The sequence below is a fragment of the Coturnix japonica genome, chromosome Z, assembly GCF_054131305.1.
Source record: "Coturnix japonica strain WE chromosome Z, WE-NBRP24, whole genome shotgun sequence".
NCBI lineage: Eukaryota > Metazoa > Chordata > Aves > Galliformes > Phasianidae > Coturnix > Coturnix japonica.
Window position 1 is genome coordinate 21,098,134 of NC_140702.1, and position 121,896 is coordinate 21,220,029.

Below are 121,896 nucleotides of genomic sequence, written 5' to 3' on the forward strand. Positions count from 1 at the left end.
CCACTCAGTGGAATTGGCCAGCTGGTTGCACTCAAGTCAATGGCTCCATGTCCAGGTGGTGATAAAGGGTGCTCCTCAGAGGTCTGTATTGGATTTGGTACTACTAAAACATCTCTGTTGGTGACACAGACAATGGGACTGAGTGCACCCCCAGAAAGTTTGCAAGTTACACCAATTGCAGAATCATAGAATGTTGGAAGGGACCCATAAAGATCAACAAGTCCAACTCCTGGCACCACACGGGACTACCCAAAAAATCAGACTGTATGACCGAGAGTGCTGTCCAAACACTTCTTGAATTGCAGCAGCTCAGTACCATGACCAGTCCCCAGGGAGCCCATTCTGATGCCACTCACTGGAGGGACAGGATGCCATCAAGAGGGACCTGGACAGGCTTGATGGGTGAGCCCACATGAACCCCCTGGAGTTCAACAGGGCTAAGTGCAAAGTTATTCACCTGGGTTGGGATAATCTCAATTATAAATACAGGTCGGGAGATGAGTGGCTTGGGAGCACTCCCTGCAGTTTGCTGGATGGAAAAGTGAACATGAACAAGCAGTGTGCACTTGCAGCCAAGAACATCAACTGTGTTCTGGGGTCCTTTCAAATCACATGCAAACCTGTAGTGATTTCACCCTTAAGAATCAGCAATTCATAAATCACATTCTGGGACATGCAGCTACTTAACTTGTAACAATGGTTTAGAATGTAAACAGTAATGGCACATATCCTATATGCAGATAAGTAGTCCACCACCCGAAGTCACATACAGGCAGCCTCTAAATTCCAGCATCTAGCACAGGGCCCATTATTCACTTTCCCAAGCCACTATTCAAGACAGCCAGAGACTGAAGAGATCAATAGTTCCAATCTCATAGGTACTAATGGGAAACTGGCTGGCCACAAGGCTTGAAATTACTGCAGATGAAGACAGCCACATACATCTGTATGCCCTATAAAACACTGATCTGAAAGCATCTAATTCACACTGCCTTGCTGGCTGCAATGTGCCCCTCCCTCATGTACTGGGGCTCTATACTACATATTACAAGGTTTGTTTCTTCAATATTTACTTACTAGACTTGTTATCTGGTACTAGTTTCACTGACATCTTACATTGCATTGTCTTCACTGCAGTTTGAATCTCCAACATCCACTGTCGCATGGACACCAAAAGTCTTCTCTGTCAAATCCAGCTGTGTGTGGTTTTCAAACTTAATCATGATCCTCTTGGCCCAGAAGAGAATGCAAGGGATGCCGTTAATTGTGACATTGAGAGGGCTATTGTGGTTGTGCGTGAATGGCCTCCAGGATGCTCTTTCCAGGTGTTCCTTTCTGCTCAAGTTGTAGCTGACAACCTGAAGGACCATACAGAAGATACGTATCAAAAGACAGAGAAGCTGCAGAAGTATTGTGCTAGGGATGCAGAGAAGTCCCTGGCTCAGCCCTTCCAACACTGGGCAGTGTTCCATACAGACCTTTAGCTCCAACACAACTGGCATGATAGCTAATACAAGTTAAAGTTGTTCTTCTAGTCACTCTATGGAAGTATCATTAGAGCAACTGACATTTTTTTATCCCATCTCCACCCAGCACAATCACAGCTGCCCAACATAAAAAGATGAAGCAATGCTAGGATTACAAGCTGCTCACCCACACAGAAAGGCTCTCTAGGACTCAGCTGTGCCAAAGCACACAACCTACCATACCAAAAGCACATTAGGCAGCTGTAAAGGTGAAAAAAATATCCATTTTAAATTGACCTGGGCCCACAGCATGGATCAGTGTGGATCTCTGCTTTTACAGAATCAGTAGTTCATAACATTAAACACCAAGAAGTGCAGTGTCCACTATGTTCTCAAAGGACATAAGAAAAAAAAATCTTACCCAATCTGAGCCAAAGAAAGACAATCTGGCTGTGAGATTATATGAAGTGAGACAGTAAGTTAGGGTTCAGAAAGGATTCTAAAATTTGCCATTTTCATATTTTAAAATTTCCAGATTTTAGCTTTTTCAACTGTACATGTATCCTATCTAAACATGATAATGCATGTACTGTCTGCACAGCTGTTTTGCATGCCATATGATTGAGCGATTTCAAAGCACGAACAAAAACAAAGCAGGTATTCTTTCTAAGTTTCAGCCACAAACAGCACCTTATAGGCTCCAGAAGGGACACAGTTAAGCCCCAAAGCTTTGTCTTGGCTTAAAGAGAGATGGGGTTTTTGCTGTTAAGATTAGCAAATCACATCTCCCAGCTCAAACCCTGAAAGACCCTTTTGATACTTGACCTCACATAAGGCACAAGGCTGCTTTAGGAATTAAAATTAGTAAGTACTCACAGCAACAAGCAGAAAGCAATGTTAAGATCAGCAAGAAACACAGACTATAAACTTATTTGGATAAGTAATAAGACTGTGTTATAAATAAATAGAGAAATAATAATAATAAAAAGACAAAGCCTTTCCAGTACACTTCCTTCAAACATTACCTGTGCAACTGCCACTTGATTTACATTGAATTTTGGCTTCACACCACCATCATAGCGTCGACCTGCAGATAAAAGTGTGCTATGAGCCCACACAGAAAGTATCCACTCATTATACAACCATAATCTTGCATTATGTGGTGCAAGTTGCCTTGAAAATGTGTGTCTCAATGAAAACATCACCTTTCAGATGCTTTATCATATGTTTACCTTGCTCATAAAATAAAGTCTCCTTTTCAACGAATATCCTGCCATCCTTACAGGGAAGAACTCCAGTGGTCAAAAATAACAGAAGTTAGCCTACCCATGTATACATGTGTATACATCTCAAACTTTATAAAAACCTTATCTTTATGCAGCAAACTCTTTTCAAAAGGTGTGTGTTGAATTACAAGGCAAAAGCCTGTGTCTAGGAATTTCCCTGCAGGGGACAGAGATGGGAACCTGTGACAAACAGATGGTCTGTCTATCTTCATTGTCCTGACAGTGAAGATTTGTAGGTGTGAACTCACTTCATGGACATTCCCACATCTTCACCTTTCAATTAGCTCTGTTTTCATCTGGTTTAAATAATAATAATAATAGAAAAGAAAGAAAAAAAAAGACTTCTTTGTTCTGTATTCTCACTATATTTCAGAGTCAATCAGCACATGATTGCTTTAACCAGGCAAATCCCTTAAAGGATATCTGTTAAAGATGGACATGTTTTAACAGAACATTTGACAAAATAGTCAGCAATACCAGAAGAAGCAACTCCTGGGAATGAAGCATTTTTACAGCTGCGCTGTCAGTCAGTATCCAGGCATTTAGCCCACTGAAAGCCTTACCAGTTCTTTGCAGAGAATCTTGATCTGAAACTACATGTGAACTAGAAGAGAACAGAAAAATATTTACTTTACAGCATCTGAAGTCCCCAATAGGTTTGCTAGGAAGAGCTCCTGCTGCTATGTTTCATTCAGTATAACATTCACAGCGCAAAATACTTGAAAACATGCATGCAAAGACCAGAACAATGTAAGGACAACGAGGTATTGGAACGGGCTGCTCAGGGAGATGGTGGAGTCACCATCCCTGGAAGTGTTCAAGAAGAGACCAGATGTGGCACTGAGGGACATGGGTCATGGGCACGTTGGAAGTGGGTTGATGGTTGGACTGGATAATCTTAGAAGTCTTTTCCAATGTTAATGATTCTATTATTCTATCACGTTACTAATAACATCTTGTTTACACTCATGGTTTGGAAGGGCAAGAGGCTCCTTCTTGTGACGATTGCCTCCCTAGCAAATGCATCTTTTCACAGGCATACTCCATGCTGCCAAGAATAGATCTATTGTATATCCCTGCAAACTCCTCAAATCCAGAAGGCAAAACAGAGAAAAGTGAGGGGAGTCCATATCCCAGCTTGTCACTTTGTCACTGAACACCAGCCCTGATGAGCAGCTCTGCTCCTGACCATACAGGACACTCAGTCCCTTCAGCAACTGAGTCAATAAAACAGAAGACAGTCTCCAGAAAAAAAATGTGACAAAGTACAGAAAGACAGCTACCATCTGCAGCACAATGCAGTGACTCTAATCTGACCTGAACGAGCCAAAACCAACTTATGTTATAAAAAGCTCAATACAGATAACTCTGCTCAAAATCACTTTGGCAATTTTCATTAGACAAAGTGAGCACAGCTCTTTCTCCAGTCAAGAGCTGTTAAATACCCCAGAGTTCAATTAGATGGATCCCACTGAAATGCATGTACAGGGCATGTATCAACTGCCCTTAACCTAAAGCTAATTATGGCCCAAGCTGCACCAGAAAGCCATTGTTGTATCACACAGCAGACTGAAGCACCTCCAAGAGTCCAGTGCAGGAACAAAAACTGGCTATCACAACACATGACCACAACAGACTTAATTTTGTTCTCTTGACCAGTCAAAGCTCTCTCTAAGGTTCTTTAGTGACTAGGAGCTTTGCCTTTGTCACTTGGGCCCAATGGCAATTTCCCCTCCTGGTTTTTCAGGACAGACTGTGCCTTTGGGATACAGAAGGCAGTAGCTCATCTGGGCATTTTTTCATAACAAAAGCTATAAAAATGAGGCACACCAAAAAGAAATTGACGTGAATTATTTAGATACCAACTTCAGTAATATTTAATTATATCTATATATAATTAATTATATTAGCTATACACGTAGCTTCTTCGCATATGCTTAGTTAAAAGCTCAAGGTCCGTTATTCCATTTGGAAATTGCCATGCTGAAGCAAGTAGACTGAAACTAGGATGTGAGGAGACAGGTGAAATCACATAATTCAGTTAATTGCACTGAAATTAAGAGGTTTTTATATTGCTCTGAAAAGAGAGAGGACTGGTTATGGTATTACGATTGTTGATAAGAAAGTCACTACTTATTTCCCATCTGGGATAATGCTAATAGTATGGCCATGCCAAGTGGTTCACCTTAAGGAATGCTAATTGATAAGCAACACCAAGCCTTCAGGAGAGCAAAGAATGAATGAATGTACAAAGCATCATACTCATGGCAAAACCCTCCACAGGGCTATACCCTGAACACAGTTACAAATGCCCTCCACACCGCCTGTCTCAGGCTGAAGTCTGTGACAACGCAGTCTGATTCTTTCACATCACATGCAATATACCACAGCCATGCTGCTCCTGAAGGCCAAATTGCTTTTTTCAGCAGCAAGATATTAAAATATAGATGAATGTGCACAGCTGGTGAAATATTCATGCTTTCATGAGGAATGCAGCAGATAGCGTAACCCAGGAATCACCACTAAGTACCACAGTATGACAAATGCTCTCAGCCACATGGCAGTCTTCTCGCACACTCGGGATGCAGGCAGAAGCACAGGAGCGGAATGCCTCCACCTGGGTACTACTATACTAGCTGCCTCCTTACCTCTTGTATGCTGTGTGAAACCCTACTAGAGGGTTTGCTTTGTCTCACTACAGCCCAACTTCTGTGGCACAGACAGTGGCATATGGGAAGGATCACCTCCCTTCCTCTGAGCAGAAAAAAATCTGTTAGTTTTATCAGGTCCATCAACTGCTTTTGACATTTATAACCCTGAAGTTTCATGGAAGCATGTCATCTGTGACAGAAACAGGTGGCATTCAATAACCATCCCAGTGTCACGTCAGAGGCCCTTTCAGCCAAGAACAATTGACAGGTGATTTCTGGCAGCCAGGTGCTTTTGCCCTCAGCTAGACCGTGCTTCATAAGATGAAAGCATCATAAGAGATAATGGGAAAAATCAAGAGTGAAATAAGAATACATATTTGCTTGTATACACAAAACATGAACTACAGTAAGGGGAGAATGTAAACTACCACTAGCTAGCCCTAGAACGTTCCCAGTAGAGAGGCTGCAAATCAGTAAGAGCAAATCATTTTTAGCAAACAAAAACATACACATGACTTACAAAAACTAATTATTTTTCAGCCATTCTGTCCTATAATAACTTCAAATTCAGGAGCACTCACAGTGTATGCTTTGAGGACTAACATATTTCTTTTTCAATTCAGAAATAACTAGCCCAGACACAAGCAGACAATATGCTGTATGTTGAACATACCATTCTTAGTATGTCAGGAGCCCACATGAAATTGGCTTAGCCCTAATACGAAGCACTGGGATGACTAATCACTTTGTAAACCCCAATTAAATAAGATTATAAGAATAAAGAAGTGTAAATTCCCTCTTATCAGACAACATTATCCATCTACATAAGATAACAAAGTCTAACTTCTGTCTCTAAAATGTCTGTGTGGACTCCAGCCCTTGAAGACTCTCATGTGAGCAGGCTTTTGTCTGCTGAAGTGAACAAAATGAATAAACCTGGGATGCAAAAAGTGATCTTGTGTGGAGGCCATACTTTTCATGCCATCAGCTTAAAATGTTTTAGGTGAAGCAGTACAGACGGTTGTCTTTTACTTTACATATCACTGCTCTCACAAACAGCATCAGGTGCCAAAATACATTCTGCTGCAGTATTAACTCCAATACTCACTCGTATTGACCAGCTGCAGATTATTACCTCACTGACTGCTGAACTAGTGTCAATAATTTATGAAGGATTTATTTGAAAAAGAAAGTGAACCTTCATGCTCACTAAATATGAAATTATGAGGACCAAAAGGGAGGAATGGTTGCTGAGCAGCTGGCAGCAATGAACAGACTGTAGTCCCAGGGACACTGTTCATACATAATTTCTCCAAAGTTATTAAATTATAACCATGAGCCACATTCAAGGTAAAATCTAGTTCCTCCTAAGGAATGTACCTAACAAAAAAACTGTAATTAGATTTAGAATATATCTACTGATGTTGTATCACTAAAAAACATCTACAAGGCCTGTATCTCTTTACAGATTTTAAATTTTAAATATTCAGTGTCACATTTCGGTAGCTCCATCTGTGCTGGGACATGGGAGACAGATTTATATTATTGTTTTATTTTGCACTGAGTACTGTTTGATCTGTACTTGAACTCGTGTCCAGAGTTAGAACCTACAGGAAACTATAGTTTTGAATATAAATAACAAAACTGAGCTCATAGAAAGTCTGGCAAAGTATCATCTCGCCTCCACTGGATGCAAAATTTGAATTCCCATTCAATTCAACAGCATTAGAACAGCTACATTTCTTACTTTTTATTAAAGTTAATGCAATATTTCACTCCCTTCTCTCAAATTTTGATCTGACAGCAAAGAAGCGCAGTCACACTAAGAAGACACTGACAAATCTGAAAGCTGGCAGAGGAGAACAAGTAAGCTATTTAAATGAAAACATATTGTAGCACTTACTGGTAACTGACTACCAGCTCTCTTAATACAAGCTTAAGCAAATCACCACATGTCCTTCTTGCCTTAGCACAGATTTTATTGCCAGCTGTGATCTTCATCAGCATATTTGTTATTAAGTGACTTGGGGACATGATTCAACTAATACAGTTTAGGCTCTTTACACTTTTATAATGCTTGGCATTAGAAAGTCCTCTTTCCCTTACTTTGATTTGGGCTTCCTATTAATATTTCATTAGATTAAAAAATGGCACAATGAACATTGATAAATCCAAATTCCTTGCAATTTCTTAACCGTCAGACTTTTTAACAATGCTGAATTCATGCTTCTGCACAAGTAGAATATTTTAGCACCCACATTTCAAGGCGCAGTTTTCACACCCTTGCTGCTATTCTATTTATATCTCTTAAAAAAAAATAAAAATAAAAAGGCCAGGGAAAGTCAGAGCAAGAGAATCATGGAATCATGAGCACGAGAATCATTATATGTAATGTAAGACAGACGCTCACAAAACATTCATTTTTAAACCATTTTCAGTGTTACACATAAAATTGTTTTAAAGCTGCATTTTTACACAGTGTAGGCTTCAGTATTAACAATTCCTACATTTGTTCAATATTATCAATTCCTACATCTGCTCCAGCTGTTCTCCAGCCTCAGAGGAAAACTGACACCATACCCTGACATCCTAAACCACAGCCAAATCTTCCACGCAACACACACCACTAAAGGATTGCATTCAACACAAGCACCCAACTTCACCAAGGGTCGGTCATCAAGCTCACCATCACTCACCTGCCAGCCACTGTGGCAAGCATTCGTTCCACAGATGCTGAGAAGCCCAGACATGAGAACAGAAGGAACAACCTAAGTGCAGCGTTTCTTTCCATGGAGAAGAGCTGGTGGCTCCTCTCCGAGCACATCTGCTCCTCTGGGCTGGTGGGGGGGGGGGGGTGCTGCGCAGCCCCGCACGCCCGACGGTGTGATGGACAGCAGATGCAGCCAACGAGAGTCGTCTGTGCTCTGGTACCCAGCGGCACCAAGTCTCCGTATGCTTCCATGTACGCTGACTGCATGCGCCGGGTGTGGGCACAGCCCGTGTCCCTGCGAAGGAAAGGTTAATGGTTTGGGGGGAAGATACACTGGGATGTGAAATGTCTTTCAGGAATTTAAATAATAATAAGGAAAATAAAGAAAATAAAAAAGGAAAATAATAAGAATAAATAAGGAAATAAAAAGAAAAATGGGTAGTCTCTGCAAGCTCTGACTACACGAAATCTACACTGAGCAGTGCTTGTTACCTGTACTTGACCTAGGCCTTGTGGAAAGGTGAAGGCTATGTTTCCAAACAGCTCATAAATTTTCCTATCTGTATAATAACCTGACATGGTTATTATACATAAGTATAATAAGTATAGGTAAGTATTCTAAAAGAAGACTTACAATACGTTTACAGTACTAATGCTAGCTCCATTTTACTGACGGGAATTAGACTTAAAGAGCTCTGAAGTCAAACATGCAGAGTTGGTTAACTTCAGCTTCATTCCATTTGAGTGCATCCTCCTCTCTGGCTTAGCTGATTACATACTTACAGACAACGTGAAGCAGAACTAACATTGCCAAATGTGTCTGCAGTCACTGTTCCTGGAAGCTTCCAAGCAACAAGGAGACATGGCACGGATGGACACGGTGGGCATGGTGGGGATGGGCTGAAGTGCTGGACTAGATGGCCTTAGTGGTCTTTACCAACCTCATCCATCCTACATGTCTATTACTGCAGGTCTATCTGTGTGGGGAAAGAAAAGGGTATGGCACAATGACTCCTCAAACCCTTCTGTCCTTCTTTACTTACCCTCACTAACAGCATAATGCTCACTAACAGCAACTGGAATTCAATGTATCCACACAGGGAAAGCTGAAATAACATACACCATACCAAACCTATTCCCAAACTATACCCAGCCCAGTTGGTGCCTTGCGTGGCAGCTAATGTAAGCTACCCACTGATGTGATCATGGAGTAAGACCTACTTCTCTGATTAAGAGCTCCTGTCTATTGCATTCCAGATACAAGATTAAGATAGGGGCTTTAGCACTGTAACTACCCAAAAGGATTTGCCATCTTAATTTCTCTTTCAGGGATACAGAGAGTATTCACTAATCTTAAAAATCTCTCAACAGCTTGTCCAGAGTCATGCTGCTTCTATCCAATTTAAGGCAGTATCTAGATACTTATGAGAGTCCTCCCATGAAAAATGAGGTGAGAAAAAATAGTGAAAAACAATAACCAAGTGGCAATAACCTTAACATTTAATTTATTTGATTTTTTTTTTAATGTAATTTATTTAATTGTTCTTCCTGCCTGTATGTTTCTGTGGGGCTCTAAATCTTAGGATGGGGAAAATGCTTTCTCAGTCCACTGATCGACAGTGAGGAGAAAAGTGCATATTAGTGTGCCCAGAAACAAGGTTCTTTTGCAGGCAACCAAGAAGACATAGAATGCCAAACTACTAACACAGGTTAATGGAGAAAAGCCTTTCCTTACCTCTTGGTGTTTGCTGATAATATAAAGCATTCTAAGCCATTCTTACAAGGGTTCCTTTTGAGCTTCAAGAATAAAGAGACTGTACGGAAAGCAATGAAGCCATCCCATGCATACACTTTGCTCTGGAGAAAAATTAGAAACATTAGTAAAATGAAACATCCGACTCTGCAACAAAATTTCTACGAAGCCCATGAAGAAAACTTTTTGAATGGAGAACCTATGCAGTAGTGTTGACTAGGACGTGATTAGACAAGCTCTTGTGATCTGGATGACAAGCTACCATGTACATTTGCATGTTTTATGTTGAATCACACAGAGAAGCAAAGCTCAATCAGACATACTAATCTGCATCTACATACATACACAGTGGATAAAAGGTGAATACAGGATAACGGGAAAAAAACCCAAATTCTGTTTTATGGAACACACTGTGTTACATTCAATTCCATAAATGCATCCAACAAACTTCCTATGGAACAAAGCCAACAATAAACTAAGAGATTTGTTTATATCTCACAATATGGGCTACAGTGGGATGAGAGTGGCTACTATTTCAAATAAGAAAACTTGTCCTTGTGATGATTGAGCTGTTATCACTTGATAACTAAGACACTAAGAAGTGGTATTTCAAACACCACTGATGCAAAATGTACAGTAGTCAGTAAGGAGACACAGCAGATCTTGCTGTGCCTCTTTTTGGATCTGCTCTTATTATTTGGGACTTGCCTGGCACAAAAGGTAGCTAAGAAAGCAGCTGGCAATTATATTCAGAGTAAAGATTCTGAATTTCATGTGTTTTGTGAAGCCAAATCGCACAGCGCCCTGTCGGTAATCCAACCAGCACTCCTGGCCTTCCACACACAACCGAGTGTCACCACAGCTCAGCAAGGCCTCAGTCAGCGAGGATGGCTACATAAATGCTGATGGAGGCCTACAGACGGCAGCAGTTCTGCCTGATGCGGTGGGTTTGCATGCAGTGAGAGCTCAGACATCACTTTACACACGGATAGTTTATCCCTGTGTAGGGATCTCCTCACGCAGCCCACTACCACACTGCGGCTCCATTACCCCCACAGCTGCCTACACGCACACCATGAGGCCCCGCCCGCCGAGGTGTCCCTGCGTGTGCCGGGCGTTTTCATTCAGGCGCGTCGCGGGCAGCCCTCGGCGGGTCCTCATTTCCGCAGCTAGGCGGCGCACAGCGGGCGGGTCGCTTCCTTTTGCGCTCGGCCGCCGCGGCAGCAGGATGGGTGAGTGCGGCTGGGCAGCGCTGCGGGCCTGGCGGGCATCGGGGCCTGGCCTTAAAGCAGGCTGGGGCTGCGGGTTCCTTCCCTTCTCTCAGAGCCCTGCTACCCGCTGAGAGCATTGACTACGCCGTGGTTCCACGGAAGCGGAGCAGCCATTTCCCGCCGCGTGGTCGGGCTGCAGAGCGGTGTCTGGGCCTCAGCGCTGCTCTCGGGCCTCCTCGTCACCTTTGCCTCCCTGTTTCCTCCCGCAGGGAAGTGCCGTGGTCTCCGCACCGCCCGCAAGCTGCGCAGCCACCGCCGCGACCAGAAGTGGCACGACAAGCAGTACAAGAAGGCGCACCTGGGCACGGCGCTCAAGGCCAACCCGTTCGGAGGCGCGTCACACGCCAAGGGGATCGTCCTCGAGAAAGTGTGCGTGACCATGCGGGGACCGTGGGGTTGTATTAGAGCGCTATGGGACATATTGCTTGCTTATTTTGCTGGGTTAATGAGCAGCGTTTATAAATCGAAGCAATACGTTTTTATTGACCTAACGTAGGGGTGGGCGGGTGGTGATTTTTGTTTTTTTTTCTTGAAGAGGGAAGTTATGTGTGCCGTGTCAGAGATGCCACGTGCTTGTCTGCAGGATCTGTTAGTGACTTGTAAGCTTTTTATAACACTGCTAAGATCTCAAGGGTTTCTTTCCTTATTTGTAGGAGACTCATTTTTATTTTTATTTTTTTTTGGCGGCCTAGGGCCTAGTTAAGTTTTAGTTCTGAGTAGCCCTAAGTGCATCAGTGATACCTTTCTGTTTTGAAATACATATCCAACCTGAACTTAAAACAGGACATTAATACGTTGTGGTGTAGTCTGCTAGCTCATGAAACAATTTTTTTTTTTGCTGATGTGTTTCCATGTGCTTCCATTTTAGGGGAGTAGAAGCTAAACAGCCCAACTCCGCTATCAGAAAGTGTGTGAGAGTCCAGCTCATCAAAAATGGCAAGAAAATAACTGCTTTTGTTCCCAATGATGGTTGTCTGAACTTCATTGAGGTAAGTGACACCCAGGAACTGATTAATAGTATATTGTGTGGCGAGGTAACGAAACAGAACGAATGGATTTAGCTGATGGTTAGACAAAGTTTCATGTCACTCTAAACAGTGTGTGTGTGTTTTAATGTGATAGCTGCAGAGGAAGACAGAAAGCATCAGAGATATAAGTGTGGACAGGCTTGTTGTTTATAGTTTTGTAACTGTGTGTTTTTTCATTGCAGGAAAATGATGAAGTGCTGGTGGCTGGTTTTGGCCGGAAGGGTCACGCCGTTGGTGACATTCCTGGAGTCCGCTTCAAGGTTGTCAAAGTAGCCAATGTTTCTCTGCTGGCCTTGTACAAGGGCAAGAAAGAAAGACCAAGATCATAAGTTTCTACTCACTTGCCAAGAATATCAATAAAACTTTTGATTGGAAAAGTTTCTGTCTCATGATTTAAGATTTAGAGCATTTTTTAATGTGTTGTTTGCAAGCAATGGGTCTCACAGAGGTGGGGTACACTGCCCTTTTACTGCAGTAGGTTTTTCCTTATGTAACACATGCTTTGCTGTTGAACGAAAGAAGAAAGCCAGTGTGTCTTTATAACCAGCATGTTAGCTGAAAAGTTCCCAAGTTTACTCCACAGCAGCCATTTGTCTGGAAATTCAGAGTTTCACTTAATAGTTGAAAATTATTTAGCACTTTAGGGTCTGCCTTCAGTTGTTAGAGCCTTCATGAAGGCTTCTGCTATCAGGATGGAGCAATAGATGCCTCAGAGGTCTCCGTCCCTTTGTAAGCCCTTTCTGAAAGCTGTTGAGAAGATGGTGTAAGAGGCCATGCTTTTTGCATTACTGTCTCAAAGTTTGCTGAAATGGACAAGTTCAGGTAAGTCCTGGCCAAGGTTCCAGGGCTCCCTTTGTCTGAGACACACAGGAACCAAGGTTCGAGAAATCCCTTTGTTCAAGAGATGGACAAGTCTGGGAGCTACGAAAGAGAGATAAGGTGCTGATTAATGGCCCTAAAGTGGTCTTTTTGTGTGGGCCTATCTCAAGGAAGATGGCCGTCTCTGAATTCATATGACACTGACCCGAGCCTTCCAACAATGTCACGAAGGCTGGGAAGAAAGTAGTAGGATAAAAAGGGCACGGACAAACCCCGAATTTAGGTTTTCTGACACCAGATGCCTCACTACGGAAACAAGGTTTTCTGTCATCAGATGCCTCTCTACATGAACGCCTGCATGCTGAAGAAGATGCCTGCATGCTGAAGAACCTTTTAGGTAACTGACCTCAGATTCCTCCACCGTTGTCCTACTGCTGCCTACTGTCTCTCCTGGGATTGCTGCTCGAGACTCTGCTCCGTGAGACCTCGCTGCCCGACACTCCGCTTCTTGAGAACCACGGTGCTCTGACCGCCTGCTCTGCTGCACCGATCTGCTGCTTGCGGCCTGCTATTCCGCTGCTGCTCTCCCCTACGCTTATTTTGCCCCAGACCAACGTTAACAACGTGCTACGGGACGCTGCTGCATCCAGGAGGTGACTATTCCCCACTTTAACGTAATTCTTGTTCTTTTCTACCTTTTCTATCGCCCACTTTCCCATCCCCATCACCCTAATTTTGATATTCATCGCTCTCCCTTCCCCATCCCCTCAGTTGTCTATTATTTCCAATAAACTGGTCGGATCAACATTTGAATGCTCTTCTTCTTAATCTCACTCCGGGCATAACATATCAAAAGAACCTTTGCCTCACTCCTAAGTTGGAGCGAGACAGATGGTCCCATCAAACAAAGCTGCTGAATAGTCATGCTGCCATGTGAACCTCAAGTCTGAGCATGATGCTGTCAACAGCTGTCTGGGGACCTGATGCAGGCTGTGTTACAGGAGAAAGAAAAGGTCTCTTAATTTTTGCTGAATGTTGATGGAGATTGGCCAGTGATTGTGCACACCACAAGGCAATGGCTGGTGCGTTTCAGCACTGGTGACAGTGGGTCATCTGCACTGGTACTTGTGCATGGCATACAGGCTTTTTTCCATCACTGGTGAAATTGCATAGCTGATGGTGACTGTGTTGAAAAACTGCTTTATAGCTGGGAGTCTGCTCTATCAAATGGTGGCATTGTGCCCTTTGTAATGGTTGTAGTTTCCATGGAAATAAATAGGAGGCAGTACTTGCCGAGCAGCCTACCTATTCATTCTTAGTATTCAAATAATGGCAGTGATTCCATTTCCTAGTGTGAAGGCAGGCTGTGGCACCTGACACAATTTATCACTTAGGTCCTGAAGGGATTATTAAGGTATTTACCTAATTTCTCTGTACTCCTCAGCCCCCAGAACTTCACCCAGCTGCTTTCATGTTACATGTTATGAGTTAGTCTGACTTGAACAAGTTTTGCTGATTTGAAGATACTGTTTTCTTTCACTGCATTCCAGTTGTTATCTGTTGTCGTTTAACTACTGTCATACTGACTTAAATATATCTTTGAATAATACTTTTTGCTTTCCTCTGCCACATCAAAAAACAATCTTCTAAATAGTTGGGGTTTTTTTGTTTGTTTTGCAATCTTGGGTTGGTTGGTTTGGCTTCCCAGAGGTCTCTACACCACTGTCAAAACACTGAAGCTTCTACCACTTAATATTTTCAACCATTTTTTCTCTGTATTGTCCAGTTTTTCAATATCACATTAAAAAATGGATGTTATAAGACATATAACATAGAATTATAGATGATAAGAGGTCTAAATGTTCCTCCATGTCAGACTTAACCACTGCCAAATCTTCCTCACTGTCAGTATCTGCACTCTTTTTACCTCAAGTTTGGCCCTTTGAAATTACATTTTACATAGAGCTTGCGGTGGAGCAGTAGGTTCTCAGTTTCATGCTAGGGCTATCTTATGCAACAAAAACCAGAAATATCTAAATGACTGAAGTTATGAGTGTAAACAATTCCCTCGTTAATATTGTGGTTCATTTGTGTGTTCATCCACAGGGCTCTGCTTCAATCATTCACCAATTTATAAGGAAAAGGAATAAAATTTAAGAGCAGCCTGAGAATCTCTGCCACTTATTGTCTTGTAGCTTAATTGTCTAGTTAGTTGCGAGGTTTGGATTCAGATTTTTTGCTCAGATCAGGCATGGAGGCAGCGCTGAACTTTGTTTTTCCATAGCCTTCCTAATGCTGTAACTGCTGTTCCTACTGGAAATTTTTTTATCTGCATCCCCTTCCCAACTTTAGGAAAGCTGCTGTCTGTGATTCCAGAATTAAGACTCCCTTGGCTGCAACCTGACTCAGATTTTCAGACCTTAACTTCAGAGGCACAGAGGTCTTTGGTGCAAAGAAACACGAAGCTGAGAAGACCAGGGCCATGATGAGTGGCGAGGACACAACAGAGCAATACAGAAGAGGGATGAGTCTGCATTTATCCATGATATGCAGACCATGGATAAATGCACATCAAACCAAACACAGGTAAACAGAGAAATCATAAACAATTACACACAAAATGGACCAGCTAAAATGCTTCCTTATATATATATAATTTTTTTTTTTTTTTCAGGTGATCCTTGATTACAGTAAGATTAGAAGCTGCTGGCTTAGCAGACCAGCCACTGCGCTCAAATCTGTGATTCACAGCTTGCAGACCTGACAGCAGTTCTAGTGGAAGAGGCAGGTCCCTGTCAGTCAGTTTAATCAACAAATCAGTCTCACGTACACAGATAATGTTATCCTGCACCACTGCTAGAGTTACATTACTTCACCCAAGTTCATCACCAGCAAACTGAGTCTTACCGCTCCTACTGTGATTTGCTTTTCTTGCTTAGCAAAAAAAAATATATATCTCAGAAAGGATTTCAGTAAAAAACAAAACAAAACAAGGAATTATACTGCAGCTATCAAAGAGGTGTGTTAAAAACGTTGTGGTTCATATTCTTTTCAAGTTCTGAAGACAACCTGACAACAGAGGAAACGAGGGTTTAGCGGGGGTAAACGGGGCTGTTTCTGAAGGTAGGGCAGTGTCGTGAGGTCATTTCACCACTAGATGTTGCTGTAAGCACGATGAGGAGGGAGAAGCTGGAGCACAAAAGACGTAAACCAAACAGTTGTTCATGCGCACTTCGACAGCAGAAGTCTTCAAAGTGGAAAAGTTAGCTTTTGACTCATTTGACGAGTTTCTATTAGAAATGAGGCATTTAATGCCATATTGTTTTTATGTGCCCAATGGGAGGATAGATGCCATACAGAAACACCAGAGCTTACGGCGTGAATTCATTGCATATCTTGTTAAAACAAAACAGTAAAAGAATACAGAAGATCACTACTACACTGAGCTAGTGAATGTTTTACAGGCCTGGTTAAATTAGACCTTTTGTTTGTTTTTTGCAAAGATAACATTATGTAATATTAGCTGCAAGAAGTGAGCAAACACAGAACTGGGAGCAGAAGCAAAGTTTTTAGTTTTAGTTTTTAGTTTTTAAAGTTATTAAATCAAGTTGCACATTTTGAGCTGCGTGTTGTGGCTGGCTTTATAAACATGTTTAGCACATCAGGTCAGAATTTGGGCTCCTGGAATGGCTATGGAACCTGTCAGTGCTCAAGAATAACTTCTGTTATTTGGATGCTGTATAAGAGAATACAGGGGAAAATGACTGAATACTGTGATCCTTCTCTGTCTATAGCCTAATCTCAGGCAGCACCAAAGGTTGGGAAACGAGGCACCTGAATTCTGTCTGTCTGTCTGTCTTCCTCCATCTGGCCTCTGCTGCTGGCTCATCACACATGGCTCCTGAGCCTGACAGAGCCATGTGTGATGAAAGGGGAAAGACATGGTCTAACCTTTCCCGACAGCATGACTTCTTCTAGTGTGCTGCACTAAAAACGATATTGAATAATAATACTGCAGGAAAACATGCTGTTTTCTAGCAGGCTGGAGAAAAAAGGTTTTCAAGGCGAGACTCTATAAAATCACTCTTTCTAAACACTTCTCTCACTTGAAGTAGAAATTCATCTTCAGTGGGTGATGGTTACAACAAGCTCTCCTGCGGTAAGTGAAAATTTGCTGTTTTTTATCAGGTACTTCAAGACACAAAGGTAACTGCTGCTGTAACACTTTCCTAACACTTCCTGAGCACTCAGCCCAAAGCTGCACTCCTCAGGGCTACTGTCCTAGTATGCCCCTCCTCCTCTGTAATTACCCTGGCTTTCTAAATTATGAATTAACACTGCAGCTATTCAACAGGGTAGTTTTGCAGCTATGAACTTTATGTATACACTTTTTATTCTGGGTGGTACAAATTCATTGCTAAGAAACATTTTAAACTCTTTGAAACACTGAAAAAAGGCTACATGTGATTAAAAAATATACACTGATAGCACACGCTGTATTCTCTAGAAGAGAGTATTTCGGAGGAAACAATTGTAATTTACAGCTCAGGAGAAAGAGCAATTGTTTTCCTTTGTGTTAGCTCTGGAATTCTATGCAATATAAATACAGATGTCCAAACTAAGTCATTAAATTGTGCTCATAGCAACTGGCGAAAAGAAAAGAAAAGAAAAGAAAAGAAAAGAAAAGAAAAGAAAAGAAAAGAAGGAAGGAAGGAAGGAAGGAAGGAAGGAAGGAAGGAAGGAAGGAAGGAAGGAAGGAAGGAAGGAAGGAAGGAAGGAAGGAAGGAAGGAAGGAAGGAAGGAAGGAAGGAAGGAAGGAAGGAAGGAAGGAAGGAAGGAAGGAAGGAAGGAAGGAAGGAAGGAAGGAAGGAAGGAAGGAAGGAAGGAAGGAAGGAAGGAAGGAAGGAAGGAAGGAAGGAAGGAAGGAAGGAAGGAAGGAAGGAAGGAAGGAAGGAAGGAAGGAAGGAAGGAAGGAAGGAAGGAAGGAAGGAAGGAAGGAAGGAAGGAAGGAAGAAAAGACACTGAAGAAGTTCTGCTGAAATTCATGGAGTTGCAACAAGAAGTGATACTGACTACTTCACCATATTCTGCTCTAATTAACTAGCACTACACTGACTGTTGTGAAAACAAGCATGTGATCTGACCCAATAAGTGCTTCTTTTAGTAACCAAAACCAAACAACAACAAACCTTCTGGCTGACCAGATGGAGGATAAATTCTAACCTGATCATTCTGACACAAATGAGGAATTATGTAGGTTGGAACTGCATTTCAAAGCAGAGCATGTTTTTTGGCTTAGCTGAACACACAGAATTCATTTTTCTTGCTGATTCTTCTAACTAAGGGCAGGTATGAGTTGGTTCCCTTAAAAGAAGACCCCAGAAGCCATGGTCCTCAACATGTCTTCCCAGATTAGCAAGGATGAATGACTGAGCAAATCAAAACCCACGTCCAGATCTAAAAGCCTTCAACAGATTTGCTAAATGAATCAACTAAATATGGTAGAAGTTAACCTGATTTTGAAATAAAACAGGATTTCTATATGTATGCAATATCTGCATCCTGTAAGTTACTGAGGCACAGATGCAAGTGGGGAGTTAGATGCCTACATCCATTCAAGCCATTAGAAGGTGGGTTGTTAAACATGATGATAGCTCACCTTAATCCCAAATGTTTAGGTTAGCCTGTATTTGTCTCTCAGTCTAAGCTTAGAGCATTTGTACTAATTAATGAATTTTTGTTTGGTGGTATTCTGGGCAAATTTCAGGGCAACATTGACTCTGGAGATGATACTGCTCTGTTCCTTAGTTGTTTATGATGTTAAAAGGTTAAGAATTGTAGCAGGGCAGGGAACTGTCAGTTTGCTTATCCACTTCATGCTTTGTATTATCATCATTGCATCCAGCTAGCTGGGAACAGGGTCAAGGCACTGCAGAGGAATTTGGAGAGGTTTTATCAGCAGGAAGGAAGAGAGAGACTGCTTCAGAAACTGGGAAGAACTATGACTTTGCAGCCAAGTGAATGTGTGGTTATAAGATATGGAGGAGGTAGAGTGATTACCAGCAGAGGATGTGTGGAAGCTGGAGTGTGACTGTCAGGACACTGACAGAGCAGTACCCTGCTGGTTGAAGCCATCCATTAGCAAGTGTCTGGGGTTTCTCTGACAGGAAATCTTCAGTGTAGTACAATTGCAAAATTCTGTCCAAATAATCTTCAGTTTTGTTTACAAGTGATAAATTAATGTGGAAAGAAAAGGCTGATGAGAATTCTTTCACGTCAAAGAAAATATGTCGTATCTTGGAATGGTTTGGGTTGGAAGCGACATTAAAGCCCACCCAGTTTCAACCCTCTGCAATGGGCAGGTTGCCACCCACCAGGTAACACTGTCCAGGGACATATCCAACCTGGCCTTGAGATCCTCCAGGGATGGGGGGCACCCACAGCTTCTCTGGGCAGACTATGCCAGGGTCTCACTGCCTCTGCATAAAGGATTTCTTCCTAACATCTAACCCAAACCTCCTCTCTTTTATTTTGAAGCCATTCACTCTTGTCCTGTCACTATTAAACAGTGTAAAAAGTCCATCTCTCTCATGATCATGAGCTCCCTTCAAATACTGGAAGGCCACAGTGAGGTCTCCCCCCAGAGCCTTCTCCAGGTTGAACAAGTTCAGCTCCTTAGAATTCCCTACTGGGAGAGGTTCTCCAGCCCTCTGGTCATCTTCATGGCCTTCCTCCAGACTTGCTCCAGAAGCTCCACATCTTTCTTGTGCAGAGGCCCCAGGTCTGGATGTAGTTCTACAAATGGGACCTCACAACAGCAGAGTAGAGAGGGTCAATCCCCTCCCTTCTGGCCACCCCCATTGATACAGCCCAGGATGCAGCTGGCCTTCTAGGCTGTAAGCACTGCACTGTTGGTTCATGCCCTACTTTTTGTCCATGAGAACCCTCAAATCCTTCTCTGCAGGACTGCTTTCAAGTTCTTCTCCCATACTGTATGCATATTTGACATCACTGCAACTGAAGTGCAAAACATTTCAAGCCTCATTACGTTTCCATGGGCTCACTTTTTCAGGCCTGTTCAAGTCCCCTTGGATGTCATCTCTTCCTTCTGTCATATCAACTGCACCACACAGTTTGCTGTGATCTGCAAACTTGTTGAGGGTACACTCAATCTTTCCACATCACTGATAAAGATGTCGAAGAGCACACTGTCCAACCAACAGCATCTCACAGATAATACTTAACATACTTCAAATAATCAGTCTTGGCAATGGTAATGAAGGAACCAAACTGCTCAGAGCCTGTTTCAAATAGTAGTACTGTACCATAGTTTCTGCTTTTGAGGCAGAAACAGCAAAAGCTGATTTATGAAACTATGCTTACAAACTCTGCAGAACAACAATTTGGCAGTTGAATCTTCTTAAGGTTTAATGATTACTACTGAAAACAATATTCAAGGGTGTTCCAGGCTCTTCTCATTTCCTTTATCAAGTAACAGCTCTTGTCTGGTATTTGGAAACATAAATACTAAAATGACATCTGCAAGTTGTTTCAATACCATTCTGTATTCGGGATTACATCTTTTCTTCATATTCCTTAATGGTGTAATTTCTTATAAGTAATTTATCATCAGCACAGTACCAAGTGACATCTGTGATGATACAGGAAAATGAGCGCAAGTGATCCTCAGGTACACTGATGCAGCATTCAGTGTTTGTGGTATGAAAAATTCCATTGGTGCTTTCCACTTCACAGATCCTAAGGACGGCACGATCTAATTCAGACCTTCATGGAAATAACAGTACCCAAGGCTAATTCTCAGTGATCCTGGGAACAAAGATCCAAAGGGCACAGAGTGGATGTACCAATGTGCTGGACAGAGGCAGCAGAGCTGGCCAGCAATGTGAAGCAGCTGAGAGCAGCTGATTGCTTTCACCCTTTTGTTCTACTGCATTGCAGATGAAGATGACAGAATAGGGATGAACGTTTAACAGATTTTACAACTGCTGTCATCTGCTTTTTGTTTTTCCTTTTATACAAATCTTAAGTTTTAAAACGGGCTATGGATGTAACCATCAAGCACATGTTACCAAAAGTGTTAAGAAAGATAATGTAGATGCTGCCATGGTACATCAATGGAAGTCCACATTTTACAAATCTTACATGGAAAAAAATGCCTTTTCTGGTTGGTATGATCCCAAATAGGATAAATGAGGTGGTTTCATTATTAATTTCAAGGGGTTTGCAAAACAATACTGCACCAATGAAATTTCAAAGGCTTTATTTCAATCCACTAAAAACATATGATGCAAGTTTAAAATATGCAACCAATCACAATATCAAGAAGAAAAAAATAAAAAACTATTTGAGAACTACTGTATCTTACATTTCCAGCCCTGGTGTGGCATACGTTAGATACTGCTGAACATAAAAAGTAAGATTTTCAATTCCATCCTGCTTAGGACTAGTGGTCTGTTTTATATTACACATAAACGTGACTGGGAAGGAATCCAAGATGGCTTGTACAGAAGTTACATCTGTTTCTCAGTGACTGCACTACTATGTGATTCCTATTTGCTCAAACTTCAACAGCTGTCAGGGGAGGCTTGTGCAAAGACTACAGGATAGGGACTAAACATAAACAACTACTAGAACAATGATAAATACTAATTGACTACAACAGTTACTCCCTTAGGGTATGGCAAAGCTTCCTTCAGAGGCACCGAGGCAGGTAAAAGCCTGATGTTCTCACAGGAAAGCATTAGGCACCATGAACTCCAGAACCGTACCTGCTTACTAACAATATGAATACTCTCTGTTCATGGAGTCCTGATCCACTTTGCTTTCTTAAACATGACATATAGAACATCTTCTTAGTTTTATTCAGCCCTGAGATTTGGATATTTTACGTGTATAATGCCGCATAAGAGGGTCAGTGTATCAGGTTATGCTGGAGAACGTGTTCCCTAGGCAATGTAGTCCCATACACTGATTGCTACAATCTTAAACCACATTATTCAAGTCCTTTCTGTACATATTCTCACACACTGTGCATGTGAAAGCACGTAGACACAAACAAAGCATTTCAACTCTGCAGCAGGAACCGCAGGCTTGTGCATTTGTGTGAAGCCCTGTTAAGCTCATAACCATGGTAAAGCAAAGGAAGAAAATGAACGACTTCAGAGGGTCAGTGCTGTCACAAGGGAAAACAAGTATTGGTGGTGTTTGGGAGTTGCCATCACAACTGCAGCCAACTCTTACGGCTTCACCTGTAACTAGACAAGTGCTTGTCAAAGAGAGAGCCATGAACAGTCATCTTTCAGTGCTGTACTGCTTACCAATCACACAGAATGACTTTAGTCTGTTTCTTCTCTAGAAAAGTCTTCAGTAGCTTTACTACATGGTTGTATCACCTGTCTTCAAGCTCAGGGGTCTGAAGTGGAGACATCAAACAGGAAAAAGAGAAGGGATGAAATTCAAATTAGTGAAGCAGAGTTTTGATGGATGGCACCATCAACCATGAGCTGGAAGGTCTGCCACAAAATGCTCCTATACACCTGAGAGATACCTCCCTCTCAGGAAAGTTCTGACAGTTAGGAAGGGTCACAGCAATGTGCCAAACACATATCTCTCAGCACAAATTTCCATTGCAAAACATGAAAGGTAATAAGGTGGTTGTGTAAGCAAAATACCAAAATCTGAGTCCTAAATGAACTGAACAAAGAACTCCAAAAAGCAAAGATAATGTTTTTGTCAGTTATCTAATTTTCTTACAGTTTTGGAGGATGATGTGAGAAGGGTGATGGAGATGATGTAACTTTCTCTTACCTTCCACAAAATTTCAATCAATTTCAGCATTTGTATTCTCTTCGGGTCCTAGCTTTGCATAACTCAGGGGTAGATTTAGACCCACAACTGGGCCTACCGTACTTAGCCACAATACAATGTAATTTCTGTGTCTAGAAAAAAAAGACATACATAATCCATGAAGATCTTACTCAGTTTTTTTCCTGCAATACAGATACAGCTGATGGTAATAAGGTATTTTAAAATGGGGCTACTCCTTCACTTGAGCTGTATCAAGCATGTTATCATTTTCAGCAGTGAAGTGACAATACAGAATCCCCTTCCATTTGGACCAAGGAAGCTGTTCTGCCCATGCCCACTTCCCAGCTGACTTACTTTATCTACAGCACATACACCTTGCAAAGCACAGTCGTGTTTCTCACCTGTTGTCTTTTTGTGAACCGGCCAGTACAGAACACATGAACTCATTAGTCCGGCAGGGGTGTAGAACGAAAAATGGCTGTCCCAGTAAGGGGTGCTCCTAAGAAATAATGTCATTTGTTTTATTATACAGAAAGAAAACAGAACATGTCATCTGCATTTGAAAAAGATGTAGGAGGGTTCATTTGATGCAATTTTCCCTTTTCAGAATTTAACCCACGTTGTTTTTCTACTAAGTCATTAACAAATCAATTATTTTACCTACATTACATTATCTTACCTAAAAACAGAAATAAAACCACCAAGTACACTAAGCCACAGTTTTAATTCAAATGTAAAAGATTCCAAAAGCAGTGCAAGTTATTGTATCAGTATTTGTCCAATGCAAGCATAGGCAAAACTATTGTATTTGATCACATGTAATATATAAAACAAAGCTGCTCCATGGAAAATCTCTTTAACATAAAGCCCTGTCAAACTTCTTCTGGGCAGTAAACAGTTTAATGTGGAGCTTGTAAGGAGAAGCAAGGAGGAAGAGCCATGAAGGTGGCTTTAGCTTCCACTAGATGGCATATCCTCATTTAGTCTATACTACAGAAAAATGTCCTGAACTGTCATTGTCTGTCAGGAAGCCGAATCAAAATTATCCTGAGGAAAAAATCATTTTGTGATTTTTAGTTAAGTCAGACACACTCCCCACAGTAATACTTCCTGTGTTCCTTTCTAACTTCACACGGCACAGGGAGCTGCTGACAACACAGCCCAGTGTTCCATAACATTTCCTCTTTCTTCTCCAACAGCCACTCACTCTGAGTATGTGTTCTGAATTAAGCAAGCTTGCACTCAGTCCCTGGCTGTAACAGTGATCTCACATCTGCTTTTACACCAGTGATACCAGGAGATGAGCACACCTGACTGTCTGCATGCACCATGCTCTGGGGAACTGATTTTCCTTAATGCTGCTGAGGTCACCGTTACCGCTTTCCGCCACAATAAACAAATTCAGCCTCACCCTCACACTCAGCAAGGGTGTAAGCACTTAATACAGGACAGCAGGGAACAGCTAGGGGGTGATCCCAGATAATGAAGACATCGTACACATGGGCTAAGGTAGCCTGTGTATAAGGTAGCCTGTGTACAACTGAGCACAATGTGCATGACCATCTGCCCGAGCTTCAAAGCACCACGCACAGCCGGGGCCAGGAGGGAACCAGGCACAGACCACCTGGACTGAACAGCAGGATCATCACCTCTACACTGTGTCCTCTGTGACACAAGCCTGGCTGGCAGCACAGGGCTGCTCACCATGGCCTCAGCAGATAGCAACAAGAGCGTGATGGGCAACTGACCCTGGGCAAAGACACAAATTTAATGCTCCAAGAATATTTATTTACTTTGTCTAGGAAATAAAGTTCCCCAGTTCTGTGACTGCATTTTGTGACTGCACTGCCTGCACTGAAGAAAGGAGGCTCATCAAGGCTTCTTGCTGCATGGTAAAAACTCCTTCTCCAACTCCTTGCTTACAACAGAAAACAAATCCTGGCCTGTCATCTTCTGCAAAGAGGGTATATCCCATATTGTCTGTTTCAGTTAAAGGGCAGTTGTTTCTCATGCTGAGAACACTCTCATGAGGAGCCATCATCTTTGTTTCTAAGAGAACTTCAAAAACTTCCCAAAAGCTTCAGAACACATAAAAATAATGTTCAGAAGGCTGTGTTTTTACACTGCAGTGCAAGAAGATAATGCATGCATTAATGCTACCATCTGCTGTTGGTAACAGTGAACTGATGCTTTTTTCCATTGAGAAATCTTTACAGTTTTAATTAAAAAATCCATTCAAATTATCTGCTAGCTTAAATCAGTTTATACCTCTAAAGTATAATCTCGGAAAAAAAGCATAAATTTTCAAAGCTGAATATTGAGCCTAAGGTCAATCCCAGCCATTCTGTGACATGGTATTTCATTCTATCCCCTCCCACTTCTTGGTTGAACCAACTACCAATGAGTGACAAAGGGAGGCCAGAGGTAATTTCTTAAAATAACTGATTAACCGTATGTTCTGCATTTCTCTTTTAGTTTTTCCTCTTCTTAGAAGATGACATAGTGAGACTGAAGAATTCCCCAACTCTAACAATTAGATGTCCATATAAAAAAGCAGAGTGTGTTGCTACCCAGTTTTCCAAGAGGGTAAAATCCTTGGTCCTATCTTTAGTGTAAACATATGACATATGAGCATGTGACGAAGGCTCTGAGAATACTTGGTTTGGTTTAGTCAAATCCTCCTCCTCCCATCTCTCCCATATCTGTCAACTTTTCACGGGTTGCTTCATGCAGAAGTGCCAGAGTGGTCTGAATCTTGCTACAATACACATAATTTTTAATGTCAACAATGAAGTGTCCATGAACTCAGAAAAGTTTATTGCTGCACAGATCTTTCAGCAAGAAAGTCCATAGGCATAATGTCAAGTAAACAGTCGTGTCTAAAGTGCAAATTTTTCAATAAGCTTATTGCATCAGTTTATTTTTCCCACCCTAAATAAGAGGAATGAAACTGCAAGAATGGCACGTTGTTCAGAACTGTTCAAAGCCTGGAAGATACAGATTCATCACACACTGCATGTCTGACAGGAAAAACACAAAAGGAGAAGAGATTAGAAGAAATATCAAGCCAAGGCCCATTATCAGGAGTCTCTAAAAAGGGAAATGGCTGAGGCAAGGAGAAGAGCTGCTGAGTGGTCAGGGAGAACATTCTGAGAGCACCAGATCTGATTCAGTCCAATTGTGAATTTCAAATCCTGTACATAATGGACTCCCATGAGGCTTAATGTATACTCATGGTTAAATGACTGACACAGCAGCTCTGAAGAAGAACTACCAGACAGCTGCCCCCCAAAAAAATAAATAAATAAAAAATGCAAGAGTTATCAAAGCTCTGAATGATTTCAGAATGGATATCAAGCTACAAAGCCTTTTTATTGTCAGGTCACCAGTTCAGATTCAGCCTGATCTGGCAGTGGCTAGAATTCATTCTTATATGATGGCTGTATATGCAACTGTCTGGCTTCACACAGGCCAATCGGCATTAATTAGTGCCCTGGTGGTGGTGGCTGCAGATGTGCCCAGAACTAAGGGCAGTGGCTTGTCAACCCAGAAGTAGTTTAGGTGCAAAGTGCTCTGTCAGGAAATGTAGGAAATGTGCAGATGAAATAGTTTTCTGAGTAAGATGCTAGGACAGCAACACTAGCCTGCAGTTAGCCTCTTCTGGGCACCTGTTAAATCCTACCAAAGTTTTACATACACAGATTACTTCAAATAACAAACAGTGTTCTCATTTTTTATCAGTCATATAGCAGTGCCTTTTACTATGCCTGTGACTTTCAAGTCAATTCTCACAATTAGTCACTGGCACTGTATAGAAAGAACCCATTTACAGTTTGCTCTCAACTCTTCTGGACAGCGATACCTGGGCAGTTTTTCTGAAATCTGCAACTTTATCTTCTTGCACCTATCCCTGCACTGATGTGTAACACTGCTCAGCAGTAGGCACTGCAGTCCACCACACATATGTGTATCTCTGAGTCCAAACCAACTTTAATGGGGAAACAGATTATTACAGGGAGCAACTAGCTCCAGTGAATGTGAAAACTCAAATCATTGCCAAGTGTACTCTCTGCAGGAATCTGCCTTTACTAGGTAACTTCACAAATGACCCAAAAGGATGATCTGCACCCATTTCTGTATCTGTTTGCTCAGTTCTCTCATATGAAACCACATAAGAGAGATGGAAGAGAGATGTGAAATATTTCCCCGGTAGTTTGGTGATGAATGTGGCTTTGCTTAAGGATGCCACTGAAGACTGATAGTGACTGAGCAGTGTGACAACTTCCAATTTGTTAGCTGAGGAGCTAGAACCATCCCTGCAGCTGGGGTGAGCTTACTGGACTATGAGGTCAAACTAGCAAACTTAACTTTCTTTCACTGAGGGTTATGTTAGGTAGTATGCCTGAGCTCTTGGCAATAATGATGAAGACTACAGGCTTCCAGAGACTGAAAAACACCTCTGTTTCAGAAGCAGCTTTTTGTCAGTGTTGTAGGAAGGTCTGCTCTCAAAGTCTGTCAGGAACACAAAGGCTCCATGACTGTCCTTCACCCACTCTGTCACTATTTACTAACACAACTGGATTTCCCTCACAAGGTTATGAGGAGTGAAGGTGTAAGCTTCATCTTCTGTCTGTGCAGTTCCTGTAACACAGTGAAATTGTAGACATGAATCTGAACACTGGCAAAAATTGGGTAGTTTGTAACTGCAAGTAGAATAAAACACAAAACTTCCTCTAGATTGGATTATGTCACTTTATCTAGCAGTGCATGTAGGAAATACTATCCATGTAAGATTTAAGTTAAAAATAAACATTACTTCAGGTAATTGCCTGTAGGTAGCTGTACTATGCTCTGCTCTTCTCCTCCCCAGCCAGCAGGTATTTTGTTGTCAGTACATCTGTTGTAACAGCACCATTTATCTTCTGTGTCATAGCTGGAGATTGTCCAGTAGTAATGGCTTCTATTTTCTCCAGTGCTACATTAACCTGCCCCTGAGCATACATCATAACTTTTATGGCCATTTACGATAGTGCAAAGGATTTGTGCCTGAACTACCTCTGCCCAGATCTAGTTTGCATGATGTCACTTTACAAAAATAACTCACTAAGGGGTGTCAGAACTTCCACATGGGATACCTTACCAAACAAGCCAGAACCAATTGTTTTCAGGTATCTTCCCAGCAGTGTTTGCAATTGGAGTTATGAGGTCAGAAAAAGACGGTAGAATTAATAAATCATGACCCTAAAATCTCTTCCATTTAGGGGTACAGGAATAATGACACGATGAATAAAGAAGTTGCATGCCCTTCCCCTTTTACCAACTGTTAACCACAATTACTCAAACAAATGTTTGTTTTAAGTAAAAATCCTTGACTCAGGGTTATGATGCTAGAAGTATTTTACAACCTCGAATTCACAAACTCCTTTTTCATTCCTTGATTTTATATATGCCAATAGTAACTTACGTGTCAATAAAATCAAATTCCTTTCATTCAGAGAAACAGTAATAAAATTCTGCTTTTCAGACTAAACACATGTCCCACAAGCAGAACAATAACTGTACACATGTGTAACCTAACATGTGTTGAACTTGAGGTCAAAAGAAGACTTCATGCTCCAGTTACACATCTGCCCCAGTTCAGCTACAAAAAAGCAAGTAACAAGCAACAAACCCTCATGAAAGAGGGCTATGGGAACTTCAAGCCATATGCACACTGTGATTACAAGAACCAGCAATGGTGCAAAGACAACAGGACAGCAACAGCTGTCAGATGAAAAACGTTCCAAATGTTTCTCTCCTACTGTTTCCTTCTTCTTACACAAGTTTTTCCTCTAATAATGCAAATACTACAACAGAAATTCCATTACTATGCTATTGCTGTGTTGCAGAAGCAGCATTATGGAAATGCAATTACACCAGGATCTTTTATCACTTACTTAGAAGGTGCAAATCGTAGCAATAAAGCTGTTAGGATACTAACTGTATAGCACTTTTCCATTCTACTGACATGGGTCACAACGTTGCTATTAATGCAGCCACTTCATAAAAATAATGTTTAAGTAATAGGATTGGTATTGGTTACAGAGAAATGATAATAAGAAATGTGATTGCTGTTAATACCTGTTAGATCAATATATATATATACATATCAAAAGTTCTTTATATCTTAGGGGCATGGGATACAGTTTATTATTACCTGGGATGGGTAACATATTTAGTCACCTTGAGTTCAATTTACAAACAGAAGCCAAGTCATCCTCCTGATATAACTGAGGAGAGTTTCTGTAACTTTGCAGTAAAACCCAGAGAAGCACTCCTACTGCTAAGCCTGCTGGAGATTAAACAACCTACTTCTGTCTTTAAAGACTGCTAAAGAATAACTATAAAAGTGCAGCTATCCCTGTTCTCCTGCATTTTCTGAGATAAACAAAATAAATCTGCACTGATACTGAGCTAGGGAAAACTACAGGCTAGCTAAGGACTCCAATGAAATAAAAAAGTGAAAACTAAACCAAAAAAAAGCAAGTTTCTGCAATTACTGAATCACTTTTTGGAGAAGCCTCCAGAGGGATTCTGATTTATTCTCAAGCTCTTTGCAGAAGAGCAGTTGAAATTGTCCTCATGATTTAATAGATGTGTTCCCTGTGTATCTCTAAAGACGTATCAGCTAACTCCAGTGGCAAGTTTACATTAATCCTTTTATACTACAAACCCTACACAGCCAACAAAGCTTTCTTTTTGCATCAAGTTTAAAGTCAAAGCTGAAAAAGCAATTCATCAAACTGCGAAGATTTTTCTTAAGGAAAATGGAGTTGGTTTGGCGGATTCCACTGCACAAATACATGATGTTACTTAATACAGACAGAAATTCTGTGAGATGAAGCACACCTACCACTTTGAACCTGCTGCTTTGAATCCACCATGGCCAAGAAGGTGGAAAATCTGGTTCTGAACAAACAAACACTTCATGGCACAAACTGACAGTGCTTTTTTCTATAAACAATACCTAAAACTCTGCTAATGACATTAAGTCCAAATGCAGCTTTTTGTCTACATTTTACAAGAAAATTATTCTCTTGTTTTGGACAGAGATCTGACCACCATGTTCCACGCACACGTCATCTCCATATTGCTAACGTACTGCTACTTGTGTTGACAGCTGTAGCTTCTGCTGAATGTGACACTTGAAAATGTCTGCAGTCAAATGTTACAAACACATCAATCTAGCTCTTCTGTTTTTAAAGCAATCAGATCTATCAGAGTGTATCCCAAACCCGAATGGCACTTCTGTCCGCAATCTTTTAAGCTTTTTGCTTCTCTTGTCTAAAGCACAGCACAAATGAAAAAGTCACAGACAAAGCCTGTTATCCAAAATTAGTGTTTTCAAGGGCAGCTTGTGGAAATGAGTTTAAATAGGAACTTTTTCTTCAGATAACTTAACATCTTAGGTCTTTTCTACTTCAGGTGTATTCAAAGGATAAACATCATCTCCATGTAGTGATTTCTGTAACTAACAGCAGTGGTAACAACAGAAATTCCATAAGATCTGATGTGTATGAGTACCTTTTGTGCAGAGTTAACAAATTACTGTAATATTTTAAGAGCAGAGAATTAGAAAAATGTAATAACTAATTAGATAGCCAAGATCTGGTATGTTTCATTCCTGAAATCAGTTCACCTAAGCAATTACAGAGTGATGAGGTGATGATCCTTTTTGCAGTTAATATATAAATTTAGTATCTTATTTAATATCTAACACAATACACTTGGAAGGCATACCTAAGACAAGCATAACATATATCATGAATAGACAACACTGTTAATACTTACATATGTAAAACGAGGCTTTCATTATTAAATTTAAGAACAATTGGAATCAAAGCACTAGATGACGCTCAGACAAAACTATGTTTTCAAAGGCTAAACTTCTCACAAGCATGTAACTTGCATTTAGGATTCTTTAAAAAACCTCTATAGCTGAAAATTGGCAGGTCCATAATTACATTGTCAAGAAATGGCATCTCAGCCATTTCTCCAAGAAAATAAACAGATGATTCTTCTTCCATGCTTGCCAAAATGAGATTAATTCAGTTGTCACAATTTTAGTTATGTGGCATATAGTCTTAATTAATTACTATTTAAAATCTGTTCTTAAGTTAAGAGATTCAACTAAGGCGCAAAGCTGGAAGATCCAGCAAGCTGTGGAAGTATGGAAAAGATACAGGGGACAGATTTCCCACCCTGATTAAAAAATGGTACATTAAAAAAATAATAATCCGTAGTAGCATTTGACAAATGCACCCCTAAAGGGTTTACTTTATAGTTCCAGGAGTTCCTGGACAAAAAGATGTTGGGAAGAGAGGCTCCATTGGAATTTTGAGCTTGAAATACTGCAGCTACCAAATGTGATGGCAAATATTTCCACCTCTTATTTATCACTGATAATGAATGGAAAGCAAAATTCTGCTGCAGCAAGGCAGCAGGATGCTAATTTAACTATATCAGATACAAGGAGGAAATAAAGGGTCCAGTTTCTGTGACAGCACAAGTGAAACACCAGACTCTCTCCTGAGACCAAAAGCTTATGCAAGTGTGAACTCACCTTTTCTTTAGGAGTCATAGCTCCCATTTTGCAAGGGCATTTTGTGTGGTATATCCCCTTGTTCTTGAATTATATGCAATGCATATACAAAAAGGAGAGCCTTAGCAGGGCTCCAATCAACTTTCAGCTTTAAGAGCCATCAGTTGACATTGTGAGCTTTGGAGTTTCCATGCAGTTTCATTAACAATTCTGACTCTATGGAGAACACCCATCTCCTTTTATGATTTCATTATCTTTACCGAAGTTCAGACTGCCTTAAGAATGCAAGAAGCGCCTTACTGGATTGGTCCATCTAGCAACATATCTTGTGTCTCACAGGAGCAGTTGGAAAGATTATTTTAGAAAAACACACGTTTGATCCTTCTCTGTGGTTCATCCCCCTTGTACTGCTTCAGCATGTTTGTTGTATTAGTGTGTGTGAGGTAATTTTGTAGCCATTTATGGACAAGTGGTTCCATGAATTTCTCTAAATGCTTCCAAACCACTGATAGCATCTGCTTCCAAAACTTGAGAGCACAGGTGCTTAGGTATAAACACCTAAATTACATTTGAAATAGCAATTTAGGAGCTTTATTAATAATAATTTTTAAAAAATTAAAATCCGCAGAAGGGCTTGACCAAAAGCCTGTGTGCTGTAGAAACAAAATTGGACATTCTTACAAAGTTTACAGCAGTTCTATGACCATGCCAGCTGTCTTTCACATGGAGTTTAATTGAATGTGACATACATGACAACCACGTCTCTCATACTGTGCAATCAGTGTTGCCATGTGTTTTAAAATTTTTCATAAAAGCATTCAATAGGAGGGGAACATTCAGTAATCACCTTCATTCCAGTAATGAACTGCTGGATCCATACAGGTCTGCTGCAAGGGGAAGACTCCTCACAATGAGTAATGTCAGACCAGATAGAAAATATGCCATTGCATCTCTCTGAAGAAATCTCTACCAGAGAATATCTGTGGAATTCCTGTTACCAGAGAAACTGCAAATGCAACACGTAGCACTGACACAATTTTTCTACACAAGAACAATGAGGATTCAAGTACTAGGCCTCAGCACTAGGGCTTGAAAGGCTATCCTGAACTGTACCTTGGCCATTGGCCAGGATCCTCCTACCACTTTTTATTTCTATATGAACATTATCAGCTAAGCCTCTTTGTTATGTTACACCATTTAGTACTAGTCTACCATTTGGTCTTTACCTCCTACGAAATTAGTCAGACTAGGTTTATATCCATAAAGTCTTACTGGAAGAAACTTGAATCATTGTGACTATGCATTATTAATTAATGCTTAATTTTTAAACAAAACCTACTTGCTAGATTGTACATTACTGTTCCTTGTTTTCAGCCACACAATTTCAATTTATCACAGAAACTTTTAGTGTTAAGTAAGTATTAACCCCTCTTCTCCATTCTTGGATTTTTTCCCTTTGAAACAACCTTCCAATCCATGCTGGTAATATTCTCTTTCCTCAGGATGTTGTACTAATAATTTTCCAAAAATATTAGCAGGGGATCCATAGCAACTGTTGATATGACTCAAAATGATTTAAGAGCAATCTTAGCAACCTTCTGTTAAGATATACTTTATACAGCCTCCCCCACTTAGCAAAATCCCACAATATGGCAAGAAAGATTTGTATGTCTAAGAATAGCTACCTACACACATTTTTCAAGATGACTGAGCCATAATGATTTAAATCCTCCCTACCACAGTTTCAGCAAGATGTGCCTCTACAACACTATATCAATGTGCTCTGCTCAGAGTTTTGAATCCTTTTCCTTTTCTAAATCACACCATTAACATCCCTGCCATTTTAGAAATAATGTTTATTGATTTTTCTGTTAACACTGCTATAAATTAAGTGATGTAATGGACAGGATTATTGAAGTACTATAAAGAATATGTCTTTCAGATACTTAACTACATATTGAAAAAGCACAGACACTGGAAAAATACTGCAGTTCTCTGCTGTTCTTGAAAGTTTAGGTTTGGAAAGCTTCTTTTTATATGACAGAATGGACATGTAAGAGAGATGACATTACAACTACCTGCTAAGTATCAAATGACAGAAGAAAAACACATGATTCAGATGAAACTGATAAATAAATATATAGTCAGAAGTAAGAAAATTCCTTCTTACTTATGACCCTGAAACATAAGATCAGTAATTCGTGGGACAGAGCTGCTAAAATCCCTTTATGTAGCAGAGGTGTTATTAGTAAATGCCAACAGCTTTGATCATTTGCAGGTGAAGAATCAAAAAAGAGCTGAACAGTCTGAAACTAACGATGCATGAACAACACAGAAGAAAAACAGTAGAATCACCACCAGCTTCCCTTAACTAGCATTGGTTTCTATTTATGGGTTATACAAGGTGAGCTAAGTCTTGAAACACGGTGGAAGATCTTTTAACAGACCATCACATAGACAACAATGATCTTCCTTTCTTAGGAATTTATTCAAGATTACAGAACAGCAGGGACATACCAAAGGAGAAACAACCTTTTAAGGAAGATGCGTTCATGAAATTGAGCCATGGAGCTGTGAGGGGTCTGGAGCACAGATCTTATGAGGAGTGGCTGAGCGAAAAGGGATTGTTAAAGTCTGGAAAAGAGGAAGCTCAGGAGAGACTATGTCATCCTCTTCAACTGCCTGAAAGGAAGTTGTGGCAAGGTGGGGATTGACCTCCAAGGTAACAGTGACAGGACAAGAGGGAATGGCCTCAGGTTTCACCAGGGGAGGATCAGGCTGGATATTAGGAAAAAATTATTCTCAGAAAGAGAGGTGAGGTATTGTAACAGGCTGCCCAGGGAGGTGGTACGGTCACTGTCCCAGGAGGTGTTTAAGAAAAGCAGATTTGGCATTTATGGACCTTGTTTGTAGGCACTGTGGTGACAGGTGGATGGTTGGACTGGAAGATCTTAGTGATCTTTTTGAACCTTAATGATTCTATGGTAAGTTAGACCACTAGATTAATCTTTTCTGCAATGTCACAGGAAAGATACTTCCATATTAATGTATCCACTGGAAACTTCTAAGGAATCTCAGTGTCTTTTGTACCCATCTGAGAGCATAATTCAGGCTGACAGACAATGTGAGTTTCTACAGTACTGAAATCCAGGCCTGCATCAGACCTCACCAGTTACTGCATTTACAGTCAGCATCCCAATGCTGCCGATGTCTTTCTTTCTGGGGCATTTCCAAAGCACTAAAACAAGCAAAAGATCAAATCAATATACAATACATGAAATTTGTCCACTCGCATGCCTAGGGACATGCACACAGATTTTGAATTCAAATTTTGATAATAGATACACTGAGTCTGAACTGTTTTTAGTAAAAACTGGCATGGTATGGAGAAGGAGGGAGGGAGCACACAGTCTGTAACTTTTATAATCCTTCAGACCCCGAGTCACAGATTAGTTTTTTAGACTGTTTCTACAGGACCTTCAAGTCACCAAGCTTTCATTCTCGTTTATTGGGCAGTTTTTCAATTGCTCAGCCTCCCATTATAATGCAATTCGAGTTCTATCCTTGGATGTTTGATTTTATATTCTATCATCACTACACATTGATTAAGCTTTAGCTCATACACTTGATTGTGCTTATTGGTTTCTTAGAGGATGGTCAGGGTTTATGACAACATAACACTCACAGTTTTTCTAAGAAAACTTTTGGTTATACTTGTTCCTGACTGTGATCAGATATATTCAGCAGCTTTTAAAATTATCTTGTTTGCTTCAAAACAGACACACAAAAAAAAAAATAATAACAGAGGCTGGCAAGCCTACCAAACCTGGTCTCCCATAGAACGTTTCAGATAGGAAGAAGAGATGGTTGTTTTTACCCCACTTGACTCTACAAGCAAGTAGAGAACTAATCTGAAATGCAAGAGACCTAGATTCAGCTTTCTTTTCCACTTGCTTTTCCTAGGAGAACCATTCACTACCAACTTACATAGTATTTTGAGGTGGGAACATTTCACTTTCCACTACTGAAGCTGTTCTATCCTGGACACAGTTTTATAAACACCTGTCGGGACAAAGACAAGATGGAAATGAATACTGTCTTCACCTATGGCCCAACCCAATAAATATTCCAGTATTTCATAACAACTTCTAGAAGGTGTCTGGGAAATAAATAAGTCTTTATAGTTCACTATTAATAGGTAATTGTATGCATCAGTGGGCCATAAGTTAGAAAAGCAAGTGTGTAAAAATAGAAGACAGAACTTGACATTCATCAATGCTTATGGGCTGGCTGTAACTATGTAGTCACTTTTAATTGCTGCACATCTTCCATTCACATGAGGGGAGATTTCCAAAGTGACAGAAGATAAAATATAGCCTTCTTAAATGAACTTACATTTAGTTATCTCTGTTATATAAATTCCTGGTTGGTAAACTATACATTTCCCATGGTAAAGCCTGTATACTTGAACAATAAGGTTATCTCCCCCTTGCTTCTTTTCTTTTCTCTTCTTTGCTCTCCACTGCTGGGTCTTGTTAGTTTCTCCTATACTTACAGGTCTTTTTTCTTTTAAATCGTCTCATCATTTAACATTGCACCATGTCACTTTTGGAATTCTGCCAACTTTGGATGCCCCTGGTACCTCGATTTTCATATGGTGGGTCTGATGTTGGCTTACATAAAGGAGGACCATTAGGTTGGAGCTTTTATATACAATGCCACTACGTATCTACCTAAAACGATACTGGATTTCTCTGCTAAATATCAGAGCATATGTGAGAGAAACACATCTTGCAGGCATGCATTACCATGGTGACTTGTTTCTTCACTCCTTTGTATAGACTTTTACTTATATAGACTTTGCATAGACTATTAACATTTACCTTAAATTTCCTTTAGCTTGATCCAGTTACTCAAAGCTATACAGAATGTTTCTTGTTTTGTACTCTACTATGAAATGAAATCTCTTCAGGACCATCAATCTGTTTTCAACCTCTCCTGATATGTCCATTTCCCCCCAGTCCACCCTCTTGAACATTTATATCTCTTATTCATTCTAAAAGCCAATATATAGCTGGCTTAATAAGTACTTTTGAAATGCTATGCAACCAGGGAAGAAAAATAGGGCTAGAAGCCTGAGAAGTCCAAAAGGTCCCCTAGGATACTGACAAGGAGGATGTAGGGCTGGGATTTCATCGTAATTCCCTTGGAACAGAATAAACCAGCTGCAGGGCAGCTAAGGAAAGCTATTTTGTTTGTACTTCATGAAAAGTTACATCAGAAGCAGCTTCTTCAGAAGAGCCCATTTCTAGCAACTATTAATTCACAAAGGCAAAGAGCCATTCTTTCAAAGTACATAAGGAGTAATAACTAATACAGGATATCCTCAAAAGCACTCACCAAGTTACAAGAAAACTATTCGGGACACAGACATGCAATGTCTGCAATTCCATTTCTGACTCTTCATAAAAAGAAGCTAAAATCACAGTTGGCAAGGGTTCTAAAATGCAACAGTAACCATAAATACTCCTTAATTTTCCTGTCATTGCAGAATTAAGCTACTTCCAGCTCACACAGATCTTACCAGGTGTGCTAAATTGATGTCATTATAAACCATCAGGAAATACCCACAGAGACCTGTAGCAACATTTAGAAGTTTTGTTAAACAGCTGTGTGTTATAATTGATTTGTATTATTTAAAACAGCTAAAGCAAGTTATCTCCGGATGTAGAAAAGGGATGACTGAAGACTCCAGGGAGATTTAACTCACAAGAAAGCCAATCATAGGAACTTCATTTGAACATTTTAAGATTATTACTAGAGGAAGTGCAATTAAATCATCACCATTTATCAATTATCATTATAAAATAGTATGCAACCTTATCATACTAATTTATTTATGAGAAGGTAACTAGATGATTTCTGCTTTCTGCAATAAAAATCATCTAGTCAGTAAAAACATCTGAAGGTATTTTCCTTGAAAATGAATGTGACTTTCCAATGGTAATCAAAGGTAACAAAAAAAGTTCAGGTTTTACCTAAAATCTGTTTTTAACTGCATAGGCAATGTAGGTGCTAAACACCTGAACTCTTCAGAGCTTAGGCAGCATTCCACTTCAGGTCCCAGTTATGAAAGGCAAGAGTATGCACATCACATAAAAGACACAGAACACAAGTACCTAATGCTCAGTTGACACTTGTGGATCTGTGATTTATAAATGGCAGCATAACTATTTCCCCCCTAACCTACCAACCCTTTAAATCAAGGGTTAAATGTTAAGTAATATTATCCAATGACAGTCTTTTGTTCATTTTTTTCCTAATGGTGAACTGCTTGTAAAATTCTAAATTTTTTGTTCTGTTCAGGAGCAAAACCCCAAATGTTCTTTCTCTGCTGTTCACGTGTTCTGAGATTTCAAGCTTGTTTTGGTGATTTTGCCCAGTGACTTGCATTATATGATCCACGTCCCTGCAGGCAAAGCATAACCCACATAACAAAATGGGTCAGCAGAAATGCAGAAGAGAAGAGAAACTGTGTATTTCAGTTCAAAACCCTGACCCACTTGAGGGCAAAAAACACATTTTTTCTTGCAGACCTAACTTGTTTTGATCTGAGCCTTGCAGGCAATCGCTTAAAGCATCTTTTATAATTTCTGTGACAATTCTCTGATTTTCACTGTTGTCTTATATACAATCTGGCATGCGTATCTCTCAATTTACAAGGGGAAGCGTTATATCAGCAGTTGCTGGCATTTATAATGCTACTATGCTGGCACTGCAAATAGTGCCAGTGCTTTCCCTCCCCTCCAACTCTGCCAGGAATGTACTGAGAACCATGCATTCCCTTCACATTCTGATCACTAGACTGAATGACCACGAGTGAATGCATCCTCACTGCCTGGTGCCTTTCTGCTCTCATCTAAAATTAAAACTACAGACCCCTTAAAGCTGCTTTCCCAGAGGCTCTCTCTCACAAACATGCAAAGAAGCACATTTTCAACCCAGGAACACAGCTGGGGCTTACCGACCCTGTTCAATACTGATGTGAAGCAGGCTTACCTCACTCAAAACAGTGAAATTCAACAACCTTAAGCCACAGGTACATAGCTTTCAGGGAGAAGATATATGTACAAAAGATGTAGGGGGAAAAAAGGTAATTCTAAACTACATGTTTAGTAGAACTGCTTAAGGATCTCATCGTCTCCATTTTCTACCTGCCAGCAGTTCCAACATCATGCTTGAGGCTCAGTCTGTATTATTCTAGAAGAAATGGTTTAACTTAGTCCGCAGTGTCCTTATTTAATGGAATAATGCCTTGATGTGTTATGTTCAAAAGTATTTTGCTGTAAAACTAATAATTTCTCTGAAATATTCTTTCTCATATCCTAATTTCTGTTTGTCACTGGACTCATAGTCTGAACTGCCCCTGGAAAAGTGTCACCAACTCAAGAGTTTCAGCACACCATACATTTTACCATCCATAAAACACATATTCATAAGCCTCATACACATCTCTAGTTATAAGATGCAGGACAGTTTTACCTTACTGTTCATTAAGAGTAATCTTGAGGCGGGAGTTTTCTGGTTTGCCTTTTGGATCCCATTGCTCTGGTTTTACACATTTCAAACATATTCCTTACACTTTCCTCACAGTAGCACTGCATTATGATTTATTACTTATACAAGGTTGTAGGTTCTTGCAGCACTTTGCATCAAACAGAAAGAAAGAAATCGCTTTCTATTGAATGTGAAAGTGGCTTTGGGCCATAGAGGAATCTGGAAGAGTGTACAGAAGTCAAAAAAACCTCTGAAGTGCACACAGCAGATACTTCTACACATTTTTGCATGTGGGAATATAAACTATCCACAGACAAGAACAACTCCACTGGGAAATACTAGAGATGATAACATTGAATGATTCCTAACATCTGACTGTAGGGTTACTGGTCTCTATCTACCAGAAATGCAAGAAGATGCACTCAATGAAGGCAAAGTTAATTGAATCCTCTACCTCTCTATGCAGAAACAATGATCATTTAGCTACAAATCTTACACTTCAGCTATGAATCACAAAACTTCACAATCTGAACTATAAAACTTTCTTGTAAAGATAGGCAGCTACCTGCTAGCATATTATTTTATTAAAATCTAGTTTTCTTCATCCTGCAGTAGACAAACTGGGTAATTAGCACTTTATTTAAAAGCATCTATTAAGAGAGTCTGCAAACTCACAATTAGAATTCAGAAATGCACGGTGAACACTGGATAACCAATGCCTGTGAGATTCCCAGGGAGGCATTATAATACATATAATAGTCTGTGGCTGCAAAAACATGAATGTTGCTTGTGTTCCCATGATTGAGTACCATTTACAAACAGTAATTAAGTTGTATTAGTTGAATTATGGGAACACCCATAGACCTCAGCTGAGGTTACATTCCAGTTGTGCCAGCTGCTGCATCAAGAAACCTGTGTACCTGAAAAGAGCTAAGATCAAGAAGCCAATGATTGAAGCAGTAAAGGAATAGAGGCATCAATATCTTCCTCTGATGACAAAAAACTTCACAATTGGAGAGACTCCACTCTTTGTCCAAACTTGCTCTGCAGGCTTGGAGCAACCAGCTCAGCTCTGAGCCATATGTCACTTTTCCTACGCACAAATGAGACAGTTTTCAAGACAGCCACCATGCAACTCCAGGAATATGGTATAAATTGCTGAAACAGTCTAGTGACTTCAAGACCACTTCAAATAAAAGTGATTTGAATAGCTCTAAAACAAGGCAGTGATAGAAGAGTTCACTAATCTGTTTCCTCTTGTAAAACACAGTATTTATTAACCAGTGATTCTTAAGCACAGTTGTCAGGAATAACATATTATTTGATTGAGAGAGAATTTTTTTCTCCTTCTATCCTAGGAATTGCAAGTTTTCTTAAAATAAAAAATTATACAGACTTTTTAGTAACTTTATTAACAGATGATCTGGGAAATATTGCATTACTAGACAAAACACAGGTAAGTAAAACTACTTTTTTATTTACCCAAATCCATGATTACACAGAAATCACCAAAACATTTCATGACTGGCTTTGGTAATATATTTGTAATGAGAGATATTGCCACATTAAGTTTTAAATGGTGAATTCTTCAAAATCAAGGTCTGAAAATGTTGTTGGTTAAGTGGCTCAAAAAGTACCTCAATAAGACTTTTGTTTGCATACAGGAGAGAAAGAAGACCAGTGAGGATTTGGGCACATATTGCATTCATCAATTGTGTAAAGGACTAGTGGCTTCTCACCTGCTGTGTAATAGTGTCCCACGGTCCTTCCTGCAGGCGAGCCTGGTAGCACAGATGAACACTTTTCCATATTTCATCCAGAGTTAAAGGTCTTCCATCTATAGAAGTGGAAAAGGGAAACACCACCCACAGTTAACACAGTTACTTATGCATTCTATATCTTTAGTACAGAGCAGCAAAAGTAAATACAAAAATACTGATTCTCTGGAGGGAGAGGGAAACAATCACATCAAAATGTGAGGCCACTTCTGGCCTCAAAACTCCTGAACAGCATAGCTCAAGGTCCTAACTGGATGTGTGTATAAAACTATTCTGAGTTCTGAAAACTAACGTAAATACTCTTATCTTCATTCTCTGTCACCTGAAAGCAACAACTTACTCTCTAGATTGCAATTTGTAAAGTTAAAGTAATTATGTAAAACAACACTCGGGTAAAAGAGATTAAAAAACACTGCCCTTCAGTAACCTAAATGGCTGCATTGTTGCAGCAGGCTTATAGTTAGGATTATGCCAAGGTTTTAGTGCCAACCATTTGGAAAACAAGCAGTTTTTTTCCTGAATATTTGTTTTCGACAAACAGCAATAGGATATTTGGGTATACTTTCAATAAGTAGCTACACCTTAGCATTTATTAAGTGTCAGAGACTATTATTCTGTGATAACCAGTTTTATTCTACTGACATTTTCATGTCTGTAAAATGAACAAGATTTATTCACCCAATTAACATTTGAATACCATGTTTAGGTGTAAGTTAAAATCAGCTGCCTACTGCCTCTGTTTCAGTCTCTGCACACATTTTATAATGCAGCTCCAAGTTTTGCCCTTACATAAGACAAAGCAGGAGTGTTAAGATATGTAGCAAATGAAGTATCTGTGAAAGCAACAGAATATTCAGTAGATATGCAAAGCCATCCTCGGGAAGGTGAGACTTGCTAGATGTTCATGTCCTATAGCCTATGATGGCACATATCAAAGTTGCTCTGGAGACAGTCTAACACCTACTTAGAAATTTGGTACTAGTGTGTAAGTAAAGTTTAGAAGGAAATATTTACACCCAGATGACCAGTGTATATGTAATACAAAATGTCACAGGAGCTTTCAGTTTTCTAATTGCCTGCAAAGGCAATCCAGAACAACTCCCAGTGCAAGATGTAAAACAACACACATTTCAATAAAAAATGTCATCTGCTCTTCTAGATTTTGCTCTGTACACCTTTGTATTTGTGAATTGTTGGAACATTCCTGAGCAAATGCAGATTATACACATGGAATGTATTATTCTAAATTTAACTATCCCTAACTTTAACTGTTTAACTAACTTCAACATCTACAGAAATTATCAAATACATAACAAGAATTAAGCACATTATACTTAAAAATCACCAGAGTTTTGCTTTTACTTCATGTATGAAAAGCAGTACATGTTCCATCATATTTCACTACAGAACTATTTTCATTTCAGATGAAAACATGAACAAATTTAAACTAAAACTTTTACATTACCTAAGTGAGATCACAGTAAAAAATATCACTAGTTATTACAGAGTGATTGTAGTGGTTCACATAGGAAATAAATAAACACTGATCTGGGCATTCTGACCATGGATTTATGTAGCAAAATATGTTTGGATTTAAGCCCTCCTCAAATTTTGAATTTTCCTCACAAATTTAATATGTTACACTAAACTTTAAATGAGTTTGATATCAGTCAATTTTTTATTTTAATTGAGTAATATTTCATACGTACTCCCAAGAAAATTCCTATAAATTCTTAACTGAGCTTGACCAGCCTGGTTTCCTAGAAGATGGGAAGATGACTACAGCAAGAAAGAATAACTTCTCTATACTTTACATGGACATGAGGTTCAGCCACAAGCTGGGAACTGTATGAATTCTTGCAAAAGGACAGGTGATTAATAGGCAGTTTCCACTTTGCCCCTTGCAGGGTGAAGACCTGAAAGGCTAGCATTTTTTCTCTGCATTAAAGGAATAAAATACAATAACCAAATTAAAACAATATAGAATAGAATAAAAAATACATGACAGAACTATGAGAAATAGAAGAGTTTGAAGTTTCAGTGGTCTGTTTTGTTTTTGATTCTACAGGCCAGTAGAAAACTGTTGCTGCTGGCAATGAGGGGCCTGTGGGACTCACCAGGCCTAGCAGCCATTGGGTCTTGCCGTTTGTGCATCTCCACTCTCAGCTCTCTGCAGGGGAGCTCAACTCAGAAAGCACTTCCAGAAAAAGAAGGCAGCATCAAGCAAAGAGACATGGCAGTAGAGGAAGGTGTGGGCTGCAGATTCACTCAGCAGTGTATTTATTTATTCATCAACCAGCCAGAGGTTGAGGTGTCTGCTGCTCATCCCAAGCCCTGCACTAGGTTTAGCTGGAAGCTGGTGTGTTGACAGAGGAGAAAATTTTGTGGTTTTGTGTAATTCAGCGTACTAAATAATCACACAGTTCGCCACAAAGAGTGAAAGGAAAGGTATACCACGCAGCAGGAGCTGTGTGTGGGCCAGCCCAGGCTTACTGTACCTTTCTGAGACACTGTGCTCATAAAGCCACAAACCTGCATACAGAATCACAGAATCACAGAATCACAGAATTACCCGGGTTGGAAGGGACCTCAAGGATCATGTAGTTCCAACCCCCCTGCCTAGCAGGGCCACCAAACATACACATTTACTAGATCAGGTTGCCCAGGGCCCCGTCCAGCCTGGTCCTGAACACCTCCAAGGACGGGGCATCCACAACCTCCCTGGGCAGCCTGTTCCAGGACCTAACCACCCTTCTAGTAAAGAACTTTCCCCTAACATCCAACCTAAATCTTCCCTCCTTCAACTTAAAACCATTTCCCCATGTACTGCTATTGTCAGCCCTTTCGAAGAGTTTACTCCCCTCCTGGGAGTAAGTTCCCTTCAGGTACTGAAAGGCTGCAATGAGGTCACCCCGCAACCTTCTCTTCTCCAGGCTGAACAAACCCAACTCCCTCAGCCTGTCCTCATAGGGGAGGTGCTCCAGCCCCCTGATCATCTTTGTGGCCCTCCTCTGGACCCTTTCCAAAATCTCCATATCTTTTTTGTACTGAGGGCTCCACACCTGGACACAGTACTCCAGATGGGGCCTCACAAGAGCAGAGTAGAGAGGGACGATCACCTCCCTATCCCTGCTGACCACCCCTCTCCTGATGGAGCCCAGGATCCCATTTGCTTTCCGGGCTGCCAGAGCGCACTGCTGGCTCATGTTAAGTTTCTCATCTATCAGGACCCCTAGGTCTTTTTCAGCCGAGCTGCTCTCAAGAACAACTCCTCCCAGCCTGTACAGGTGCCTGGGGTTCTTCCGGCCCAAGTGCAAAACCTGCACTTTGCCGTGTTGAACCTCATTAGGTTCACCCGAGCCCAGCTTTCCAGCCTGTCGAGGTCCCTCTGAATGGCATCCCTTCCTTCCGCCGTATCGACTGCACCACTCAGCTTGGTGTCGTCAGCAAACTTGCTGAGGGTGCACTCAATTCCCTCATCGATGTCATTAATAAAGATGTTAAAGAGCACCGGTCCCAAGACAGACCATTGGGGGACACTGCTCGTTACTGGCCTCCATTTGGACATAGAGCCATTGACCACCATGCTCTGTTTGCGGCCTTTCAGCCAATTGCTTATCCATCGAGTTGTCCACCCATCAAATCCACCTCCCTCCAATTTGGAGATGAGGATGTGATGGGGGCCCATGTCAAAGGCCTTGCTCAGGTCCAGGTAAATTACATCAGTCACCTTCCCTTCATCCACCAAGGCCGTGACTCCATCATAGAAGGCCACAAGATTAGTTAAGCATGACCTTCCCCTGGTGAAGCCGTGCTGGCTGTCTCGGATCACATGCTCGTTCTTTATGTGATCGAGCATGTTCTCCAGGAGGATCTGTTCCATAATCTTCCCAGGCACGGAGGTGAGACTCACCAGCCTGTAGTTCACTGGGTCCTCCCTGCTCCCCTTCTTGTATATGGGAGTGACGTGACCCTTCCTCCAGTCATCCTGGACCTCACCTGACAGCCACAACAGGCTCACGTCAGGATCACGGCTCTATAAGGATTTCTCTTTAAAGCTGATGGTTAGTCATGGTCCATGTTATTCCATCTCAATCCAGTCTGAGGGGATTCATGAATTCGACTAATTCCCCCATCCCAGAGGTGGGGTGTGACACTCGGAAAGAAATGTATATTCAGAATGGACGATATTTCTGAAAAGCATCAGGATCATGCTTACAGAAGAGGAATGGGAAAGACGGACCAAACATTCCTGAAGCAAGGAGAATGCCAAACCCAATTTCTGTGTAACACACTAGTGAAAAATCACTACAGTTTACTGGTGAAGAAACAGAGGATGTATATAATAGCAGTTGATTTAATCAAAGAAAATAAAAGTTCTATGTATCAATGTCAAATGTAAGGCATAAAAGGTGGACTGGAATGAAAAGGAACCAAATTAGGAACAGGAAACAAAATAACATCTTGAAACTGGGGTGCTGTGAGGCCGGACAGCCCATGGTGATGTTCCCGAGCAACAGGCTGTGACATCACCGGGTGACAGATTGTGACTGCTCAGCCCTCGCTGCTCATAGTGGGGTGCGGGCAGAGCCTGGCTCAGTCTGGCTCGTTCCTGGACCCTGCTGAGCAGCTCTGCGAGGCTTGGAGGTTTTTGGATCAAGCAAGGTTTTTGGCTGTGCTGTGCTGGGTCGTGCCTGGGGCTGCTCGCAGCATCTCAGTGCCTGACCCACAGCATCGCTTCTGTTTCCCCGGCCCTGCCCAGTGCAGGCAGCTGGGACTCTACTGAGTGCACCCGCAGCAGCGGAGGTGAGTGGTGCGGGGACATGTGGGTCCCTCAGGGCAGTCCTGGGCTTGGCAGGGCTTCCTGCTGAGGACTTTCACACCCTGGGACAACAGCGAGTGACTGTGGCCTCTCTTCCTCTTGCAGTGAGACACCACCGCTGCAGCTCTGGTGAAGGAGAACAACTGGTCATCCTCAGTTCTCCCAGCCAGCTTCAGCGAGAGGAACATGTCTGCAGGAGAGGAGTGGACATGTTCCATCTGTCGCGATGTGCGACAGGACATGGCCCGTGTGATTCCATGTGATCACACGTTTTGCCTGGGCTGCATCCATCGGTGGGCGAAGATGAGGGACAGCTGCCCGCTGTGCAGGACGGCCATGCGGACCATCCGGGTCTGCGTGCGGGGAGACAATCAGTTCGTGGACTGCATCGTGTCCCCGCCTGCAGTGCCGGTGCCCGTCGGCTTCATCACCAGCACCGGCCGCAGAGGCGCTGCAGCATCTGCTCCATTGCCAGCTGTGCAGAGGGATGTGGGAGCAGCGAGAGTGGGTGGCCTCCTGCCCGAGGAGTGGGCAGCACTCTTCAGGGAGAGACGTGACCTCCTCTTCCCAGTGCAGCCCTGGATACAGGACATCTTCTCCCAGATCCAGGAGCTGCCCTGGTGGCAGATCTGTGGGCTGGAGAGCGTGATCCTGGCTCTTCTGTGCCGAGTGGGGCTGAACAGGGATGCCCTGGTGTACCACGCACAGCCCACCCTGGGACCTATCACGGCAGCATTCATGGACGCGCTCATCGAAGTCATCGTGAGCCGGTGCGGCCAGGAGGCCCGGAGGCTGCTGGGCCTCGAAGATGCCAGCGCTGCCCAGGAGCAGGAGCACGAGGACGGGCCCGAAGAGCCCAGTGCTGCCCAGGAGCACGAGGATGGCCCCCCAGCCCCGTCTGGTCCCTCCACATCTCCTCAGGGGACCGTTGCCCCCAGCACCTCTCCCTCCGGCAGCTCCGCGGGTCCCGACGCGGAGGAGCTCCCCGGCACGTCCAGCGGGGCCCTCGGCAGAGGTCCCGGCGAGCCGGGTTCCGAGGCAGCCGGTCCCTCTGAGCAGGGCCGCAGCCGCGGCTCCTCTCGCGGCCGGGGCAGGAATCGCTCGGCTGGGGGATCCCGGCGCCCCACCAAGAGGAGGGCCGGCAGCGCCCAGCGCGCTCCTCTGCCCTGCAAGAGGCGGCGCCACCGGCGCCTCTAAATGGGGCTTACACGGCTTAACAATAAAAGATAAAAACACACAAGCACGCGTTGTTCCAGTGTCTGCACGTGAGGGGAGAGGAGAGGAGGGGAGGGAAAGAACGGAATAGAATAGGGGAAAAAGATGAAAAGGAGATAAAACTCTTAGGTTAAAATAAGAACAGCAAAATAGGAAAGAAAAGGAAAAGGGAAAAAATAAAAAAGTGTGGCACCCCACCCACTGACTGATACCCATAGGATATGGAATATCCCGTTGGCTTTTTTTAGGTCAGCTGTCCTGGTTCTGTCTCTTCCCAGGACCCCCAGCTCCTTACTTACTGGGCAGCCTGAGAAGCTGAAACATGCTTGACTCTGTAAAGCACTGCTCTGCAACAACTGAAACACTGGTGTGTAACGAACACTGTTTTCCTAGTATGTCCAAAACACAGCACCACGCCAGCTACAGTGATGTGGTTTAACTCTGTCCCAGTCAAAACCAATGTCCACCCCTTATTCCCTGTCATCTACGTCATACTCATGTCTCACTCTTCGACAACTGGGTGACCAGACTGGAAGATGAGGGGAAGGCTGTTGGTGTAGTCTACCTAGATTTCAGCAAAGCATTTGACACAGTGTCTCATGGTGTTCTCCTGGGGAAACTGGCTGCCTGTGGCCTGGACAGGTCTACCCTTCTTTGGACAAGGAACTGGCTACAGGGCTGTGCCCAGTGGGTAGTGGTTAATGGAGTTAAGACCAGCTGGTGACCCATTACAAGTGGTGTCCCCCATGGATCAGTACTGGGGCCCATCTTGTTTAACATCTTCATTGATGACCTAGATGAGGGGACTGAGTGTACCCTCAGTAAGTTTGCAGATGACACCAAGCTGGGAGGCAGTTCTGATCTGCCTGAGGGTAGGGAGGCCCTTCAGAGGGATCTGGATAAGCCGGATCACTGGGTTGATCTTGTAGGTCCTTTCCAACCTTGTGATTGTATGGTTCTATGATTCTATGCTAAACACACTGCCAAGGGTCAGGACTCGGTCACTGTCCTTCTTAATTAACTTTTTAAAAATGGGTGCAGTGTTCCATTTTCTTGTCAGTGGGGACTTCTTGGCGGCTTTTTAAGTCTGGTAGAGGGTGGCTTATCAACTCCATCTTTTGATTCCTTATGGACTCTGGGATGGAACTTCTCAGGTCTTGGGGATATGTCCAAAGCTCTGAAAGTGGCCTTATGCTTGATCTTCATAGGATGGGAGGCACTTTGTTTCCCCAGGTGAACGCCAGTGAAAATTGGTCACCTCAGAGTGAGGGACTAGACCAAGTGTACTGTGCGTCTATATAACACCCTGAGAAACTTTTAAGCCACAGGAGAGTACCTGGTGTCACTTCTCTTGATTTGACAGGTGTCCCAGTCCTGGAACTGGGGCAAGAGAAGGCTCCAGAAGTCCAGGCACTGGGACGTATAAATAGGGGTACACACAAGTCTAGGGGAGGCCCCTTCACTCCACACCTGACACCCCCACTGGCAGGTCAGATGCTGGATCCAGAACTGGTGAATTCTCTCCCCCAGCCTTCACCCAACTGTTTTTCTTTCTTTCCTCCTGAAGTTGCTAAGGCAAGGCTTCCCAAAAGCTGTTAAGTAACTCTGGATTTACTTTGATTTCCCATAAAGCTGCATAGCTTAGATAGATATACTTCTGAGTGGCCCAACACTACTGGATCACAGAATCGCAGAATGACCCGGGTTGGAAGGGACCTCAAGGATCATGTAGTTCCAACCCCCCTGCCTGGCAGGGCCACCAAACATATGCCTTTACGAGATCAGGTTGCCCAGGGCCCCGTCCAACCTGGTCTTGAACACCTCCAAGGACGGGGCATCCACAACCTCCCTGGGCAGCCTGTTCCAGGGTCTAACCACTCTCCTAGAGAAGAACTTCCCCCTAACATCCAACCTAAATCTTCCCTCTTTTAATTTAAAACCATTTCCCCGTGTCCTGCTATTGTCAGCACTTTCGAGGAGTTTACTCCCCTCCTGAGAGTAAGTTCTCTTCAGGTACTGAAAGGCTGCAATGAGGTCACCCCTCAACCTTCTCTTCTCTAGGCTGAACAAGCCCAACTCCCTCAGCCTGTCCTCATAGGGGAGGGGCTCCAGCCCCCTGATCATTTTCGTGGCCCTCCTCTGGACCCTTTCCAAAATCTCCATATCTTTTTTGTACTGAGGGCTCCACACCTGGACACAGTACTCCAGATGGGGCCTCTCAAGAGCCGAATAGAGTGGGACAATCACCTCCCTATCCCTGCTGACCACCCCTCTCCTGATGGAGCCCAGGATCCCATTTGCTTTCCGGGCTGCCAGAGTGCACTGCTGGCTCATGTTGAGTCTTTCGTCCATCAGGACCCACAGGTCCTTCTCAGCTGAGCTGCTCTCAATGACCACTCCTCCCAGCCTGTACAGGTGCCTGGGGTTCTTCCAGCCCAAGTGCAAAACCTGCACTTTGCCGTGTTGAACCTCATTAGGTTCACCCGAGCCCAGCTTTCCAGCCTGTCGAGGTCCCTCTGAATGGCATCCCTTCCTTCCGCCGTATCGACTGCACCACTCAGCTTGGTGTCGTCAGCAAACTTGCTGAGGGTGCACTCAATTCCCTCATCGATGTCATTAATAAAGATGTTAAAGAGCACCGGTCCCAAGACAGACCACTGGGGGACACTGCTCGTTACTGGCCTCCATTTGGACATAGAGCCATTGACCACCATGCTCTGTTTGCAGCCTTTCAGCCAATTGCTTATCCATCGAGTTGTCCACCCATCAAATCCACCTCCCTCCAATTTGGAGATGAGGATGTGATGGGGGCCCATGTCAAAGGCCTTGCTCAGGTCCAGGTAAATTACATCAGTCACCTTCCCTTCATCCGCCAAGGCCGTGACTCCATCATAGAAGGCCACAAGATTAGTTAAGCATGACCTTCCCCTGGTGAAGCCGTGCTGGCTGTCTCAGATCACATGCTCGTTCTTTATGTGATCGAGCATGTTCTCCAGGAGGATCTGTTCCATAATCTTCCCAGGCACGGAGGTGAGACTCACCGGCCTGTAGTTCACTGGGTCCTCCCTGCTCCCCTTCTTGTAAATGGGAGTGACGTGACCCTTCCTCCAATCATCTGGGACCTCACCTGGCAGCCACGACTTCTCAAATATGATGGAGAGCGGCTCAGCAACCACCTCAGCCAGCTCCTTCAGGACCCTGGGATGCACGCCATCTGGCCCCATAGACTTATACTCATTCAGTCTAAGGAGGCACTCTCGGACTTGCTCTACCCTTACAGTGGGGAGGGATTTACCTCCTTGGTCCCCACATAGAGGTATGGTGGTGCAAGACTTAGGGACGTGAAAAAGACTAGAATCCTGGCCACCAGTGAAGACCGAGGTGAAGAACTCATTCAGCACCTCAGCTTTCTCTTCATCTGTTGAAGCCATTTCTCCTTTTAAATTTACCAGAGTAGGTACGCCCATTCTGGCCTGTCTCTTCTGGCCAATGTACCTGTAGAAGGTTTTCTTATTGTTTATATTGTATACAATACATCTTTAGTACCAACACAGGTGAAATGTAGACTTGATGCAACAAACATGACATCTACCTGCAAGAGAGGCCAAAAGTGCCTGAGAAACAACCAACAAAGGTTTATTTCAAGAGAAAGGCACTAAAGGACAGGAAAAAAAAAAACTCCTAAATATTGGTTCTGCCTCTGCCATTCACTAGCTGCGGGCTTGAATCAATTGGTTCAATTGCGCCAGCCACTACAGCCTTCCTGTTGGAAGCTCACATCACTATGGTTTAGATTGTCTTGGCTATAATAAACTTTACTGAGAAAGGCGTGTTGAAATGAGCTGGGGTTGACTTACTCATGTCATCGTAAGCTAGTTAGGAATAGTTTAAAAGCAGATGGGCTTTTTAATTTGTTTTTGTTTATTTATTTTTTATGGCCAAAACCATGATACGATTCATTCTTACAGGACAAGGTCTTAAGAAGAACTATTTTTCTGAGAAAGAACAGAGTTGTTGCATGCTTCTGACTTCAGAGAGTACGCCTGATTTCTGGAAAGCGCATCCATCAGGCTTAGCATTGTTATGAATACAGAAAGTCACGCCTTTGGGGTTGGAGGAAGTTACATTATCTCACAAGCTGTCTCTCTCTCAATACTCATTAACATGGCTTTTATTGTCAGGGACCTATCTATTTCAGAGAACTAGACATATTTTGAACATGTCAATTTGAAAATCCCCTCTCTTCGCTCTTTTCTAGGTGAGTGAGGCTGTAGTCTTTACAGACTCCCATTAGTCCTGCTCTTTTTTGGTGCTTTGCCACTATTAACGATTCCTCTGCCTTTGTAGGAAAAAGAAGAAGCAAACTGAGACAAGTCATTCTTTTCTTGCAGGGTGTTTCCTGACTCATGCCTGTGTTCACCTGTGAATTTGTTACTGCTACCTCACTGTCAGTGCAAGAGTTGCTTAAATGTAAGGCTTTAGATGAAGAAGGTTCAGGAAAAGAACAAAGTTCCTTGACATCTTAAAGATGAAGAAAAGGGGAAAATACTCTGCTGATTAAAGAAAGCTTACTGGACCTAGCCCAGCCCATCTGGCTGATGCCAGCACTGAAGGGAAAGGCTAATTGCCTAGACCATCTGTCTCTAAGAGGGCTAATTGCTGACATCAGATCTCAGCAAGGGTTCATGCATTTCTTCAGCTACCTCTTTGGTAATCTCAGACGGCGGAGAAAGAATGGCCCCCGTTCTTGAAAGGTACGGCATAGATAAAACTGATTTTGGAGAACAAGCACGTAGTTCTCTGACACTGTGAGGTGAGGAGGACCACTGCCCTGAGCTCCTGACAGAGACTAGGACTTTCTTAGATGTATATGTATGTATCCTAAAATCATCTTCTCATCTCCCACAATGTTTTCAATCATTCCTCCAGGCAGTCATCACGTTTCATCATTTTCAGTTGAAGTATGTCCTTGCACAGAACAAGATTATTCCTGCAAACCTGTTCCCAGAGACTACCAAAAAGTTCCGATGCTTTTCAGAACATTTTAGTTCTGCAATTGTACTCGTACCTTGTACTACCTTACATATTTAACTTTCTCTGAACAATGGAAAAAAAAGGGGGCGAGGTGGGGGTGACCTAAAGATGAATACCAGAAAATAAGTCATAAGATGCAATTTTAAAAGCAACAAGGATAATGATACAATGTAGCTTTGCATCTTTTGCCTTTCTCCAGGAAGAAGTGACCTGCAATTTTTTTAATCCCTTTTTTTTTTTAGCACTCCTTGCTAGCAGAAAGGAGTGAAAACCAGACGTCTTCACTTACACAAGCTCCTGAAGATGCAAACCCTGCCAAGGAGGATAGGAAAAAAAACTCCTCAGGAATATTTTCTGAAGTCTTTTTCCTAAGAGTTTCTCCTGAAGTCAGTGAAAATTCACATATGATGGAAGAAACAAAGGATTTAATTGTTCTAGAAAAGTTCTCAGAGTCTATTTGGAATACTGCACATTTGGACAGGCCAGCACCAGCTGCTATTGTAGCACACAAAGTGAGGAAGTGAATACTGCAAAACAAGCAAAACTACTTAGTCAGGTTGAGCAGAAAAATTATTATTTCCTAGGCAAGCCTCGAGTTGTAATGGCCACTTAACATACCGCCAGAGAGGAAGCAGAGTGTTAAATCCAGCCTCCCTGCTCTTCTGCTGGGGAAGACAAGACAGGGCAGGGCTGTGAAAACACTGAAAGGATTATAACTCACCTTCACCTCTTGCAACATGCTCTAATTAGCATGAGGATCAGTATGGACAGGATTCAAGGGAAACCATGAGTAGCTCACAAGAGACCTGTGAAGAACCCATTCTGCTAGTTAATCTGCAAACAATAGCAGGAATTTAGAGTGGGAAATCGATGCAGGTCTCAGAAGATTCTTCCCTGTCAATTTCAGACAAAGAATGCTGTGAGTATTTCTAGCTGTCCAAGAAACACGGTGAGGAGCCTATCCCAGAAAGACTGTGACCCTTGTAAGGAAACAAATATTAGAGTTTCCCACATAATAGACTCAGGGCAAGACAAAAGATACCTTTCTCAGATAGCTCAGGTGGCTGTCACTGCACGTTTCTTGAAACTCCACTCTGGGGCCTTCAGATAGCACGGACACAGGCAGGTAAATTATTTGCAGTTATGACTGAATGCTTTGTGTTCAAAACTAAACTATCCAGAACTAAAACCAGAGAATATTATCTGAAAATAGTCTCGGAGAAGCACTTAATACCAGTATTTAGTAACCTTCTCTCTTGATGAGTTAGAGAATATTATGTGCTAGAAGAAAATGATAAATATGAAAGACAGGCTAGGTGACCTTACGAATTATCTGAAAAGATCATCGTTTTCCATTGTGAAAGGTTCCCAAGAAGCATTTTAAACCATAATCTTACTTGCAAGAACAATAACAGATTTGTACTGCAAGGGGAGCTGTTGGCACATAATACTACGACTGTGCATTAGATCATCCACTAGCTTCTGTAATATCCACTTCCAGATATAAGGAGTCATGTTTCAACACCTCCGATTCCCTGATGCTGACAAGCTAAACAACTTGTTTTGTCTCTGGGAGCTCTTCTCTGGTGATTAACTGCTTATGGTGAATACTAATTATATGAAAGTACAGTACAGTCGAAATAGTGTCCTATTTCTTCTACCTGCAGCATCTCCATCCTCTTCTGTAGAAACTGTGTGCTATTAATTCAGCTAAAACCAAGATGATGACATTTTTCAGGACCACAAATAGGTTAATCTGTCTCTTTCAAGCAAAACTTCCCTCATCCTTCTGTCTCCACAATACGTTTAAAAGCAAAACACTGCACATTTATAAAAAACTTGCAATAGAATAGAAATTTGCAGCAGGAGGTGTGCAAATGACTTCTGGTGGTAGAAGGCAGAGCAATGTCCCCTATTCCCTATGTCTCAGTTTGAAAATTTGCCCCAAATTATCCATTCGTGAAACTGCACCTCCAACTAAAATCTTTTCACCAGGGAACCTATGAGAATTTGTTCTTCAATTTTAAATCTAAAGTGCCTTTTAAAATGCTAACACTGCAAAATTAGAAACCATTAAACAATATAAGGCAGAGAGTGATTAAATCTACCAAACACATTCAAAGCAGCTTAAGCTACTTTTTAATTAAAAAGAAAAAGATATCTCTGGCAACATTCAGACATCTTTATCTAGATAAAGTTAGGAGATTATTCAAAACACAAAAGATGCTGATGCTACCATGCAGGAGACTGAACAAAATGACTTGAAGATTTCAGTCCCTCAGCCCTTGGTACACAGTCACTGGGTACAGAGGAAGAAAGCACAGCCAGTGCTGCAGTATGATCACTCTATGCTTGCTGATTAAATAAGTGACACTAACGTTGGCCTTGGAGGGAGGCTCTGTGTTCCTCCTTCCTTCCTGACAGGATGGGGACTGAAATCACAGTGGCTGAAGCAATTCAGTAACGCATAACAAGATGTACATTTTAGGAGGAAAAAATATCTGTTAGTTTCAAAAAACAGTTTTCATAGAGAGAAAAAGGCAATACTTTATCACTACTATTTTTTAATTTTTTTTTTTAAATGAGCAAAGTTAAATGGAAAACAACAGACATATTTAAAGGTATACTTAGACCCCAGACTTGGGACGCTTCAGAGACACAGACACAGTTCTGCTGAAGCACTGTAATTATGTCCACTTATTTCATAGCCAAATTCAGACCTGCAGCTTTAAGGTTTTTGTATTCATTTAAAGAAAAGAGCAAGAAAAATGACCAGTAGTTTTAGTCAACCACAGGCAAGATGCCAGGAGCCAAAGTTCAGCCTCCTTCAGGCTGAGATGATATCATCTATTCCAAGGTCCTGTAGCTCTCTGTCTGGAGTATTACAAAATTTACTGGTGAACAGCCTCATCTCTTACTTTCTTATTACACATGATCATTACTCTGTTTCTCTGCTTAATATAAAATTTGAGTTTTTAACATCTATAGCATCTGACATATTTTTCTACATTACTGTCTAACAGAAAATGGGTCTTACCTAAAAAGCAAGCCCTAAAATAAAGCACAGGTACTTGGTAGCTGCTGGAATACAAGACATGATATTCATAGCGAATTACTTCTTCTGTTGCACAGACTCCAGCTACTTGAGAATCATCCGAAGATTCCTAAAGCAATAAACACAAACACAGAATTATATCAAGTTTTGTATTTCTATCAAGAGGAAATTGATTACAACTGTTGTAATTAATAAACATACAGAACAGAAAAAAACAGCAATCACCCCTTTCACAGCACTAGAATTTTAATGTGAGCAAGAAAATCACAGAAGTCCAAACTCTGCAAAGACATGTTACACTCAGCTCTTACAAATTGTGAACTCTGTATAAGCACTTGCAGAATTGAGGCCTTTCTATACGCAGGCTGCTTATGTGGGCAAAAGAAAAAGGCAAATGCGTTCTTAAATCTTTATGGCAGAATACCTGCACAATAAGGTAACCACATCTGCACCTCTTCTGATTGCCATTATTATAAACCATTTTAAAAGTCTATTCTTGAACAATCTGGTTTTGCCTGCCAAAGGACAAATCAACAGTATCCACCAATAAATAAATAAATAAATAAAAATCTTTGTTCTTCTCTCTTTAAAGGCTTTTTGCAGAAGTCTGGTTTTAATAATAACACTTCCAAAAGTGGAGGCCACTTTTCTCCTGTTACTGTATATTTTGTGTGCAAAGTAATTTATATATGTTGCAGGCCTGAAATAAATCTGAAGAGATGGAACTTATTGCATTAAAATATTTCCCATCTGGAACAAAAATCTCTTTTGCATTAACTTTCTTAATTTCAAAATAATATTTAAATTGTGCTGAACACCCAGCTATTTTGACTTTTCTAAAAACTGCCAATTCTTCACAACTCTGAAACTGGAGACATTACATTACTAATGCTATTAAGCTTAAATGTTAGAACAGACTTTCCAAGAAGACACTATGGGTGTGGACTTGTTTGGTTTACAAACCCCCCCAATTTTCATGCATGAACTAAGCAATGATAATGCCCCACAGGTTGGGCGTTTACTCTGCAAGTTTATTATTGCCAACAATTAATATTGGTTTGCTGTCTCTGTCCAAGCACAACGAAACAGACTGAATGGAAAAGAGGAACCAGCTTTGAATTCCATATTGGTTCAACACACAAGAAAACAAAAGAATTTTGCATTTTTATTTCACATTGGCAGCTAAGCCATGAATCAGTGTACGAGGTGGTATAGTATCAGATAAGCTAAAGCAGTAATGGCATGCAAAACACTTTTTTTTTACTTTTTTTTTTTTTTTTTTTTGGTAGTCCACATAAAAGATATTTCCCCCACATTTAGTATATTAGACAACCAGCTGCAGCTGAATGAAGCATGTGGATCATGAATGAAGAGCCCAGACCATGGGAAGCTACAGACCAAGGTACTGTAGTACTGTAAATACAGTTTTGGACACAAAATGACAAAATCACAGATGGTCACAGAATAGAAGGTTTCTGGGAAGTTCTGCACAGCTGCAGCTCAGGAAACAGGTATATAAAGCACTGAAAGGAAACATTAAAGCAAATCCTCTCTGTGTTAACCTACTTATAAAAAACTGTATGAAGGGATACTAAAGACAACGTGCCAGAAGGGACGATGATGACTGCTTTATCTGACTTTGTAGGACCGGTGAAGTCAGTTATGCCATGCCTGGCTCCTATAAAACCATTTAAAGGACTAAGAAAGACAACTTTTCCTCTTCCCGTTTTCAGAACATCTGATCAGATATCAGATACAGCAGAACACCATTAAAATACATATATCTTGAGGAAAAGACAGACTCTCTACAGTAAACAATTTTATTTAAATCCATTTTTAGTTCTTTGGTGTAAATAATAAAACAAAGAAAACCAGCTGCACGTGGTAATGGAAATCAAAAAACAACTTGGCTTCTGAGTTCATACAAGGAGGAAAGAGAAAGAATCCCACAATTAGAACAGAACATAGATTGAAATCTGCAAAACGCTTTAGGATCATCCTTTTGGAATCAAAACAGTGCTGATTTACAGACATCAATTCCGCATCATCTTATGCTTAGTCACTAGCTTACCTTACTAGAAATGGCAGGACTACCTGGACATGTATTAAATGCTGTTGTTCTACCGAAAAAGCTCACTGTATACACACTTCTCTCTCTTGCTTTATGTATGTAATGTTCAATAAGTCTACACACTCAGACTGAATGATAAAGGAGTCATACCCTTTACTACCTGCAAATACCTAAGAAAAAATAACTTAAACTCAGAAATTAAATACTCAAAAGCTGCATACCCTTAGGGAAAACATGTTTTGTAAATAACCTACTTACTATCTCAGTAAGTCATAAATTAAGCTAAGAATAACTTTGTCATCAAGAATTCAGATTGCTGGGTTGGCAAGGATTTCAACTGGTAAGCAACTTCTATCTTCATTTTTGGGATGTAGAAAAGGAAAGCAAAGGAGTCTGTCATTCCTTCTAATTTTACTGTTCCTTGAGATGGCCAGAAAGAAAACTCTCTTGAGAATTCCTGCCATTACCAGGACATTAGGCAGTGGACCACTTACCAAAACATCCTATTACTTCCAGAGAAAGCTGATTTTCTGCAGAAGTAGCCTTCCCAGAAGATGTACGTAGTCTGATGGCAGGAGAGGCAGCAGACAAGGGAAGAAGGCTGTATAAACAGCTTTGCTCTAAACAAATTACCGCACTGGAGAGCAGAATGTTTGTGCACACATTCATTTTGCATTATCCCAGAGTTCTCTGACTGATGGTTTAAGCACTGTCTGAAATCAAGTACTCTGCTCTATGCAGAGCTGTAAGAAGCTTTGAAAATGACATTCTTCTGCTCTGTTACAAGGCGGACCTGGGTCTACTGCAAAGTTTCTATGATTATTCAAAACAGTTTCTGATAATCAGATCTCTTTTCGTGCCATTTCTAGTGACAAGCGGGTGCATTGTATTTGAGATCTGCACAGAAAGACAGATAACTGAATCCTTCTTAGGGCTATTTCTAATCTCCTTTTCTTTTGGTAAAAGGCAGTGGCAAGACTTCTTACATAAAAAATGCAGCACTGATGTGTAATCCTGTCCTTTACAGCCTCTGTAAGTACAATGCATAGGATTTATCCAAGGAAAGTACATCTTGGATTCTAAACATTCTGATGATATCTCACTGATGAGATGAACTTTGCTGATGAGAGGAATAAAATGAGTACAGTCGCTTTAGGTGATCTCTGGAACACCTGAAAGTTATGTATGGCTGAATAAGGCCACAGAAGCTCAGAGAGTGTTATATCAGCCCAGAAGAAGAAATCCATTTTTTCCTCTTTAACAAATTACTGGCAAAGCTATAAACTTAAAATGTAGGTGTAACTCATAAAATAAATAAATAAGTACAAAATCACAGAATTTTCACTTGATAGCCTGTTTAAATTTTTCTTCAAGTAACTGTTCTACATTCCTTTCAATGTGTACAGTTGTTCTAACTCTTTCAGCTAATATGAAATTTTGGTTATTCTAACAGACAACACTGAAACCAATTTTTAACATTGGGAGACTGCATTTAACTTTTACAAAACGTTCATATGTGTACACGGATAAGAAAACAAATTCATAATTTTGCTTTGATCTTGTCAAGACAAACACACCCGTGTAAAGAAAAAAGGTTATTATTGTGTTAACAGAAAAGGTTATTTCGACTGTCTTGCGATGCTTAAAGATGAGATGAAATAACCAAAATAATTTGATTTATCTCTTTTTTTCCCCCTTTTTCTTTATTTTTGTTTTATTGTTGTTTTTTTTTTTTTTTAGGGTTTTTTGTTGGTGGTTTTTTTTTTGTTTCTGCATTACAATTTGCTTGCATGGTTGCCATGCTTCACATTAAAACTGTGAATCCAGGATTCACCAACTGTTTCCTAAACAAATTGGGAATTTGTCATCAGGAAGCATCTGCTACTCTGTTGCTCTCATGTAAAATTGTTCTTGTGCTACTATAATGGACTGCTGAGCAGATGTTTAAAAGCAATGTATCTATTACAAAAAAGATAAGCAGCAACCACCTAATTAATTATATTAGTTCCATCATAAATGAATTATCACTAATTTTAATTGATATAAAATTGTTCTCAACCTTTAAGTATCCCCTAAGCAAATTAAGTTGATTTGTCCTTTTTAAAATGCTAAATTATTTAAATCAACAGATCAGAAATGACGCCACACATCACTCTGAAGGCAAAGTAATGTGTTTGCACTACTTCCATTCCTCTTGATGAAGATGACAAGACAACAACCGCTGGTAACATCTGGGAGCAGGACAGAGCCTCCAGTGCGCTCTGATGCTGTGTGCAATCACAGCAGACACTGTATAGGGCAGCTTGCTCCTGGAGGGAGGGCTGCAATGGGAAGGGAAGGGACTGGAACAGGCAAGGTGAAATGGGAGGAGGAGAATCACCTGATGGAGAAGGGATTTTCCTTTGCTGATGCCACATATTTCCTTCTCCTCACCTCACACACAGAGACTGGCTGAGCCAGCATTCCTTCCTCAGCCCAAATTCCCTTTGAAATGCTAAAGCAGGCCCTAAAGTCTTTTTTTGGGGGAAAAGGGGAAGAGAAGTGGTTTGAACGACAGCAGGCACACTTCTCTCAGATATCACATCTGCCTTTCTCCCAGTTCCCATGTTCCTCATCTCTGTTTTTGGTGTCCTGACCTCCATTTCCTCCTGCTTCCAGGGAGCCTCCTGGGATTCTCCTCACACACAAGCAGGGCAGGATGGGGCTGTGGGCAGGGAGGGGAGGAAGAGAAGACAGAGGAGCAGCTGCTGGGACCAGCAGCCTTGTTAGCGGGGGGAAACAAGACGCAGCCCAGATTAGTAAGAAATTTGTTTTCATTCCTTAGAATATATTTACACTTAATTACATTTTGGCCTCCAAACTTCAAAACAAATGTATCATGCGTGTACCTCTTTAACTGTTTCTCCAAAAATGACTGTGAGCTCCCGTGTGAAACACATGAGCTCCACAGAGCAGCTCCCCTCCCAGTCCAACACTTTCCCTGTGGCAAATACATGAAAACTGAATGGCAGGACAGCATTCATCAGACAGAATTAAAGCAGAGCTTAATGTGGAGGGTGCGGCAGCCTGGTGAGATTGTATCTGTACTCCTCTTTATTCTTCCTCCTGGGTGTTCTCCACCTCTATTAGAATCACGTCTCCCTTCTTTGCCTGCAGCTCCACCATTCCAGTCTCTGCAGGTCACTTTGCTGAAGATTCCGTACCTCTAGCACAGAATCTCACATCATCCCAGGGCAGTGAGGCCCTGGCACAGCCGCTCAACAAGCTCTGGGTGCCCCATCCTTCGAGATGTTCAAGGCCAGGTTGGATGGGGCCCTGAGTAGCTTCATCTGGTAAGGGGAAACCAGCTCACAGCAGAGGTTGGAGCTGGGTGGGCTTTAAGGCTCCTTTTTAGCCCAAGTCATTATGTGATTCTACAGTCTCCACCATCACCTAGGCCCTGGCTGCAGTGGCTGAGCGAAGGATGAATGAGCCATGGGCCTGGACTCTGCTCCAAGAACAATCACTGATGTGGGTACTGAAACACAACCTACAAAATGCAAAAAATCTCCTTGCAAAAATAAACATCCTGAAGACAAGAGAAAATTTAAAAAAAAACAAAAAACTTTTAAGAACTTCAAACCACTCTAGCGCATGTTCTTTATTTTAATGCAGTAAGAGAACTTCTGTTTGCATTACGTGATTGTATTTTCCTTTCAACTATTAAATGCTCACATTATGCTAAAACTCACAGGCTCAAACACCCTTACCCCACTGTATCTTGTCTGTAAAAAATGCATTAAAAAGTGGACATTTTCCTGAAAATGTTAAGTATGAATGGTGTACAAATGCATTTGTCAACAGCTCCAGCATCTTTATAACCATTAATTGCTCTTTTATCTTAAGCATATACCAGGAATTCAGCAGTCTCTGTGTGCTTTCCAGGGCAGCCATCATTAGTGACAGACAAGGCGATACAAGAGAGACCCTTGGAATGACAAAGTTACCTTATGGATTTATTCTCTTTAAGCAGCTACAGAATGTTCCCTACTGTCTTGTGTTTCTTCAAACTCAATTAGCCAGGTAAAGAACCTAGCTAAATACTGCCCTGTGGTAACAGAAGAAGAAAGCAACGCTGACTACAGTCAGTGATGCTGCTAACAACCAGCCCAAAGAATTGTGTTCTGGAAGACACAGCTTTCTGGAGAAGCTACTAAGCCACCTATGGAAAACAGACACGAATTAAGGTAAACAAGGAATGGATTCCTACAGGCACATGGATCTAGTAAATAATTCATTTCCCAAAGGAAAACCTTCTAACTGCAAGTCAGCACCCTGACTGATGCTGCTAAAGAATCCAGGGATTATTAGAATGGCTGTTTTTCCCCAAAATACACAGGTTGCTAACACAAAAAAACACAGCCTTTCGTTATGCAAGGCATACCAGAAGAACAAAACCAACAGTTCCACCCCAAAAAGATGCAGCACATAAAATTTTAGTAGTCCCTCATGCATTAACAATCGCTTCTAATGGTTGGAAATTAGATTTGTCTTTTGATTGCTTTAAAACTGTTATCACAAGTGAAAGCAAAATCTATTCAAGTGAAAGAAGCAATGGACCATGAAAACCGAACTGTTTCGTTTTTTTTCCCCCCTTCATATAAAGGTGGGGAATTCTTTCAAAATCAACTCTTCATTTTTTTTCCTGCTGTCACATTCAAAATGCAGAATTTAGTGACTCCTCTCCTCCCCCTAAAGAGGTATGTTTCTTTTAATGTATAAAATAGGGCTTAGCAATAAAATCCCTCCTGGCAGAAATCACAGCAAGCACAGCTAAGTGCTGGGAGAGAGGCTAGCTAAGCTGGCAATGCAAGAGGTATGTCCTAAGCCGTGGACACACATCCATGGCCTGATGTGTGGGCTCCAGACATGCATTTATGTAAGCTCCCTCCAGTGAACAATAGCCATTATCAAAATTCTTCTTCCACCTCAGGCATGTGCAGCAGCCCTACTCTTGCAGGATATATGACTAGACAAGAAGGCCTCATAGCATCTTTCTCTCCAGGTCGGAAATATAGGAATTTGACAGGTGTACTGTTTGATAGATAAGGAAATGGTTACGAGATCAAACCCAGAGAGTGGTGATCAATGCCTGGATGTTCAGAGAGTGATCAGAGATAAGTGGTGCCACAGAGGGATCAGTACTGAGATTGGTGCTCTTTAATATCTCCATCAATGGCATTAACAGTGGGATTGAGTAAACCCTCAGCAAGTTTGCAGTTGGCATCAAGCTGCGGGGTGCAGTCAACGCAATGAGCCATCAGCTGCCATCTAGAGAGATCTAGGCAGACTGAACCGTGGGGCTAGGAGAATCTCATGAGGTCCAATAAATGCAAGTACAAGGTCTTGGGTCATGGCAACCTCCACTGTCAGTACAAACTGCAGGAAGAAAGGAATTAGCATAGCCCTGCCAAGAAGGACCTGGGGATACTGGGGGATGTCAAGCCGTAGACAAGCCAGGAATGTGCTTTTGTAGCCTAGAAAGCCAACTGTACCCTGGGCTGCATCAAAAGAAGCACGGCCAACATGACAAGCCTCTCTGCTGTGCACTGGTGAGACCTCACCTGGAGTACTGCGACCAGATGAATGCAGAGATGTGAACCTATTTGAGTGTGTTCAGTGAAGGATTACAAAAACGACTCATGGGATGGAACACCTCTCCTACAAGGACAGGCTGAGAGAGCTGGGGCTGTTCAGTCTGGAGAAGGTCCAGGGAGACCTGGGAGCGATTTTTCAGTACCTATAGAGGGGGCCATTAGAAAAAGAAGACAAACTCCTTAGCATAATCTCTTGTGACAGAACAAGAGGAAATAATAGTTTCAAACTAAAAGAAAGGAGATATAGAAGGGATATAAGGAAGAATTTTTTTAATCTAAGGGTTGTGAGGCACTGGCATAGGTTGCCCAGAGTGCTGGTGGAAGTCCAGTCCTTGGAGACACTCAAGGTCAGGCTGGAGGGGGCTCTGAGTAACCTGATGGAGCTGTAGGTGTCCCTGTTCATTGCAGGGGAGTTGGAATAGATGGATTTTAATCTTCCCTTCCAAGTGAAATGATTCTATCATTCTGTGAAGACGCAGATGGAGATGGTGGCATTCCTATCTTTGCTTTCTTGCCACCAGCCTTACTCTATGAATTACCATGCAGCGCAGACGAGGTGCAGGGATTACTCTACATAGGTCCATCTGCAGGGACAGAAGCCTCAATCTTACTCTAGTTAGGCAGTGCAAGCTTCAGGCCAAAGTCCATCTCTTGAATTTTGTCCAGACAGATATAAAAGAAATTGCAGCATTTTCACATTATTTTTATTATCTTGAATTTGTACAAACTATAAGAAGTTACTACAAGATTTAGCATTATTATGTAAGATTATTGCTTTCTTGGACCTAACTGCTTCCTAGATTGAGCTCTACGCTTCATAATTGCATGCTTTATGATAGGTGAAAAAGAAAAAATACTGACACATCAGAAGAGAAAGGTAACAGTTCAGCTGTATTTTAGGTCAGTTTTATCTTTTTAGAACAAGATTATTATTTCTGCATTGAGAAGCTCAGCAGCAACCCAGTTTTGGCCACAGTTAATTCAACAGGGAGACTGACAGAAATTCCTGCAGCTCTTTACTTTACAGAAGACAAACTCAAATCCTCATTAATTTCTCAGATGGGAAACTGTACAAAAATGGTGCCAAGACTGACAGTGTTTAGCAGTAATTGAAGTGAAAAAGTTACAGAGAGAAATGCTCAAATTGTCACAAAATCTGGCACGATAAAAACAAGAAATTTAAAGTTACAGGTTGTGATTACGAGCAGCTGGAAGGAAAACGACGATGGCGTGGTCCAGAAGCCGTGTGCCATGCAGAGCCCCTAATTAAGTGCATGTCTGTCAAAATGATACCTCTTGGCCATAAGCTGTACCATACAATCACAACAATTAGAAACCATGCTTATAAACCAGGTAGCTTAATAACAATCGACTTAAGCTGAATATACACTTAGACTGAAGAACATACATTACTATCTTATTAAGGCAATAGAAGGAAAAAATTCAAACAGAACGGTCTATTTCAGATTCAAAATAATTGTAAATTGTAGTTTACATTCAATTAATTCATTAACTTGAATTAATTAAATTTTAAAAATGTAACTCTCACACAAAATAATTATGAACTCACTTGTAAATTCTCAAAAATACTCTGATTTGTTCCCACACTTATATAAAAAACAGTATCACATTAGGATCCAGTGATCTTTTCTTTTAGGAAAGGTGTGAGAGTAAATATTTTCTTTAGGAACAGGGCCAGAGTTTACCAAGTCAAATCAGTTCAGCTTTTATCTGCTCTGAAAAGCTATTTATTAATATGTGATGTAATACAGATGGACTTACTGTCTAGTCTGCAGTCACTTCTACATAGGAAATGCAAAGCTCTGTATTCAGATCTGGCAGGTCAAAAGCCTTTCAATTCATTTTCAAACAAAATATTCTGTGTATTCTAAGTATTAATAACTATAATGTTATCAAATGCCGTTTATCACAACTATCCCAAATGTATATTGGTGACATTCATACTGGATGGAAAGAAAATACTGAATGCTTCTTTTATTAATGTGATATCAAATAAGAATGGCCATGCTATATTACATGCTACTATTAATTTTCAGGAATGCAGTACATAATAGAACTCAATGCAAATTTAATCACTAGCAGGCTTTACAAAGGAGTAACTGTAATTTGACAAAATGTAGCTAAAATCCACAAAATTCAAATGAGAAGACACAATGCAATACATTCTTATAATTAAAAATAGACTGTTACGGCACTATCTAACAATAAAGACTATATTCCTACTGCTTTTGAATAGCATTGCTGGGAGACTTCTGTGGGCAAATAGAGGAAACACGCAAGTAGAAATGTTTCTCAGCTATAACCAGCAGTTCTGGTACAACACAAGTAGTATTGGACAACTCAGTGCAACTGCACCTAGAAGCCAGCTCTGCTCCAAAACTAAGAACGTGGAGAGAAAAATTTGAATGAACAATTTTGGAATGTTTCTAAATTGAATAAATCCTCTAACAGTTTCCATCTTCAGACAACATTTGTTTTAATTGACGAGAAAGCTCAATATCACATTAGGAACACTGAAATAAGATTTACAACAAAACATGGCTGAAAAGACTTGAGATGGTCAACAACACTGCAATGACCAACCACCACTACTGCAGCAGCGGCTTTACAAAAGCCAGGATTGGCACACATGGCCAAGCTCCTACCTGGCGCTGACACAGATAAGTTAAAGAGATGCAAAACCCAAATACCTTGTGAACGATTAAATACATGAATGTATCTCATCTTAGGGAGCTCAGTGAGGGAGAGACACCACGGTGCATGGGTCTGCACAGATCACTTTTGTGTGCAGGAGGCACATATCACGAGAGGCTTGACAGTTACAATTTCCTTGGCTCCATCAAAAAAGCGATGCACTTGACAACCCATAGGATCAGAAACATGGGATACAATAAGGTAAGAAAAGAGGTAGTAAGTGTGCATATTTGCACAGAAAGAGATAGAACATAGCTTTGGCTGTATGCTGCACTTTACCCTCTAATTTCCCTCAAAAGCTACTCTATAGCTCCTGGAGATAATTTGTTCCCTCAATTCGATTAAGGTATCTCAGAGACTATTTCAGATATTCACCCCTATTTAAAACAATCTGAAATCACAGCTAAGACGATGAAGTACTTAATTGGTTAAATTGCTCTTGCTTTTCAAAGCTGAGATATTCCAAGTGTCCCGAAGGCATTTAATTCCAAAACAGGAAGCCAAAGAGGAGAGCACTCAGCAATTCTAATCTTGCGCAGATCTCTTGGAAAGTATTTTCCTAAACATTTGCTGAAAGAACCTTTTATTGTACTGCATGCTGCAGCACGTACCCCAAATAGGGTCCCTCAGAAACTGCAACATACTTAATACTTAAATTATGTCTAACTATATGAAGGAATCAATCTAGAATCAACTATGAGCATGCTTTCCTAAATATTAAACTTCAGATATTTGAAAAACAAAGGATGCAGAGGAAAAAACAGCTAAAAATACGATGGATGTATTTTTAACATCCTATACTATAACTTTATTCATATGACCAAGGCTATGAATGATAGTGCTGCACCAAAATAAAATACATACTTTTATTGATCTTTTTTCTTAACTGCTGTTTATAGGCTTCTGCAACTCAACTGCAATTCCTGAAAATATAATTTTAGAAGAAATATCTGGTGTCCATATGATATTTTAAGAGCTACCACAGAGGTCCCCATTCCGCAACAGTCCAGGTACAAGAGGACCTCTGCATTATTGACCTTGTAACGCTACATGAGACAAGCAACAATTTATGGTTGCAGGAATCAGTTCTGAAGTACCAGGCCCCTTCATACACTGAATTCCACAAAACCATATTAACTTAATAGAAAAAAAGGCAAATGTTGGCTTCTGATATCAATGCATATGTTTTAACAAGCATTTGCACACGAGTGAACAGGATGAGCAGATAAACAGGCTTTTTTATTTTTATATTTTTGCAGCAGACATTAAGCTGAAGCCCTCAAACAAGAACTAAAATTTCCTGAGTTCCCTCACGCGTTCAATCCGCTTAGGTGATTTTTTAATCTCTTCTCAGGGGGCTCTTTACCCCTTGCAGTACACAAGGGACGAGCAGACAGCCACAGCACATCACTTCTTTATCCTTATTATTCAATATGTAGCATCCAAGTCGTAGACTGAGGCAGAAGTGTGGGAAGCTCTACTGAGGGTCTCTCATATCAAAATAAATGATAAAACCCAATTTCTGCAGAAATGACTCACGGATGACTACAGAGGATGGCAGAGAAAATGCTTAAAGAAGGGAAGGTTTAATTGAACTTTGGGTGGCAATTTTGTGACTCACTGGGAGTTACCTTTTTGAGAGAAAGAAGGTGGAGGCATGGTATCAGTGCTGATTAAGAGATGACTTCGTTGGGAATGCTTAGTCACTGGTAAGCATCCACACAGAACTGACTTCTCTCAACAAAATGATATCATTTGCATGTGGGTCACTAATGTTTTCAGTCAGGTCTAGTACAGCTTGTAAGTATTTTAAAATAGGAAATGTGATGGATAATTTGAAAGATTTATCTGTTTACCAAACAGAGAATAAAATTATAAATCAAGAAAGAGTAAAACATTATCCATGTACATAGAAAAATATAAAATAAACAAAAATCATCATCATATTTGGAAAGTCGTAGCTGTCAGGCAAAGCCCGCTTGAGTGGAACAAGGGAAACATCACTACCACTTATAAGAAAGGGAGGGAGGAGGACACAGTGAACAACAGACCAGTGAGCCTCACCTATGTGCTAAAAAAGATCAGGGAACAGATCTTCCCAGAAGAAATGTTAAGGCACGTGAGGGGCAAGCAGGTGATCTGAGACAGCCAGCATGGCTTCACCAAGAGAAGGTCATGCCTCACCAATCCAGTGGCCTTCTGTGATGGAATGACAGCATGAATAGACAAAAGGGAGGCAACTGACATCATCTACCTAGATTTGCACAAGTCCTTTTAAAAACCAGTCCTTATTTCTAAATTGGAAAGATACAGACTTGAAGAGTAGAATATCCAATAGATAAGGAATTAGTTAGAAGGGCCGACAGCTCTAAGTCCAGGTGGAGACTGGTGACAAGCACTGTCCTCCAGGGGTATGTCTTGGGACTGTTACTCTTTAACATCACTACCAATGACATAGATGATAGGACTGAGTACTCTCAACAAGTTTGCTGACAGCAACAAGCTGAGTGGAGCAGCTGATACAGCAGAAGGAAGGGATGTCATCCAGAGGGACCTTAATAAACTCAAAAGGAGGGACCCTGTGAATCTAATGAGGTTCAACAAAGTAAACTGCAAGGTTTTGCACTTGGGTTGGCTTAATTCCAGATATGTGTACAGACTGGAAGAAAAACTCATTGAGAACAGTCCTGCTGAGAAGGACTTAAGTGTTCTGGCTGATGAAAAACTCAACATGAGACAGCAGTGTGAGCTGCAGTCTGGAGGGCTGATGGTATCCCTGGGTTCCATCTGGATGAGGGAGGTGACTGTCCCCCACTACTCCACCTTTGTGAGGCCCCAGATGGAGTACTGCATCTGAGCCTGGGGCCCCTACGCAGGACAGATGTTAACCTTTTGGAGCAAGTCCAGAGGAGGGCCACAAAGATGATCAGAGGGCTGAAGCACTTCTTCTGTGAAGACAGACAGAAGAAGATGGACTTGTTCAGTATGGAGAAGAGAAGGCTGCAGGGAGACATCCTAACAGCCTTCCAGTATTTAAAGGGGGATTACAAAGAGGCAGGTAAACAACTTTTTACATAGGTAGACAGCGATAGGACAAGAGGGAATGGTTTTAAACTAAAGGAGGGAAGATTTAGATCAGATGTCAGGGTGAAGTTTTTCACTGAGAGGGTGGTGAGGCCCGGGCACAGCTGCCCAGGGAAGCTGTGGATGCCCCATCCCTGGAGGTGTTCAGCTCCGGGTTGGATGGGGCATGCTGCAGCCTGATCTGGTGCTTCAGCTAGTAGCTAGCAATCCTGCCCATGGCAGGGGAGCCGGAACTGGATGATCCTTGAGGTCCCTTCCAAGCCAAGACATTCTATGACTCTATGAAAATAAAATCTAGAAAAAGACCTGATAATGTTATCAGAGAGCAAGTACAGTAATTGGAACTACAGACCACAGTGAAAGGACTGCAAGTGCATTACACAGGACCCTAGCAGAGGCCAAGGAGGGCATTCCCAGTGTCACACTGATTCAATAATGTGGGCAATACAGGAAGAAGCAGAGGTTTCTCACAGGTTTCTGATACACACCCTGAAGCAAAATATTATAGAATTCTCTCTTAGAAAGTGCTTTCAAGTGTCTTTATTCCAGCTGTGAATCATGCAGAGAAATACAAGTGACACAGACAAAGTTAACTCAGTTTGGGTCAAAATCATCTGAGGGAAGAATTATAAAAACACCGTTTACAGTAGTACAAATAAGATCTACAGGATTTTATGTGGATAGGGATCTCTCAAATACTGTTAGAGAGATTAGTGCTGCCAGGAACCACATGAGACAAACTCAGTAGTAAAAGACCACAGAATAGATGTTTCTAATATTGACAAGGCTCACTGTTTCTTCTATGTGATGCCTGAATTATTTCTTCATCAAAATTCACTGGATAAAAAAAAAAATAGTTTTAGGTATTTTAACAGTTTCAACATTATTACAAGATTGTCACTTATGTAAAATGAGTTTGACTCATAGGTTTCAATTACACATAAGTACAAACAAATACAAAAGGACAGGTGTAAATATGATAACAAGTGTATTTGATTGCTTTATCTTGGTCAAACACTCAAAACCAACCAATTACAACATTTCCAATTTGCTCTGCTTTCTCGGATCAGCCAGGAGTTTTGCACACTAAAGATGTGGCTTTTGGTACTATACAACCAATCTTCACCTTGTATAATGAACTGAGAAACCCAGATTAGATATTAGGAGGAATTTGTTCACACAGAGGGTGGTGATGCCAGATTGCCCAAGGAGGCTGTGGATGCCCCATCCCTGGAGGCATTCAAGGCCAGGCTGGATGTGGCTCTGGGCAGCCTGGTCTAGTGGTTGGTGACCCTGCACATAGCAGAGGGGTTGAAACTAGATGATCATTGTGGTCCTTTTCAACCCAGGCCATTCTGTGATTCTATGATAGGAAACATGCACACAATGATCAACAGTTATACTATATACTATCTTCCACTACTGAGAAACTTTTGAGAGACACTATCCACAGAAATCCTTACGAAATTTCTGTAAATATTTTTAAAATACTTAAAAATCTAGAGTGATTATGATTTGAAACATTTCAAAGCATATAAAATAAGGTGAAGGAACAGAATTTGGAAAAGGTTTAAATCTATTTAAGTCAAAGATAGAAAAACTCCCTAAAATCTACATTCTGAATCACTAAAAACACCATAGAAAAAATGCTTCAGACTTAGCTGAGTGAATAATCACCTCAGAATGGATGATTAAAATATATATAATAAACCTTCAAAGAATGAGAGCAATGGCAAGAGAAAAGAGCTACATCTTGAAGTCTAGGTTAGAAGGAGAAAACACGACCTGACAGTATTCAAGGTAAGTTGACACTGATGAACAGTAAGAGGCTCACCAGACACGAGTAAAAGAATATCAAGGTTAAAAAACATAGAAAGACTGAGGTTCAAATAAAAAACTTAACATAGGAACAACCACAAACACAATCTCTTACTTTGTTCCAGTGCTCTACAGTAGAAGATGAGAACACCCCGTAATTGTTAACAAGGATAATGTTCTGTGATACACAACCATGACACATCTTTGTCAGTTGAGAGAGAGCCAAGGAGGAAACCAGAACAGTCTGAGGGAGCAGACACAGGTAAGCAAAAATCCAGCAGCTGGGATTTTTACCACTGAATGTGTTGAGTGATAATATTTGAATGAAAAATAACAGAGTATTTGCATTGAATAAAAACAAACAACCTATCCAACTAACTGTATTCTGACCTCAGCATATGCAGGGCTTAGAACAATTTTTAACGTATGAATAATAAAAATTAGGGCTGAATGGAAGCAGGGACAAAATGTAACATTAGTTTACCAAAGAGAGAGCAGCCCTGACTAACCTGGTATCTTTATCAGACAAGATAACTGAATTAGTGGACAAGGAAATGCAGGAGATTTAATCTGCCTCAATTCAGGTAAACATCATATACTGTGCCAAATGAGAAATTACTATCTAAACCGGAGAAGTTTATGTTTACATTGGAAAGTAATGCATAACAATCTGGTAAAAGGGAGATAATGAGGGGATATGCTCAACAGCAAATTATTGACCAGGAGACCACTGACCAGCTGAGTACCTCTAAAACTGGTTCGCAAAGTAATCTTGGTTAATTTTTTCCTTAATAACCTGAGCACAAAAGCAGGAGACTGTAGACACATTTTGCTGATGATACAAAGTTGGGAAGCGCTGTCAATAGAACAGAGGTAGTGTTACAGGAAATGGTGTTCATAACACAAGTGCTGCCACATCAAGATCATCCACAAGCTGACCTCAGCGCTTCTCCCTCTCTCTGTCAGAAAAGTATTGACAGTATCAACAAATGAAAAGACAAATGCCCCTCATTCTCATATTGCAGCTATGGGTTCTCCCTACCTTTTGCAGATCTCTTTTTACAAGAAAAGAGAACTTGGACTGCTAGCAATCCAAGCTAATTCTGCTATTTCCATCCCATGAGCTACTTCTGATTCTTAATATCTGTCTTTCTTTAATCAACATCAAAGTCACATATGAATATTTATCACACAACAAAAATGTTCAGGTTACAAATTGTGAAATATTAAACAAAGAAAATGTCTGCATTACCAAATAAAAGCATGCCAGGTAAATCTGCTAACTGATTGACCTAAACCAGATGGACATTCAGTGTGATAATCCTGGGAGAGTGCATAACCAAACGCAACTCCAGTTCTCACCCATACCTTAGGGCTTCTAGCCTGCTTGTCTCTACCAGGAGGCATTCATAGGCACTTCACCACCCTAATGGCTACAGACAAAGTAAATACTATATTCCACCATTAAAACCATAATGCAGCTTTCCCCAGAAGGGCATTGGTAGGGAAAGATGTAATAAATACAGCTATGCTGGGTAATGCAGCATATTGGAACTCCTGCTAGAAAAGAAAAGTTTAATACATCATCACGCTTTCAGTAGGATTAAGCTGATCCTACGTAAGCTACTTCATTTTCATCTGACTAATTAGAAAAACATTTCTTGAAGAAAAAGTTGACTTTGTAGAAAACAATTTTTTCCATTAAAAAACTTCTCTAACACCTTCACCTCTGCCACAGCATTCACACAGCTCTAAGTAAAACGAGAATTACAGGCGTATAAACCTGACTGCAAATACAATTAAGGGAAAGAAAAAAAAAAGAAGAAGAAAAAAAAAAGGAGATACCAAACTAAGACCACTTACTAGTCAAAGAAAATTCATTTATTTCATGTTGATACCAGGGACATTACAAATCCTCTCATAAGGCTTTTACTGTGTGACCGTACTGAGCACACTGACAAAGTGCTTCATGAGCCAAAGCATGCATTTACACGATAGACTGTAAAACCAAAATCAATTTACTGCAGCTCACCAAGTACAAGCCTTTTACGTCAGTTCTGTCCACTGTCTCTGCAAACAACGGACAACACACAAGTAAAACCAAGGTCTGGACTTAGAGCATCTACCACCCTTCCAGGTCTGCCTTGTGCATCACGCACAACATCTAGACTGCTTGGAAGTGTGGAGAGGCGAGACAGCAGCAGCATTTAGTTGAAGCAAGAGTGCAGTCCTGCAAATTGATTTTTGATTTATCAGCCAGATTCACCCCTTGAGGGGCAGGATGTGGTCCTACCAGCAGAAGAAAAACAGACAGATATGGCTTGTGCCCTGCTGCGCTGGCATGGCCTGCTGGCAGAGCATGCTTAATGCCGACTTGCCTTATTATTGAGATATTTTCAAGTTTATATTCTTTTGGAAGAGCCTTGTAAAATGTTTGCATTTCAGTGGAATTAGAAACAACATTCCCATTTTTCCCTCAAGTATAAATGTGCATACAAACCCATTCCATACTTCTCAGCAATTACAAGAGATAACAAGAAAAAATTGTGTTTTCCCTCCACTGTCATCAGAGACTCAGACCTGCAACAGGAAGTCACATTTCATTTCACACTAGGGTAGAGGGGGTTAAGTTAGCCCTCTAGTTTTGCTGTCATGCCATTTCTTTTTCTTCCTTTTCAAATTGTCCTCCAGTCGCTCAGAGATATAGGTCACCAGAGAAAAGTGTAACTACTTTCAACACAATATGTTAGTACTCAAACAGAAAACATGGTTGCTACTCAAGTCGAATAAACAACCTGCAGCAAGGGAATCTATAATGATATACATGCTCTCATTACCACAGAACATGCAGGAAGAATTCCTCACATCATTCCCTGTGTTTTATTTGGACAATATAATGTTTCCCCTCTCCTCCATTCAGGGAAAACTGCAAAATTAAAATTGGATGATGTTAAAGCAATACAAGTCGGGTCAAATTTATCCCTTTCTTAATTTCACACACTTTCACGTGTCACACGGAAGGAGTCCTGGTTATATACAGCCGTACTGTAAAATGCAGTTTGTTCTAACTTTAAAGCTTAGGTTGATGATCTGTAATAAATATCAAACAGCTCACTTCTGAGATTTTTACCCTTCAGAGACTCTATACACATGATTTAGATCACACCATTTTTGGTTATTACACAACTCCAGCTTGAAAAAAAGAACAAGATGAAATTATCAGTAATGAGTCTGAAAGGATCAACATTCAATACCAGAAGACAAGATCCTATGTGTTCATCTTGTCATTACTTAAAACAGGAGTGGCTGAAAGGAAAGCAATCACAACATGAAGAGGAATTCAGTCAAACTAAAGGTCTTGCCTTAACAGTTTTGTTAGTTACTACAAATAGCAGTGTTTTTTTTCCCACAAAAAGTGGTATTACAAAATTTACTGCTTATTCTGCATCATCATTGCTAGCTATAGTTATTTTATGTTGTTAACTTCTACCCCTAGCAAGCATAAGCTATTCTGTAAAGATGGAGACAGAAAGGTGAAGTGCTTTCATCAATCTTATATGATAAATTCACAAGAGAACGCAGAGTATGAATTATTGACTCCTTGTTCCAAAATACTGTGTATTTCCAAAAGCTCAAACCAATAATTAGCTACCTTGCAAATCTATATTTTAGCAAAATAGCTATAAATGCAGTTCTGAAATTGTTTATGAACATGAGCACTCTTTAGAACATGTGTATAACAATAAAATACAGAAGTCACTTTAAATACACATTTTTGTTTCCAATACAAACATTCCAAAATGAAATTTCCATTTTCATAAGTGTTCGAATTTGAAGTGAAATCATTAACCATTTAATAAATTTCTGTTCCATCTACAACCACGGGATAATACTATCATAATCCTGTCTCAAAAGACCTTAAAATATGTCTTGAAACCTTCACAGCTTTGGTCACTGCTGAAATTAGTCCCACCTGCACCTTGACTTCTCTGATCCTATCTCTGCATGTCCAGATGACATCTCTATATTTTTACCAGCCCACCCAACCCTGCTTCCACTGCCTGTACCTTTCCTTTTTATCTCCCAGTTTAACCAGCAGATCCTTGCTTAGCCATGCCAGTTTCCTGCTGCCTCTGCTTCATTTCTTATAAATGGGGATAGAGAGCTCTCATGCTCTCAGAAAAGTGCCCTTAAGAACATGCCAACCCTGTTCTGTTCCCATGTCCCTAAAGACAGCTGCCAATAGGGTCTCATCCAGTAATTCCTCATAGAGCTGGAAGGTCTCTTTCCTGAAACTTAGGGTTCTCTGATAAGTGAGAAGGGAGAAATGGCTTCAACAGATTGGGGGAAGGCTTAAGTACTCAATGAGTACTGCCTGATGTGGTTGCCAAATCATTCTCCGTCATATTTGTAAAATCATGGCTGTCAGGCAAATTCCCCAGTGACTGGAAAAAAGGGAAACATCATTTCCATTTTTAAGTGAGAAGGGAAGAAAGACACGGTGAACAACAGGCCAGTGAGCCTCATCTCTGTGATTGGGAAGTTCATGGATGAGACCATAATAATGGAATAGATGCTAAATTACGTGAGAGAGGAGTATGTACCCTGGACTGAATCAACAACAGAGGGGTGCCCAGAAGGGTGTTCGAACCCCTCTGCTCAGTTCCCATGAGGCTCCATCTGGACAACTGCACCCAGGCCTGGGGGCCCAACACAAGAAAGATGCAGAGCTTTTGGAACAGGTCCAGAGGAGTGCCATAAAGATTATCAGAGGGTTGGAGCACTTCTCCCAGTAAGAAAGGTTGAGGGAGCTGGGATTGGTTAGCCTGGAGAAGGGAAGGCTCTGGGGAGACTTGCAGCCTTCCAGTACTTGAAGTAAGTCTATAAACAGGAGGGAGACTGACTTCTTACATGGTCTGACAGTGATAAGACAAGGGGAAACAGCTTTAAACTAAAAGAGAGGAGATATAGGTAGATGTTAGGGAGAAATTCTTTACCCACAGGGTGGTAAGGCCTTGGCACAGCTACCCAGAGAAGGTGGGGATGCCCCACTGGAGGGCTCCCCTGGAGGAGCTCTACGCCAAGTTGGATGGGGCCCTCAGCAGCCTCATCTGTTGGGTGGCAACCTGCCCACACTGGAGCTGGATGGGCTTTGAAGTCCTTTCTAACCTAAGCCATGCTATGATTCTATGAGTTGTGATCCTCTGCATTAAATAACTAGATTTAAGAACAAAAAAGACTACCGATCAGTTCCATAAACAATTAGGATAATGCCCTTTCAAAAACTGGTTGTCCCTATGTCAGCAGGAGTAAAATTAAGTGTTCAGAAACACTGAAGAACTAAATGGAAAAGCACTCAAAACAGTAAGACCAAGGCTGCAAATTTCCTCACCTGGCACAAGACTGTTACTGGACAAAAAATAAAAATAAAATTCATATGATTGCGCCTTAAAAACAAGAATTATCTTCTTAGTAACTGACAGATGTTAGAGAAGCAACAGCAAGTGCAAAGTATGCTTTAACTTAAAGTATATCTTTAACTTAGAATTATAATTTAAACACTGAAATGGTTAGCTCTTTAACAAATTTGTCTTCTATTTAAATAAGGATTGATCAAGTAAGTGCATGCTACAAGTATGCTTAAATATAGCTGCACACACTCTGATTTAAAATTCTCATCTTTTCCTCTGTTAGCATTCATATTAGCTCTTCAATCAGAGTTTTCTCTCATAGTAAAGAATCTTAATTTTTTTTTACATAAAATAGTAGCAGAAAATCTCAGTTATTGATAAAATCTTTGGAGAAAAAATGAAAATAGAAAGAAAAAAAACATGAATTTTACACCCACAACTAAACAAACACATTTCAACATGCAGCAGAACTATGAAGTAGAACTACATATGCTGGTATGAGCCTTTGAAAACTGACTACGTGCAGTATATGTTCTTAACTACTGGCTCCTGCTGATTTGCCTTGTTTTATCTTCCATGGCAGTTGTGCATGAGCAGTTTGCTTGATATATGACACAGCTCTACACAAATCCATTTGATTTAGAACAAAAAAGAAAAAAAGCATGCAAGTAAATACAGAATCCCAGAATCATGTTAGCCTTACTGATTGCACACTGGACTTTCCTGAGGTCCAGGTTTTCCAAAATGAGGAGGTATTAGATAAAAGTCATGCCTACAAATTAACTGCTATGTACTGTGTGAGCTGGGTAATTATGAATGCAGAAGAACATGCAGCAATAAGGTACTTCTCTTAAATAGCAATCTTGCGTCTCAAATTCCCTGTTAAATCTATTCTGAAACCATAGTCTCCCTGTCTCACACCTATTCTTGAAGTGTTGTGAGAAACAAACGAACTTCCAAACAAATTTCTGTATCTTTCACCCCTTTAATATCAGATGTTTTCAAAATACGTAACTTTTCCAAGGTTCTCTCTTAATCACAATGGTATTGAAGGATCTGCTGATGTTACAGACATTAAGTAACATACATATTACTGAGCCAAATGATACATGCCATTCTGAACAAAATAAAACAATAACAACAACAACAAAAATCAGATGCTAGATAGAAATATATAACTTTGGTAGATGAAAATGTAAGAAAAGAGTTATAATTAATTCTTTGTTATGGAAGTAAGCCTCGAGAATATTATATATATATATACACGCTGATGAAAACCTAAAACATTTCTCAGAGATTTCATTTTGTTCTTGAAGTTTAATGATAGTCTGTTGAGAAACAGCAGTTACAAAAGTTATATTGCTTGTGTAATTTCTAAAATCCTTGTTTCTCTTCCTAAAGACCATGCACATAACACTGCTATAGTTTCACAATAACAAGCCTCTGAGATGCCACATGTAGCTTCATTCAGCTACAAATTTCCAACAGGTATTTAGCTACTGATACATGTGTTTAGAATGAGTTTTTAATGTCCATTCTGTTTAATATTTACACTTCCCTATTTTTTACATAAGTCTTTGTCTCTGGTGCTTTATACACCCATTTCTTCAGCCCCCATGAACTCATTCTTTAGAAAAAAAAGCAGAGCAATCATGTCTCTATCTGTGCAGAAAAGCAAACAATTATACTGTCTGCTCTGAGGCTTGTCATTTTGATGAAGAAACATGACTTAGGGCTCATATTATTGCTATTGATTGCCAATCACAATTGGGAACTGTCTGAGTCACTCAGACAAAATTAACCTAAAAAGAGCATATTAATATTAGATTTTCTGGTATAAGAACATAATTCTATTATCAAGGTTTATTTCTTTTTTCAGTATAAACCTCTAATAAGACAATGAGTATACAGATGGTATGCCCTCTTCCCTACTTGTGTCTGCATGGATACACTAACAGGCACAGCTGGTCAGACAAAGGACAGTCCTCCACAAGCATGCATGGAGTATGTACAAATCTTATACATCTTGGGGATCCTTCTGCTGCATTTAGTAGGGGGAGAACACTAACACAGGTCAAGAGAACAGTGCCTACACAAACACAGAATTACTGGCCTTATTCTTATCATACAGATAAGGGCTGCTGAAAGTTGGGTATTAAAAACGAAATACAAGTGAAGATATTTTTGAAAAATAAAGAATGCTCATCTGCTTTAGAAAAAGGAAATGAAAATTCAACACTTTTGCAGATGATGTCATTTATTCAGTATTCATTTTATCACCATGAAAAAAGTATTCCTCACAAACTCTTTACTATGTATTGGCTCATTTTTTCCTCAAATGAAAGTAAAATAATAAGCCAAACAAAAATCATAAAAACGCATAGGCTTGAGAACAAGAGTGAGGGAAGTTAAGAACCATGTTAATATTCAAAACTCATCTATTTCAACAGGGCAAGCTTTCAGTACCAATATGTAAAATGGCACTTTCAAAAACATTTGTTCTTATTCCAAATGACTGCACCTTCAGCCACTAACATGTAAGTAATAAGGACCACTTAACAGCACATTTGCTTCAACTCATGGCACAGTTCCTGAATATCAGTCATTGGCAATGACTGGTTAGAAGTCCTGCTCCAAAGCTAGAAGCATGCAATGACCCAGGGAATTGCCTAGGGCTTTGGTTTACTCCATCTGTACCCTGACTGCCAGTCAGGGTACATTTCCTATCCTCAGCAGCTGATGCTAGGGGCACTTGGACCACACTAGTTGGTGGGAGTCATGCCCAGCTCCAGAAGTCTCCACCCTCACAGGTTGTAGATCCCAGGGACTTGACAGTTTTACATGCTGCTTCTCTTGGCCGTATCTTCTCTGGAGAAATATGTTTGTCAGTTCTGTTCATTTTTAACACAAGATAACTTAAAAATGAAAACAAATTTCATCTAGCAAAGCAAAAGATTATGTTCTTGGCTACAAAGTTGGCAACAAGATTGCCAAGAAAAAAGCGTAGAGCTAGAGCTATGTATAAACTGAAATTGTATTTCATTAAAAGCAGCATTTTAACTATCAGAGTGTCTCCCTGTTTGAAGGCAAATCTCAGCTACAGAGGCAAAGCTAATGCCTGATGCTGCAGCATCCTTTCCTCCTCAGTCTGCCATAGGTCAGCTCTGAAGCTACATCACAAGGGAAAGGATCAGTTTTCCCCTCCATGAGGCAGCTCTTTCCACTACCTTCCTCTGCTTTGTGTTCAGGAAAGCACTTCTCATTCCACCGTTCCCTGACATAGTAATCGCTTCCTGGTTCTTTTTATCAGGTAAGAATGCATCTTTTAGATCAATAAGAAAAAAAATTCTCTGTAACAACTTATATTTACAATAACAAAAAAGCAAAAAGATCAACCAAAAGGATTATTCATTGATCCCATCCTACCACAACTACTAAATGCCTAAATGTTCATCAGAGAAGTGGATGCTCAAAGCACAACAAACAGTGACAGGAGCAACTCCATCTGAGCCCAGGCAAGGGCCAGATCCAAAGAACTACTTGCTGATTGCAGGTTTGAGGAATTCAGAATGAGAAATGAGGAACAAACATCTCATTCTGTTTCTAAGAACAAGTTTCTATTGTCTCAGACCTCCATTAGAAACTCAGTGACTGCTCAGTGATCTAAAATGTTACACATTCCCCTCTGCAGGCCTCTTAATTCTTCTCTCAGCAGTGTAGTCAGCTGAAGAACCCTGGGCTGTGAGAAGCATTCCATGTACAATGCAATCTTGTAATGACTTTGGTGCCTAAAACTCGATGAAAAGAATACAAGTAAGAAAACCAGATATAATTGGGAAAATTCTTGAAGGGTGACTGTTATGTTAATTCTTGATAAACTTCCCATGTTTTCTTCCTCCTGATTCTCCTCCTGTGAAAGAGGTATCTTTCTTACTTGTGTGGGGGAAGGGCATAAAAGAAGGAGGAATCTGAAAGCAGAATGTAGGAGCCCAATTTTGAAAGAAGAAAGAAAATAAAGTCTGGGGAATTAAGAGGACAGCAGTTTCTCAGAGTCAGATCTCAGGCTTTTAGGACCTCTTACACTGAGCAAAAGCAACAAACTCCTCTCCTTGGCTATTGTAAAGATGAGGGTCCTATTTTACAAACAACGGACAACAAGTATTCTTGCACAATCTCACATTTCCTCACCTTCCAAGCAGTCTTGCAACATCTGATTTGTAACAACAAAGGCATTAACTTTAAACACCTGTCTTTCACCACAGAGGTGGATAACAACAAATGAAAAATAGAAATGTATGAAATACAAGGGGAAGGAACCTCCTGAGTCATTAAGTTCAGACACTTTTCATTACAGGTATCAAACATCATATAATGCTTTATACTAAATTTACGTAGTTTAACCTGAAAATTAAATGGCTTCGGGACACTGCTGTTTCTTTTGGAAAAATACTGCAGCATCTCATTTTGCTGGTTCTAGCGCATGTTTATCCATGGTCAGTTTATAACTCTTAGTTCCAAAGCCAACATTTTAGTTGGGTTTAAATAGCTCTTTCATTCCCAGACATTTCCAACCTCTTTTCTCCAATGTATTAACACAGATAAATCACATTCTTTTCGAGGCTTTGTTTTTTTCTAGGCTAAACAAGACAAATTCTTCTAAATGATTCTCCTAAGACAGGCTTCTCCCAGTTGCAGTTGGGCTAGACGATCTCTGAAGGTCCCTTCTCACTGAACTATTCCAATCACCAAATAATAAAAAAATAATTAATTAAAAAAAATCCACCTTTTTGCACAGTGCCTATTTCAGCTAAGAGCACCACCCAGACAGAACCTAAACCTATCTTTATTTCCTTTATGCCCATTAGCAACTCACAGTAATCCTATGATCAAGTGAAACACTCATTTCTTTCTCTTCCTCAGTCATTTCCAACTAACAAGCCACAAGCTTCTGACACAGAATTATCTTATCCTTACTCCCTAAGTACATGACCTTATACTTTGCACCAATACATTTCATCCTGTTTCTGCTATATCAGTCCTCAAGGCCCTCTGGTTTTCTCTGCAGGAATTTCTTCTTTTCTTCCTATATTGATGATGCCTCCAGATTTTCTTTGCCATCAGCAAATTTATTTAACCCACTCCTACTTCCTGTACTATAATTACTAGTTAAAATGTTAGATCTGTCCACAGACTAATGTTTGTGGTATTATCACTCACTTTCATCTTCCTCTATGCTTTTAATAAAAAATGTTTTACTGAACTATAAACAGATTAGAAAGAATACTTTCCTTTCTCCAACTAATGAGCTGTTTTGCCAAATAATGTCACTTTTCAGTATGTCCATCTTCCATAAATCCATCTTGCACTCCATTCTACACTCTTTTTCAGTGGCTGTATGTTTATTCTTTAAGACCTTATTAGAAAATATGAATACTACTGATTTCAGGCTTAGAAGCCTACAGCTTTCACATTTCAAATTAAAAATAAAAATTCTTTCCTTATTCTTTCATTTCAAAACTTTCCCTCGATCAAGACATGCATCCAACAAAAATTTTAGTGTGCAGAAGATATTTGTTGCCTTCTGCCTTGCCATCTTCTCTCAAATGTTGCTTTCTCTCCATCAAAGCAATTTCTACATACAATCACATTCTTACCAGCAATCTGCCTCCTCCAAAACAGACTATACTGAAAATGAGAATTTGTTTTCATGTATTTAGAGAGTAAAACACAGTCTTCAATCTATTCATCAGGCTTGCTTCTCTTCCTTTTTTCTATCCAGTAGGCATAAAGAACCATTTGACATTCATCTTAGCAAAATTTCAGACCTATTTTCAAGGTGTAATAAAGGTTCACTTTGTGGAAACTCTTATTTTACATCTAAAACTTAGAAACAAGTTGTTTCGTCCTCTTTCTAACCTTATTTTAACAGCTGAGTTTCAGACTACTCTGCATTTTCAATTAAAGGGTAACAAAAGTGTGTTTCAGCTAAAATGATTAAATATATGCAATAAGCTACAGTTTGACCTTTTGTAGTTAATAAACTTAAGCTAGGCGAACAACTTAAGTGTATTTTAAACAGAATGAAATCATGATACAACCAATCAAACTTGTTTTCTAAGGCCAGCTATTAAGTAATTCCTAATAAAAACTAAAACCAAATCTGAAAGTGTTTTAGGTTTTTCTCATTTAAAACATAACTGCTACATAAAATCCACTAACTGTTACATCCAGAAGCCTCTTATCATCTTTATAAACAACAACTGAGTAATAATTAAGTTTAATAATGCCATAATTATTAACAAATCATTTGCAACAGACAGCAGCTTGCTTTCAAACTTTGTTACTGTCATAGTGAAAACTTTTTTTTCAATTAACAGCTGAAACAAGTTGTAAGAAACAAGAATTGATTTCTAATTCCACAGTATTTTTCCTTACCTATTTTTGGAGAGAGGTTGCAGAATCTTTCTGGTTTCTTCCAAAACACTAAAGATGTGTTTGCTACTTATCTACCACTATGAAGAACAGTCAAGACAAACATTATCTCCTGAACTGCACCAACAGGAAAAATGAAAAATGAGACAGAAAGGATTACACATTCTGTGAATCCTACTCTGAAATGAACAGGAGTACAACACTGTACGGAATCCAAATACCAAAGGTACGAACAGATGGAAACTATTCAGTGCATGCAGCCACTTTATTGTTCGGTTTCCCAGCATTGTCAGTATAAATCACCTGTTCTGTCAGAAATCATCTTCAGAACTTCCGCAGAGACATAGCTCAGGTACCAAAAACAACACAGGCACACACATTACTATGATACTCTGCTCAGAATAACATAATATCCTATCTCTCTATGATGTTAATTATGCCTAACAAAGCAACATATAAGGGCTAATCTGCTTCCAGAAGAAAGCACTTACAACTCCTTCAACAACAGCAAAAGTGAAGGTCCCTTAAAAACCAGCTTATAACCCAAGTTATTTCCTGGTTAAAGCCGCATGTCGGAAATATTAGAAAAAGTCTTTATCCTTTTATCACTTCTCTGTTATTTAAAAGATACCACAAATAATTATAAACTTTGTAGGTGTAGTGGGAGTACACATTTCCAGTCTAGCTGCCTATTTCAATGATTTTTATAATAGCTAATCAGTGCTTTGAATTCCTAGCATCTCACTAAAATATTGTTAAAATGTATGTATGTTTCAGAGCCAGATGAACACAACTGTATTTACCCAGCAGCCACAGATATTTTTAAATACCTGTTCTTTGGTATTACTAAGTGAAAATTTAAGAGACAGACTAACAGAAGATAAAAGGGAAGAAAAAACACTATTTTGCACTCCTTTCCACTCTCCTGATGCAGAAAATTACACTGTTCTTAACCTCACTTCTAGCATTCTGAAACTGCTATAAAATTAGTCTCCAATGACTAGAATAAACCCATGCCCTTCCCTACCAAAGTACTGCACCAGCTCCATTTCCTCCTACTCATAACTCTTGTTTATATTCATCCACTCACTCCTCCTAAGTATATCTACACATTTTTAGTAAGTTCAGTTCAAAGTGTAAGTGCTCATTCCTTAATAATTATGATTTTAAAATTTGCTAGGCACTTGATTTTGACTTGCTTTAGTAAATTGTTGCATTACCCATGTAAGGTTATTAAATGTTCTTCAGTCACTAAAGAAAACCGATATATGTTTGTTGATTGTGTATTATTTACGCCTGTAAAGAGCACTGCCCTTTAAGAGGGACTTAACATGTACAAGGGACCATCTCACCTTAGAAAGATTTCTAACCAATACTGAGAAATGATATACCATTCACTGGAACACCTACAACACAACTAGCTGCCAACACATTAGATGCTTGGAAAACTGGTGCTTGCACATAGATAGGAGCCTGCTGATAAAGGGCTGCTGTTGAAAAACAACAGGTAGAAGCTAATTCTCAAATATGCAGCTTACAACAGCACCAGCAGGCAAAATCTGAAATTACCAGCTAGATAAAACACCGAGGACACCTTCCAGGAAAAAATAAGTGTATCAGATTACAACAGGGATTTCAACTGAAGATAATAAAGTGCATTAACTAAAAGACATCAATAAACCCCTCTCGTGTTATTTTTCTGTTTCTTCCTTTTAACCAATATTCCCATCACAGTAGCATCAGAGCAGTTTTCAGAAAGACATTTTTTACAGAAGAGCATTAAAGTAACTATTCTATTCTAGAGATAGACTTGAAATACAGTTCTGTAGCAAGGTGCTGCTATTCTTTTTCATATAGAGACAAAGAAAACACATAATAACAGTAGAGGTGGTGAAAAACCTGGAGAAATACATTGAACAGTAAATGAAGTCTAATACTGAAGATCTGATCACAGTGGTAAAAAGCACTTCATTTAGTTTAATGGCAGACAGGTTTCTCTAGATGCCCAGGGAACACAGGGACCTAAGAATTTAGCCTACAATGTTTGAAAACATAGTTTAGAAATGTACTGACCTCATTGGTAAGTGTGCAATTCAGTTTGATTCAGAAACTTGGGTATTACCAAGCTTTGCATGCCTGACCACTAAGTCTTTCGTTACATGCAAAGTGGATTCAGATATAGTACACATGAAGGTGAGTCTCTGCATTAGTTTCAGCGAAAGCTGTAAAGGATTTCAACATATTTTCAGACTGCTACAGTTACCACTGTCCATGCAATAATATCATTTAAAAATTATTAAATCAAACAGGGAAAAAAGAATACCCAAACATTAAAAAAGATAGAGAAAGCAAGTATTTCCCATACTGAACTGGGATAAAGAACGGAATGGAACGGAATGGAACGGAATGGAACAGAACAGAACAGAACAGAATAGAACAGAATAGAATAGAATAGAATAGAATAGAATAGAATAGAATAGAATAGAATAGAATAGAATAGAATAGAATAGAAATCCAGTTCACAATAAATGGTCATATTCGAAAGGAAGGTAAGTATGTGAGAAACCAAGCACTACACAGTGTCTGCGCTGCAAGTCCAATGTTTTCCTCAGAAGCCTGAGGAATTGTTGCATATATGAAGAAACTGCTATTAAGGCCCAGTGCGACCTCTGGGATTTAAGCACAGGTACTAGATTTACAATGTGTGGAAACTTAGTAGTTGGGACCATGCTCATCCAGAAATTTAGGTCAAATTAACCAGTCCCAGGTATCTAAACAACATGGGATCAAGAATGCTACAAGAAAGGCTTTGCACAGTTTTGCTATTCTCAGACATTCAAATCTGCCATTCATGGGGACAAGGGTGGCACCAGAGAAAGCATGGCAGGCTTCTCTGAAAAATGCAATGGCTTAATATTCATAGGCTCTGCACATTGTCACATGGCTAAAGAACTGCCTAAGAGGAATATCACTTTATCCACAGTTAGTCAGTGTACTCTCTGTCTCTGTTTTCTCCAAGCATACCTACTAGAGGAAAGGGGAGAACAGTTGAAATAATTGAAACAGTTGAAAAAATCCAGCAAAGCAAAACAGCAACTACTTGTCAGTCTAGTTCCTTAATCAACTCATGTTTGTTTTCCCATATTGCATCAAATCCACATGACAAAACATTTTGAAGCTGCTCATCAAGTTGCTTATTAAATGTTTTACAATCATAATTATCTTGAATTATTTTGCAGTCTTTTTTCTGATTGATTTTTCTTTCCTTCAGATTTGAATCTTGTGGTCAACTGATTTGTGGGTCTAAGGAAGGGCAAGGCTGGGACATTCACAAGGTCTGTCTCATGTGGATTTCCCAGCACGCCACAAACTGCAAGTAATGTTCTCTGTCTTCCAATCAGCCACTGATTTTCACAGAATTTTCAGGAGCTTAATTATATTTCAGTATATCCACCCTGCTCAAATGTGGTCAACATCACTCCACTGATGATAAATAAATAAATAAATAAAAATCCATAGATACCTAAATAAGCATTGGAGAAAATCAAAATAGATCTTCTTATACAACTGAAGAAAGAATTGTTAAACCTTGATAACTCCAGACCACCTGGATTCTCATCTTCGCAATGTTTAATGTTTTTCCTAGAATTCTAAGTAGTTACGGTTTTCTCAGAAACATGATCAATTAAGGTTTACATAGAAATCATGTCTTTGATTTTAAATGACTAATATGTTTCTGTTCCTTCAAAGTACAGGAGGAAAAAAACACAACAAAAACCAAGCTATGTGAACACTACACATCCAACGACTGACAGCAAATAAGATACTTCAAAAAATGAGAACTCACACAAGTTTCTTCCATTAACACTATTTAAACAGCTGTAGTTTTTAATGTTTGTTTCAGAAAACAAAATAGTTGTACCTAATGTCACACTACAGTATCAAAGTTTTGACTGCATTATCTCTACTGTTCTTTAACTGTATTTCTACATCTTCTCTACTGTGATTAATCACAGTTCTTTGACTTCCTACAGGAAAAGGAAAACAGTTTCTTAGCATTTGTTTTCTTTTACCCCACCAGTCATTGCTGGACTATTAAAACTCCTTTGGCATCCATTAAAACAGATGCTGTGAAACAACTGAAGCACAATACCCCTGGAAAACAGGTATTTAAATAACATTCTATGCATCCTGCATGGGATTTCAGAATTCGTATGTGAAGCTTCTTCTTTTTTGTGTTCATTTCTGCAAATGTATAACACCACTCAGGACAGCTAACCATATCTTACCTTACCTCCTAAATCTTGGGTAAGACTTTCATTCAGAAATTTTCACTCAAATAAGCAGGTTTCTATTTAAGCACCTATGTGGGCTTACTTTCCAAAGAACTACATATTGGGAAGAGTCCACTGAAAACAGCTGAAGGACTCACCGCTGCTGACTATCAGGTCAGTTTAGAAACCCACACCTAGCTTCTAGAGTTACTCAAATTCTTATATCTCAGATACAAAAAAAAAATGGATGATAATTAGTAATTTTTTAATAATTCCTTTTCACACTCCTCAATTCCAACATGATCAGTACTATCTACAAACATTCCGGAAGTGAGGATTTGACTGGATAGCGCATAAAGGATGAAAAACTAAGATTTAATGAGCAGAAGATGGAATTCCATTGGCCTAAGTTAGACATTTAATTCTAGTTTGCTCCACATTGTGTTTTAACTTAGATGGTGAAGAAATAATTGAAGGGAGCCACAGTCTGTTTCTGGAAACCTAACTACTACCTGAACTCAAGCAGACAAGATCTCAATTTGGTGACTCTCATGGGCACATACTACTTACCCTTCACTGATTAGATGTGAGCTTAGGTTCTTACTTTGGAGGACTACTTTAAACAGGCACAAATTGTACATAACAGGTGTTTAGTGGCTGTACTTGTACCAACAAGTGACCCAGGTGGGAAAAGAACCCAACACAGACAGTATTTGGCAGCTCCAAGACTCACATCGCAAGTTCACTGTGGTGGAGTTAAAAATATATAGTATGGTCCCTTCAGATCATTATTGTAGGAAATCAACCAAAGAACAGTTACCTACAGCCTGGCTTTACCATCCTAGGATCCATTGGAGCTTTGCTTCCATCCAAAATGGATCAATTTCAAGGCCATAAAAGAAGACCAAAGCACAAACTGCACTTTATACTAATTTTCACATTTGTTTCAGTTATTTTGAAATCTTGTAGCAGAGCAGCTGATGTTTGAAATGGAAATCCACAACTTCTCAGCATACTACGCATAATAATGAATTGTAAAGAGTGGCTAAGATATAAATATTTTAAAACTCTGGGAAGAACAAACCTTAAAGAAGCCTTCACAAGTGCATTTGTCTCTTGAACTGTGATGCCATATATCTACATCCAGTTTATACCTTAGCAAAGTTCTTCTGCAGTACCATCAAGAATACAGCTTAGGTCTTTAAACCTCTCATTAGCTACAAGACAAAATGCACTTCACTGAAACTTTCACTTTCCATGAAATAGTGATTTTCTTCTCCCACAAATAACCCATCAACAGGAGATGAACATGAATGACATTCTAGCACCTACAAACCAGCCCTTTTCCACATGGGTTTTCCAGTCTCATAGACAGCCAGAATTGGAAGCCAGGAAAGGTTGGCATTTCATCAGCACCACTGTATGCAAGGCATACAACACACAAGACAAGCTCCATGAACAACTATGGTTAAATTATTACAAAGCTCTACCATCAAAAACTTCTGAAGTTCCATACATGCAAAAGTAATAGTTTCCTATGTAGTCTCACTCAATCCAGCCCCCTGTTCATGCCTTCTGAAAGCAAGAAAAGATTTACATACACATTAATTGTAATGGACAGAATGGAAAGAATTCCTACCAGAACTTTCAAGAGAACAGTCAGCAAGTTCACCTACCTGCTCACTGCTGCAGGATGTACAGGAGAGGTAATAGCTAACCTGGCACCCTTGCTATGAATGCGTCACCAAAGATACTGGCCAAAGGAACATCATTATTTCAGATGCTCAGGAATGATCAAGAGCTGGACTCCTTTAACTGGTTTGTGCTGACAAATTACGCATCACCTACCCCCTGTCTCCTGTTCTGGCAAGACATAAGCACACTAATCTTGAATTTCTTCCTAACAGAACTTCACAACTTCAATTAAGAAAGCAACAAATACTAATGCTGCCAGAAAGCTGAGACATGGTTCCCCCGGAGTTCCTCATGAGGACCTAAAGATGATCCTCATTCTCTAGTAGAGTGAGGAAACTGGCAACACTGATATTGCTCCATGTTGGGAACCAATAAAAGGAAATAAGGAAAAATATTTCAAAACAAAGCCGTCCACTTTTGTAAGTGGGATTGAAAAAAGTCAGTTCCAGGGCTTCACCAGCTTTTGGTTCAAAAAACTGCACTTCCCTCACAGAACAACACCTTCCAGTAGCCATTTCGCATCCTGAACATCAACCAGCCCAGATGTGACAAGGAAAACAACTAAAGGGAGCCTAAGAAAGAAGGCTAGGATGTTAGCTGACACAAGCCAGGAAATTTAAAACAAAAAATTGAAATTTCAGTCTAAGACAGACATCTTGGCACAGATAATGCATGATTTTCCTTTGAGTATTGTCAGTCAAGATCTTCACTCCTGGGAGTGCACCTTCACAGTACATTCCAAATACATACAACATGCAGAGATGCTTTAAAATTTGATGATATTTGCATTTGGACTGACAACTTCTCATAATACATTTGACACCAAGCACTTCAGGAACAAAGAACTGAGCTGATTTCAACTCAAGTCTTTTCCAAAGAATAACGGGCAGCTACACATGAATGAATAAGTGAACAGTTTGCTACAGTAATGAATGCCTCTGAAAACAGCAAGTTTGCAGGCACCAGATGGAAGAAGAACATTACTGCAATTCCTGCATTCCATTGTGCAACAGCCAACAGAGCCGTTAACGCTTTCTGGTGATTTCTAAGCTTTTTAATGTGTTTTCTTTTGAAGGTGTTTTTTTGTTCCCTGTCAGCCTGCAAGCTAAGCTAGGTTCAGCTGTCTTGGAAAGAAATTTTATTGGCAAGCCATCAAATAAGGAGAAGTCGAAAATGCGGATAAAAATAAATACCACTAATCATATTACAAAGCTCGCTAGATTGACACGAAGCTGAAGTTGTAAAATACAACCTATTACCTATGTCATGAGTTTTCCACCTCCTACAAGACACAGCTTTGTCTCTTCTGCGCTAGAAGGGTCTTTATCACTGAAATGTCTATCTCATGGTTGTGAGCAGTCTTCACACTATCTTTTTTTCTAGAAAGCAGATGCATATTTTATTAAGTGTACGACACTGCCTTCTCCTGAATTCAGAATAAAATGGTAAAAAACTGTTCTAGTTCAATTCAGATTATCTATTTTGATGGATATCACCACAGATCATCAAGAGAAAGTTTCTCACCAAGTAAAATGAAACATGCCCAGTTACAGACATCAGTTTACACTCCACAGTACATTTTCCCATCCTCAAACATATATGATCACTTAAACAATGCTCCTTTTGCTTGGAATGTACAAATGAGAGTGCCTCATTTAAATTGTCAGTAAACGTGTCTAAGCACTGTCTGAACTAGTCTCTGGCAAACCAGGGCAGAAAAATTACACAACATTAGCAAGCTGAACTCAAGTAAAAAAAAAAAAAAATACCTGCTGTTATTAAAGATCTACTGTCTTATTCATTCAGGAAAACATCTGCGTCTCATAGAAATTTACCGAATGAAATTCATTCCTTCTGTGAAGTGAAATCATTATTTTGAAATCAGGCCATTCATAATTACCATCAGTACCACATTTTATCATTCTGCCTTGTTAGACAAATTGACCACCAGCCCTGTTCAGAACCTTATTTCCACAGCTACATTCTTACAGAACACTGCTTAATACTATCCAACCATATTTGCCACGGCTTAAATTAAGGTCTCCAAAATGCTACTCACAATACAGGCAGCTCTCACTGTATCCTATACATCCTATACTGTATCCCAACTCAATACACAGTCCTGCATCCATTATTTTCAGAAGTATTCATGCTCCTGCAAGCCACCTTATCTTCACTTTCATAAAGCCAAACTATTCCGATACACAATTGTTTTTTTAGGAATACAGAGATTTTAATCTTTTCATTGTACTTAATATTGCCAGAGCCAATATATGTTTTTTGAGCATATCCTTTAGCATTGTGCATATCTGAATGATAAATCAGTTCTGAAGAACTACTGCCAATTTTTATCATTAATTCTACTCAACTTTAAGGTGTGTTGTTTTCATTTTTAAATTCACACAATTAAGAAATACAACAAGGTGTTAGAGTAAAATTGAGAGTAACAAGTATGTGTCTTCTACACACTCTAGTGAGCTTTTAACCACACATCTGTTCCTATTAATGAGCTGTACTGAGAAAAAATATTATAATGTCCAGCCTCCTGCAACTACTGAACAGTTCTGACTTAGATGGGGAAGCTTAGATGGGGAAGTGTTTTCTCATACAATACAAAATATCATAGTATTCTAATGATACATTCCTCCAATATATCCATTCCCATTATTCCTAAGAACAGAAATATTCAGAAAATGAATGCCTCGGCATTGCTATGAGTAAAAGATTTCCTACTGAGCCAAGGCTGCTCTTCTGAAGTCAAAAGACCTTGGTCTAGAGTTTTCTTTTCTGGATTTGAAAAGAATTAGCCAAATAACCTCCTCAGAACCACGTTTTAGAAGTCATCAAACAATGCACTAAAGTCAGCAAAATGACAATACTTCTTTCTAATACCTATAAAACACTATCATGGGGCCAAACAAAGGAGCTTATAAAAAGTTTCATGAGTTGTATCACTAGTCTGCCAAAGTCGAGGCTCTGGGAAAACCATAATCAGTGACTAGTCTCAATGCATGCTTCATTTACTTATTGCAAAAGCAAGACATTCTGCAGGGATTAAGGCATGTCTTCAACTACTGTAGCTCTAAGTGAACTGTCACATTCACTTAGCAAAGCTGAATTAGAAATATTTTTTCAGTGTTTGACACAAAATTTATTTGCCAATATTGTCAATTTCAAATACTAAGATAGCACATAAGACGTTGAAACCACTTCAGCATCTAAAGTGAAAAGAAATTGCTTTTGGAGGTCACAGAGTGTGCTTCTTCAGCTCTCTCAACAGCTTGGTAATTAGTTTGTATTTGTATCAGTTCTAAGGTTTGTAAAAACTTATGCATATTCCAGTGGATAAATCAGAACTGAAATCAAAGACCATTTAAGATAAAGGTTACTGTCTCATCATGCACAATGATAGCCAAGCCAACAAGAAGTCATCAAAACTCTCAAAAACTAAGACAAACTACCTTTAAAAAGATCTACCTGGATACCAACGAAACATGCTGAAAGTGATCTGCCAAGGTGTGGGGCCAGGGGGGGGAAAGAAAACTCCCCATGCCACTAGAACTCAGTAAAAGAATGTAGTCAATTTCCATGAAGACTGAGACACTGCACCAATAAAGGAATCCTGAAGCAGGACACAGCTTAGACCCAAATAGCTTCTGTCACCATGGCATTTCTTCTTTATTGAGATTTCTCCGGTTCAAGGAAGGGAAGTAGTCTCGATATCAAAGTTTCTCCCAGACTTGATATTTCTAAACAATGTCATTCTTTTGCCGAGCTTTTTCACCTAAAACACAGTTAATAAAAACCACACCCCATTTTTTTTCTTGTGGTTTAATAAAAAGCAATTCAATTTTCAGATTAATATGTCTTTAAACACAATCACAAGGATCTTTGCTGCATTTTGCAGCATACTTTAGATCTACTTAAAATAAGTAGTTTCTTGATTTATTTATTTTTTAATAGGCTTCCATCAACAATTTGGATTTTCTGTTTGTGAGCTAGCACTTTAGAAGGTGTGCTGTATAAATAATAGATAATGAAGCTCTAACGGAATTTGGGTGACTGAGCCAATCACTGGCCTGGCTGATAAAGAATCAGGGTCACAGTCATGTACTGTGGAAAAATCAAGGCTGCCTAGCAGCACTTTGGGCAGCAACACCAAAGCAAGAGCTGGTTCCACAGAGGCCTAATGGAATATAAATAGGACACCCTGCATGCTGAGAGAAGTCTGAGTAGTTCTGAGCTGAACCAAAACTAGAATTTTTCCTTCCTATCAAGGTTATCAAACATTCTTCCATTGGGTTTTCAAGAGAAAATATACTGGGTTGAGTACATACACCATGTTCCATTCCCTCCCCAGAGCAAGAAGGACACTATGGGAAAGAATGCATTGTAAACTCACCTATTTCTGAGGCAGCTGCACTGCTCTTAAGCTGTGATCATTCATTACAAAATGATATTTTACATGAGTATGTAATACTTGATTTTCTTCCTCTGCTAAGAAAATTTTATTATCTTCTCCAGTGAGTGCTGGATTTCATTAAATGTATTTACATTTTTCTCCTTAAGTACTTTTCCTGGGTTTTCACTTCACATTTTTTAACCATCGAACAAATACTGTGGCGATGCCAATGTTTACACTGAGTTCATCTTATTTACTTTTGCACACAAAAGGAGTTGTTCTTAATTCTAAAAATACTGGATTTGTTTGGAAAAAAAATGATTAATAATTGCTAAGATTTATAATTTTCTAGCTGTAATAAACTGAACACCACAGCTGAACAGCAAATCACATAGTACCAAGAAGTACAAGAAAAATGTCAGACTCATTCCAACATTCTCTATCAGGCAAAACTTCACTTACACTATTGAACATCTGCCAACAAAGGTAAAGTTGATGTAAAAATAAATATATAATTTAATCAACACATTTGCGAATCTCAGTGCTCATTTTCCAAAGGCAACATCAGGTATTAAGAGACCTTCAACATTCCCAACCTGCCTACTCCTACATAAAGTAGCAATGGCTTTAACTTCAGAAACAGTTCCAGGCTGACTCACTACTTCTGCAATACCCAGAAGAGCTGAGACAAACCACACACAGAGAATTATGACTCCAAGTTATTGCTTCCCTTGAGCTATTTGAATAATAAACAAAAAGAATGCATAAAGTGAATCCAGATTTTCCTATTTTACTCTTTCAGAATATAAGCTCTTAGAGGCATGTGAACTATCCTGATTTGAGCTTTTGTACAGGATTGTTCACCTTGTCAACAATTCATGTAATAATATATGGTAGTAACTGTTCTGTCCCTGCTTGAGAGGTGTCTATGTATGGCTTAACAAAAGCTGGAGCTCAATGAAGTTGATGGTAAATACTAATACCCAGAATCATAGCCAATGTTTCAGTGAAATTCAGACCTACCCAGGCTCATAATAAAACATACAGCCCCACAGCTTTTAACTAGTTTCAACCTACTGGGGGGGAGGGACGGGGGGGGGGGGGGGGGGGGGAGGAAGGAAAGAAAGAAAGAAAGAAAAGAAAAGAAAAAAAAAAGGAAGGGCAAGAGTCCAAATTTAAAACAGAAGCCACTGCCCCAGCCAAGATACCAATGTCACAGTAACTCTCAAAAATCAAGCCCAGGTTAAGTTAATCAAAACTATTCTTTTCCCTGCACAGCTGGTTATCATTGCATCTAGTCTCAGTGAAGAGCTTGAGATGCACAACCTTCATGAATCTCAGATATAAATTTGGTCAGTATAAGGCTGTCAGCACAGAAATATTTAGAACGTTTATTTATATATATAAATTAAATTATACAAAAGACAACATGATTCCATGTTCATTGATACAGATCCTGACAGACCCCCTGGCAGGGCAGATTTGGAAATCGATCTGGATCAAGGCAGACATAAACTGAAGACTGCTGTTGAATTAGCCTGAATACAGTACGGTGGTTACACAAGATTTATGCTGTCTGCAGAAAAACACAGATGACGCTTACCTGGCGTGAGAGAAAAGATCAAAAACTGAATAAAAATCAAACCAGGTCAAAACTGCACCTTGCAACATTCAGATGGTATGATGTGTTTGTATCACTTCCATGTTCTGTATTTCACATTATTTTCAGCTCAGATTTATGATCCCTTCAGCTTGTATCCCAGGGACAAAATCCCATCTCACTGGTTAGTTGTGAGCATCCTTCATAAGCTTGGTCAAAAATCAGCATATGTTTAGTCACAATGTCATTAGTAGTTTCTGTTTCCAATCTGAATAAGTATACTACCAGATGTAGACATTGGGTAGGATGTAATTCAATATAAGGAGCTGAAGTCCTTCTTCATATTAAACATTCTGAATAAACTAAATCCACGGAAATCAGAGAATAGCTTTTCATAGGAACACTCCCTATCCTTTTCTAGTAAGACAGCAAAAGGAAAGAGAGGGGGTCTGCATTAGACATGGCACCCAGGCACCTGGTCAGATAAATGGTTTGACAACTCAGTTACCAACAAATACACAGAAACTTTCCAAGTAGGTAATAGCTTTTAAGCTTACCTGTCTCCAGACAACTTGCCTTTAAAATCTCAGTGCATCTAGGAATACATAAATCCTTCCATTTACATTAAACTAAGCTTATGCTAAACATCATTTAAATATAACAAAATGCAACTCATTACTCTTACAATGCACCTAATTAAAAACAGGGGAGCAGACCCTCTCACAGCTAACAACATAAGCAGTCGTCATATGAGCTCATGAGCTAACTCTTCTATTGCCTAGGACAGCTAAGGAATTAGCAAGAGCATGTCTGAGTCCTGCAGATGCCAAAGGCTCACTGACATGTGAAGATAACTGTGAGACAGTTTGAATTCCGCAGGCTTGCCAGTGAGTTGAAGTTATCATCAATTAAGTATTATGTGCATGATAGAACCCTTCAAGTTTAAGAAAATGGAAAACCTGCTTTCTATTAGATAACAATGCCATGTTGCTGCAGTTCAGTGCAAAGGTTCCCAAACCTGTCCTCAGTTCCTGCTATATTCTGTTCTGAAATATGTATAAGCTTTACTGTCAAAGCAAAATCTCAGCCTCAGTGAAGTCAACAGCAAAAATGGCTACAGCCTTTAATGAGAGTACATCCATGCTTCATTGTACAAGATACATATCTCAAAATGCAGATTACTACATCGTAGTTAACCATCTAGCTTCCTTGAACATCAATGAAGAAAAATAGGTGCATCCTCTCTCAGAACAGTTTGATTTATAGACAGTAATCACTTCTTTCCGCCTCAGGCTGAAACAGATTTAAGTTACAAGCTCTGTATTGCAGATATAGAAAAACAGAAAAAGAAAAAACAAGCCAACACCTTTTTCTTCTTGGTTTCCAGATGCTTTTCATTCTCTTTACCAAAAACACAAGAATTGTTAAGTGGAACCAAGCACACCAGATAACACAGACAGCTGAGAAGAAAATATTACAATACATAGTAACTCATTACTTCTTCACCAGAAGACCCCAAATATTTAGATGGCAAAGAATAAGATGGGAATTTTGAAAAGGTAATTGTCCATAACCAATGAGTGGAAATAAATTTTTCAAATAATTTGATCTGTTTTTATGAGGATCCCATGAGATTAATGCTTTTTTGATATTATATCTGATAACTGACTTCCTATTTTAATAATGTTATTTTGTTCTATACATTTTTTGCATTGTATCACTACATTTTACTATTTCTTGACAGATTTGAAAACAAACAAAACAGGAACAACTTTGTTGCTCTGCAGTTTCAACACAACATTCAAGTTCTCTGCTATAATAGGATATACCCACTGAATTACTCAATGTCATTTCTTCACCTCATTCTACAACAAGGTGACCTGCTTAGTGGATAAAGGTAAGGCTGTCGATGCAGTCTACCTGGGCTTCAATAAGGCTTTTGACACTGTCCCCCCACAACATCCTCTAGGAGAAGCTGCCTGCCCATGGTTTGGATGGGCATACACTCTGCTGGGTGAAGCACTGGCTGGATGGCTGGGCCCAAAGAGTTGTGGCCAATGGAGTTGAATCCAGTTGGCGGCGAGTCACGAGTGGTGTTCCCCAGGTCTCGGTTCTGTGGCCACTTCTATTTAGCATCTTTATTAATGATATTGATGAGGGTATTGAGTGCAGCCTCAGTAAGTTTGCAGACAATACCAACTTGGGAGGGAGTTCTGATCTGCCTGAGGTGGGAACGGCACTACAGAGGGACCTGGATAGACTGGATCAGTGGGCCAAGGCAAACTGTACACATTTCCATAGGTTTGGCTGTGGTTGGGCTTGATGATCTTGAAGGTCATTTCCAACCTGACCAATTCTATGATTCTACAATTTGCTGACGTGCCTTCTAGTTCAATTATTTAAATAGGAATTCCATCCTCATTCTGGATGGCTTTCCCCTATTTCTATCTGGGTTCAAAATTTTGTCTTGGCATTTTCCTGATTTCCACCTACCAAAACCGGTGTTCCATTCATGATCTCTGAAATGGATTCCCAAGAAAACTATAAAGGAGACTGCTGTGACTTTTATGCCATGCCATATACCACAGTACATTTTTTGCTCTTTCTGTCAACACTTTTTGTTCTTAACTATGGATACTGATTACAATGACTTTAGTTTCCTAGTTTTCCCTTTTTGACTGTTCCTAATTAACTATCTCACATAAAACCTCCTCCAAGATACCTTGAAGGAAAAGATCAGGCTAATGACAAATGAAAATTACTCAGTAAGATACAAACAGCAATGATACAATACAGTAAATAAATTTGAAATTCTGAAATAAAAATCTATCAGCCAGTGTCATTCTGCAAAATAAATTCAAATTCCTACTTAGATATCATTTATCTTTCAAATATATAAAAATAAGATTTTTAAGATTTTCTAAGAAAAAGCTATAATAAATACTGAGTATATAATCAACAAAGCACTTCCCAAGATCTGCAAAGATCACCACTTCAGTTAAACTTCACTCATAAGAATGTCTTTCAATAAAATACTGTAAAAGACTGTTAAAACTCTGCAATGCCACACAATTAATGAACACAATGTTTATCTTTACAAAAATACATCCTATTTAATAATAGACTGTTATTGGAACAGGACTTGTCGAATATACATTTGTGGGAAAACACGTTTTTCATATATGCACCAGTTTCATAGAATCACAGAATGCTTTCAGTTGAAAGGGACCTTTAAGATCATATAGTTCCAACACCCCTGCTACCAGCAGAGACACCTCCCTCTAGACCAGTTTGCTCACAGCCCCATCCAGCCTGGCCTTTAATGCTTTCAGGGAGGGGGAATGCATAACTTCACCAGGCAACCTATCCCAGTGCCTCACCAGCCTCACAATAAAGTTATTTTTTTCTAACATCTAGTCTAACCTATACTCTACCAATTTAAAACCACAATCCCTTACCCTGTCACCACTTGCCCAGATAAACAGCCCCTCCCCAGCTTTTCTATAGGCATCTCCTTCAGGTACTGTACTGAAAGGCTGCCATAATGTCCCCTCAGAGGCTTCTCTTCCCCAGGCTGAACAGCCCCAGCTCCGTTAGCCTGTTCTTATAGGGAATGTGTCCCAGCCTTCTGACAATCTTCATGGCCCTCCTCTGGACCCACTTCAACTTTTTCACTTGCCTAGACAACATCAAGTAAAGATGAATCATCTTGGGCCACATATACATAAGCTACTCCAGAAATAATGCCTCCTATTTAATTTTATGGAAACTACTAAAGATATGAAGAGCAAAATAACACAATTTCATAGAGCACATTTGCAGCTACAAAACAACATTTTCAATCACAGTCTCTACAGTTAGCAGTGAATTTTCACCAGCAACAAACAAGACCCTTCATGCTGTGCTCACAAAAATCTGCACAAGCGTAGGTGACCCACTGTTACAGTCACTGCTGCAGAAAAACACCACCCACTGCCTCACTGTGCTCACATTCACTGTTTGGTCTCCATAAACATCCAGCAAGCATCAGTGAATATCAAACAGTGCCATTTTTTTCCCATGGAGCAATTTAATAACACACTTTTTCTCCATATTCACTTCCACATCAGATATCATTCCGTCAGACTGCCCCTCTGTTGCCATCTGTTGTCACACTGCATCAAAATGTAATGGAGTATATTGGGAAGGTTTAAATTCTACTGCCATAACACAGATATCCACCTCTGATATCAAAGGCCAATATCCTAAAACAGGAGGCATGACTTTCAGCCCCTGTAAAATATACAGAATCATTAATACTTGAGTAACAAAATAATTTAATTTTTAGTATTTTTCTGAAAACATTTTTTTAAAAAGAGGAACAAAACCATAAGACTGGAGGGCTATTCAACCTTGTTTTTGTTAAACGAATGCATCACCTCGGTTTGATGTCAGTAGTTGAAATTCTTAGTGATGCCTAGAGGTGTTCATCAGGTTTTCGATGACATTTTACTTTCCATGTACGTCATCCCTGACAATTTTTCACACACGTGCATACTGCCAAAAAGCAGTGACAGGAATAAGATGTGATTGTGAAGTGAAGGATCTCCCTCATTGGTAAGAGAGGACCTAACAACCCATGAAACACTGGTATTTGGTTTCATTTTAAGAAACACTAACATTTCAAGGAAAACTTCCTCAAAATGCTTCTGCTGCATTTGAGATTACTTAAATGATCTGCCCATTGATTTGTATCTATCTAACAAACATAAGGCAATAATTCTACAGATGATGATCATTCCAATTGTTATCAAACCTGGTGTACCAGCACTAGGGTTGTACCTTTTTCAGAGCATCCAAAGAGTTATCTCATCAGCAATAGAACACAAGCAATCTGCAAATAAGACTTAGTTCTGTGAATCCCAGCTGCTCTTCAAGGTACTGTGAGAGACCAAGGTGCTTCTTCATCCCTGTACATGCACTGACTAGACAAATATAATGTAAGGATCAGAGTTTTACCTGCCAGCAGAAGTCATCTTTAACCTGGCCAGACATTAGCTTTCAAATCTCTTAAAAAACAAACTCTTTGAGAGATCTACCCTTCTTTAAAATACAGTCAAAATCCATGAGTGAACTCAAAAATCACTACCTAACAGATGGCATGATTGCTTAGTGGCATTTCCTTCAGAAATCAGGCCAAAAGAATACTTATTTCAGACCCTGTACCACAGTCTCTGTGGGGAAAAAAAGTTTAAAAAAAAAAAAAAAAAGTTGTGCTAATGAAAAAGAAAAGGACTTGCTACAGGAAAAGGTAGCTGGAAAATATACTATGTTAATCTATTCAACAGCTTGTAACATAAGGAATCCATTATTTTCAGTCAATTATAATCCAAAATTTCTTTTTTGTTTTGTTGTTACCATACACAAGAAGTGAGTTTCTGCTGTTTATATCTTGATTATTCAATAATCTGAAGGTCTAATGTCATACAAGCAAATAATTATTTAAAACAATTCACCCTCTGCTTAATGAGCAGAATTCATTTTCTAAAAGAAAGAAGTTTATTTCCCTTCAAGAATATGTAATATATTTTCCTCTTCAACACTAGTTTAAAAAACTGCTCAATATTTTTAAGAATTACCAAGAAGTAACAGTAGAAAATAAATACACAGCGAGCATAAAATTTCTACACGCTACTTATTTCTTCAGAGAAAAATCACTTCAACGGTTCAAAAAAAAAAGACCTTAAGCTTTTTAATGCTAGTGCAAACCAATGTGCAAAAAAAGTACTATCTTTCCACGACAAAAGCACGCAGATAGATGATACTTGACCTTTTCCATTTTCTCCCAAATTTCAGCTCCAAATTAACTATACGTGTTAAAAAGAAGTACTGGGAAAAAAATTAAATAACATTGACAACCGAAGATCTGAAATTTTACTGGAAGGCCTTAATACTATGTTGTTGTTTTTTTTTTTTCAAATCCTGCTCATGTTTTCTTTTATAAACACAGAAGTTAAAAATCGGTACTTACTTCAACATGCGTAAGCAACATTTGTTCAATGCTATCATTTTTCTTCTTGAGATCTGGTGAGATGCTTTTATTTGTTACTTGGAAATGTGTTTTACTGAGATAACCATCACCAAGGTCCTGTGTTCAGAACAAAAAAAAAAAAAAAATCTGTAACCAAAATGCAAAGTGCTATCACTGTTACAGAAAATAAATAAAGCACGATGTATAAGCAGAAGCTCCAAGACTTTTTACAGAAACCAAAGCAGCAATGATTGTGCTGCTTCTCAGAATCTTCTCACAGACAGTTCATGCTGTTCTCAGTGCTAAAAGAAATCAAAGACCCTAAACATGAAAATAAAACATGGTACAGGATGACTGCCAAAGGATTGGAAGACAGTGCGCTAAGGTTTTGAAGAGACAAACAGCCAATAATAACTTGCAGTGCATTCATACCAGTATAAACTTCCAAACCCTTACTAGTTTATTTTAGATCTGTTTACATTCCAACTTTCATAAAGTAGAAAAAAAAAAATATATTAAAAAAAAAACCACCAAAAAACACCTAACAAACTTTAGAATCTACGTGTGTAGAGTCACAACTTGTTCCCTTCTCTTGATTACTTCTGAGGGTCAAATCTGTGAGAAAACAGCAATGCTTTTACTTTCTTCCAGTTCCCTTTATATCACTCTGCTTCCCAGACCTCCTGGCCTACTGTTGTAGAAGGCCCTTCTGCCATTTCAGAGCTGCAGTAGAAGCTCTAAACTGCCTTCCCTCTTTATTAACTATCTGCACACATATAAAAGTTATTTTTTCTATTCAAAGAATGGAAAAAAAACTGATCACTGGAAGAACGTACCGTCTGAAAGAGTGTACACAACAAAGAACAGTAGTTACATGTTAAGAAAGTATTTTTCAAAGGAAACAAATAAATTGAGGCTTTATTAGCTGTTTCATTACGTTTTATTTTAGACAAATACAGAAAGCACATGTGCAACATCTGAAGAAAAAGAATTCTATTCAAAACAGTCTCTCTACTGAATTCATTAATTTAGCATTAGATTGCTCAACAAGGCCACAAATTCAACCGTAACAGGTCTCTTTGTTTAATCTATTATTTCTGACACAGTTTGTTTCATGTATTTTTACCTTTAAATCAACATATGTTATATTTTGATATATCAGTTCTCTCCTTTCAGTGACACTGCAGGGTCCATACACCTCCAACACATTATACCTATACGTGTACTTTGTTCTTATCAAGTTTCACACCTTGAATAAAACACTAATGCCATTTACATGTACTTTTGCCTGTGAATTTTGATGCACAAATGCTATGAGCAATTATCTCACTCATCAGCAGGATAAACCTGCCAAACTTTACTGGATGTCCTGGTTGTACAACCAACTGCATCCCATGCTCTGAAGAGCCAAGCATGTGGAGGACAATGAAGATGGAAAAACTGAAGCACATATTGGTGACATAAATACCACTCCATTCATCCCCAGCACTCTCAAGTCTCTCCTTGTGGAGTTTTGTGTGAGTGTCAGTAGGAATAAAGCTGCCTACATTAGTATTTATTGCCCTAAGAGCAGCAAAGAAAGTACTACCACCACCCACAGAGGCAGAATGCCCCAAGGCACAATTATCTTTGCCAGAGAAGATCTGGATACAACACTCATCTCCTTGAACCAGTTTTTCCAGTGAGGGGAAAGGAGGAGCCAAAGCTATACAGCCTTTGCTCTCTCCATGATATTTGAATGCCATGAAAAATATCTACAGACAGCAGGAAACATGGAACTATAAGCTTGACAGCTGTACATCAGAAGTCAGTAAAGTGGTGTCTGGAAAGAGGAGCATCCTTCCCACTGCACCCTGTAAGACTTCTGCCCCTGCAAATAAATCAATGCTGTGGCAAGGATTTTGATCCTCATTAATGTGGAAAAGGAGTATCTTTCTACTCCCGCTGTCTTGTAAGTATCATAAACAAACGTGAACTGATACAGCCTTTGATATGATTACCCAGATTAACCTAACTTCTATGAAACAAACTTAAAACAGAAATGAAATGATAGGACAGCTGTCAGAGACAAGTCCTAATTACCCATCCCTACTAACACCTGGTGTTACTATTCGCATTGTAACTCCATCAGGTCCTACAACTGATGTGCTCGGCTTTTTATTTTATTTATTTATTTTTAGAGCTTTCTTTCAGAAGGAAAAAAGAAGAGGAAGAAAAAAAAAAAGGATTATAAAAACAACATGGTTTAGAACATTCCACTTTCAGGTTTATTTACAGGGTTCTGCTGGGGTCATGTGAGCTCATGCCACAGGAGTCAGCCTGTCAAAAACAATGAGTATTTCATCATCTAAGTTTAATCTCTATCAAAAACATAGGAGACTAAGAGCACAGTACTACAAGTCTGTGTGGTCTTATTGCCATCAACGGGTCTATTCATGCAAGTATGGAATGAGGAATGGGATCTGAGCACGTTACAGTGGCAAAACCGAGTGCTTCAAACTTCCTGTATCACAAATATTGTTGTTTTGTTTTTTTTTTTAAAAAAAAAAAAGGCAAAAAGACAATGACAAATTTTTTTAATGAAAACCTTCCCTCAGAGATTATATGGTATAAATGGACTATCTCAAGTCAGCTTTTTGTTACACTCTGAAATCACAAAGTCATCAACTTAGCCCATTAAAAAAAAAAAAAAAAAAGCTTTTTTATTTTTTATATACATGAGAACACAAATCTCTCGCTTTGCTATTTCCAGCAAAGCTTCATATTTCACAAAAGTTCAAAGGTTGACCTATTGAATTCCTGATAGAGGCTCATGGCATCTTTCTTTGTTGAATAAATCCCTCGTATATACAGCCTTCAACTGAAATCTGAAGTTTCAAATGGCTGCCTACAATAAAGGGTGCATTGTAAAACTTGGCTAATATTTGCACTGTTTTAAAAACTCCTGAAGTGAATGCATTTAAGGCCAAGACCTGAAATTGTTTAATCTGTGATGAAAGGGTTAAAACAGTAACCCTTCCACTTGAGTACTACAGTTTATATAGAAATTATGCCACATCTTTGTTTCTGCACTTCCTGCATTTCAAAATGGTTTAAGCATGATGTCTCTCCCCAAGATTATTGAAAGGATGGAAAACCAGACATTAAAACAAAAGACCACCAGTCCACACACATACACACACACAAATGAGAAGTAAATTCTGCAGAGCAAAGAGAAGAAAGGCCGAGATGACAACAAGCATCCATTACTGAAAATTAGTTAGAGAAGCAAGAGAATGTGAGAAAATCTACACCGTCCAACCAACAAAAAAAATTGATGGAAAGAGAAATCCTAATACAGCATGAATCTAATACTAGATGGAAAATAATAGAAGCATTCAAAGCAGAAAAATCACCTGTTGAAAACATTTCTGTTGTTATCAGACATGAAATACAAATGCTGCAGCCATGTGCCACAGGCAGCAGCTAGACAGGACATTAGCACAGAGTGGCAATGACTATATTTTCTAAGCATCACACAAGAACTGCTGATAGTCTTTACGTCTCTGAATGCTGTGAAAGTTCCAGAGAACTTGGGAGAATGTACCCATGTATCCCTAAAAGTATATACCAGACAACACGCATAGCTACACACTTGTTACCTTGACACTATCCCAAGCAAAGACTTCAAACGGAATTCAGTAATTAAAGGAATATATTCTTTTTTTCTTTTGTTTAAGAAAAGTAGTCAAAGTAATGTAAGTATGTGTCCATAGTTCCCTATGTTAAACACTGATTTCAAAAGCAGAAATTAAAAAGAAAGAATATAATCCCAAACTAATCTGACACACACTAAAAGATGAAAAAAACAATCACAAAACAAAACTTAAAAAAACGGGGAATCATCATAAAAGAAGTGATTCTAATGGGGTCCTGTGGGATCAGTCTTAGCCCCGTGCTATTTAAATTTTGATTAATGACCTAGAAACAATATGTAATTATTTTTGGTGAAGCTTGAAGATGACAGGAAAAAAAATAATGAGGACTGACCACATACTGACCAGTAATAGATTCTTTTATCTGCTGCATGCAAATAATTAATTGTTGTGTTTTTTTTTAAAATATAAAATACAATCACACATATAGAACAAAGACTGCAAGTTGAAGGATTAAATCCTAAGGCACAAAACCTGCATAGATTTATGGATAATTAGCTAAACAGGAAAATCCCATCTGCCACTTTAGTTTAAAGGGCTGAAGTCACCTAGGAAGGTTGGAAGCCCACAGTGATGCAACACCCATCCTCTAGTTCTGACCATGGATGAAGAAGGAAGGATGTTGATATACTGGGAAGGACTCAAGGATCCACAGGAATACCAGAAAAAATGCCAAAGAGCCAAGAAGGTCAACCTATTTTACTTAGCCCAGACAAGGTTTCTGAATCCAGAAGAATCAAAACAGGAAGAATTCTGATAAAAGAAAAGCCCTCAGCTTTGCAGACAAGAAATAAGTTCAAGCAGCTGGAAGTCTGAACTAGGTAGTTAAGATTAAAATATTTTCCTCAAATTTCATGTATAGCCAGCTAGCCTTGTTGAAAAATTGTAATTTTTTCCCCATCCTTGTGAATTCTGAAAGCAAAGATAGGAAAAGGCCTTAGAAGGCACCAAAACAGACATCATCTGAGATTATTCTGTCTTTGTTACATAAGGCCCAGCCGCTGTTTCTAGATTCGTTAGTTGTACTCAATAGATGCCTCAGCCTAAATGCTTAGATAAACCACTTCTGTGCTCTCTTGCTCACAGACAAGCTGTGAAAAAATGTCATTTATTTCACACAATATAAACAATCCTAAAGGATCTTATAGCTCCTAGCATTTGCAAACTACTAAGAGAGGCCAGCAAGCTATCTAAAAATGAACACTTTGATTATTTTTACCTTGGTAGTTCTCCACTCCCAGCCATCCCCTATTTGCTGTGAATGCTTAACAAATTCTTCACAGTACTGCTTGAATCTTTTTTCTTCCAAAAACCAGTCCTCTTCAACAGCCATGCTACAGGACATCTGCAGAGCAAACTAAACGTTAGTACTGACAGACAAACACTAAAAATAACATGCATTGATTTATAGCAACTGAATAGCAAAAGAACAAAGCAGTGGAGAACGCTTTGTTTCTATTAGACAAAGAATTATTTCAAGTGCAACAATTTAGAGAATCACAAAATGGCTGAGGTCAGAAGGCATCTCTGGAGATCGTCCAGTCCAAATCTTATGCCCAAAGCTGCATCAGCTACAGAAAGTTGCCCAGGATCATTTCCAGATGGGTTATGACTATCTCTAAGGAAGATGTCACAACCTCTGTTCCATCGTTCCACTACCACAGAAGTGCCTTTATTTTTTTGTTTAAATAACGAGAAATGTATACACGTTATCAGCTTGTGTTTATTGCCTTTCAATAAACAGTGTCGGGAAAACACCGGCTTTAACTTACTTATTCCTTCCTACCTGGTATTTACATACACATTGGCAAAATCCATCCCTCCAGCCCTCCCCAGGCTGAAGAGTCCTACCCTCCCATGTCTGACAACACACCCTTAGCCATCCTGGCAGCCTTTTGCTCAGCTCAGTGCAGTACAGCCTTCCTTGAACTGACGAAACAGGAGTGCTGTGCTAAGGGCAGATGTCTCATGAGCATTATGGACTAGTGTGTGTCCTTAAGCCTGAACTCATTCTCAGGTTTATTTCACCAGGCCTAGCACATTCTCCACAGAGAATTAAATGGCAGAGGGCTAACCGGTGTGGTGGCTGCTACCTCACAGCCCAGCTGGAGCACCACAAACCTGATGGCCCAGACATGACATCAGGGTGCTGCAGCCTGAGATGGGCACTTTCCCTGCCTTTACATCCTTACTCCCGGCTCTCACAGGGGTACAGTGACAAACCTACCACGGCCACACCGTCACCCTGCCCGCCTGGGGAACAACATCAGGCACTTGAAACTGCGTGATTTCCTGTGGCAGGCCGCCCAAGCCCCCAAGCAGCACAAGTTACCTGGATGCGAAGAGACAAGAAATTTGGAAGCGGGTTCCACCTACGTGCCCGCGGCTCCCAAATTTCCCAGTCCGGATGAGGCACTGCCCAGCAGCGCAGGCAATAAGCCGGGAGCTGCGTTAGAGCCAGTGAGGCGAGCGGGCGGGCGGCAGCCACACAGCGGCTAAGGGCAGGCTCAGGACACGCCGCCTCCCCTGGGGGACACGCCGCACACCGATGGCGGCGGATGATCGGGGGACGGCCCCATAGCGGGGGTGGAGCGGGGTGACGGGAGATCACGGTGAGCTGCCCGTTCTGTCCCGCTGCTCATGCGCGCTCATGGCGGCGGACACCGCTCCGCCCATGGGAGGTGCGGCGGCTCAAGGAGGGAGGGGGGTGGGCAGGCATGCGCTGTGGGAGGAGGCTGCTGCGCTTGGGTGGGTGTTTCTCAGTGGGTTTGTTTTGTAATGTGGTGCCCCTTGATATAGTCTGAGGAATATCAGCTTTAAAGGATAGATTTAGGTTAGATTTTAGGTAGAAATGCTTCACTCAGAGGGCAGTGATGCCCTGGCACAGCTGCCCAGGGAGCTGTGGGTGCCCCAGCCCTGAGGGCACTTAGTGCCGGGTTGGGTCAGGCCCTGGGCAAGTCCATCTCCTTTCTTACAACTCCCCTTTTAAATACTGAAACACCACTTTCAGGTCTCACTGGAGCCTCCTCCAGGGGTATGCTGCTAGTCCCTGGAAGGCTTTCCCTTCCTCCAGCTCTTCTCTCCTTGACCTCATTGCAGCCTTTCAATTCCTGAAGGGAACTTACTCCCAGGAGGGGAGTAAATTCTTCGAAAGAGCTGATAATAGCAGGACTAGGGGAAATGGTTTTAAGTTAAAAGAGGGAAGATTTAGGTTGGATGTTGGGGGAAATTCTTCACTAGGAGAGTGAAGGCTTAGGCCCTGGAACAGGCTGCCCAGGGAGGTTGTGGATGCCCTGTCCTTGGAGGTGTTCAAGACCAGGTTGAACGGGGCCCTGGGCAACCTGATCTAGTAAAGGTGTATGTTTGGTGGCCCTGCTAGGCAGGGGGGTTGGAACTACATGATCCTTGAGGTCCCATCCAACCCGGGTCATTCTTATGTGATTCTGTGTGATTCTCTCTCTGCCCCATCCTCCCACTTCCTAAACAAGAAGAGATGTTGGAACTAGATAAATATAGTTCAGGCTGGGCTTCAGCCAGCAGCTCAACAATGCCAGTTTTATTTGAATGTTTCTAATTAATTTTAAAAATTGCCTTCCATCCCTGCAATATAAATATATAATGATATATGATGACTTTCATCTAGGAAAAACAAGTAGGAGAGGAAGATGAAATTAACGCAGCCAGGTCGCCTGAGCATCATCTTATAACTGATGCTTAAGTAGAAAAGTCATGCAAAATGATTATTTAGCTTTCTGGAGTGGAACAGAACAGTTGGAAGTGACCTATAAAGATCATCAAGTTCAACTGCCTGGCTACTAGAAGGCTAAAAGAAGCTGAAGCGTGTTGCTGAGGGCATTATCCCAATGTCTCTTAAACACGGACAGCTGTGGGGCATCAGTCACCTCTTAGGAACCCTGAGCCAGTGTTTGAGTACCCTCACGATACAGAAACATTTCCTAATGTCCCGTCTGTAGCCTCTTAAATTGCTTTTGGTTATGATTTTTGCTAGGTGCACAAAGCAACTAGCATTTGTGTAGTGTTTGCTAGACAGGTAATGAGCATCTAACGTAGTAAATATGTATCTGTCTTGCTAGATAAATTCTAGAAGAATTATTTTTAAGCTTATGAGTCTATCAGACCAAACATTTTTCAAGTGTAATGTCTCTTATCCAGTGTAACTAGACTGCCCAAACAGTAGTAATCACAAAATTCACTATATTTTTATATGCTTAAGTAGAACAGGATGTTGACTTTGCCAGTGTATCTGTAAGCTACTGTTTTAAAGAGTTCTGTGACTGCTGGAGGAAGAGTAAGCATACTGACCCATCACCTTTGAAGTTCATACTGTTCAGTGCAGAGCCTCTATATCAGTAGGATGCTTTGCTGTGGCTGATTTTAAGGTGACATTTTTCATTCTAATTTGCCTGTAATCCACAGGGTATGGAAGATTCTCAAGGGCCAAAGCTTTTTGCTGGAATATTCTGAGATAAACCAGTTCTCTTTATTCTTAAAAATTCCATTTTCTAGTTTTTGGCTGTTAGCAGCCTAGTTCTTCAAATATACACCATGATTCATATTTAAATATAATTTTCACAGCTCTTCCTGAAAAATGTAACGTTCCATGTAAATCCATAATCTTTAGTGTTAGGTAGATAGGAGAAAAGATTTGTTTCACTAAATTATTCTAGTGAATAGCTGTGCATATTGTACAGCATGCTTTGAACAGGTTACCGTACCTCCACAGATTATTATTTTGACTGCATATATTAATTTTGAAAGCAGTTGTATGGCATGGGTGATGCCATTAAAACTACAAGCTGTGTTGTTATAGTCATTACTTAATCATTATATGAATTAATTATTGATGTTGTTATTGCCTGTTTCCTTTAAATGTTGGTGTTTGGAAATTTGGTACACAAATGCCACGTTGTCACCCTGCCGTGAGTTCTGAAGGGAGATTTTGCATTGTGGAATATATTCTGTAAGCCATTTTTGCTAACAGAAAATGCCTGTGTTATTGAAAAAATGTCACGTAATGTGCATTGCCTTGGAAGCTAGAGCTCCTGATTTCTAATTTTAGCTTTGTTACTGTCTCTTTGCATTTTCTCAGGCAAGAATCATAGGTTTAAGACATAGTGCATTTTAAAAGTGGCTGCTAGGGCCTCAGATTTTGCATTGAATTTAGCAGAGGATCTTCCATGGCTGGCAGATTCCAGAAAACTAAGCTGGAGTTTATATATACTTGGATCCATTCACTTAAACTAAAATTTGTGTAAACTGATTTTCAAATACAGACCCCTTAAAAATCAAGGGCAGACAGTAATTATATGCTCACCAGCAGTAGGCATTTTTGAAGTCTGCAGGCCTTAGCCATGCTTGAGTTCAAGCATCTCAAACAGGCTCTTTTATCTGTGGGCCTTAAATTGAATATACACAGTGTTAAATAATTATGTGTTGTTAAAAGTAAGAGTGTTCCCTTTCAGTGCTTGTCAACTTCCTCATGACAATCATAACTAACTCTTAAGGTTGCAGAAGTTAAAAATTCAAAACACTGAAGTTTAAAAAACTATTAGCATCTGCACACTAGTAATAGTGTGCAAGTAATATTAGTGAGATACTATGTTATCTGAAAGTGGACAGGATATTGCAGAGAGTGGATTCTAATCCTGATTATGGTGTAGACAAATTAAGGCTAATAATTTCATTTTCCTATGTCCATTTCTCTTTTTGTCCATCTTCAAAGTATATTCTTAGAGTGTCAAGGACCAGTCAGGTCATTCCAGTGAATGCCTCTTTATAAAAGGATTTGTTATAGTTCTAAAATTACTTGTCAGCAGGCCCCAAATATAATTGTAGAGTCATAGAATGGCTTGGCTTGGAAGGGGCCTCAACAATTATGCAGTTCAACACCCTACCCCCAAAAACCTCCTGATCAGGTGCTCAGGGCCCCATCCAAAGTGACCCGGAATACTTCCAGGGGTGGGACACGCACAGCCTTTCTGGGCAGTCTGTGCCAGCGCCTCACCACCCTCAGTGAAAATTTTCCCCAGGCATCAAATCTACAGCTCCCCTCTTTTAGTTCAGAACCTTTCTCCTATATCCTATCATGGTCTGCCCATGTAAAAAGTTGATTTCCCTCCTGCTTATAAGCTCCCTTTAATTATTGCTACTACCAGCTCTCCCCTGGTCCTTCTCTTCTCTGGGCTGAACAAACCCTGCTCCCTCAGCCTGAACATGAAGGTTTCTGTCCCTTCCTTTCATAAATCCCCAGTTTCCTATCTCATCTCTGCCATACAAACTCATGAATAGTATTGTTCCTTGTGTTACTACATATAAAGACAGGTACAGGTCATCAGGCAATTTTTTACTCTAAATACACAAATACATGTACAAAACAATCAAACACTCATAATTTGTGAGTGCAAAATACAGGATTTTAGAACTAAACTGAGTGAAGATCACAGAGAATAATCTTTCATCACCCAGAAGGTGGACAGAGGGATCTCTGAGAGGTATTTTTCATCTCATTCTTCCTTGTCTTTGGTTCCAGAGAAGACAACTTCATTCAGAACTCATTGATCAGTCAGGAAACTCAGTCAGCGTTCTGCTAGTAACACTCGCCAAAGAACAAAGGCAACATTACATCTCTAGAATTGATAGAATTAACATGATGTACTTCCAATTTTGTAAATCCTTCTTAGTTTGATTCAGATCTTGAGCAATTCACAGTAATTCTAATGCTATTTCTTCCACTTTGGTTTTTGATTACTCTTGATTTCCAGTGGTGAGCAATGTACCTGTGTTGCAGAGTGGTACTACAAAGGAATATCGTTAGCTAAGCCAAATAAGAAAGGATGGATTAGCCAGAGCAAAATGGTTTTGAAAATCTCATGAGGCTATTTGACAGCATGTTCAAAAGCAAAATGTCATTTGTATTATAACACATCCAGTCTTCATTTGCTCTACTGATATGGTTGCAGGAGCAAATGTACCTCATTTGCAGTTAAGAAGGATTGCATAGACAGGCAACATCTGCAAAAGTGAAATGCGGAACTTTGTTCCAGTTGAAACTGGTACTAGCAAATATCAACCATGTCCAATCACTTAATTTACTAGGTTAATCGACCTAATAGAGATTCTGCACAAATAATACATAATAGGAATTAAAGCTACATTCTTCTGCATTCTTCTGCTTTGTTTGTTTAGGAGACTTCATAGATGAAATTCCCCTGATATAAATCGTTTGTTTAAGAGGTACTTTTTCAAAATTGTTAATGGAGATACAAACCTTTATTTTCAGTAATAAAGTAGAAGCGTAGTGTTATTTTCCTTCTGTTGGTAGAAAAAGGAATTAACTTGGTGTAGGCTGTGGTAACTCATTGTTAGGTTGGTGAATGGAGCTAAGTTTTGTAAACTGAAGTCTGCCTTCAGTTTACTTGCCTTCGTGGTACTGTGATTGTTTGGAGAGAAAGTTCAAAAGGAAACAGACCGAGAGGTGTACAAACAGCATACATTTTTCATGGATATTTTTCTTCTTCTCCTGCAGCTATGAACTGGCACTGAAGAAAATACTTGTACAATGCAGCAATTCTTCTGTTCTTCAGGTTTTAACAATTGTTCTGCTTTTACATATTTCTTTTAATGTAAGAGTTTAATCTTTCAGGGTTCAGATTTTTTCCTTACGTGTTTTGTCTTCACTTTTTTGTTACTGTTACTTATGCTGCATTCTTGTCTTTTTTTTTTGTTTCTTTGCTTGTTTTTTCCTATTAGACCAATTTGAGACAGGCTGTGTATGAAATTATTGTGTCATCAATACAGAATATAACAGCAAATGGAGGCCTCAGAAATGAGGGTTGGACTAGATGATCTTGTAGGTCCCTTCCAGCCTTGTGATTCTATGATTCTATGTAATTCTATGATGCTTCTAAGCAGTGGGACTTTGAAAATAATGAGGAGAACTAATTGATACAGAAAGATAATTTTTTAAGCCAACTTACCCATTTGTGGTCAAAACAGCATTAAAGTATCTGCAGGCAGAGGAGCAGAGGTCATTATAGTGAAGGATCGTATGAAAGTGCAGTAAAAAAATACTGTTAGAATCTATAGCAAACACACATTTATATATTCAAAAAATTAACAGGTTACCATTTGTCTCTCATGTGTCATTAAGCCAGCAAAGCTGTGCTACCACTCTCACATTTGCTGAAAACAGCAAATCAGAAATCATTTCTGAGTACAGTATCTGAAATGTTTTTGTTCAGGATGCTAACTAGATCAGAGCTAAAATTCATTCTGTACATGTAAGTTAAATAAAACCTAGTGTAAAGCTCCAGAATAAGCTATTCCAGAAACCTAGTTGGTTTGGTATAGCTCTGAAGGTCCACCCCATAATGAACACTGAAGTAAGTCAAAACTGACAGATACTGGTTTTATGGAATGAGCATTCTATACTCAATTCCTACAATATGTTGCGAACCAAAATCATATAAAGTAACTTCCAAAGCTGTGTTTTGAGAATATATTTTCTTCTGATGATAGGTACAAAGGTCAAGAGGGAAGCTTTCTCGATAGAAAATAACAGGCAAGAACAGAGCAGTTGTCATCTACCCCATACAGAGAAAAGATTTTGAGCTTAACCGGAAGACTCTGAGCTTAATAAGGAGGATTATTGCAAAAGTTAAGAACTCTGTTATTTAAGGAAGCCAAATGAATTGAAACATGAGAGAATTTCTTCATGAATTGAGAATAAGTTTTTATATATTTTTAAGCACCTCTTTCTGACCAATCTGATTAGTGTGCTGCTGGTAAAGAACCATCTTATTGGAAGGGACGCCATGTGATCATCATGCCTGTCATGGCAAATTCCTCGTTGTAGATTTCAGGCACCCTCATCCAGAGGGGTCTGTATCAGTAATTCTTTTGTACTGTGTTCACCACAAATCCTGCAGGTGTACCAACAGGAACATACACCAAGTAGTGCCTGTGACACAAATTGCACAATGAATCGGGGCATTAGCCTTACCTGCACTGATGGTACGGCTAAGTGAAAGAAAACAGAGGAGGCATGAAGCCACCTTTCCTCATTCCAGGCAGCTGTTCTCATTTGCTCTGAATGAAATAATCCCTTCACAGCAATTTTCCAATCTGTATCAGGCCTGTTTCCTATCCTGGAACCTCATCTGTACTTTTAGCATAAAGACAACAGCATGATGGGAGAAAACACATCTTGAAAAGTCTGAATTCAAGTGTGTGTGTATAGTTAGTGCATGTTGTATCGCAGCAAGTGTGACTTAGTAGATATTACTCATGTCAAAGCATCATATGCTCATGAGATCCAGCATACCTATAGAGATCCAGCATACCTATAGGCTTGATTTCAGGATTTAAGGGGATGATCAGATGTGCCTTTCAAGGAACTAGATTGTTTCTTGGTTGGTTTGTTTGGGTTTTTTTCTTTGCAAAACCTTGTTTTTCACCCTATGCTCTCAAAGTGGAAAATAAGTGGCTGTCAGAGAATAATGCTTTCATAGCTGAGTAAGGTCCCAGTAGTTCTAGAGTTGCTAAGGGGCTACAGGTGCCCCCAGTTTGCCCTCATAGAATAATGCATGTCAGGATTGATGCACGGTAGTTCAAGAGGTCTGATGGATGATAAGGACGGTGTTTTTAACAACAGTATGGAAAACAAATCAAGGTCTGACACCGAAATGGTGAAACCTAATGCTTAATCTCACAGACAAAATTAAATCCTCCCCAGTATGTTGCTACTCATGGAATATTATTTCCATTATTTTAGTAACAATTAATGTCTTTGGTAAAGTGCTTGAAATCCTTTACTAACTGTGTAGGTACCAAAAGAAAACTGCAAATAGACTGATCTGTGCCTTCAGAAAACAGACCTGTTAAAAGCAACCAAGACCTGTTAAGTGCAAGTTTATGAATAGGAAGCAGATAGGTAGGAGATAATTCTGCAAGAAAAATAAACTTACTTGGAAATGATGTTATTAAATTTTTCACAAGTGCAAGTGTATATCATGGTGATTACGTTCGTATTAAGATTTTAAAGCCACTTTCTGAAAGGTATGCATAGTGAGTGCAGGCACAAAGTGATCTAAAACAGGGATCTTGAAGCTTCTGTCCAACAGAGAAAGGATGAGTGAATCTGAAACCACATTTAGTGATAACTGATTTCCTGTCTGGAAAGCTCCTTGCCTGTATTTCCTGACTTTCTTTTGCAGTGTTTCAAGAAAAATGTCCATTGTCATGTCGTCTTCCTGTGCCAATGCTGAAAGCCTCTGTTTCATGAGAGTTCAAATTCCCATACAGAAATTGTACGGTGAAGAACTGGAGCTACCCTTGCACGTACAGCTGAAGATTTTGCACTCACTGAGACCTGCTGTGAGTATACACAACTCCACCATCCTCCTTCAGACCTCTCCTCTACATAGTTAAGGCTTTTTAACATCATATTGCTCTTTAGTATCCCTAATGCCATCAGCATGGATGCTGAGGAATGAGTCAAAGTGGTTAGTGTCACTTGTTTTCCTGAAATGGCCTCTCCTGTTGCTATAGTCAAAGGCAAACTAGTCAGGCCTAGGTCAGCCTAGGTCCATGGGCTGACCAGCTAAGCTGCCTCTAATGTTTTTAGTTTCAGCTCCAATCCTCTTTCATAGCTGCTGAATCCACCTGTATCATTCACTCAGTAATGATTCTCAGACACATCATCTGCTCTTATTTTCTAAACAGCTGTGCTGTCCACTTGGTTAGCCTTCTGAATGGTATAGCTAAGCGTTCTTGTTTGGAAATGCCTGGTAAAGAAAAAAACAAACAAACAAGTGTTTATTTGATTTGTTGTAAAATGTTGGAGAAAGGCCCTGTGCTTCGTTGTCTTCATCAACATATGGCCTCCAACATTTTTAGTATATCTCTTTGTCCTACTTACAATAATTCTACCAAGCAAATGGCCTCCACATGATAAGAATGTTATAACTGTTTCTAAAATTACATTTCTTATGTAATTGTGGCATATGTTTTAACTTGAGAATATGATAGATTCTTTTCTATTGTCACCAGTCTTGCCTGCTTTCTGGATTTTATTTCCAAAAATCAAAACATATTGAAAGCAAAAAATCAGTGATGGTGCTCTCAACAGGAAATGCAAAGGAGATTTTTAAAAGCTCAGTGGAAGAACAGTGCATCAATAAATGGGGAGTTTAACATGTTGGAGAAGTCAGTCATCTGCAGTTTGTTACTTCATCAGTTTGAACTGACAAAATTCTGGTTGCCTGAAAAAAAAAAGCCCACAAAAAAAAAAAAAAAAACAACAAAAAACCAGATAAATATCACCTGCCAGAACTGGAAAAATCAGAACCTATACTGATAAAATGATAGATTGAACAGTGAATAATTGATTGTTCAACTGACATGGAACTATTAATGTAGGATCAATTAACAACTGTGTCAAAGTAGACAGTATAAATGCTGGGCACTCGCTCTCTCTTTTCCTGTTCTATTGCTTTTCAGATTGTTTTTGGCTCTTCAGAGTGCTTCATTTAAGACCTAATCTTGGTTTAGACAAGCCTCAGCTAAACAGAATATGAACTGGAATACTTCAGTTAGCAGTTTGTACTATCTATGGTTAACTATGGTTAAGCCTGATTAGTCTGGGTTGTCCCCAGTCTGCTTCCAAGGTAGCCTCAAAAGACCACCCTCTGTCTCAAAGATCCTGAGCAGGAAAATGGTTAAAGAAGCATCCTAGAAAGGATGTAGGAATCCTTAGCTGTGACTGAGTGTAGGGAGCTGTGTTTCGGGGAGTCATCTGCTGCCCAACCAAGCAATTCACAAGAAAAATGATGGGCTAAAAAACAAGTAGAATGACACAGGGTGCTATTAGCTTGCAGGTAAAGATTGAGATAAAAGTCAGTGGAGAACATATAGATCTAGATGATAAACATAGAGGGTGCAGACAGTACCTTTGAAAGATTCTCTGTACTGCCAATGCATGTAATATTCCTGAGTTCAAAAAATATGCTAAGTACTGACCTGTGCCCATTAAATTAATTTCTCCCAGAGATAACAAGGGATTAATACCTGTAGAGATAGGAGATCATGTATATAACTGGACAGAAGGAACTTCCAGTCTCCTTCACTCTTTTTCTTTGTCTTTAAAATGGGCAGGTTGACCTGTGTGAAAATCTCTATAGTAGATTTCAAAAAACACTCTTAACTCACATTATCTAATATACAGCAGTGATGCTTCTGTTTACCCTTTTTTGGACATAGTTAAAGGCCTTTTTCACTCATCTGAATTATACTTCAGAACAGAATTCTAATCACTGATAAATTACTGAGATGTTATCAAATCCAGTATACATTTTCTTTCCAGAAAAACTGTACATTCATTAAGATAGAGTTCAACTTATAAAACATTAAATCATTGAATAGATCAACTCACACGATAGTTTGAACAATTCTGGAATATTTTCCTGGTCGTGATCACAAAACTACTGCAGATAGCCCCTGAAAAAATAAGTGCAAACAAAAGTGGAGCTGTAGGGATCTAATCCCATGAAACACCATCAGTAGTATTTCAAAATAAACCATCTTGGTCTCAGTACTCTTTTCTACTCTATTATATGCCTGGTAATTTCTTTCTTTTTGTCTGTGATTCTGAAATGCATTGACCCAATTGACCAAATCCACTCTAGCATAAGAGGCTGTAACTCCACTTCTTTCAGTGAAGTTATATTTACCTGTAACGCAGTTACACTTTGCTGGAATATTTCCTGCCAGAAGGTGTAAAGGTTAACCAAACTACTTCCAGTCCCGAGTTTCAGTCATCATACTTAGAGTCATACGCAGCATTTACACAAGGTAAATAATACAGGAAGAGTCAAAGAAAGTCAGGAAGACAAGAGGATGAAGAGCAGACTGTCACTGAAATAGGAATGATTTATTTAATAACACTGAAATAGCACACTTTAGCTTCACCAACTCATCAGTGTCAGCTCCCCTCATCTGTACACGGCACTGACAGCTTCTTAACATAACAATGAAATCCATGGGCCAAATTCTCCTCCGCTCTAAGTCTGCTGAAGACGATGAAGGTATGTCAGAATTAATTTAGTCTGACAATTATTCCCCATTACCTGGAGTAATTATAGGGCTGCAACACCTGGCTAATGAAAATCTAGTATAATATGGGTACTGTGTTGCACGGTTGACAGCATCAAAGTGACCCTTCTTGGAAATAACTGAGTCACAGTGTGGTCGGCACAGGCCCAGAACTGGAGGCGAAATTACTTCTGTGGAACTTTTCAGGTACCTTTATGTGGTGCTCCAAAATGCTGTGGGTCGAGGATGTATTGCAGAGCTAGTGAGTCCTAGAGCACTAAGGAGCACAGTACTAAGATAGCCAAGTGGAGGAACTGGGCTCATCCCAGACAGATTTATTAGATCCATTCCAGGATCGGCCAGATTAAGTTCATGCAGAACCACAAAATCAGCTGCAAACCGGTGCTCCTCATAGATGGAGAAGAATGCCAAGACTCTGAGGCTGGATCTGTCTGGAGCTGAACTGGGTTCATAGGGTTTTCTAGCTTATGTACAAGCCAAAATGTAGCTTACGAGTGTTCAGTTTGCATATAGCTCTATGCCAAAATTGGCAACATCTGGCTCATAATTGTCCACAGATAATTGATTGAACTAGATATGATTCAAATGAAATAATGTTTAAGGGACAGATTTCTTTTCATGTGATTTTTCATGAAAATGGTGAAATTCAAGAGGAAAACTAAAATAAGATGTAAATTAACGTTTTGGATCCCTAATGTACAGTGTGTACATATGGCATGTGATTTGTAATGTAGAGGCCAGAGAAGTAGTAATTTCATATGTAACAATACTGGAATGTACCCCCAAGCACAAATTTAAATGAGACCCACCCAACACCAGTAAATTGGAGTGCTGTGTTTTCCCAGCCTGGTTTCCTTTGTCTGCCATCTAGAATCATGTTCAAATCCAGGTCACTTTCTGTTTAATCCCCTTTATTTCCAACACTTTGTAACTGTTCCTTTCTTCATACCTGCTCACAGTCGAACAATATTGCTTTATTGATGAATGCATTTTGTTACATAAAAAACACTTTCATTTGTGTCTTCAACAGCACTTATAAATGTTGTCTGTCTGGTGAACATTCCCTTTTTTTAGGGAAAGTGTTTAGACACAGAAAAAGCTAAAAGCAGTGGTTAGCACCCTGGGAGATGACAGCTTTTCATAGGTATCCAGCAGTTTGGAAACAGCTGCTGTATTCTGTTTTATCAACTATGGGATTACTGGGGGCTAATGATGAGGGTGGGGTCATCTGTTTTCAGATCACATCTGCTTTCATCTCTGCCACCAACTCTTTCTATTAACTTTGCCAGGTTACTTGTTTCTTGCTGTTATTTTCATCTATCTGCAGGATAAGAATGATCATATAATAGGTGTTTTGAAGATTAACTCAACACTACTTAAGGACCCTTCAGATACTCAAGTGAAAACATTAGTGTATAGAAAATCAAAGTATAATTATTATGAAAATGTACATTATTGTTTAGAGTAAAAGTGAATCGAAGACAGGATGATGAGATAATCAAACCACTGGAACTGAAGGATTTTGAGGCTTGATATTTAATAAGTAAAAAGCAGAACACTTAATTGAGCTTAGAGAGGATTTTCCTAGCAAGCAATCTTCATTTCCTTTGTAATTTTTTTTTTGTTTATTTGTATTACTATCTAAGAAAGATCTAAGATTCAACATGATAGGAAATAGAAGGATGTAAAATAGCATTCAGACAGCCCTATCCTGTATGTATACACTCACAGTCCCAGTGAATACAGTACTAACAAGGTAAATTTAGATTTAGGTCTTGCTATTGGCTATATCATTAGATAAAGGTCTAATGGAGACAGTATGAGTTTATTATAATTGCAAGACTTTCAAAAAATTATGCAATAAGAAAATAATCAAAGGTTTACCGTATTTTCATTTTTAAGGGTTCAAAGGTCTGAAGTAACCTGCATTGCCATCAAGTTGCCATGCTGCTCCTAAGAAGCCAATGTTACTTCTGTAACCAATGGTCTTTTTCAAAGAATATTTAGTACTTCATGAAATGGATTACCTACAGCTCAATCCAGAAAAGGCTAAAGGGATGACATTTATAAAGCTCTGGTTGCCACAAATCAGATTTAACTATAACTGTACTGCAAATGATGTAAAGTCAGACATAAATGAGATATAACACTAACAGAGTGGAAGTTATATTATCCTACATTTCATTTATTGAACTTTCTTTAATTTATCGGCTTGTTTGGATTATACAGTATCATGAACGCTCCAGTAGCAACCCTCCAGTTGGGGCTTCTATTTATAGCACATCCTCTCTTCATTGGATGCCCCTCTACATTAGTTTCAATGAGGCAGTAATTAGGCCCTTAAAACAAAATTAAGATATCTTTAATAATTGAATTCAGGCAGAAAGCCTACCCAGTATTCTTTCAAAAGACAATCATTTTTATAATGCTTTGGGGCTGTGAAAAAAAGATACATTTCTAAATTCTCCTTTTCATTTTTCTTTTCTCTTATTTTTATTTGATTTTTATGTATTTTGGGGCTACACATCCGCTATCTCCACAAATTTTGGATTTCACACATACCCATATTTAGCCATAAGGCAATTCTGAACTTTAAAAATCCAGCATACAGCGATTCCCTGTAGGATAGATTACTTTTGCATTCTAAATAAATTCTATCATGATAGCCAGGGGAACTACTTAGCTGTACATGATGCTTAACTGGAGTTGGACCATAATTTTAAAGAAAAATAAGAAATTTTCAAGAGCCTTAATCCTAAATGTACTTGCCAGTACGGCCCTACATGCAGCTTTCATTGCTGTAGTTGGTGTTATTAGAAATGTCAAAAGTAGTATTACAGAAAAATATTTATTTGTCAACATCTATTGTCCGATATTAACTCAAAGACGAGGTAACAAAAGGACACATAGTTTTCACTATGTAATGCATGCAATCTACATTAACCTCACAATCAAAACCTAATTATACAACCAACATATGGACTGTGGTAAGGGAAGTTGCACATAGATTGGTCAAGGTAAAAAGGTTCAATATGTTGGCTGAGAAAGATGTGACAAAAATGTAGAAAGGAAAGCAGTGAGTATATTAGCGCCTGCATTACATAGCTGCATATTTCTTTGCTCTGACTTTGGGCTGTTTTTTCAGTATGGAAACGTTACTCCAAAATTACCTTTTTTAGAGTGTGAGAATCAGACAGATAGCAATTTTGAGTATGTCTTCAGGGAGCAAGTTGATTTGAGTGATGAAATTCATAAGCCTTGTAATTACAGTAATTATGAGACCATACCTTTACAGGTAAGAACTCATAAGTAAAAACATTAGCATGACCAAGAAGCTCAATAACTCATTCCAGGGCATGTGGTTACAGTGCAGTGCTTAACATAACCTTCACAACTGCACTGGCACCTGGTCTTACCTTTGAAATATATCCATCTTGTAAGCATATACCCCTCTGTGCTCTACTGTTTGAGCACAGCCTTTTTAAGATTATTTCATAGTATCTCTAACAGATGGTTACAGGTGCTCAAACCTTACCACTCATTTTAGACATCATTTGTCTCTGTGGCTTTTAAAAGAAATATCCTGAAACACTGGAATGTTCTGACTCAGATTTTATTCAGAGAAACGCGTGTTGGAATAAGTATTCCCTCCACAAAGGGAGCTTTTTTGTCCTACCTGTGCTTTACTCTAGCCCTGACCTGCTGGCTAATGGGTAAGGAAAGTTTGGTGATATAGGGGAATGCCTCCTTCCTAGTCATTCTGTGCTCTTTTATTGATGTATTTGCTGAGCACTTAAGTGCCAGGTATGTCTTCTGTGACTGTCATCTACAACCAACACCACAAACTTTTGGAATGGTACTTGGAGAAGCTTGTTAGGAACAAAGCTTCTCATCAATTAGACATGCTGAGGCAGAGATTTATTTACTTATTTCTAAGGGTCATTTGATAGGATATTGTTAATATTCTTCAAAGTCTGTGTCCATGAGCTATAACAATAAATGCCACTCATAAAATAAAATCTTATGGAAACTACAGATGATCTGTTTGATCACAGCAGCATATAATATTTCTCAAAGTCCTGTGATGAACAAGTTTGTACAAATTCGAGCTTGTTCCATTATTTTTTTTTTTAAATTTAGTTTCATATTGCTTGAATGTTATTCTCACTGGAGAATACCTGCACTGTTCATCATTTAGATTTGTGATGCTAATAAACTTATTTTATCGTTCAGTGATTTCCCTATTTCGTTATTACAGTTTTGTTTGGGATTTGGAGCATCCTGGTCATACAGAATTACTTTTAAGTCTCTGTCAGTTTCAGCTGTGGCTGAACTTTTGTACACACTTAAGATGTTACCAACGAGGAGTGAGAAAGAATACTTGCAATCCAATTAAAACACGTGTTTTAAAAAAACAGTGGGCAGAGGTATAAACAAGAGAAATTTGGCTAGATACCCTGAAAAAAGTATCCTTCATGAGGATGGTCAAGATTGTCTGAAGTGGTTTTCTGGTTTCCAGCCTTGGAGGTTTTCCAGAACCAAGTGAGAAAAGCCCTTAGCAACTTGGTGTGATCTCACAACTCACCCTGCTTAGGGTGGGAGGTAGTACTAGAGACCTCCTGAGGTCCCTTCCCACATGAATCGTGCTATGATTTGTTTTGGTTATCTGAAATGATAGCTGTCAGCAGTGCCAGCACTCCGTGCCATAGGTGAAGATTACAGATCTGAACAACTAGCAGAATAGTCAGACATCTTAAGACTTCTGTCACAGAGCCCAGTTTTACTGTACAGATATATATTACACAATCAAAACATATTTTCTCAAAATAGATTCAGTTCTCAATCACATACCGAATCAGTGCATGTCTTACCAAAACCTGCCAGATGAGGCAAAACCAGCCTTGTAATGTTTGCATACTTATCATAGGATTACAAATACTACTCGCCAGATAAGAATTTGTTTTTTAATATTAACATGTATTTTCTCATCTCTGGCTATGATTTTTAAAAGATTTTGGTAGAATACATAAAATATTATCCTGAATTACACTGCTGTGAAAACATGCTG

The 121,896-nt window shown here is 39.8% G+C and overlaps 3 protein-coding genes across 10 annotated transcripts in view; 1 reads left to right on the top strand and 2 right to left on the bottom strand.

Annotated features, from left to right (window-relative positions):
- Positions 1-10,934, bottom strand: part of LOC107306517 (V-type proton ATPase subunit S1-like protein) — a 16,218-nt gene extending 5,284 nt beyond the window's left edge. The window contains exons 1-7 of one of the 6 annotated variants that reach the window (XM_085529659.1): positions 10,575-10,934; positions 9,849-9,970; positions 8,897-9,090; positions 8,100-8,408; positions 3,316-3,356; positions 2,492-2,553; positions 1,117-1,358 (exon numbers count right to left, since the gene is read on the bottom strand). In XM_085529659.1, coding sequence (XP_085385785.1) covers positions 1,117-1,358; positions 2,492-2,553; positions 3,316-3,356; positions 8,100-8,380 — 626 coding nt within the window. In that variant the 5' untranslated portion in view covers positions 8,381-8,408; positions 8,897-9,090; positions 9,849-9,970; positions 10,575-10,934. Of the gene's footprint in view, positions 1-1,077; positions 1,359-2,491; positions 2,554-3,315; positions 3,357-8,099; positions 8,409-8,896; positions 9,091-9,848; positions 9,971-10,574 lie in introns of those variants that run through there. The other 5 variants (XR_014939697.1, XM_085529656.1, XM_085529657.1 and 2 more) reach the window with 5 other exon arrangements.
- Positions 10,935-11,065: 131 nt separating this feature from the next.
- RPS23 (ribosomal protein S23) lies at positions 11,066-12,542 on the top strand. The gene is made up of 4 exons (XM_015849752.3): positions 11,066-11,098; positions 11,347-11,506; positions 12,006-12,126; positions 12,348-12,542. Exons 1-4 carry the CDS (start codon positions 11,095-11,097, stop codon positions 12,492-12,494), a joined length of 432 nt encoding a protein of 143 aa, XP_015705238.2. The 5' UTR covers positions 11,066-11,094; the 3' UTR covers positions 12,495-12,542.
- Positions 12,543-21,248: 8,706 nt separating this feature from the next.
- On the bottom strand, positions 21,249-106,347 carry ATG10 (autophagy related 10). Of its 3 annotated transcripts, none has more exons than XM_085529660.1 (8): positions 106,030-106,347; positions 104,917-105,042; positions 100,003-100,119; positions 54,837-54,963; positions 40,690-40,787; positions 23,214-23,311; positions 22,813-22,943; positions 21,249-22,417 (listed from the first exon to the last, which is right to left on the bottom strand). In XM_085529660.1, the coding sequence occupies exons 2-7, from the start codon at positions 105,040-105,042 to the stop codon at positions 22,826-22,828; spliced, it is 684 nt and encodes a 227-aa protein (XP_085385786.1). In that variant the 5' UTR covers positions 106,030-106,347; the 3' UTR covers positions 21,249-22,417; positions 22,813-22,825. The 3 variants fall into 3 exon arrangements, with proteins under 3 accessions (XP_085385786.1, XP_032297188.2, XP_085385787.1); XM_032441297.2 differs by having other exon boundaries at positions 105,571-106,347; XM_085529661.1 differs by lacking the exons at positions 21,249-22,417; positions 22,813-22,943; positions 23,214-23,311 and adding an exon at positions 35,386-35,455.
- Between the last annotated feature and the right edge of the window lie 15,549 nt (positions 106,348-121,896).

Coding starts and splice junctions, on each gene's coding strand:
- RPS23 (XM_015849752.3), top strand. Junction 11,507..12,005: donor GGGATCGTCCTCGAGAAAGT/GTGCGTGACCAT, acceptor CTTCCATTTTAG/GGGAGTAGAAGCTAAACAGC. Junction 12,127..12,347: donor GTTGTCTGAACTTCATTGAG/GTAAGTGACACC, acceptor TTTTCATTGCAG/GAAAATGATGAAGTGCTGGT.
- ATG10 (XM_085529660.1), bottom strand. CDS start 105,042: ATGTCCTGTAGCATGGCTGTTGAAGAGGACTGGTTTTTGGAAGAAAAA. Junction 40,788..54,836: donor TTTTAGGGCTTGCTTTTTAG/GTAAGACCCATT, acceptor CCACTTCTATAG/ATGGAAGACCTTTAACTCTG. Junction 22,944..23,213: donor GGTTCACAAAAAGACAACAG/GTGAGAAACACG, acceptor TTTTTTTTCTAG/ACACAGAAATTACATTGTAT.